Source organism: Zootoca vivipara, chromosome 2, assembly GCF_963506605.1.
Source record: "Zootoca vivipara chromosome 2, rZooViv1.1, whole genome shotgun sequence".
Classification (NCBI taxonomy): Eukaryota; Metazoa; Chordata; class Lepidosauria; order Squamata; family Lacertidae; genus Zootoca; species Zootoca vivipara.
The window spans coordinates 4697953-4818845 of record NC_083277.1 but is presented as its reverse complement, the minus strand read 5'-3'; the positions used below and the strand labels follow the sequence as shown (position 1 = coordinate 4818845).

General features: G+C 45.6%; 3 protein-coding genes across 5 annotated transcripts; all 3 read left to right on the top strand.

Annotated features, from left to right (window-relative positions):
- The first annotated feature begins 14737 nt into the window (after positions 1 to 14737).
- On the top strand, positions 14738 to 27660 carry LOC132591803 (uncharacterized). Its single transcript, XM_060272242.1, has 5 exons — positions 14738 to 14910; positions 19588 to 19708; positions 24382 to 26085; positions 27340 to 27466; positions 27656 to 27660. The coding sequence occupies exons 3-5, from the start codon at positions 24421 to 24423 to the stop codon at positions 27658 to 27660; spliced, it is 1797 nt and encodes a 598-aa protein (XP_060128225.1). The 5' UTR covers positions 14738 to 14910; positions 19588 to 19708; positions 24382 to 24420.
- A 124-nt stretch (positions 27661 to 27784) lies between these two features.
- On the top strand, positions 27785 to 31007 carry LOC132591300 (zinc finger protein 773-like). The gene is made up of 4 exons (XM_060269379.1): positions 27785 to 27866; positions 27972 to 28098; positions 29664 to 29753; positions 30322 to 31007. Exons 1-4 carry the CDS (start codon positions 27792 to 27794, stop codon positions 30918 to 30920), a joined length of 891 nt encoding a protein of 296 aa, XP_060125362.1. The 5' UTR covers positions 27785 to 27791; the 3' UTR covers positions 30921 to 31007.
- A 25468-nt stretch (positions 31008 to 56475) lies between these two features.
- LOC118080168 (alpha-2-macroglobulin) lies at positions 56476 to 118054 on the top strand. 3 transcript variants are annotated; one of them, XM_060268979.1, is made up of 36 exons: positions 56476 to 56652; positions 57432 to 57615; positions 59092 to 59257; positions 61604 to 61656; positions 63624 to 63644; positions 67156 to 67324; positions 68237 to 68321; positions 69629 to 69776; positions 70508 to 70622; positions 71793 to 71902; positions 73158 to 73319; positions 80671 to 80895; positions 81974 to 82037; positions 83227 to 83369; positions 83631 to 83780; positions 84950 to 85123; positions 86720 to 86789; positions 88180 to 88330; positions 89959 to 90244; positions 92377 to 92500; positions 94997 to 95094; positions 96426 to 96477; positions 97239 to 97325; positions 99227 to 99403; positions 99948 to 100032; positions 101666 to 101822; positions 103265 to 103339; positions 106008 to 106173; positions 109347 to 109579; positions 110140 to 110358; positions 111336 to 111463; positions 112900 to 112990; positions 115301 to 115369; positions 115522 to 115624; positions 116805 to 116846; positions 117765 to 118054. In XM_060268979.1, exons 1-36 carry the CDS (start codon positions 56561 to 56563, stop codon positions 117788 to 117790), a joined length of 4500 nt encoding a protein of 1499 aa, XP_060124962.1. In that variant the 5' UTR covers positions 56476 to 56560; the 3' UTR covers positions 117791 to 118054. The 3 variants fall into 3 exon arrangements, with proteins under 3 accessions (XP_060124962.1, XP_060124959.1, XP_060124955.1); XM_060268976.1 differs by having other exon boundaries at positions 88162 to 88330; positions 109350 to 109579; XM_060268972.1 differs by having other exon boundaries at positions 88162 to 88330.
- Positions 118055 to 120893: the final 2839 nt, after the last annotated feature.

The following is a 120893-nucleotide window of genomic DNA, read 5'->3' as shown; positions in this document are numbered from 1 at the left end:
AAATACATTATAGTTTGAAAAGCTGATTTCGCAACTGACATTTATAAACAGATTCTGACTTGGGAAATAAGGAGAGCTCCAACAATTTTGCCCTTGGATGAACAGTGCACATTAAAGCTCATACAAATTCCCTTCCCTTAGATTTTAATGGGTGCTTCTATTGAAAAGCAGTGATTGATTTATTCTTTTTCTCTTTCTCCCCGCCCCCCCCCCCCAAAAAATTAGACTCGGCTGGATTGATTCACAGTGACTGCCTCTTACGCAATGGGCAACCTGCAGAATAAGATGGAGAGGACAATAGAAAGGAACTGCTTGGGACCACAGCTCAGCATACAAGAGGCATGGAGCGGTTCCCAAAACCCTACTGAAGAATCTCCACTGGAGTCTTCCCAAGAGGATCTTTTTGAGTCGGAGGATGAGGATTTCATTCTGGCACTGGAGAGCAGTGTGGAGGAAGAGAAGGAACTTCCCGGTTCCAACACGCTGAACTTGCCGCTTCCAGCACAAGCAGAAGCCCATCGTGGCCAAATTCCCCTGAGCAGCACCCCAGGCGTGGTCCCAGAGCTGCATAGAAGCAGACGCCCCCTAAGACAGTCCTCCTCCACATCCCTTGAGCCAGAGGACGCCACCGCTATGGAGCCACCAGCCAAAAGGCAGAGGATCTCTTCCATGTGGAGATACTTCGCGACAATAAGCAAATTTGTGGTCCAGTGCCATCTCTGCCATGGGGCGGTTCGCCTCGGGAGGCCTGACGGTTGCCAGCTGGTGGGAACCACTGCAATGCACAGTCACATGATGAGAAAGCACAGAGATGTCCTTGACAAGGCGTCAGGAAGTGGCAAGACTGCATCTTCCAGGCCTCGCACCCGGTCTGTCTCAGGCACTTTGGGATTGACGCCCGCTCTTAACAAGGCAGCAGGAAGTGGCAAGAGGACACCCTGCCGGCCTCGCACTCGGTCCATGTCAGGCACTTCTAGATTGCAATCCACTTCTCTGGCTTGTGTAGCATGCCAGCCGAGGGAATTCACTTTGCTAGAGAGCACCAGCAGTCAAGATTTTGAGTCAAGGGATGGCAACACTGTGCTGGTAAAGGAGGACCGTGCAGAGGAAAGGGCACTACGAGTACTCAAGGAAAGAGGAGCCTCTGGCTTCAAAAGGCCGCACTCCCTAGTCAACTCCACCTGCTCTGGATCCTTTGAGCCCAAGGTTGCCACCAACATGGAGCCACCAGCCCATCATGGGAAAACGTCCTTTGTGCGGAAGCTCTTCACCAAGGATGCCAATAGCAAATCTGTGGTCCATCGCAATCTGTGCCATCAAACTGTTAGTCTTGGGAAGCCCAGTGGTTGCCAGAAGGTGGGAACCACCACCGCGATGCACAGTCACCTCATGAAATGGCACAGAGATGTGGCTGACGAGACCAAAAGAAGCAGCAATACGACATGCTCCTTCCCTCCTAGGCAGAAAAGAAAGGCAAATGACAGTTCCTGTGGAGGAAAGATGGAAGAGCAAGACTCTGTGGCAACTGACACAGGGGGGAAAGCAAGGGTAGCTCCTCACACCATCCAGGTGAGGGGCAGTGTGACATCCTCAAACAAAACCACACAGGAGATCCTGGGTGAGGAGGACGTCCTCAGCTCAGACGCTCGGCGCCAACGTTTCAGGCATTTCCGCTACCAGGAGGCCGAGGGACCCCGAGAGGTTTGCAGCCAACTCCACCGCCTTTGCCAACAGTGGCTGGAGCCGAAGAGGCACACCAAGGCTCAGATGCTGGACCTGGTGATCCTGGAGCAGTTCCTGGCTGTCCTCCCCCCAGAGATGGAGAGCTGGGTCAGGGAATGTGGAGTGGAGACCACTTCCCAGGCAGTGGCCCTGGCCGAAGGTTTTCTCATGAGCCAAGCGGAAGACCAGAAGGAGGCTGTGGTGAGAGACTGTTTTGCTCTGGTAATTCCAAGGCCCCAATCCTTTAGTTGTATTGGGATTCACTGATCAATCTTCTAGCTGATAAATTACCAGATCCTCTCAGGTGCTAGGATCAGCAGATGGGGGGCCCTCTTGGTAGTTCCTCCACCCTCAGAGGTTTGGTGGGAGGCAGAAGGCCTTCTCTGTGGTGGCCCCTAAGCTGTGGCACTCCTTCCCCATAGAGGTACATCTGGTTACCTGCATTATACAGCTTCCAGCAAATGCTGGTGATGCTCATTTTTTTCCCTGGCTTTTGAGGTGTATGCTTTTGGGACTCACCTTACTTTTATGAATCCAAGTTTTGAATTGTTTTTAGTATTGTGTATTAATGCCGCAACCTACCCTGGGACCTTGGAGTGAAAGGGAGGGTAAATAACAATTATTATTAATGATGATGATAATAATACTGTATTGGCCCAAATATGATGTACATTGAAAAGTTAAGGCGGGGGGGGGGAGACAATACCCGAATATAAGCCGTTCCCTTCCTCGCTTTCTCCCTTCCTGGCCTTGGGGGAGAAGATGGGGCATTACGTTTGGGACAAGCACTGCAATGCCGCGCTCCTGGCTGCATACCCAATACTTTTTGTAAGGTGGCGAATATAAGTTGCACTTTAACTTTTCAAGATCGCAATGGGGGGGAGTGTGGCTTATATAGGGGCCAATACAGTAATAGTAACTTAATACTTGAACATTTATTCATCTTCTGTTATTTAATGGCACCCCTGGCCTTTGCCTGACCTGTTTCCTGTCTCTCTCCCCCCCCCACTTCCTTGCATGGGCTCCTATCTCAGGTGCAGGAGATGTCATCCAAAGCAACCTCATGTTTCATGAAGGCAGAGAACATCCTGCAGGATGCCACCGAGAGGCCACTGTTCAGGGAGATCAAGCAGGAGGCTGACATGGACACCACCTCTCTGGGTAAGGTCCATAAAGGAGCAGGTTTCAACATGGTCTCTCCTTCTCTTGAATATGCCTGGATCCTGTGGGTTGTGTTAATGATTTCTCTCAGGAATCCTTGTTGGGTGGAGACACCTCTCTTTGTAGTCCACCTTATTTAAAGATCACACTGCTGGAGATAGAGAATAACACCCATTCTCTTCAGCAGCTTAGAACAAAGAGACACCACACCCAACATGGATGCCTACTAGATTAGCATTTGGGCTAAATCACAGAGCCTAAAATGCCTCCCCGTTTTCTTCGTCTTCCCAATAGGATGTCAAACAACGTTTGGAGACAGCGAGATGACCCCAGAGGTTCCTTCTAGAGCTCCTCCTCTTTGTGCCAGACTGGAAATGGCTTCTGCCCAATTGGAACAGGTACGGGGTGGGTGGAATCATTGGGGAAATGGGCAGGGGACCACCCAGGTTCCTTTTTCAGACCCCGCAAGAGGTGTGGGATTTGATGGGACATCCCTCTTTCAGGTTCCCGTGTCCCTTGAGGAGGTGGCAATTCATTTCAAAGAGTACGAATGGGCTTTGCTGGATCCCGGCCAGAGAGTGCTGCACAAAGAAGTCATGGAGGAGAATTATGAGAATCTGGTATCTTTAGGTAAGGCTTCTCCTTGGTTTTGCCTGATAGATCCTGAGAGGAGGAATAGTTGCTGCTCTTTGTATGCGGCAGTGCATTGTGGGAAACGTCACAGCGTGTGACAGTAGCTGACAAGGGCCTTTAGTGTGGCAGGCTCCACCCTGCAGAACTCCCTGTCTGTGGATGTTTGGCAGGAGCTACCCCTGCCTTCTTTCAGATGTGTCTTAAAAACTGTACTTTTTAGTCACATCCTTACAATATGGATTCGCCCCCCCCCCTTCAGCCAGCTAGTATCTGTTGCTGTTTTACTGGTGTTTGTAAACATGTTTTACAGATATTTATTTATTTATTATTATATTAAAGTTTATTTATACTTTTCAAATTTATGCATTTCTTTAATTTCACAATCATTTTAACATTTCAAAGTTTGACTCCCTTTCCCCCTCTTTCTGTGGTTCCTTAAATTTATTTTTTAATATCTTCTGCATATCCAAATTCATTTAATTTGCTCATTTAATTATCTACTTTAAATATAAACTTGTATGAAACTGCGGGTTATTACAGTAACCCTGCCAATGTTTTTATCTGTTTGCAATTTATCTGTAAATATTCAATAAGGCGTTTCCATTCTTTTATAAAAAGTTTATCTTGATTTCTTATTCTTCTGGTACGTTCCACCATTTCTGCACATTCCATAAGCTTTTGCAGCTTTCTTCCTTTGCTGGGACTTCTGCTTCTTTCCATTTTGGGGCGAGTAACATCCTTGCTGTTGTAGTCGCATACATAAATAAATTTCAATACAATTTAGGTGGTTCTGTCCCTATAATTCCCCAAAGAAAAGCTTCTGGTTTTGTTTTTTTACAAAGGTTATTTTGAACACCCTTTTCAATTCATTATATATCATTTCGCAGTAAGCTTACTGGCTTACCATTTTACAGATATTTATTCTGATTTAATTGAATTTATGCCACAACCCTCCTTGATATATGCTATGAAAGTGCAGGTCAAAAGGATTCAAATAAATAAGCTCTGGCCCCATCCATGCTATACTTTTAAGGCAGCATTATACCATTACCCAGGCCCTATGCCTATTAAATAATCTATGACCTGCAAAAGTATGGGGAGCAGGACTATTCTCGCTACGAGAAGCCAAGTTACAGGGAAGCAGGCAAAGGGCCTTCTCAGTAGTGGCACCCACCCTGTGGAATGCCCTCCCACCAGAGGTCAAAGAGAATAACAATTACCAGACCTTTAGAAGGCATCTTAAGGCAGCCCTATTTAGGGAAGCTTTTAATGTTTGATTGATTTCTGTATTTTAATATTTTGTTGGAAGCCGCCCAGAGTGGCTGGGGGAACCTGGCCAGATGGGCGGGGTATAAATAAATTATTATTATTATTATTATTATTATTATCATTATCATTATCATTATCATTATCATTATCATTATGATCATAATTAGGTGTCTGTCAGTATGCTCTTTTTGTCATTGATGCTGTGCAATGTGTTTTAATGTTGTACTCCACCCTGATAAAGGGGAGTATATAAATTGAATAAATAATAATACCTTATTTCTCTCAAAAAAAGGACTACCAATTTCCAGGTCTGGCATCACATTGCAGAAAGAACGGGAAAATGCATTCATTGAGGGCTCTGAAGAACAAGAGACATTAGCAGGTAGGTGCTTAACTGAGATGGGACTCCCTGTATTTTTGGCCTAGCAAGCCATGCAGATACCTGGCAGACATTTTTATTTCTGTGAGACCAGACTCCCACGCCCTCCTTAATTAAGCTGGTGGGCACCAGAGGGAAGCAGGACCTTTTTAGTGGTGTCTCCTGCACTCCGGAATTCACTTCTGAAAGAAACAGCAGGGGCTCCCCTCAGTTTAAAAAAATCTTTATAAAAACTTACCTGTTTTCTCTTACCTGTAACTGAATGCTGAAGACGTAGCTCTCTACCCTGGCCTTGAGACCTGAGACGTGTTTTGACAGCCCACCCCTTTCCCGGGACTGTAAAATTTTCTAAAATCCTTTTTTAAATTACGAATTTTAGATTGTTGTAAACCACCCCAGGACCTGCTGACGGAGGGTGCGTAGTAGGTTTACTACTGCTAATAATTTATGCTACTTGTTTCACACACAAAAATATTTAGTGCTTGGTTATAGAAAAACCTCAAAGCAAGGCACATGTTGTATCATCAAACTACAGCTATTCCCCTGCAGGATTTGGGTTGTGCTTCGCCCAGTTAAAACAGAAATCAAGGGTAAATTCAAAAGATTAAAAATAGTAATAAACTACAAGCACATCAGTATTCTAGATACCTGGGTAGACTTGTCTGAGCAAAAATGTTTTAAGCAGGTGCCAAAAAGGGTGAAGGCACTTGTCTCATATCAATATGCAGGGAATTCCAAAGTATAGAGACTGCCATACTAAAATATCAATTTCCTACAAATGCGGACCATATATAATGTGGCGTGTGTAGCAGTTGTTATTGTTGTTTAGTCGTGTCCGACTCTTTGTGTAACAGTATCTGTTACTATTTCCTTTTCACCATCAGAGGCTGTTTAATGTATTTGAAAGGATTTGCCTCCCCACTTAATATTTTCTACTTTCGTTGATTCATTGACTTTCCTTCTTGATTTGAGGATCTGTTCCTCCTTGATTCTTTCAGGTGATGGGGGTGAAAGGGATGAAGAAAACATTCCTCAAAGAAAGAGAACTGAACAAAAGCAGAAGTGGAGGAAGAAACGCTTGGCTTCTGTGGGGGCTGGCTTCCGTGAAGTTCCAATACTAGCAGAACATCGTGCAGGCAAGAAAAGGAATATTGAGAATGGAGAGAGACTGTTGATGTGCTCAGAGTGTGGAAAGGGTTTCATTGGCTGGATGAACCTTACTAAGCATCAGAGAATCCACATGGGAGAAAAGCCACATGAGTATTCAGAGAACAGGAAGCAGTTCCCTCACAGTTCAGACCTTAATGCACACCAGAGAGTCCATGTTGGCGAAAAGCGCTATAAATGCTCAGAGTGTGGAAAGAGCTTTGTTCAGAGCACGTACCTGAGAGTGCATGAAAGAATCCACAGAGGGGAAAAGCCGTACAAATGCTTCGAGTGCGGAAAGAGCTTCAGCTGGAGTGGAAACCTGAACAGGCACCACAGAATCCACACAGGGGAGAAGCCGTATCAATGTTCCCAGTGTGAGAAGAGTTTCCGCCATGGATCAAGTCTTAAACTTCACCAGAGAATTCACGCAGAGGAACGCACTTTATAGACATCGAGGTTTTGGTGGAATACACATGTTAATTCACATTACAAAATTTGCACATGGGAGAAACTCAACGGCTAAGAGCAGGGATAGGCAAACTTGGCTTGGCTCTCCAGCTGTTTTGGGACTATAGTTCCCATCATCCCTGACCACTGGTCCTGTTAACTAGGGATGATGGGAGTTGTAGTCCCAAAACATCTGGAGGGCCGAGTTTGCCTATGCCTGGCTAAGAGCCATGAATCACATTCAAGAATCCCCACAGGAAATGAGTTTGGAATCAGCATCCTTCAGAGCAGACTGCTTTAGGTCGTAGCAAAGAATGCCAGGAGAGTGTGGCTATGATTGTATCCCTTCAGGAGAAAGCACATGAATAATTACAGCAACCTTCACAATCTGGTGCCCTCCAAATATTTTGGACTCCAATTCTCATCGGCCACATGCATCACAGCCACTGGGTTCCCCCCCAAAGAACTTGGATGGTGGTCTGTATTTTGTAGCAAAAACCCACCTTCCCACCAAAATACAGAACAACCACATAGGATTTGTGTGCGGTTGGTGTATGATAGTAGCGTGGCAAACCCGCTAATCCTTAGGTTTAGCTAGAGTAATACTGGCAAACCAGTACAGTGTGAGAGATAGGAAGGTGAGGTATGGGTCAACTGTGCTGGGGGAGGCTGGATGCACCTGGAAAGGTTTGGTTCGAACTGGTTGGATCTAGCCTGACAGGGAAAGACCGGGATGGGTCATGCTGAGGTGAGAAGAGCACAATGAATCCTTATGGGGAGTTTGGAAAGTTACTGAGGATCACAAGACTGAGAGGAGGGGGATGTTTGATGAGAGGGACATGTGACAGGTACTTGATGTGTGGGATGTGCAGTCCACCACTTCCTCTATGGCGGAGAAGTTAGGGTGTTGGCAGGAAGTGACCTGTACCTGTACATGTTTATGCATGAGGTTTGCTCTGTGATTGGCTGGAAGTTACATCGTGAGTTAATGTTTACCTGTCAAAGCTGCTGCTAATAAATACAGACCCCCGAGCTTTGCCTGGGGTTGTTCTTTTGGAACTCAGCCTTGTCTTAATCTCATTGTTGGATCTAACCATTGCTACATAATGGTGACTTCCCGACGTGATCCAGCCCTACTCATATGAAGACTCGAAGCAGTCTAGGTACCACCGGCCACGGCCCTCTTTTCGTGAGTATGGGTTCTCTTGAGTCAGTTCAGGAAGGGAGTGCACACCCGCAGGAACTGAGAGAAATTCTGAGGAATTTCAGTCAGACAGGTGCTAGTTTGGCAGAGCTAGAAGAGTTGGTTGAAGAGATATTGTTTCAGTGCCCGTGGTACTCTCAAGAGGGTTCCCTGGATTTAAAAGTATGGGACAGGATAGGGAAGCAGTTGCTTTCCTCCCCACGGGCTCCTGCCAGATTGTTAAGGCTTTGGCGGAAGTGCAGGAATGCAATTGAGTTGGTAGGGGTCTATATAAGTGAAAAGGCAACCCCCCTTTCTGTATCTCATTGCTCAGTGGAGGCTGCTGCCACAGACCTCCCAATCTCAGTTCCAGAGGTTCTGGCTTTACCATTGCCTTTGGAATCCTCTAGTTTACTGGCCACCTCTCCATTGTCCCAGAAAAAGACGGTGGGGGGTGCTGTTCGGCTCGGGTTTAAGAGAGAGCTGGGGTCAGGAACGTTGACTAGAGAAGAACTGGAAGAAGGGCTTGCTTCCTTTCCGGTCACACAGGGCTTGAATGCCCAGGGATTTCCTAGCCTATCTGACTCTCTTCAGGCAAGGGGAGTGGTTCAGATGAGGTTTAGGAAGGAGCAGGAAGAAGGAAAACAGAGAGGAATGTTGATAGGTGAGGGAACGAGGCGAACAGCAGTGGCTGCCTCTCTGTGGAAAGGGCTGGTTGGTGTTGGACTTTTTGCCCTGGTGCTTGTGGCTTTCTCTGCTGCACAGCATTGTGAAGAGGAAAATGACACCTTGCCAATAGATACAGTCCTGCAAACACTGTTGACGCTTATGATTATTTGTTATGGGATAGTGCGTATTGCAGAAGGACAGGCAGTCAAATCTCGAAAGGTCTGTTTTAAGTGACAAAAAGATTTCCATTGGGCAGAAACCTAGCTTAAACAGTGCTAGTGCTTTGCATTTTCTGTCTCTGAAGTTTGACTCCTTTTCAGCTTTGCGAAGGCTTCACAGAAGCACTGCGTTAAGCTTAAAGGGCCTGAGTAAATGTTTCCTTTTGATCCAGGAAGGTGAGAAGCTTTGATCTGCATTTCCTTTCCTTGAGATAGTTAAATGGTTAACAGATTTTTGGCTGTTCAAGTTGCTCAAGGCTTTCCTTAAAAAAAAGAGGAACCTTCCTATTGTCATTTGGCAGTTTTTCAGTCTGCTTAAAGTAGCCAGTTCAGACTGAAAACTTAAAATATCTGCAACTGATTGTTTCTGAAGAAAGTACCTTTTTCTCCTCACTAATGTAAATGAAGGCTTATGTTTTCTCTCCCCATGTCAGCTTTTATTGTCTTTTCTTAAGGGTTCAGTGAAAATATTCTGCTTGCTTATTGTCTGTATTACAAATTCTTTCCCCTTCTTTTCAAATGCAGGGTTGTCCTATATCCACTTAGGTATTAACAGGATTAGATTTGGTTAAAGAATGGGGAATGCTAGAAAACTCACTGTTTACATTTGTTTTCAAGAGCTACCCAGTTCATCGCCAGTAGCCCAACTCCAAAGGATTTCACTGTTTGCATTAAAATGAGTCTCCAATTGTAGAATTGGCAATTGATTTTTGCTTTGTGTATTTTATTTCCCATTTACAGGTGTGAGCATGGGAGTCTTACCTCTTCTCTATATAGTCTGGTTAAATCTGATTTCAATCTTTGTGTAAGAAATTTACTTCTGATTACTCTTTATAGAATTTTTCCTTTTCAGACTCGATGACTAGAATTCATTTTCAGAAGGAGTTCCAGTATTTCTTAGATTAATGTTTTTCCCTCCAAGACTTAATTCTTTCTTTTAGCATTGGAAAGGTGTTTAAATCCTACTTCTTTGTGTGTGAGAGTTGGCTCATTGTTTTCCTTTCACAGATTTGTCCTCTGCACATGCTCAAGCGACTAATAATTAACTGTGATTTTTTTCTCTGAAGGAACTTCCAGGAACAAGCTTGTTTGATTAATAATATTCCTTACCTACAGGAGTCATTGTCTCTTGATTTAAAGTGTTTATTTCTTTTTGATTGTATGATTCTTCTTTTATCAGCTATAGGGTAAAGTTCAAACACTTAGCTATTGTATGTTGTCTTCTTTCTAAGATGAGTGGATTTTTCTTAGCTACAGCAGGTTCTAGGTTTTTACATGAACAATCTTAATTCGGTTGTAGTTTGGGACTAAATTTGGTGCAAATAGTTGGATTTTCTATGTTGGCTGCTACACCATCTTGGCAGTATTCATTTTTTCCTTATTTGCTGAAGTATATAGATGCAGCTTAACCAAACAGTTTGCAGAGTATTTTTTAGTTCATTTCTGTGGGGTATGTGAATGCATAGCAGTCTATTAGTATTTTTCTTCATTTTAGCATTTTTTACAAGCCTTATTTGCATACTTTATTTTCTCAACATTTTGGAAGGCATGAGATCTCTTCTTTGATTTCTCTTTTGTGTAATTTCTTGGGATTATTTCTGCAGTAGTGCTTAGGTTTTATCTTTCTCTTAAATGTTAGATTCTTGGATTTTCCTGTGATCTTCTGGGTCTCTTTGTCAGAGAATACAATCCTATATCTATTACTAGCCTTAGATTTAATGTGTTGTGGCTGCAATTCTTTATATCTTATTCTTTATTTCTCATGCTTATTCATATTGCTGTTATTTCCTATGAAGATTTTAGTCTTTTTGTATTTGGCTCTCCTGGATATAGTATGTCAATCTATTTTCTTATTGTTAAGTCCTATTGCTGCTATTTCTTTCTTCAGTTTGCATTTTCTTTCCTCTAACACTTCTTGAAGTTGGCTTTCTTGGCTACACAAGTAGTTTATGGTGTATTTTGCTCTTGTGATCATAATTAAAAGATGGTCCATTCTTTGCCCTCTGTCACCAAAAAGCTTGCTGTGGGATTCTCTCAGATCTCAAATTCTATTGAAGATTAAACAGTATTGTTTAATTCTTCTACAAAGAGTGCATGTGCCATTCCAGCAATGGTTTTCTTATTTCTCTGACCTATATTGGTCCATTCAAAACCATGGATGCTCTCTATTTAAATACATTTTGTATTTTACTGCCTATTTCTTTGGCTCTGTTTTTAAGAAGGTGCCCAACAGGAAGTTTGATATTCTATAGCCAGGAACCTGTAATTGGAGTCTTTTCCGCATTTTAGAATGCTTATATTTTTCATAGCTTCTTTCCACATGATTAATGTGAAGAATTTGTCTTTTCCATATGATTCTATTATTTTTAATTATTCTTGTTAAATCTTAGTTTGCTTGCTGAACGCCAGGACTGAAGGTTTTCTGGTATATTTGCATTATAAGTTTTGTATCCAGTGTGAATTAGAATAGTAGATTTAACTTCTAACAGGTAGCACTGAGGTTCGCTACGATATTAATCCAAATTCTATCTCAACATATTAGCGTAAGATTCTGTGGGAGCTAAAAATGCAGGACCGTTATAGGAAGATGTGCCTGGCATCTCAAATGTGAACATATGATCAAATGCCATTGTTACTATTCAAGGTCTCAGAGTCTTTGCCCCTTAGAGTAAGTCTCTTGCCAAACATAAACAAAAAAAGGAGGAATACCTATATACCTATGGGTCTTCGTTATTATTTGGGTCTTCAGTATTATTTATATTGAACACATTAAAATTAAATCAAATTTACTAAATTAAATCATTTGAATATTTAGAAATATACGGGGGAGGGGTTTTCCAATTGTGCTTTTTCCTCAGGTAAACCAATCCAGATATAGCAAGATGGGTGAAACCGTGGATCGATGGCATCAAGGGTTACAGCAGGAGTCGAGCCTGCTACAGGAGTTGGCGAATCTGCGAATACAGGATCCACTGCCGCAGGGGGATCCACAGAGGAATCGGGACCGTGTGCCACTACAGCATCATCGAGTCACCTGGGGCCAAGTGAAAGCCTTATCCATGCAGGTTACTGAAATACTGAGAGTTCATGGCGTTGCGATGACACCTGAAAATCATCTCCTTGCTTCTTTTTCTTGTTTGGCATCCAACTCTGCGAGGCCGCGTGACCATGACTACCATCGGCTACAGTAAAAGAGGACTGAAGGACACTGCTTACCTGTTTAAAGGACACCTCTTCTCCGTTGAGGAAATGGGTTATTTAGTTAAAGTTTGGAACATACGTTAAAGCTCTTGGACCCTCACTTCTTGAGAGACTCAGTAATCTTATGGCGCTGATACAAAGTCTACCTGAAGAGACTGTTGCATTGTTTTCTATAATGCTTATTTATGTTTTGATACATTGTTCTATTGGTACCTGATGCTAAGTGGTTTGAAAGGTTACAAAGTTTATATATGTTTAAAAGCTTTGACAGCCTGTGCTCGTAAAAGCAGCAACAAAGTTTCTACACAAGCACTCAGTACCGTTACATTGTTTCTCTCCCTGTCAGCCTAGGTTCATTTTTAAACAAAAGAAAGGGGACATGTGGGGTTGGTGTATGATAGTAGCGTGGCAAACCTGCTAATCCTTAGGTTTAGCTAGAGTAATACTGGCAAACCAGTGCAGTGTGAGAGATAGGAAGGTGAGGTATGGGTCAACTGTGCTGGGGGAGGCTGGATGCACCTGGAAAGGTTTGGTTCGAACTGGTTGGATCTAGCCTAACAGGGAAAGGCCGGGATGGGTCATGCTGAGGTGAGAAGAGCACAATGAATCCTTATGGGGAGTTTGGAAAGTTACTGAGGATCACAAGACTGAGAGGAGGGGGATGTTTGATGAGAGGGACATGTGACAGGTACTTGATGTGTGGGATGTGCAGTCCACCACTTCCTCTATGGCGGAGAAGTTAGGGTGTTGGCAGGAAGTGACCTGTACCTGTACATGTTTATGCATGAGGTTTGCTCTGTGATTGGCTGGAAGTTACATCGTGAGTTAATGTTTACCTGTCAAAGCTGCTGCTAATAAATACAGACTCCCGAGCTTTGCCTGGGGTTGTTCTTTTGGAACTCAGCCTTGTCTTAATCTCATTGTTGGATCTAACCATTGCTACAGATTTGCACCAGCCTGGAGCTATTGGGAGTTGTACTGCAACATCTCGTGGCTTCGATGTTTTTGAATATCATTTATCACTGTTCCATTGTATTTGAAAGGAATTATTGGGCATCACTTTGATTGACTTGTTTATTTTTAGAGTCACATCCCCCCCCCAATATGACTTACTGGCATTGCATTGTAGTAGGATGTGAGGTCATCTCTGTGGCTCCTGGGCTGCCTCATGTGTAACAGTGCAGAAAGGCAAGCGTGCTAAACCACAAATGCAATGCAATGAGCTATTTCTGCTTAGTTTTGTACACAGCACACACATTTTGATAAATAACGACCTTTCGCATTGCCTTGGCTACATTTGATAATATGTCTTAGAGATGCCAGTTTTGTGCGGATGCCTTTTGGACTGGATCTGAGCACATCAAAGAAGAGTTTCACTTAAACGTGTTGTAAATTTAAACAGGGAAATCCGGGAGGGAAAGACTGGACTCCACAGCGCCATCATAGTGTTGTATTGCATATAAAATGCTTTTTCTTTACCAGCCCGGCCAAATCCTTAATGTGATGGTCACTATGTATATAATGTGCTGTGTGTATTCTTATTTTGTTACTATTTGTATTTTTGTTACTATTTGTATTCGTTGTATAAGGTTATTTTTTCTCTTTTAAATCTGCAAATAAAGGTTTTTTTAAATGGAACAAAATTTTGGGGAAATTGTGTGACCAGAGGCCTGGCTTTCTTTTTCTTTAGCTAGTGATTGAAACTCCACAATTTAAAGCCTTTGAATCTCCACCCACAACTTAAAGCCTTTGAAAAGCACAGCAGCTGGAGGCAGCCGTAGTTCTGAATCCCAGTTTCTGGGATTCATGGGTGGAGAGAGTTGTTCTTGCATCCAGATCCTGCGTTTGGGCTTCCCATTAAAGGGATACCGCCCATTCACACCATACTTTTAAAACACTATGTGAAAGTTGGAAGGGACCCCAAGGAATCTCAACTAAAACATCCATGACAGAACGCTTTAGTTCAGACTCCTTTACTTCAAATTGCTTTAAACAAATGGGCAGGAATCAATGTAGGCTCATATTGTTTCTCCTAGAGGACATAGGACCTTACTACTTTAAAAATGAAAGCTGCTTTTTCTTTTTTCTTCTTTGCTGATCACTCGTAACCGAGTAAGATTGTCTTCAAAAACACGGTTTTGCTGCCACATAACCCCGGACAACACCATTACTGCCCCAACGACATCCAACATACCATTTAATTGCTCAGCTTCTCACATTGTGTATGCCATCAAATGCCAAAAGTGCCCTGAAGGGCACTGTTGGCATTTGATGGCATACACAATATTAGAAGACTAGTGTCATTCAGAAAAGTGTGGGCATTCTGCACACGCTCAGAGGTGTTGCTGCCCGACAATGAGTTCCGGAGCGAGCACCGCTCACGCCGCTGGGAAAAGGGGGTAGGGAGGTGAGACAAAGGGAAGAGGGGGGGATGAGGGGAAGCCGTGAGCCCCGCTCGTCATCAAGGCATTTCCCCAGCTGGCCTCCGAAGGGGGCAGAATGAGGCCTGAGGAAGGTTTCCGAGCTGTCCGGGGGCCGAGGGAGGCAAGCAGCCTGTTTCCCCCTCCCGCCCTCAGACCACCGCGCTCGTGTGAAAAGCAACGTGGGCCAGAGAAGCTCCAGTCGAGCCCAGCCTCTCCCGCCCCCTGCCCTCCCCGTCGCTATGGGCGGACTCCTCGTCGCCTCCGCCCGTCAGGCACTGGAAGAGATCTCCGGGACCTGAGAGCAGCGCGGAGCGGCATGGGCGCCCTTGGCAAGCTCAGGGCGGCGCTCCTGGCTGGCCTGCGGGCAGTTCAGCCGCCAGAGAGGCTCTTCGGAGGCGCCTCCGCCCTCAGCCTCCCGCTCAGGAAGTGGAGGCGGCCGCCGTGCTCTACGTCCATGTGAGTTCGGCGGGAAGAGGAACGCGACCCACCGCGCGCGTGAGGCAAAAAAAAAAAAAAGGCGGTTGGCGGCCGCAGGGAAACAGTTAGGGAAACGGTCCAGTCTCTGCGTCCAATCCCTGTGTCCCCGGGACACATGCGCATTAGCGCGAAAACGGGACACAGGGACTGGACGCAGGGACAACTTGAATAGTCCTGAGATGGTATGTTGGATGTTGTTGGGGCCAGTAATGATGTTGTCCAGGTGTATGTGGCAGCAAAGTTGGCATCTGGGTTTATTGCAGGCTCTGGTACCAGTGTCCATGTTCTTCCTAATGTTTAGGTGGAATCTTCTTTCTTGAAGTTGGAATCCATTGCTCCGTGTCCGCTTCTCGTGTCTGCTTTTCACTGCAACTCTGTTGCATGATTCTGGCCTTCCCAATCCCTTTTGGGGTGATGCCCTAAGCTGTTTTTCTTTTCTTATGTGTACAATCACAGATACCAGTCAGCCATTGGTTGCACCCCATATGAAATACTTTACAAGAAAAAAACCATATGTGAAACATATAAAAAAAATTGGTTCAGAGGTATGAGTGCACACTCTGCAAGTTAAGTAAATGTGGTCAACATGGCATTTTTCTAGGCTATGTGTTAATGGCAGTAGAAATTGGAGTTCTTGTTTGTATGTATGAAGGCAAAAATACTTGTTACACTCTGACCATTAAAACATTGCTGATGAAGAATTGGTGAAACAGGGCCTTGTCCTGGGATTTTTTCACTGGCATTTATTTTTATTTGCCTCACTATCATACTGGAATTGATTCCTATTTGAATTCATCTTATCATTACATAAATAAAACCTTTTGAAAACTTATTTGAAATTCATCTTCCTCCTGGCCCGAGTTCTGGCAATTTACTGTTTATATGTGTTAATGACAGACACAAAAGTGATAAGGTTGACCAGAAGCATGGATTGCAACCCAAAATGGGACAAAGTTGGCATTTTTCAATGCCATCCCATTTGGTGATGGAGATGCAGAAACAAGTAAGAAAGATGCAGATCCTGTTATTGTTAAGGATGCTGGTGTTAGTACAGAGTTTGACACTGACGCAGATTATCAAAAAGCAAAAATAAAAGTTGCAATTTCAGTATAAATTGCAATTTTAGCTGAATTTGGGGGGTACCACTTGAAGCATCGTTTTGTTGAGCCATTTCCATTGCTTTTATTTGCTCATTGCAAATGGCTGAAAGTCTGTAAATATTGTTAATCAACATGATTTGCAATGGGGGTTGAATAATTTCAATTTCAACTGTATATACTGTACATACATATAGGTTGTATAGGTTTTGCCAGACTTGGCTTCTTTCCACTCCCCACCCAACCCCTTTTACATTTGCAAAGAAAGCCCATTAAGTCAGGCAATTGCCCAGGGCATTCCCCATTGTTAAGGAGATAAAGGTGAGGCTGGTGACCTCAAGACTTGTTGGCATCCAGACCCCCAGGGGTCAAGATAGTGGTGGTTCTGGAGGGCAATGTCCTTTCAAATTAATTGGATTATTTAACTTTCACAGTTACACCCTCATAGCTTATGCAAACCGGGATGTCTTTTTAAGTTTAGTCAGGAGTGTATCTGGGATGATAAATACTGGTAATAACTGAGATTCTTTCCACCCTCTGCAAGGCATGGTTTGTTTGAAGTTTCAACCCTCCAGGTGTTATTGGGATACAGGTCATAAGAACATTATTTTATTCTTCTTGTAAACCACTTTGTCATGCTTTGTGTCCAACAAGCGGCATATAAATTTTGAGAAATGAATCATTTTGCCATATCTGGAGCTTATAGACTGCCTTTCATACATCAATGTAGAACAGTGATGGGCAACCTTTTGAGCTTCGTGTGTCCAAATTCGCCAAAAAACTGAGCATAACTCAGGTGGTGTGCCACTTCAAGAAAAAAACACACCATAATTTCACAATATTTATAGTTCAAATAACAAAAATGTATAATTGTAATATATAAATGTATTTAATGAACCAAAAACTAATTATTTAAATCATTTTTTAAAAAAAAATTAAAAGGGGGGGGGGAGAGGCAAAACCCAGAGGTCTTTCCCAGTGGGACTCTGGGCTCAGGCCTTCCTCCAACGGGTCTGCCACTGGGGAGGTGGACTCGGGTTCAGTCTGTGCCTCCTTGTGGCCCTCTTCAGCCCACCTCTCCCCTCACTCCCACTCTCAAGGAGGAGGTTTAAAATGCATTGGGGTTGACCCCCTCTTCCCCTTGTGTTTTGTTGTTGTTGTTGTTGTTGTTGTTGTATTTTTTTTTTTAAGCGCCCATCGTGGTCTCTTGCTTCAGTCTCCCAGATTTTTAACAGCTTCCCGGCTTTGTTCCACCCAGCCTTCTACCACAGTATATTTATTTTTATTATTATTTTAGAGACAAAGGGGGGTGGGGAAGGGGGAGGGAAAGGGCTCCCCTCTCAAAAACAGTCCCCTCTCAAAAACAGTCAGACAAGACGATTTCATAGAATCGTAGAATCATAGAGTTGGAAGAGACCACAAGGGCCATCCAGTCCAACCCCTTGCCGAGCAGGAAACACCACCAAAGCTTAAAGACCTCCAAAGAAGGAGACTCCATCACACTCCTCGGTAGCAAATTCCACTGCCAAACAGCTCTTACTGTCAGGAAGTTCTTCCTAATGTTTAGGTGGAATCTTCTTTCTTGTAGTTTGAATCAATTGCTCGGTGTCCGTTTCTCTGGAGCAGCAGGAAACAACCTTTCACCCTCCTCTAGATGACATCCTTTTATATATTTGAACATGGCTATCATATCACCCCTTAACCTTCTCTTCTCCAGGCTAAACATACCCAGCTCCCTAAGCTGTTCCTCATATGGCATTGTTTCCAGGCCTTTGACCATTTTGGTTGCCCTCTTCTGGACAGGTTCCAGCTTGTCAGTATCCTTCTTGAACTGTGGTGCCCAGAACCGGACACAGTACGCCAGGTGAGGTCTGACCACAGCAGAATACAGTGGTACTATTACTTCCCTTGATCTAGACGCTATACTCCTATTGATGCAGCCCAGAATTGCATTGGCCTTTTTAGCTGCTGCATCACACTGCTGACTCATGTCAAGTTTGTGGTCTACCAAGACTCCTAGATCCTTTTCACATGTACCGCTCTGAAGCCAGGTGTCTCCCATCCTGTATTTGTGCCTTTCATTTTTTATTTTTTTTTGCCCAGGTGTAGTACTTTACATTTCTCCCTGTTAAAATTCATCTTGTTTGCTTTGGCCCAGTTGTCTATTCTGTTAAGGTCATTTTGAAGTGTGATCCTGTCCTCTGGGGTATTAGCCACCCCTCCCAATTTTGTGTCGTCTGCAAACTTGCTCAGGATGGCCTCAAGCCCAACATCCAAGTCATTGATAAAAATGTTGAATTAGACTGGGCCCAAGACAGACCCAGTCTTATTCAACATCTTTATCAATGATGTTCAATTTAAAGGCAGGCCAACCAGCAGTCAAACAACAGTGACAAAAGTGGGAGGGGGGTTGAGAAGTGGGGTAGATGAGGATGATGAGATGAGTAAAGGGGGGGATTTGGTGTATAAAATGAAGGGGTGGTGTCTATGTATTAAAAGTGGGAGATGGGGGTGATAGTAATGATGTAGAAGTGTTGATATTGGGGAAGGGGGAAAAAGGGGGATTTTTAAAAAATGAAGTTAAAAAGTAAAATTAAATATAATAATATTAATAATAAAGGTAAGAAAAATGTGGGAAGAAAAATTTTAAACGGTAAAAATGATAGCTAAAGGGGAGAAAAAAGGAGACTTTATGAGTTATTTTATGCTTAGTGACAAAGTCACTGTGCCTGAAGCTTCTGACTAAACATCAGTTTAGTTGGTAGAGTGCTAGACTTTTAATCTCAGGGTTTGGGGTTCAAGACCCATGTTGGGCAAAAGATTCCTGCCTTGCAGGGGGTTGGACTAGATGACACTCATGGTCCCTTCCAACTTTATGATTCTATGATTGAAAGAGCCAGGGTGTGGTGCAGGACCTGGGTTCAAATCCTCACTCGGTCATGATGAAGCTCACTGGGTGTCCCTGGGGCAGCCACTGCCTTTCAGCCTTACCTCCCTCACAGGGTTGTTGTTGGGGATTAAATGAGGAGGGTGAGATAAGCCCTACATGACACCTTTTGCTTCTTGGAGGAAAAGGCAGGAAATAAATAAATAAATACTCCCCCCCCCCCGCAAAAAAAGGGGAAGTCTACAAATGGTACCTGAGCCCAACAACCCTCTCCACAACTGCAATTCCAAGTAACTGATATTCACAGAATCATTGAATTGCAAGGTTGGACCCAAAGGCTCATCTCATTCAACCCCCCCCCCCCCGCAAAGCAGGGACAAGAAGCTCATTGGAAGCTAAAAGGTGAGCTTAGATAAATGCAATAGAGAAAAAGTACACTTTTTTTTCAATACTGTATATCTGAAAACCAGCTTTGGTCTCTGCGCAATTTGAATTATCCCGCTTTTGTCCAGACAAGGTCAACGCTCTGCGTTCTGGTTGGGTGGCGGTAGGAGAGGGGACGACGGTTTGAGATGTTGCCACGCCCCCTGCCTGACCCTACCCCACTTTCCATTCGGCAGCCACGACTATTTATACCCTCCGTTTACAAAGCTTTTGCACTTGAATTTGCAGGGTTCAGGAGAGGTCGCCGTCTTCGCTTCGTGTGCATTACTGGAAATCGTCTTCGACCAGCTTCAAGCAGCCAGCGACCCCTTGGCTACAGAGAGTAGCATCGTCTGCCTAAGTCCCTGAGGTTGGTTCTGTTTTTTAAGTTGCTATTTTTTCAAATCGCCCGCGCAGGCAAATTTAGCTTAAACCCTTCCGTCGTGCTGAGTTGAAGCTAAACTTGGCTGCGATGGCGATTTGAGAAACACGATTGGGTATTGTAAACAGGTTAACACATTGGCAGGATTTTAAGACGACTTGTAATTTTAGGGGCACTCTAGAAAAACTGAAGGAAAAATAAGTTTGGAGTAATAATTATAATCGGTAGGGGAAAAGATTATGGCTAAGGAACCAGGAGAGGGGGGTGGAGGGAAGTCACGGGATTCAGGGAATCCTTTTTTGGGGGGGGGTTTATAAATACTGTTTAAGGTTATTTTTGTATTTATTTATTTTCCATTTTTGTTACTGCCTAAGTCCCTGAGGTTGGTTCTTTTTTTAAGCTGCTATTCTTTCAGATCGCCCGCGCAGCCTTTTTCAAATCGCCCGCGCAGGCAAATTTAGCTGAAACCCGTCGGTTGTGCTGGGTTTAAGCTAAACTTGGCTGCGATGGCGATTTGAGAAACACAATTTCGTATTGTAAACAGGTTAACAAACTGGCAGGATTTTAAGAAGACTTGTAATTTTAGGGGCACTATAGAAAAACTGAAGGAAAAATAAGTTTGGAGTAATAATTATATTCGGTAGGGAAAAAAATAATGGCTAAGGAACCAGGAAGGGGGGGAGGGAAGTCACGGGATTCAGGGAATCCTTTTTTTGGGGGGGGGGTTGATAAATACTGTTTTAGGTTATTTTTGAATTTATTTATTTATTTATTTTTCCATTTTTGTTACTGCCTAAGTCCCTGAGGTTGGTTCTTTTTTTAAGCTGCTATGTTTTCAAATCGGCCGCGCAGCCTTTTTCAAATCGCCCGCGCAGGCAAATTTAGCTTAAACCCTTCGGTTGTGCTGGGTTGAAGCTAAACTTGGCTGCGATGGCGATTTGAGAAACACAATTTCGTATAGTGAACAGGTTAACAAACTGGCAGGATTTTAAGAAGACTTGTAATTCTAGGGGCACTCTAGAAAAATTGAAGGAAAAATAAGTTTGGAGTAATAATTATATTCAGTAGGGGGGGGAATTATGGCTAAGGAACCAGGAGAGCGGGGTGGAGGGAGGTCACGGGATTCAGGGAATCTTTTGGGTGGGGGGTTGATTTATATTGTTTTAGATTATTTTTGTATTTTTTGATTTTTTGTTACTGTGTGTTTTCATTCTTGTTACATTGGTATAAAACCTAGTAAAATATTATATATATATGTTTTCACACAACATATATATACAGCTTGATTGTGTAAAACAAAGAAACAAACCTGTATCATACAAAATTTATAAAATAGAAGTCTTTTTCAAATCGCCCGCGCAGCCGCGCAGCCGCGCAGCCGCGCAGCCGCGCAGCCGCGCAGCCTTTTTCAAAGCGCCCGCGCAGGCAAATTTAGCTGAAACCCTTCGGTTGTGCTGGGTTTAAGCTAAACTTGGCTGCGATGGCGATTTGAGAAACACAATTTCGTATTCTAAACAGGTTAACAAACTGGCAGGATTTTAAGAAGACTTGTAATTTTATGGGCACTATAGAAAAACTGAAGGAAAAATAAGTTTGGAGTAATAATTCTATTCGGTAGGGGAAAAAATTATGTTTTAGGGTTTTTTTTTCCGTTACTGTGTGTTTTCATTCTTGTTACATTTGTATAAAACCTTGTAAAATATTATATAAATGTGAAGGAGAAACATAATTGCAAATAACTGCATCGGCTTGCTCTCTGGATGTTTTGAACTACGTTTCGTAATCGAAACCTCCAGAGGTCTAGCAACTTGGTGTGCGCTCCCGTGTGAGGAGGGATTTCCTCCCGGGAAAAGCGCGGGGGGGGGGGTTGGCTCTGTTCCAATTGATGTTTAGATGGATCGATCCGACCAATAAAAATCAAATAGAGATATGGGGGGGGGGTTAGAGGGAATTGGGGGGTCCAGAGTGTGGCTGGACAGAGAGGGGAGTTTTCTGAAAACTTTTGCCGGCAACCAGAAACTCTTCAATCTCTCCCCACCCCCGCCAAAAACGGATATTTTGCAGGTTGGGGGGTCAGGGTCGGACTGCATTGCAAGAAGGCACCTCTGGGTGTATCCAAAAAAAGCTGTAAAAATGTGTGTTTGGAAAGCGGGGAGGTTTTGCGTTTGCGTGATGCGAAAGCCCTGGAAAAAATATTGCACGGAATCATGGGCGTAGCCAGGATTTTTGTTGCGGGTGGGGTGGGGTGGGGAGATCCTCACTTTGCTACACATTTTTATTTATTTTTATTGATTGGAGCGGGCAGCTGTCCTCCCCCGCTGCGCCCATGCATGGAATAGCAGCACATCGGGGGTTGAAAAGTAAATGCTTAGGGAAACCTCGATGTAACTACAGTCCTTCGGTCTCTCTCGCTCGTGCGCGCCACCTACTGGTAGGCTCTGTTTCGCGCTCTTTGAAATCTTAAGATGTTCTGCCCTTGAACGTTAAGATGCCTCATTTGCATACCGTTGGGAGCGAAGGGAAGCTCTCTCTCCCTCTCCCCACCGCTGGCTTTAGAGCTATTTTATAGTCAACTCCCCCTCACAGTTGATCAAAGGCATGGGTCCTTCTCATATTGTGTTGCTATCCTGACTTTTAAACATGCTAGTGTCCATTTTTATTACTCCAGTTTGTATCCAACTGGTTAATAGGTTACTTAATTTCAGCAGGTCTACCCCTAGTAAACCTGCTGAAATTAAGAAACCTATGAACTTCTGTAGGGCCTACTCTGAGTAGGAGTAGCATTGGACACACCATATTTTTTACGCTAGTTGTAAATTGCTTTAGCAGAGTTTTTCATTGTGTAATTGAAGGTTATATATGTGTGTGTATGTGTACATATGTATGTATGTATATGTGTGTGTATTTATATATGTGTGTGTGTGGACGCGCACACACACACAACATACCTATATACACAACTTGATTGTGTAAAACAAACAAACCTCTAAGTGTCTTATAAAATTTATAAAATAAAACGTAAACATGACTGCTTAAAAAATAGTTAAAAGCAAATATTTGAAAACATTCAGAAGATTAAAAATCCAGGGCAGTTAAGTAAGAGAGGAAACATTTCTACATGTCTGGATAGGCTTGCCTAAATAAAAATGTTTTAAGTAGGTGCTTAAAAGAGTGCAGTAAAGATGCCTGCTTGATGTCAATAGGCAGGCAGTTCCAAAGTTTAGAGGTTGCCACACACTGCATCAATTTAGCCTCTCTTTTTGATCACCCCATTTAAATTGTTCTATGTATATTTTTGGGAGGGGCCATTGGTCAGTCTCACCCAGGGGTGCAGTTGTCTGGGGTTGCAGGGGGTGAGTGGGTGGTAGCAGGGTCCCTAAGACAGCATCCTAGGAACCCCAGCACCCCAAAAGTGACTTCTGCCTCACCACTGCAAAATGCTGGTGCTATTTGCCTTCTTAATAGCTAAATACATTAGGTGCTTCTACGCAGCTTCAGGCAGCTTTGCAATGATCATCACTGAGGGAAATGCAAAACATGCTCTGGAGCTTCATTAACTACAAACCCTGAAATTTGGGGCCCCCTCCAAACTGGTGCCAAAGTTTTGCAATCCTGACTTGTCCCTCGGTCATAGTAATACATCAAACTGGGATCCCTAGAACAGGCATAGGCAAACTCAGCCCTCCAGATGTTTTGGGACTCCAATTCCCATCATCCCTGACCACTGGTTCTGCTAGCTAGGGATCACGGGAGTTGTAGACCAAAAAAATCTGGAGGACCGAGTTTGCCTCTGCCTGCCCTAGAATTTGCAATTGAATAGTTTCAAGTATGGAGTTGCTGTACTGTATTTCGAAAGTCCTTTCCATTGATATTTTTCTTAGAGATAAAAGCCTTCTGTCATCTAACTAACACAGGCATCTGGGAGGGGCTTCACACATTTGCCAGAATGACATAGTCCCCTCTGTGACCCATGTTTTATGTGTCAATGGCCTTTCAGGTGATCTCCTGGACATGGGGAACGTGCCTGTCTTATATTTTTGCACTTGCTTCAACCCATGTCTGGAACTCCAAGCATTGATTAAACTTCTGTTCCAACAAACGCTGGGCACAGGAATTCATGGGAGCCAAACGCATAACAAAATGTTCAATGCATACAAGGTTATCCATACAAATTACTGAGAGGCAGTACTGCTGAGAGGCCCGTATCCTTTGGGATGCTTATTCTAAATGAAGTATAAATATAAATAAAAACTTTTGAATATTCCACAGGGACAATAAGCACTTGGTGAAAGCTATAGGGGTGGGGTTGTCTCTCACAGTCATCATGAATAAGCAGCAAAAAAGAGACTTTGGCGGTTTAAAAAAACAGGGTTTTTTATGTCATAAACCTTTATGAGCCAGTGCCTGCTTCATATTTATATGTCTTTGTGGGAATATATAAATACATTATAGTTTGAAAAGCTGATTTCGCAACTGACATTTATAAACAGATTCTGACTTGGGAAATAAGGAGCCTCCGACAATTTTATCCTTGGATGAACAGTGCACATTAAAGCTCATACAAATTCCCTTCCCTTAAATTTTAATGGGTGCTTCTATTGAAAAGCAGTGATTGATTTATTCTTCTTCTCTTTCTCCCCGCCCCCCCCAAAAAAAATTAGACTCGGCTGGATTGATTCACAGTGACTGCCTCTTACGCAATGGGCAACCTGCAGAATAAGATGGAGAGGACAATCGAAAGGAACTGCTTGGGACCACAGCTCAGCATACAAGAGGCATGGAGCGGTTCCCAAAACCCTACTGAAGAATCTCCACTGGAGTCTTCCCAAGAGGATCTTTCTGAGTCGGAGGATGAGAATTTCATTCTGGCACTGGAGAGCAGTGTGGAGGAAGAGAAGGAACCTTCCGGTTCCGACACGCTGAACTTGCCACTTCCAGCACAAGCCGAAGCCCATCATGGCCAAGTTCCCCTGAGCAGCACCCCAAGCGTGGTCCCAGAGCTGCATAGAAGCAGACGCCCCCTAAGACAGTCCTCCTCCACATCCCTTGAGCCAGAGGACGCCACCGCTATGGAGCCACCAGCCAAAAGGCAGAGGATCTCTTCCGTGTGGAGATACTTCGCGACAATAAGCAAGTTTGTGGTCCAGTGCCGTCTCTGCCATGGGGCGGTTAGCCTCGGGAGGCCTGATGGTTGCCAGCTGGTGGGAACCACTGCAATGCACAGTCACATGATGAGAAAGCACAGAGATGTCCTTGACAAGGCGTCAGGAAGTGGCAAGACTGCATCTTCCAGGCCTCGCACCCGGTCTGTCTCGGGCACTTTGGGATTGACGCCTGCTCTTAACAAGGCAGCAGGAAGTGGCAAGAGGACACCCTGCCGGCCTCGCACTCGGTCCATGTCAGGCACTTCTAGATTGCAATCCACTTCTCTGGCTTGTGTAGCATGCCAGCTGAGGGAATTCACTTTGCTAGAGAGCACCAGCAGTCAAGATTTTGAGTCAAGGGATGGCAACACCGTGCTGGTAAAGGAGGACCGTGCAGAGGAAAGGGCACTACGAGTACTCAAGGAAAGAGGAGCCTCTGGCTTCAAAAGGCCCCACTCCCTGGTCGTCAACTCCTCCACCTGCTCTGGATCCTTTGAGCCAAAGGTTGCCACCAACATGGAGCCACCAGCCCATCGTGGGAAAACGTCCTTTGTGCGGAAGCTCTTCACCAAGGATGCCAATAGCAAATCTGTGGTCCGTCGCAATCTGTGCCATCAAACTGTTAGTCTTGGGAAGCCCAGCGGTTGCCAGAAGGTGGGAACCACCACCGCAATGCACAGTCACCTCATGAAATGCCACAAAGATGTGGCTGACGAGGCCAAAAGAAGCAGCAATACGACACACTCCTTCCCTCCTAGGCAGAAAAGAAAGGCAAATGACAGTCCCTGTGGAGGAAAGATGGAAGAGCAAGACTCTGTGGCAACTGACACAGGGGAAAAAGCAAGGGTAGCTCCTCACACCGTCCAGGTGAGGGGCAGTGTGACATCCTCAAACAGAACCGCACAGGAGATCCTGGGTGAGGAGGACGTCCTCAGCTCAGACGCTCGGCGCCAACGTTTCAGGCATTTCCGCTACCAGGAGGCCGAGGGACCCCGAGAGGTTTGCAGCCAACTCCACCGCCTTTGCCAACAGTGGCTGGAGCCGAAGAGGCACACCAAGGCTCAGATGCTGGACCTGGTGATCCTGGAGCAGTTCCTGGCTGTCCTCCCCCCAGAGATGGAGAGCTGGGTCAGGGAATGTGGAGTGGAGACCACTTCCCAGGCAGTGGCCCTGGCCGAAGGTTTTCTCATGAGCCAAGCGGAAGACCAGAAGGAGGCTGAGGTGAGAGACTGTTTTGCTCTGGTAATTCCAAGGCCCCAATCCTTTAGTTGTATTTGGATTCACTGATCAATCTTCTAGCTGATAAATTACCAGATCCTCTCAGGTGCTAGGGTCAGCAGATGGGGGCCTTCTTGGTAGTTCCTCCACCCTCAGAGGTTTGGTGGGAGGCAGAAGGCCTTCTCTGTGGTGGCCCCTAAGCTGTGGCACTCCTTCCCCATAGAGGTACATCTGGTTACCTGCATTATACAGCTTCCAGCAAATGCTGGTGATGCTCATTTTTTACCCTGGCTTTTGAGGTGTATGCTTTTGGGACTCACCTTACTTTTATGAATCCAAGTTTTGAATTGTTTTTAGTATTGTGTATTAATGCCGCAACCTACCCTGGGACCTTGGAGTGAAAGGGAGGGTAAATAACAATTATTATTAATGATGATGATAATAATACTGTATTGGCCCAAATATGATGTACATTGAAAAGTTAAGGCGGGGGGAAGACAATACCCAAATATAAGCCGTTCCCTTCCTCACTTTCTCCCTTCCTGGCCTTGGGGGAGAAGATGGGGGATTACGTTTGGGACAAGCACTGCAATGCCGCGCTCCTGGCTGCATACCCAATACTTTTTGTAAGGTGGCGAATATAAGTTGCACTTTAACTTTTCAAGATCGCAATTGGGGGGGGGGAGTGTGGCTTATATAGGGGCCAATACAGTGGTACCTCGGTTTATGAACACAATTGGTTCCGGAAGTCTGTTCATAAACTGAAGCGTTCATAAACTGAAGCGAACTTTCCCATTGAAAGTAATGGAAAGTGGATTAATCCGTTCCAGACGGTCCGCGGAGCAACTGTTCATAAACTGAAGCGAACTTTCCCATTGAAAGTAATGGAAAGTGGATTAATCCGTTCCAGACGGGTCCGCAGAGTACTTAAACTGAAGCGTTCGTAAACTGAAACATGGGTGTAATTGGTTCCGGAAGTCTGTTCATAAACTGAAGCGTTCATAAACTGAAGCGAACTTTCCCATTAAAAGTAATGGAAAGTGAATTAATCTGTTCCAGATGGGTCCGCGGCGTTCATAAACCGAAAATTCATAAACCGAGGTGTTCATAAACCGAGGTTCCACTGTACAGTAATAGTAACTTAATACTTGAACATTTATTCATCTTCTGTTATTTAATGGCACCCCTGGCCTTTGCCTGACCTGTTTCCTGTCTCTCTCTCCCCCCCCCACTTCCTTGCATGGGCTCCTATCTCAGGTGCAGGAGATGTCATCCAAAGCAACCTCATGTTTCATGAAGGCAGAGAACATCCTGCAGGATGCCACCGAGAGGCCACTGTTCAGGGAGATCAAGCAGGAGGCTGACATGGGCACCACCTCTCTGGGTAAGGACCATAAAGGAGCAGGTTTCAACATGGTCTCTCCTTCTCTTGAATATGCCTGGATCCTGTGGGTTGCGTTAATGTTTCCTCTCAGGAATCCTTGTTGGGTGGAGACACCTCTCTTTGTAGTCCACCTTATTTAAAGATCAGACTGCTGGAGATAGAGAATAACACACCCATTCTCTTCAGCAGCTTAGAACAAAGAGACACCACACCCAACATGGATGCCTACTAGATTAGCATTTGGGCTAAATCACAGAGCCTAAAATGCCTCCCCGTTTTCTTCGTCTTCCCAATAGGATGTCAAACAATGTTTGGAGACAGCGAGATGACCCCAGAGGTTCCTTCTAGACCTCCTCCTCTTTGTGCCGGACTGGAAATGGCTTCTGCCCAATTGGAACAGGTACGGGGTGGGTGGAATCATTGGGGAAATGGGCAGGGGACCACCCGGGTTCCTTTTTCAGACCCCGCAAGAGGTGTGGGATTTGATGGGACATCCCTCTTTCAGGTTCCCGTGTCCCTTGAAGAGGTGGCAGTTCGTTTCAAAGAGAACGAATGGGCTTTGCTGGATCCGGGCCAGAGAGTGCTGCACAAAGAAGTAATGGAGGAGAATTATGCGAATCTGGTATCTTTAGGTAAGGCTTCTCCTTGGTTTTGCCTGATAGATCCTGAGAGGAGGAATAGTTGCTGCTCTTTGTATGCGGCAGTGCATTGTGGGAAACGACAGAGCGTGTGACAGTAGCTGACAAGGGTCTTTAGTGTGGCAGGCTCCACCCTGCAGAACTCCCTGTCTGTGGATGTTTGGCAGGAGCCACCCCTGCCTTCTTTCAGATGTCTCTTAAAAACTGTACTTTTTAGTCACATCCTTACAATATGGATTCGCCCCCCCCCCTTCAGCCAGCTAGTATCTGTTGCTGTTTTACTGGTGTTTGTAAACATGTTTTACAGATATTTATTTATTTATTATTATATTAAAGTTTATTTATACTTTTCAAATTTATGCATTTCTTTAATTTCACAATCATTTTAACATTTCAAAGTTTAACTCCCTTCCCCCTCTTTCTGTGGTTCCTTAAATTTATTTTTTAACATCTTCTGCATATCCAAATTCATTTAATTTGATCATTTAATTACCTACTTTAAATATAAACTTGTATGAAACCGCAGGTTATTACAGTAACCCTGCCGGTGTTTTTATCTGTTTGCAATTTATCTGTAAATATTCAATAAGGCGTTTCCATTCTTTTAGAAAAAGTTTATCTTGATTTCTTATTCTTCTGGTACGTTTCACCATTTCTGCATATTCCATAAGTTTTTGCATCCATTCTTCCTTTGCTGGGACTTCTGCTTCTTTCCATTTTGGGGCGAGTAACATACTTGCTGTTGTAGTCGCATACATAAATAAATTTCAATATAATTTAGGTAGTTCTGTCCCTGTAATTCCCAAAAAAAGCTTCTGGGTTTTTTTTTACAAAGGTTATTTTGAACATCCTTTTCAATTCATTATATATCATATCCCAGTAAGCTTACTGGCTTACCATTTTACAGATATTTATTCTGATTTAATTGAATTTATGCCACAAGCCTCCTTGATATATGCTATGAAAGTGCAGGTCAAAAGGATTCAAATAAATAGGCTCTGGCCCCATCCATGCTATACTTTTAAGGCAGCATTATACCATTACCCAGGCCCTATGCCTATTAAATAATCTATGACCTGCAAAAGTATGGGGAGCAGGACTATTCTCACTACGAGAAGCCAAGTTACAGGGAAGCAGGCAAAGGGCCTTCTCAGTAGTGGCACCCACCCTGTGGAATGCCCTCCCACCAGAGGTCAAAGAGAACAACAATTACCAGACCTTTAGAAGGCATCTTAAGGCAGCCCTGTTTAGGGAAGCTTTTAATGTTTGATGGATTTCTGTATTTAATATTTTGTTGGAAGCCGCCCAGAGTGGCTGGGGGAACCTGGCCAGATGGGCGGGGTATAAATAAATTATTATTATTATTATTATTATTATTATTATTATTATTATTATTATCATCATCATCATCATCATCATCATCATCATAATTAGGTGTCTGTCAGTATGCTCTTTTTGTCACTGAGGCTGTGCAATGTGTTTTAATGTTGTACTCCACCCTGATAAAGGGGAGTATATAGATTGAATAAATAACAATACCTTATTTCTCTCAAAAAAAGGACTACCAATTTCCAGGTCTGGCATCACATTGCAGAAAGAATGGGAAAGTGCATTCATTGAGGGCTCTGAAGAACAAGAGACATTAGCAGGTAGGTGCTTAATTGAGATGGGACTCCCTGCATTTTTGGCCTAGCAAGCTATGCAGATACCTGCCAGACATTTTTATTTCTGTGAGAATAGACTCCCATGCCCTCCTTAATTAAGCTGGTGGGCACCAGAGGGAGGCAGGACCTTTATAGTGGTGTCTCCTGCACTCTGGAATTCACTTCTGAAAGAAACAGCAGGGGCTCCCCTCAGGTAAAAAACATCTTTATAAAAACTTACCTGTTTTCTCTTACCTGTAACTGAATGCTGCAGACGTAGCTCTCTACCCTGGCCTTGAGACCTGAGACATGTTTTGAGAACCCGCCCCTTTCCTGGGACTATAATATTTTCTAAAATCCTTTTTAAAATAATGAATTTTAGATTGTTGTAAACCTCCCCAGGACTTCCTGGTGGAGGGTGTGTAATAGATTTACTAATGCTAATAATTTATGCTATCAGAGGCTGTTTAATGTATTTGAAAGGATTTGCCTCCCCACTTAATATTTTCTACTTTCTTTGATTCATTGAGTTTTCTTCCTGATTTGAGGATCTGTTCCTCCTTGATTCTTTCAGGTGATGGGGGTGAAAGGGATGAACAAAACATTCCTCAAAGAAAGAGAACTGAACAAAAGCAGAAGTGGAGGAAGAAACGCTTGGCTTCTGTGGGGGCTGGCTTCCGTGAAGTTCCAATACTAGCAGAACATCGTGCAGGCAAGAAAAGGAATATTGAGAATGGAGAGAGACTGTTGATGTGCTCAGAGTGTGGAAAGGGTTTCATTGGCTGGATGAACCTTACTAAACATCAGAGAATCCACATGGGAGAAAAGCAACATGAATATTCAGAGAACAGGAAGCAAATCTCTCACAGTTCAGACCTTAATGCACACCAGAGAGTCCATGTTGGCGAAAAGCGCTATAAATGCTCAGAATGTGGAAAGAGCTTTGTTCAGAGCACGTACCTGAGAGTGCACGAAAGAATCCACAGAGGGGAAAAGCCGTACAAATGCTTCGAGTGCGGAAAGAGCTTCAGCTGGAGTGGAAACCTGAACAGGCACCACAGAATCCACACAGGGGAGAAGCCGTATCAATGTTCCCAGTGTGAGAAGAGTTTCCGCCATGGATCAAGTCTTAAACTTCACCAGAGAATTCATGCAGAGGAACGCACTTTGTAAACATCGAGGTTTGGGTGGAATACACACGTTAATTCGCATTACAAAATTTGCACATTGGAGAAACTCAACGGCTAAGAGCAGGCATAGGCAAACTTGGCTTGGCTCTCCATCTGTTTTGGGACTACAGTTCCCATCATCCCTGACCACTGGTCCTGTTAACTAGGGATGATGGGAGTTGTAGTCCCAAAACATCTGGAGGGCCGAGTTTGTCTATGCCTGGCTAAGAGCCATGAATCACATTCAAGAATCCCCACAGGAAATGAGTTTGGAATCAGCATCCTTCAGAGCAGACTGCTTTAGGTCGTAGCAAAGAATGCCAGGAGAGTGTGGCTATGATTGTATCCCTTCAGGAGAAAGCACATGAATAATTACAGCAACCTTCACAATCTGGTGCCCTCCAAATATTTTGGACTCCAATTCTCATCGGCCACATGCATCACAGCCACTGAGTTCCCCCAAAGAACTTGGGTGGTGGTCTGTATTTTGTAGCAAAAACCCACCTTCCCACCAAAATACAGAACAACCACATAGGATTTGCACCAGCCTGGGGCTATTGGGAGTTGTACTGCAACATCTCGTGGCTTCGATGTTTTTGAATATCATTTATCACTGTTCCATTGTATTTGAAAGGAATTATTGGGCATCACTTTGATTGACTTGTTTATTTTTTAGAGTCACATTCCCCCCCCCCCCCAATTATGACTTACTGGCATTGCATTGTACCGGTAGTAGGATGTGAGGTCTTCCATCATTTCTGTGGCTCCTGGGCTGCCTCATGTGTAGCAGTGCAGAAAGGCGAGCGTGCTAAACCACAAATGCAATGCAATGAGCTATTTCTGCTTAGTTTTGTACACAGCACACACATTTTGATAAATAACGACCTTTCGCATTGCCTTGGCTACATTTGATAATAAGTCTTAGAGATGCCAGTTTTGTGCGGATGCCTTTTGGACTGGATCTGAGCACATCAAAGAAGAGTTTCACTTAAACGTGTTGTAAATTTAAACAGGGAAATCCGGGAGGGAAAGACTGGACTCCACAGCACCATCATAGTGTTGTATTGCATATAAAATGCTTTTTCTTTACCAGCCCGGCCAAATCCTTAATGTGATGGTCACTATGTATAAAATGTGCTGTGTGTATTCTTATTTTGTTACTATTTGTATTCATTGTATAAGGTTATTTTTTCTCTTTTAAATCTGCAAATAAAGGTTTTTTTAAAATGAAACGAAATTTTGGGGAAATTGTGTGACCAGAGGCCTGGCTTTCTTTTTCTTTTAGCTAGTGATTGAAACTCCACAACTTAAAGCCTTTGAAAAGCACAGCAGCTGGAGGCAGCCGTAGTTCTGAATCCCAGTTTCTGGGATTCATGGCTGGGGAGAGTTGTTCTTGCATCCAGGTCCTGCGTTTGAGCTTCCCATTAAAGGGATACCTTACCTCCCATTCACACCATACTTTTAAAACACTATTAGAAAGTTGGAAGGGACCCCAAGGAATCTCAACTAAAACATCCATGACAGAACGCTTTAGTTCAGACTCCTTTACTTCAAATTGCTTTAAACAAATGGGAAGGAATCAATGTAGGCTTATATTGTTTCTCCTAGAGGACATAGGACCTTACTATTGGACTTTAAAAATGAAAGCTGCTTATTCTTTTTTTCTTCTTTGCTGATCACTCGTAGCCGAGTAAGATTGTCTTCAAAAACACGGTTTTGCTGCCACATACACCCGGACAACATTGTGTATGCCATCAAAGGCCAACAGTGCCCTTCAGCTCTCTATATTGGACAAACAGGCCAACCCTACACCAAAGGATGTTGTTGTTTAGTTGTTTAGTCATGTCTGACTCTTCATGACCCCATGGACCATAGCACGCCAGGCACTCCTGTCTTCCACTGCCTCCCACAGTTTGGTCAGACTCATGTTCGTAGCTTCAAGAACACTGTCTAACCATCTCATCCTCTGTCTTCCCCTTCTCCTAGTGCCCTCAATCTTTCCCAACATCAGGGTCTTTTCCAGGGAGTCTTCTCTTCTCATGAGGTGGCCAAAGTATTGGAGCCTCAGCTTCACGATCTGTCCTTCCAGGGAGCACTCAGGGCTGATTTCCTTCACAATGGATAGGTTTGATCTTCTTGCAGTCCATTAGATTCTCAGGAGTCTCCTCCAGCACCATAATTCAAAAGCATCAATTTGGCAATCAGCCTTCTTTATGATCCAGCTCTCACTTCCATACATCACTACTGGGAAAACCATAGCTTTAACTATACGGACCTTTGTAGGCAAGGTGATGTCTCTGCTTTTTAAGGTGCTGTCTAGGTTTGTCATTGCTTTTCTCCCAAGAAGCAGGCGTCTTTTAATTTTGTGGCTGCTGTCACCATCTGTAGTGATCAAGGAGCCCAAGAAAGTAAAATCTCTCACTGCCTCCATTTCTTCCCCTTCTATTTGCCAGGAGGTGATGGGACCAGTGGCCATGATCTTAGTTTTTTTGATGTTGAGCTTCAGACCATATTTTGCGCTCTCCTCTTTCACCCTCATTTAAAGGTTCTTTAATTCCTCCTCACTTTCTGCCATCAAGGTTGTGTCATCAGCATATCTGATTCATCCAGTCCAGCCTTTCGCATAACGAATTCTGCAAATAAGTTAAATAAGCAAAAGGATAAATGGATAAACACCAAAGGATAAATGGACATAAATCTGACATCAGGAATCACAAGACAGAGAAAACAGTAGGACAACATTTCTATCTCCCAGGACATTCTGTACAAGATCTCAAATTAGCTGTCTTATTACAAAAGAATTTCAGAAATAGATTGGAAAGAGAAGTGGCTGAACTGCAACTTATTACTAATCTTAAAACCATGGAGAAACCAGGTCTGAATAAAGACATTGGATTCTTATCTCATTATACATGATAAAGCTATTTTTAGCCATCTCACCCCTTGCTTTTTCCTGCAAGACCAATTGCAGTCGTCAACAGTCGTCAACAGCTATTAGTCAGTCAATCACCCACTCCCACCACAAGGAGGGAGTAAAACCCCTCCCCACCCTCACTATATATAAGCATCTGGTGACTTCTGTTTCAGTGTATCTAAGGAAGTGTGCATGCACACGAAAGCTCATACCAATGACAAACTTAGTTGGTCTCTAAGGTGCTGCTGGAAGGAAATTTTTTATTTTGTTATGGTTTTAACAGTGGGTCTGTAAGTGACTGTGGAGGCCAATTCTGGATCCACACGTCCTTCCACAGTGGGGACATAGGCTTCCGGGCGGGAGTTGATCATGTTGATCATGATGATCAGTTTGGTGTGCCAAACTGCCTTCCTCTTAGCACATTTTTCCCTTTTGTCCTGAGTTTGAGCATCCAGGGCACCTTTGGTAAAGGCTGCTCTCCAATGGAGCGCTAAAAGTCCAGTGTTTCCCAGTTGTTGGTGTTTATCCTACATTTTTAAAGATTTGCCTTGAAAGAGTCTTTAAACCTCTTTTGTTGACCACCAGCTTTACGCTTTCCATTTTTAAGTTCGGAATAGAGTAGTTGCTTTGGAAGACGATCATCAGGCATCTGTATAACATGACTAGTTCAAGAACGCTTGGCAGGAGGTTGGACTGGATGGCCCTTGTGGTCTCTTCCAACTCTATGATTCTCCTTTTGCTCTGCCGAGCTGTAACTTCCCTCTCTCCCTTTATACAGCTTTATTATTTCACTCTTTATCTCGCAGGTTGTTTTTTTTTTGCAAACTCAGTCCAATTTCGTAGGATTTATTTCAGTCCTGCAAGTGTCTTTAAACTTGTATGTGGTTGTGGCATACATAAATAGTCTCTGATCCCCCTTAGCAATCTCATCGCCCATTAGTCCCAATAAGAAAGCTTCGGGTTTTTTGGTGAAAATATACTTAAATATCTTTTTCAACTCATTATATAAATTTTCACAAAATCTTTTTACTGTCTCACATGTCCACCACATATGATAAAATTGTCCATCTTTCTCTTTACATTTCCAGCATACCTTACTACTTGTCCTATACATCTTAGCTAATTTTACTGGTGTTAAGTACCATGTATACATCATTTTCATGACATTTTCTTTCAAGGCGGTACATGCAGTAAATTTCATCATTTCATTCCAAAGTTTCAACCACGCATCATATTCAATATTATGCCCAAAATCTTTTGCCCATTTTATCATCACCTCCTTAGTCATTTCATCTTTAGTATACCATTCTAACAAAAAATTATACGTTTTTGACAACAATTTCACTCTGCCTTCCAACAATTCTATCTGAAAGATTCGAACTTTTCTAAACATTGTGTTTTATCTTTATCTTGTATCATTATCAGAAAAGAAATATTGATCAGCTTTGTTTTTGAGAAACATATTCTGGGTCTTAGTAATCACAGTGTCCTATTCTAAGTGCTCGCAGACTAACTGTTGAAAGACAGCATGCTATTGAGGTGGTTCATTCCAGGCAACAGCTGGTTTTCCTACTGTTTGAGATTAGAATTTCTGGGCCTTGAGTCCTAGCCAAAAAGAAGATCTTCCTTGTCTTGTCTATGCAGTTGGATGCCTTTGGGCTGCTGGCAGTGCTAACTTTGAGCCAACCTGCCAGCAACCCATTAACAAACCTGTTGCAATTGCAAACACATCCTCCGCTTGGCTAATACGGCTGAGTACAAGGGCACTCCCATACAGTGTGCATTGCAGTAACCCAGTCTTGCAAAACCCGACAATTGTCGCATACATTTCCAGTGCCTTTCTACTGCTAGGTGTATTTGCAAACATACACTCACCAGCAGAAGCGTATTTATGAGTGTACATGTGAAAAGGATCTAGGAGTCTTGGTAGACCACAAACTTGACATGAGCCAACAGTGTGATGCAGCAGCTAAAAAAGCCAATGCAATTCTGGGCTGCATCAATAGGAGTATAGCATCTAGATCCAGGGAAGTAATAGTACCACTCTGGTCAGACCTCACCTGGAGTACTGTGTCCAGTTCTGGGCACCACAGTTCAAGAAGGATACTGACAAGCTGGAACGTGTCCAGAAGAGGGCAACCAAAATGGTCAAAGGCCTGGAAACGATGCCTTACGAGGAACGGTTTAGGGAGCTGGGTATGTTTAGCCTGGAGAAGAGAAGGTTAAGGGGTGATATGATAGCCATGTTCAAATGTATTAAAGGATGTCATATAGAGGAGGGTGAAAGGTTGTTTTCTGCTGCTCCAGAGAAGCGGACACGGAGCAATGGATTCAAACTGCAAGAAAGAAGATTCCACCTAAACATTAGGAAGAACTTCCTGACAGTAAGAGCTGTTCGACAGTGGAATTTGCTACCAAGGAGTGTGGTGGAGTCTCCTTCTTTGGAGGTCTTTAAGCAGAGGCTTGACAGCCATCTGTCAGGAATGCTTGGATGGTGTTTCCTGCTTGGCAGGGGGTTGGACTGGATGGCCCTTGTGGTCTCTTGATTCTCTATGATTCTATGAGTGGAACAATGGGGTCATTGTCCAAGGTGGAAAATTTGAGCAAAATCCAGCATTGCCTGAGCTCTATGAGTGCGGCTTTCTCCCGATTGAAGTGTAGAGTGTTTGAGGATTGGGACATTCACAGGGAAAACAAAATGCTTGTTTACAAAGCTATTGTACCACCGGCGTTACTGTATTCCTGCGAAACATGGATCACTTATAAACACCATCTCCAGCTCCTCGAAAGGTTCCATCAGTGGTGTCCCCAGTAATTTTTACACATCACTTGGGAAGACAGGCGAATTAATGCCAGTGTACTGGAAGAAACAAAGATCGCCATTGTCAAAGCAATGATTCTTCAACATCATAGAATCATAGAGATTAGATGAGGAATATATGATGTAATTAATAAGTTTTATTTTTGTGTATGTTTGTGTGTATGTGTGTTTTCTGTTTTGTTTAATTTGAATAAAAATTACTTTAAAAAAAGAAAAAGAAAAGTTCGAATCAACTTACAATCATAGGAAAATGGTAGGGCTATTAATGTTCTTGAACAGAAATCCTGGTGTAGATCTACACTTACGGTTTTTAACGCTAAAAAGGAGTTAAGGAATTACTCTGATAACATATAACCATATGACCTTTTTTAAAAATGTTCATAATGCATTATTAAAATGTGACACTAGAGGGCCCTGCAGAGCAACCAGAAGCCAGGGAGACGGCAGGGAAAGAGAGCAAAACCAAAGGGGACTTTTGCTGACTTGGCGGTTTATAAAGATATTTCTAATATTGTTCTAATAATGTTTAAAAGGTGAGTGCAGTTCCAGCCCTGTACAGCCACTGCCAGTCAGTCCAGAAAATACTGAGCTGGACAGGTCGATAGTATAAGGCACTTTGCTATGTTCCTATTGAAGCAGAGGGCCATAGCTCAGTGTCTGGGCATCTGGTTTGGCATGGTCCCCGCTTCTGCATAGACCAGGGGTTGAAAGCCTCTGGCCTGTGAGCCAGACTTGGTTTGCCAGGCCTTCTCCTGTGGGTCATGAGTCCATTTTGGGCAAGTCACAAAACATCTGATGTGGGCAGGGAAGGGAAGGGCTTCAAAGAAACAACCAGGAGCTTAAATTGAGTCCCCTATTGTCGGATTCCTCCCACCACCTATCAGCTGAAACTGCTGCTATAATAATAATCTATATATATATAAATGTAAAAATCGTGAAATTCCGTTCGACACTTTTCTCCGTAACCACTTGACCGATCGTCCTGAAATTTTGACACAACGATCCAGGCCACTCCTAGAGCGTTGTTGGGGGCAAATCGCACACCTGCTCAGGTGCAGACCTGCTTTTCCACCAAGTCAAACAGCGCCCTCAAGTGGCGTAGTACCCTCCTCCACCCCCTTCCTTCCTGTGAAATCTAAGCCACACCCACAAACCAAATGACATCATCATCAACCAAGCAAATCAAACCCCCAAAGCGGCCATTATCACACTACTAGGCTTTTCTTTTATGTAGGCCCCTGTCAGGCTGCCAGGCCTCCGCTAGGCCCGGGGGGGGGGATAACCCACAACAACGCACTTGGGGGCACGACAAGGGGTTTTTAGTTTACCATTTAGCACCACTACCCCCCCCCCAAAAAAACCCACCAAAAAACCAACATTGCCAAGTGGAGGTTGGGGCCTGCCTGGGGGGTGGGGTGGCACAGGCCGCAGCACAGCCTTTGATTTATGTAGGTCCCTGCACGGCAAGGGGTTTTTACTTTACCATTTAGCACCACTACCCCCCCCCCAAAAAAACCCCATCAAAAAACCAACATTACCAAGTGGAGGTTGGGGCCTGCCTGGGGGGGGGGTGGCACAGGACGCAGCACAGCCTTTGATTTATGTAGGCCCCTGCACGGCAAAGGGTTTTTACTTTACAATTTAGCAACACTACCCCCCCCAAAAAAACCCCCACCAAATAACCACAAGACGAAAATAAATAACATCCTTCAAAACGTCATGAGATATGCCGGTCACGGAGAGGGGGGACACACAAACAGAATAGATCATAGATCGGGACACATGGGGCCAGTCAAAGGGATTAGCCACAACGTCTGACGTAGTCAAAACAAAATAAAAAAATTCCTTCCAGCAGCACCTTAGTTGGTCTTTAAGGTGCTGCTGGAAGGAATATTTTTATTTTGTTTCAGCTGAAAACAGGCCTTTTCCAGCAACAAGGTCCAATGAATAGAAGGCAGGGATACGTAATGGGTCAGAACAGGGTGGGGGGGAGACACAGGGATGAAACCTGCCCTCATAGCTGCCAAGTTTTCCCTTTTCTCGCGAGGAAGCCTATTCAGCATAAGGGAAAATCCCTTTAAAAAAGGGATAACTTGGCAGCTATGCCTGCCCTCTCCACAATATCTCACCTCGGCTTTGCAGACTAGGCCGCTTTCCAGACTAGGCCAAGTAGAGGGGGGGGCGAATAGAGGGCAGGGATACGTAATGGGTCAGAACAGGGGGGGGGCACAGGGATGAAAGCTGCCCTCTCCACACTATCTCACCTCGACTAAGGGGGACTCTGAGGCTCAGGGGGATCTGAAGGGGGGCTATTACCCTCCATTTCACATATACTAGGACTGAATGCAACCCTCTGTGTCTCTTTTTTAAAAAAACAACCATGAACTTTCTCTCCCCAGTTTAAGTCCTCAGATATTTGCAGTGCCCAATTCCCCCCCCCCTCGATTTACAATCCCCTACCTTCCCCTTGCCACTTCCTGGGTTTTTTTATGGAACTGAACAACTCGGTTGCTTCAGAACGCACCTTCTGTTGTCAGGCCCTTGCAGGGCCAGACAGAGGCCAGGGCCAGGTAGATAATGTGACCCTGTTTTTAACCCTTTTGTTACTTTTTTCATTTTACTGATTGTGAATATGCTGACCGAGGCCCCCTTTGGATTCGGAGGCCCGCACCAAGTGGCCCATATGATCCCCTTCCTTCTGTCTGGGCCTGTCTGTTGCTACAGGGCTGTGGGGCTTTGCTATTTGACCCCCCCCCCCCTGCCCTGGTCAGGATTTTAAAAGTAGTTCTCTGGGTCCCAGGGCGCATCATCACCCCCGATCCTTAATCTAAATAGAAATGTTCACGATGCGTGCACAGGGGCCAATGTATGGAGATACAGGGGAGAGGGGACAACAGAGGGCTCACACAAAAGTAAATACTGGGAATTGGAACCCAGAAACTGACAGTTCCTTCTCCAAACATAGCTGCCAAGTTCGGGCCTGAGAAATAAGGGACTGGACCGGAAGTAGCGCTGCTGCCATTTTGGAACTGGGCGGAGCATGCTCAAAAGCTACTTTTGATGCTGCTCTGCCCTATTCCAAAATGGCCGCCGCACCAGAAGTCGCGCTGCAGCCATTTTGGAACTGGGCAAAGCAGCATCAAAAGTTGCTTCTGAGCATGCTCTGCCCAGTTCCAAAATGGCCACCGCGCCACAATAAACCGGGGAAAAACAGAAAAATTCCGTTTTTTCGGCTGGGAACAGCTGGAAAAACGGGGGCTTCCCGGGGAATACGGGAGACTTGGCAGCTATGGGTGGGGGCCAATGTAGGAAGATACCAGGGGTAGGGGCCAACACTTCCCAGGAACAACAGAGGGTTCAGACAAAAGTGCATGCTGGGAAATAGAACCCAGAACCTAACAGTTCCTTTTCGAGGGTGGGGGCCAAGGTATGGAGATACAGGGGGGCCAACACTCCCCAGGGACAACAGAGGGAAGGGTATCCTACGGAAACACAGGGATGAGCTGGGGTGGAGGGAGGAGGGGCTGGATACGTCATGGATCGTGACAGGATGGGGGGGATCACACGAAAGAACCACAGCAATGCGTGACCGGGTCAGCTAATAATAATAATAATAATAATAATAATAATAATAATAATAATACCGTAATTTATTAGAAATATATTTAAAAAATTAAAAAAATGTCCAGTAGCATCTTAAAGGTAAAGGTAAAGGGACCCCTGACCATTAGGGTCCAGTCGTGACCGACTCTGGGGTTGCAGCGCTCATCTCGTGTTATTGGCCGAGGGAGCTGGTGTACAGCTTCCAGGTCATGTGGCCAGCATGACAAAGCCACTTCTGGCAAACCAGAGCACCACACGGAAACGCCGTTTACCTTCCCGCTGTATTTATCTACTTGCACTTTGATGTGCTTTCGAACTGCTAGGTTGGCAGGAGCTGGGACCGAGCAACGGGAGCTCACCCCGTCGCGGGGATTCGATCCGCCAACCTTCTGATCGGCAAGCCCTAGGCTCAGTGGTTTAACTCACAGCGCCACCCGCATCCCTGTAGCATCTTAGAGACCAACTAAGTTTGTCATTGGTATGAGCTTTCGTGTGCATGCACACTTCTTCAGAAGGGTCACCAGACCCTCATATATAGTGAGAGGGTGGGGAGGGGTATTACTCAGAAGGGTGGTGGGCATGGGTGATTGGCTGGTAGGTGTGGTGAACCTGTTGACGACTAGTTACAGGTAGGTAGCCGTGTTGGTCTGAGTCGAAGCAAAATAAAAAAAATTCCTTCAGTAGCACCTTAAAGACCAACTAAGTTTATATTTTGGTATGAGCTTTCGTGTGCATGCACACTCTGTTAACAACTGCAATTGGTCTTACAGGTAAAAGCAAGGGGTAAGATGCCAAAAATAGCTTTATCATGTATAATGAGATAAGAATCCAATGTCTCTATTCAGGCCAGGTCTCTCCACGGGTTTAAGTTTGCATTTTCTCACCATGGAACAGAGAGAGAAGTAGAGTTTATGTGTCCTCCATTCCCCCCTCCACCTTGGAGCACAGCAGGGACCCTTAGCTGATCCCAATCTTCTCTGACTCATGCACATCCTGTACACTTCCAGTGCTATGAGCTAATTTGCTTCTCTGCCTCATGGAGCAGAGTTGTAGCAAAGTGCACACAGGGTAGAACATTTTGAGCATCACAACACTGGCAATGGTACGAGGAATTCGTATTGTTCCCAGCGATGTTATGTCAGGCCTCTGAAATTTGGAATGCCTCCAGGTAGAATGGTATAAAGATAACCCCAACGGCATCTGAAGGACAGAAATCCCCCAAGCTGCTGTTTGTAGGCTAATTTTGCTCACACAATTGGACTTTTGTCGTTTCCCTACTCCATTCTCCATGTAGCCCTGCCTAAATGAGCTCTGGGAAGTTGCGAGGAAACAGCAGAACAGGGTGGGGTGTCTGATGCGACTGACTGCTGGGTCCATGTAGGAATTGTAATTGGATCGGCGCTGGCACACCACGCCGATCCTCTAAAGTAGAAGGAATAGCATACCGGCTAATGTCAGAAAGGAAAACACGTGTAGAAGGACAGATTAGGAGGCATGGGTCAAAAGGACAACAGGTCATGACAGTACTAGGAGAAACAAGGACGGAGATGTTGGATCTGGACAGAACTGGATAGAATGGGATGAACCAGATGGGTCAAGACAAGTCAGGGAAAACAATGGGATACAGGGAGGGGGTGTGCACTGAGTGACATGTGCCAGGAGCATGGACAGAGTGCATGAGAAACCTCACGTAGTCATAGGCAATGGAGACATTTTGGGGAGGAACAGGGAAGTGACATGCACAGGAACACCACCTTGTATGGAGTCGCGCTACCACCATTGGTTAAATGTTGCGCTAATGGGTTCATCGTTAGCTGTCAAGTAGAACTGTCAATAAAAGGGAGCGCTCGAAAAGGCTCGAGGTCGCCTTCCCGTGGAAAATCATCCTGTCTCATTGCGTCATTCTTCACCAGCCACAACAGATCCATCCCGCCACAGCAGATTCTAATTATCTATCCAAAGTTCTAAAACCTCAGCATTGAGGAATAGTGAACGTCTAGTGCAGGCATCCCCAAACTTCGGCCCTCCAGATGTTTTGGACTACAATTCCCATCTTCCCCAACCACTGGTCCTGTTAGCTGGGAATTATGGGAGTTGTAGGCCAAAACATCTGGAGGGCCGCAGTTTGAGGATGCCTGCTCTAGTGTTTCCACTTTATTTTTTATTTTTTTAAATTTAATTGAAATTTTCACATAAACAAAAGAATACATGATAACAAACAAGACACAGATAACGAAACCTGACCATAAACTTAACCCCAGTGCCAACTATGTTGTTGTTTAGTCGTTTAGTCATGTCCGACTCTTCGTGACCCCATGGACCATAGCACGCCAGGCACTACTGTCTTGCACTGCCTCCCGCTGTTTGGTCAAACTCATGTTCGTAGCTTCGAGAACACTGTCCAACCATCTCGTCCTCTGTCGTCCCCTTCTCCTAGTGCCCTCAATCTTTCCCAACATCAGGGTCTTTTCCAATGATTATTCTCTTCTCATGAGGTGGCCAAAGTATTGGAGCCTCAGCTTCACGATCTGTGCCAACTATAAACACACAGAAAGGAAGGGGGGGAGAGACAAATAATAATGGAGAAGATGTAGTGTAGAAACGCCAATAGGAAAGGCCAACAAATATAATTTATATATATTTTTCTATTTAAGAACACATAAACCAGTTTAAGATGTAATTAATAATACAATCCCTGAGTGCTCACTGGAAGGACAGATCATGAAGCTATAAAATCTTTGAGCTGCATGTATCCCATCAGTTTAAGTTACCATTCTTCTTTAGATGCGACCTCACTCGTTTCCCATTTTTGGGCTAACAGAACATGGGCCACAGTAGTCGCATACATAAATAGTCTCTTTTGACACATGGGAATTTCCCTCTGAATTATCCCTAACAAAAAGAACTCGTAACAAAAAGAAGACTGGAAAATGTTTACTGAAGATATGGTTGAAAAATTGTGTTTATTTAAAAACACTGGTAGCATTAAGATAAATTCAACAGTGTAAATAAGTTTTGATGGCTGTAAGAATGGACTACCGAATGGTTTATTTAGTTCATGTAAAATATGCAGGGGTGTATTGGTATGCAAAATGAACCACGGAAAGAGAAGAAGGGAAGTCATTGATTTAAGGTTGTTTAAATGAATACTTTGATATATATATATATATATATATATATATATATATATATATATATATATACACTTTTTCAGAACGACCAAAGTGTTACTAAAGAGTATGCAAGCTTCATCAGGCTACAATCCGGCTGGAGTTTATTTACTTACTTACTTATTTACTTAAGAGATCACTTCAGTCTGCAGAACTTTCACCTCTATAATTGCCTGCCTTATCTCCATTATGTGTTTGAAGGGGGTTGGACTAGAGGACCCTTGGGGTCCCTTCCAACTCTACAATTCTATGAGTCTACGAAAGGAGCCATACCTTTAAGTGTAAAGGTAAAGGTACCCCTGACCGTTAGGTCCAGTCGCGAACGATTCTGGGGTTGCGGTGCTCATCTCGCTCTATAGGCTGAGGGAGCCGGCGTTTGTCCGCAGACAGCTTCTGAGTCATGTGGCCAGCATGACAAAGCCGCTTTTGGCGAACCAGAGCAGCGCACTTTGACATGCTTTCGAACTGCTAGGCGGGCAGGAGCTGGGACAGAGCAACGGGAGCTCACCCTGTCACTTAGACGTCTCCTGAAAGCATTTCCCCTTTGGCAGGTCTGTCCAGACACTTGATTTGGTTACCCTGATGGAGAAAATAAGAATTTCACAAACTGTGCCATTTTGATTATACCATTATTATTTTTTAGTCTATGGCCAAGCTAAACTGAAAAGTGCTTTCCTCCCCGCTTTCAGAACTGGCTGCTTTTGGGTACTGGGCATAGTGAATGTCCGTTCCAGAACACTGAAAAAACCAATCTGTTGGGATCTATGGTGACCGCTGTAAGCATGGAAGGAGAATCGGCTAGGCATGGCAATTGCGATTCATCTTGAATTGTTTTGTAGACAGATGAAAGAGGATATGTATTGGGAGGCATTTAATGAATAGGAAAATTAGTCAAAGTCTAAAGAAAGAAAGAATAAATGGTTACTGGTATATGTCATCACATGATATTGTGATAAGGGCTGATCTAAAGAGCCAAATGATTTTTGTTGGTTCAAGGTGATGAGATTGGGTTGCATCTATTAAGAATCCTGTGATCCTTTGGTGAATAGTAATCACATGTGTAATCTGGAAGTGTATAAAAACATTGCTTTGGATGGGATTCTTTACAACCTCCTCCTTATTTTTGAGGCTGTCCCTATGCGCATTTGTATTTCAATAAAGGCCTAACTTTTCACTTGGAGCCTGCATACTTTTCTTTTGGGTTTCTGGGAAGGATACCCCCAGTCTAGGAGCCCCCTTTTAATTTATCCAACAACGGCTGCTCTTAAATTTCATTTCTGGTGCTTGATTGTTTTTATAAAACGTAAGGGCAGGATATAGATTTGATTGATTAATTGGGTAATTAATTGAACAAAGCAGGGGCACATACAATGGCTACTTCTATTGAATTAATGCTGCGGAAATTATTTAGCCTCGTCAAATTTAGTATATTGCTCACACAAGCATCCGCAACAAGAGGTGGCCATTGCCAGGAAATAATGGTGGGGGTGTCCATTCAGAGCATTTGCAAAACCTTGTGGTCAAAGGAATAATAATAATAATAAATAAATAAATAAATAAATAATTTATTATTTATACCCCGCCCATCTGGCTGGGTTTCCCCAGCCACTCTGGGCGGCTTCCAACAGAAAAATGAAATAAAACAATCTATTAAACATTAAAAAGCCTCCCTAAACAGGGCTGCCTTCATATGTCCTCTAAAAATCTGGTAGTTGTTTTTCTCTTTGACATCTGGTGGGAGGGCATTCCACAGGGCGGGCGCCACCACCGAGAAGGCCCTCTGCCTGGTTCCCTGCAACTTGGCTTCTCGCAATGAGGGAACCACCAGAAGACCCTTGTAGCTGGATCTCAGTGTCCGGGCAGAACGATGGGGGTGGAGACGCTCCTTCAGGTATACCATTTAGGGCTTTAAAGGTCAGCACCAACACTTTGAACTGTGCTCGGAAACGTACTGGGAGCCAATGCAGGTCTTTCAAGACTGGTGTTATGTGGTCTCGGTGGCCGCTCCCAGTCACCAGTCTAGCTGCCGCATTCTGGATTAGTTGTAGTTTCTGGGTCACCTTCAAAGGTAGCCCCACATAGAGCGCATTGCAGTAGTCCAAGTGGGAGATAACTAGAGCATGCACTACTCTGGCGAGACAGTCTGCAGGCAGGTAGGGTCTCAGCCTGCGTACCAGATGGAGCTGATAAACAGGGATATTTCTCTGGCAAAGTGAAGTTCCACGATCTCAAGCTCGTTGGTTTCAGCACTCAGGCTTGCATTCACACAGCAGCTAATTCTGTTTTCTCAAAGTTTTGCTCACAGTTAATTTCCATACTATATCTGAACCTCCTCATGAAGTAAAAAAACCGCTTCTGGAAATACAGTGGAATATAGCACAAGTTCAGTGCTCAAATCTATGTTCTTTGTTTCCATGGGAAACAAATTAAATGTGCATGTTCACCTCCACATTATTTGCGAATGGATTTTTTCTCCCATGGAAACAAAGGCGTGGTTTTGCAATTGTAGGTTTAGCTAGCTGGAATTGCACAAGTTAAATGCAAGCAAGCAAGATGGACAGCTAAAAAGCGCTTTCTGCACCAGATCCGTCAGGTATGTAAAGAGCTTTTAGGCTCTCCACTTTCCTAGGCGGGCAAGGTCCACTCAGCACACTAACTCTGAAATGCTTTCGTGAGACATCGTGGGGCAATCTCATACCCTCCAACATTTCTCGGATGAAAATAGGCACAACTATATTGTATAGCACAGGTCCCTAAAGATCTACTGCGGTTCCCTGTACATTTCCAAGCACAATTTGAAATGTTGGTACTGACCTTTAAAGCCCTAAATGGCCTTGGTCCTGTATACCTGAAGAAGCACCTCTCCTCCCATTGTTCAGCCCGGACACTGAGATCCAGCTCTGAGGGTCTTCTGCTGGTTCCCTCGCTGCGAGAAGCCAGGTTACAGGAAAGCAGGTTCCTGCCCGGTGGAACATCCTCCTGTCAGATGTCAAGGAAACAAAAAGCTATCTGACTTTTAGAACAGGTAGGTAGCCGTGTTGGTCTGCCGTAGTCAAAACAAAATAAAAAAATTCTTTCTAGTAGCACCTTAGAGACCAACTAAGTTTGTCATTGGTATGAGCTTTCATGTGCATGCTTCCCCCCCTAAAAGTCGCATGCATGCTTCCCCCCCCCAAAAAAAGTCAAAACAAAATAAAAATGACAATAGTTCTCTAAGGTGCTACTGGAAGGATTTTTTTTTAATTTACTTTTAGAAGACATCTGAAGGGATCCCAGTACAAGGAAGTTTTTAATGTTTTATTGTGTTTGATGTTTTAATTTGTTGGAAGTCACCCAGAGGGGCTGTGGCAATCCAGTCAGGTGGGTGGCATATAAATATTATAATAATAATAATAATAATAATAATAATAATAATAATAATAATAATAAATACAGCTATTCTCTGCCTTAGTTACTGGGTAAGACCCAGTGCGCAGGCTCTGGGGTGGTGTTATGCTCCCAACGCATTCCCGCTTAGACATGGACCAATTCCAAAAATTTGGGTATATGGAATTTTCATTTATACAGTACATGATACACAGAACCCATGGAAACCAAACCCCCTGTAAGACGTGGCTGTGCTCTATTCCCAGGTCCCCCTCACAATTGAACCTGGGACCTTCTGTGTGGAAAGATCTCTCCTCTTTGCGAGAGGGGAGACTTTGCAGACGGGATCCGCTTCCCGCGCTAAGCAGGGGGGGGGGGGCGTGTTTCGGCCCCCTGCTACAACCTATCCCTGCTGCAGCGCCCAGCCTCTGGCTGGACAATAGGGCCGGCTGTGGGGCGGGGTTTACCATCATTTAAGGCGGCGCGGCAAGCATTCAAATCCTCTTTCTGCTGCTGCATCCCGTCGGATCTCCCGCCCACCCTCCCTTTAGGTCTTCCTTTGTGTGTTTGCTTTGACCTTGCTATGGACTTTGGTTGGTTGCCTTGGTTGCCCAAGGGGCCTGGTAGGAGATTTTTTTAATCCATTTGGCTAATTGGCACCGGCCTCTTGGTTTTTTTCGCCTTTGTTGTTGTTTAGTCGTGTCCGACTCTTCGTGACCCCATGGACCAGAGCACGCAGGGCACTCCTGTCTTGCACTGCCTCCCGCAGTTTGGTCAAACTCATGTTCGTAGCTTCGAGAACACTGTCCAACCATCTCGTCCTCTGTCGTCCCCTTCTCCTAGTGCCCTCAATCTTTCCCAACATCAGGGTCTTTTCCAAGGATTCTTCTCTTCTCATGAGGTGGCCAAAGTATTGGAGCCTCAGCTTCACAATCTGTGCTTTTTAAGATGCTGTCTAGGTTTGTCATTGCTTTTTCCCAAGAAGCAGGCGTCTTTTAATTTCGTGACTGCTGTCGCCTACCTCATAGCAATTCGTCACAACTTCGTTTGGTATAGGCGGTTAGGTATTGGAATATGGAGTTGTCTGGTGTGTTTGAGGACTGGTTGTGGCCATCATCCAACCCTCCTCTTTTAGGGGTATCCTGTTAAAGGGATCTGGCGGTTGTGGATCCCGTCCGATGCCCTGCTGGTGGCTAGGGCCATGGCACGACCCCCGGTGACATCAGGGGAAGCTTCCAGTTGTATTTACCTCAACAGGCCCCTCCCACTGGCTGTTAACCTTATAGGACTCCCCGCTGAGTGGGGTGGAGTCATGCTTGCTTGTGTGTCCAATGCCTAAGCCAATACCTCTCACTTGTTCTAACCAATAAAGTTGTGGCCTTATTTTACCCATTAACTTAAATTCATGTGTCACTGTGTCACAGGAGTGGTGCATGCTGTGGTTAACTCTCGCTTGGACTACTGCAATACGCTTTACATGGGGCTACCTTTGAAGGTGACCTGGAAACTACAACTAATCCAGAATGCGGCAACTAGACTGGTGACTGGGAGCGGCCGCCAAGACCACATAACACCGGTATTGAAAGACCTGCATTGGCTCCCAGTACGTGTCCGAGCACAATTCAAAGTGTTGGTGCTGACCTTTAAAGCCCTAAACGGCCTCGGTCAAGAATACCTGAAGGAGCGTCTCCACCTCCATCGTTCTGCCCGGACACTGAGGTCCAGCGTCGAGGGCCTTCTGGTGGTTCCCTCGCTGCGAGAAGCCAAGTTACAGGGAACCAGGCAGAGGACCTTCTTGGTGGTGGCACCCGCCCTGTGGAACGCCCTCCCACCAGATGTCAAAAAGAAAAATAACTACCAGACTTTTAGAGGACATCTGAAGGCAGCCCTGTTTAGGGAAGCTTTTAATCTTTAAGAAATTAGTGTATTCTAATATTTCTGTTGGAAGCCGCCCAGAGTGGCTGGGGAAACCCAGCCAGATGGGCGAAGTATAAATATATTATTATTATTATTATTATTATTATTATTATTATTATTTATTTATTTATTTCTCACCGGGGGGGGGTCCTCGAACCACAAGCAGATACCCTGCCACCGAGCCCTTCACCTTGAACGGAGGGTTGGGCTTAGAACTTCAACCAACTGGCTGATACGGGTTGAGAGGCCATGATAAAGTTTGATGCAGGCCCAGAAAGAGCACGGGTGTGTGTGAGACAGGTTGTGGGTGTGGGATGGGGTGGGGAGAGATAGAGAGAGAATGAGAAAGAAATTCAGAGGGACAGACCAGTACTCCAAGTCCCTTTATCTCTCTCTCTCCCCCCCCCTCTCTCTTTGTCTTTTAAAATAATAAGCTTTATTTAGATTTAGTTTAAAATACATTCAGCACATACTCAAAAGAACACAAACATACCAAACAAACACTAATGTATAAATAATAATATACAAAATCATATGTAAAAATAATAATGAAATAATCTAATCATAGGAACAATCATCTGGTAATATAAATAATAATAAACAAAACCATAAATCTTCTCAAAAGTACATACGCAATAAAAAGGAAAAAGGAAACAGAAAAGAAAGGAAAATAAGAGAAGGAGAAAAGAAGGAAAAAAGAAAAACAAGAAAAACGTACATTCGTTCCATCGTTCATACCCCAAAATCTAATATCAATATCCTATTAATTAATCAATTATCCCGGTCCCATATCTATAATCCTCCCACTAAAGACTTCCACTTACCTCTACCTCAGATTTCTTTAAATATTGTTCTCTAAATACTGCATTCCCAGTTCTGTATAGTTAACTAGACCTCTCCAGTGTCATCCAACAAAATAAACACATATAACATCCACATTGCAAAATAAGATATCCTAAAATAATATAGTAAATTACCATTTTTCCGTTGTCTCCGTATATCTTAATTCATTATAACTCAATACGAGGTGCTAGAAATAAACCCAAGACTTTACCATGGGGCATTGTCCCTTCATGTACTCCCCGAATTTTTCCCAATTTTGATGAATTTTTTGTTAGTACGTCCTCTGATTGAATTCGTCAGTTTGTCCAGGTCTAAATAACTAAATAGTTTCTCCTGCCATTCCCTAATGCTGGGTACTTCGTTCTTTTTCCAGTAGGATGCGATTAAGGTTCTTGCCGCTGTTGTCGCGTATAGGAACAGTGTCGCATCCTGTTTTTTTATTGTATTATCTATTATTCCCAGGAAAAAGGATTCAGGGGTTTTCTTTATATTATACTTGAGTATTTTTTAAATCTCTTCAAAGACTTGATTCCAAAAAGTTTTTATTCCCCCACAATGCCACTACGCGTGTATATATGTCCCCACTTCCCCCCTACATCTCCAACACAAATTATCTTTTGTTTTATACATCTTATGAATCTTAACCGGGGTTAAGTGCCACCTAAAGAACATTTTAATCATATTCTCCCTAACTCCCTCTGAGGCTGAAAATTTCCATGTTTTAGCCCACAATTGTTCCCATTGATCCATTTGTATGTTTTTTCCTTTATCACTCTCAAGGACTGCCAGGGTTCAAGGCTACAGAATGTCCAGTGGATGTACAGTAAATACCAGCCCACACAAGTTTGCTAAGACAATTTCGCAACTTTCACAGTTTTGGAAGCACAAGATGGTCACAAAGTCCAGTCATTTTGGATTTGGCTCTGTTGCAAGGGAGGGCTCTGTAGCACGTTCAGCTACTTTTTATTGCCTCATTCATTTCCCCTCCAGGATTTGTCAGATGAAAATTGCTCCTTTCCCCACATATGGTGGGACCGACCATAGGTATTTAAATTCTGGACACCGGTTTGCCAAGAAATAACCCGAAACCGAAAATATCTTGTTTCATATCCCTCGACTGTCCCGATTAAATGGGGATGTCCCGTTTTGGGGCTCTGCGCTCTCAACTCACCTGGGACCGCATCATGGAAGACGCACATCCAGTTTTTGGCCATTTTCTTGGCATGGATGCTGGTGGCTGTCAGAATGTGCCATAGATTTGCATAGCGGCATTATGATATCAGCAGTTTTAATTCATTAAAGGTCCCTAGCATGGGATTTGCCTTTTTCACAGCTGCCACACACCGGGTCGACATCTTCATTGATGTATCAACTACGACTCCAAGCTCTTGTTCCTGGTCAGTCACAGCCAGTTCAAGCCCCATGAATGTATATGTGAAATTAAATTATTATTTTTGCACTGGCATGCATCTCTTTACACTTGCTTATACTCAATTGCACTGGCCATTTTACTGCAGCTTGGAGAGGTCCTTCACAATCTTGTTTTGTTTTAATGGCCCTCATCCGCAAACCTGGCCACCTCACTGCACACAGATCAATGTCCCTTCGGGTGCTGAGATGTTTGCTGAACCTTCATGAGATGTACTTCACAAATGGATCACAATGCAAATGAAAGTCCCTTAAGCTCCAAAGGGTGTGTTAAAGCTACACAGCCTGATGCTTTGTTTGGCAAACAGCACCTGGACAAACCCCGCAGAGGCATCCAAATTGGAAGAATACCTGGTACTTGCCATTTCCCCCCCAAACAGTCCATCCTTTGCGGGAATGAGGAAATGTTCTCTTTTGATGGACATGTTCAAATGTTTGCATTCTTCTCTCAGGTGCACTAGGAAAGACAGATGACAGATTTCTTTGATAAGATGTTTCGTTCATTTAACAACTTATTTAGAAACACCTTGAACCTCCTTATAAAAAAATTCCTTCCAGCAGCACCTTAGAGACCAACTAAGTTTGTTATTGGTATGAGCTTTTGTGTGCATGCACACTTCTTCAGATACACTGAAACGGAAGTCACCAGACCCTTATATATAGTGAGAGGGTGGGGAGGGGTCATTGATTTATATTATATTTATAATACCCCTCCCCACCCTCTCACTATATATAAGCATCTGGTGACTTGCGTTTCAGGGTATCTGAGGAAGTGTGCATGCACATGAAAGTCATACCTGCCAAGTTGCTGTTGGAGAAATAATGGACCGGGTGGAAGTAGCAGACCGGAAATAGCGCTGCCGCCATTTTGGAACTGGGCGGAGCATGCTCAGAAGTGACTTTTGATGCTGCTTTGCCCAGTTTCAAAATGGCCACCGCGCCAGAAGTCGCACTGCAGCCATTTTGGAACTTGGCACTTTGATGTGCTTTTGAACTGCTAGGTTGGCAGGAGTTTTGACCGAGCAACGGGAGCTCACCTCGTTGCAGGGATTCGAACCACCAACCTTCTGATTAGCAAGCCCTAGACTCTGTGCACAAAAATCCATTAAGCATTAAAAGCTTCCCTAAACAGGGCTGCCTTCGGATGTATTCTAAAAGTCTGATAGTTGTTTTTCTCTTTGACATCTGGTGGGAGGGCGTTCCACAGGGCAGGTGCCACTACCGAGAAGGCCCTCTGCCTGGTTCCCTGCAACTTGGCTTCTCGTAGTGAGGGAACCACCAGAAGGCCCTCGGCGCTGGACCTCAGTGTCCAGGCAAAATGATGCGGGTGGAGACGCTCCTTCAGGTATACTGGACCGAGGCCGTTTAGGGCTTTACAGGTCAGCACCAACACTTTGAATTACTTTGCATAGAGAACTCAGACAGTGGGAGAGAATCACATGCACCCTTCATCTAGGCTGAGGGGTTGCACAGAGTCCCCTTATTTGAGAGTCCCCTTCCCCCAAAAAACTGGTTGCTATGGCACTCCAGCTATTATTGGACTCACCTTTGCCCCAGGCAACATGGCCAATGGTCGAACCGCCTTCTGTAAGCTGCAATGAGGCAAAAACAGCGACAAGCTGTCTTCTTCTTTTTTTAAAAAAAATAATTTTTTATTGGTTTTGCATAATAATGAAACAAACAAAAAACATAAACATACAAAGCATATTTTCCACCCTCTCCCACCCCCCTCCAAGAGCCCCCTCCTCCCACAAGAGAATCCCCTGATGAGTGGGCAATCAAGGGTGGTCCATTTTATAGTTGGGTTTCCCTCCCCCCTCCCTCCCCTCCCCCAGAGCCTCCCCCTGCCACCAAGAAGCTCCAGGATGACAAGGAGAGAGGGAGGCGGGTGTCCCCCCCCCTATCTATCCAATTATACATAAAAAAAGAACAATAAAAATAAAAATAAAAACAAAACACACATCAAAAAAACAAAAAAACTTTTTTTTATACCTTATCTTTTTTCCTAACCATTCTCCTTTGGGCTTCCCCAGACCCCCCCCCCCTTTATTGATTTTTCATTTGCCAAATCAACTTTTACAGTTTTCATTTTTTGCAAACCATATAATCTCATTTAAACTTATACTTATCTATTTAGCTATTTACTTAAATCATCTATTGTTTACTTTTTATATTTATATATCTCCTTCCATTCCCTCCTTCCCCCCGCACCTCAGAACTCTCCCTGCCACTGAGAGCTTCCAGGGTGCAAAAGACAAGCAGGGGATGGTCTTTTTCCAGCTGAGTCCCCCCTCCCCCCGTTCCCTCCACTCCGGCAGAAGCTGTCTTCTTCTTCTTTGGTGATCACTCATAGCCAAGTTGGATTGTTTTCCATAAACACAGTTTTAACAGTGGGTCTGTAAGTGACTGTGGAGGCCAATTCTGGATCTACACGTCCTTCCACAGTGGGGACATAGGTTTCTGGGCGGGAGTTGATCATGCTGAGGGTTTACCAAGTGTACCTTCCTCTTAGCACATTTCTCCCTTTTGTCCTGAATTTGAGCATCTTCAAAGTCCAGGTAAAGGCTGTTCTCCAATTGGAGCGCTCAAAGGCCAGTGCTTCCCAGTTGTCAGTGTTTATACTACATTTTTTTAGATTTGCTGAGAAAGAGTCTTTACACCTCTTTTGTTGCATTACACTTTCCACTTTCAAGTTCGGAATAGAGTAATTGCTTTGGAAGACGATCATCAGGCATCCGCACAACATGACCAGTCCAACGAAGTTGATGTTGAAGAATCATCACTTCAACACTGGTGATCTTTTCTTCTTCCAGTACACTGGCATTAGTTCATCTGTCTTCCCAAGTGATGTAAACACCTCCTTAAAGACCAATCTATTTAGGCAGGTGTCTCCAAGCTCACAATATTCATCACATTGCTCCGTTTCATTATTTATTGATATTTATTAAATGTTTTATTGGCCTCTAAGTTTTTACTTATGTATTCCTTTGTATTTTTTTGGATTTGAGTGTTGCATTTTGTTTTCCCAAGTAGCTTGCTGCGATTTCGGCAAACCATTTTGGGGTTTTTCATATTAAGAGGTAAATAATATGCATGGGACGGGACCCAGGTGGCGCTGTGGTTAAACCACAGAGCCTAGGGCTTGCCGATCAGAAGGTGAGCGGTTCGAATCCCCACAACCGGGGTGAGCTCCCGTTGCTTGGTCCCAGCTCCTGCCAACCTAGCAGTTTGAAAGCATGTTAAGTAGATAAATAGGTACCACTACAGTGGGAAGGTAAACGGCGTTTCCGTGCGCTGCTCTGGTTTGCCAGAAGCGGCTTTGTCATGCTGACCACATGACCTGGAAGCTATACGCCGGCTCCCTCGGCCAATAATGCGAGATGAGCGCGCAACCCCAGAGTCGGTCATGACTGGACCTAATGGTCAGGGGTCCCTTTACCTTTACCTTTAATATGCATGGGAGGTCCAGAGGGTGGCAGCTTGAGAATGAGCCTTTTCTGTAGTGGCTCGCCTGTTGTGAAGTGCTTTCTTCAGGAAGGTTCACCTGGTGCCTACAGGGTAAATATTGGCCTCCTGTATCCAAAATGCTTAGACATCAGGAACCATAAGACTGAAAAACCAGTAGGAGAACACTTCAATCTCCCAGGACATTCTATACAAGATCTCAAAGCAGCTGTTTTATTACAGAGAAATTTCAGGAACAGACTGGAAAGGGAAGTTGCTGAATTGGAAATCATTACCAAGCTTAAAACCATGAAAGCACCTGGGATGAATAGAGATATCGGATTCTTATCTCATTATGCATGATCAAGCTTTCTTTAGCACCTCAGCCCAGGACTAATTGCAGCCATCAGCAGCCATTAACACCCATCTACAGGTTTACCACTCCCATCAGCCCATCTCCCATTCCAACCACCCCCACCACCCTCTGTATATATATAGGGTCTGACACTTCTGTTTCTAGTGTATCTGAAGAAGTGTGCATGCACACGAAAGCTCATACCAAAATATAAACTTAGTTGGTCTTTAAGGTGCTACTGAAGGAATTTTTTTATTTTGCTTAGCTCTAGTTATTGAATGAAGGGTTTAAGCCCACAGCTTTGCAGGCTTAACTAGGTCATGCCCCCTCACCTTGAAAGGAAGGGCTGCCAAAGCTCTTTATTCCCTCTTCCACCATGTGAATCCTAAACAGGAAAGTTAGCTTTCTTGCTGAGAAGAACTGGACTGTTGCTTTACCCCTACTGCTTTGCTTAGGCATTCCACAACCTCTGTGTAGCCTTGGTCATTTTCAGGTGCAACAATCAAATCATCTGCAAATGCCAAAACATAAGAAAATGGTTCGGTTCTTGCACTTGGTGTGCAAGGACTTGTCTGCATGATTTTGTGTGTACCCCAGTTGTGTGAGCAGGTTGTGTAGCTTTCCACTCCATGCTCTAACTCAGGCATGGGCAAACTCTGCCCTCCAGATCTTTTGGGACTACAATTCCCATCATCCTTGACCACTGGTTCTGTTAGCTAGGGATCATGGGAGTTGTAGTCCCAAAACATCTGGAGGGCCAAGCCTGCTCTAACTGCTTGTTTTAATCCAGAAAGCCCCTTCTGAAGTCATAAGCTTCTCGGTAGTGGCGCCCGCCCTGTGGAACGCCCTTCCATCAGAGGCCAAGGAGATAAACAACTACCTGACATTTAGAAAACCCCTAAAGGCAGCCCTTACTATTTTAAACCAAAATTACCCACAGTGCCATAATCTATATTGTTTTACTCTATCTATGTGGGGTTTTTGTTGGTTTGTTGGTTTGCTTCCTTCCTTGCTTGCTTGTACGTCACCATGAGTTGAGCAAGAAAAAGCAGGTAATAAATTTAATAAATAATAATAGTTTATAAATATTAGTGATGATGACTACAGAAACCGTATCGCGTATAACTGCTCTGACACCATCACAAGCACAAATCGTCATGAATGCACAATGAGATAAAGATGTCTGCTGTGGGGTGGGGGGTGGGGAGTCCTGTCCCTCAGGATAGCCTCGAGACAAGCTGGGGAAGGAGGGGGAATTGGATTCCATACCTGAGTGGCCTGCGGGGAATTTCAAGGCAAGGCTGTGATGGAAGGGAGGCAGGTTTTTCTCATTGAAGCGGACCAGATGTTTGGAACAACGGCCAATGGCTGAGTAAAATGTGTGATGCTCTGCCAGCCTGTTTGTGCCAAGTGGACAGCAATGGCATTATGGAATGCCTGGGCCTGAAATAAATCTTCTTCCCAGCACCCAGGGTAGCTTCCTCCTTCCCTTCCCTCTGGGTGAAACACAGGACAGTGCCTTGCATAACAAACACTGTCAGTGACCTCTTTTTTTTCTCTCTCTCCCCCCCCCCTTGTTTGCCTGCCAGGGGACATTCTGTGTGCTCTTTGTGACTCAAGAGCTGCCCACACTTCCAGCACCTCCTCCCTGGGGGCTGTTTGTAGAGGACGAGAGTCGGTTATAAAGAGACTGGCTGGACTGGCGAAGGCAGGAGCAGTCCAGGGTGTGAAGGACCAGCCTCCACCTCCACCTCGCCTGCCCATCGCCTGTATCCTGACCACCATGGGGACGGGACGGATCCTTGTGGGGCCCAGCTTCTTTCTCCTGCTGCTGTTCCTCCTTCCTGGGGACATCTCGGCGTCCGCCACAGAACCGTAAGCTGCTTGCTGGAGGGGTTTTCCCACCACACACACACACACACACACACACACACACACACACACACACACACCCTTCCTTGCTTTCTGCAAAGCCCACCTCTGCCTCTATCCCCCAGAGAGCAACTCTCCTAGATCCCCATGCACAGCTTTGCAAAGACAGAAGGTAGGGAGGTGGTGCTAGAGCCAGCTGGGGATGGAGCACTTACCTGATGGCTGGATGTTGCTTTTGCTGCAACTTACAGAGAGGGGAAAGGGCAAGGCAGTGGGGAGGTCAGCGCGGTGTGGGTGCGCCAGCAGGAGCATTGGAGTAGCAGCAAGGAGGTCGGCGCAGTGCGGACACACCTGCAGAAGCATTGGAGTAGCTCCATGGGTGCGTATGCTCTCTGCCAACCTCTCCACTATGTCACCCGTCCCTCTGCATAAGTGGCAGTGATACAGACACCTATAAAAATAGCACTGGCTCTTCCTACAGCTAGATAGTCACGGGGGAAAACAACAGTTGGGAGGAATTCAACCAATGCTTTTGATGGGTCATAACTATAGTTGGGGCTCTTTTCAACTGGAACTTGCTGGAACTCAGTTCCGGCACCTCTCAAGTACCGGTAGGTGCCGTTGTCATTCTAAGAGAACAAGGGAGGCGTTTATGGTGAGTTCCAGCACCTCTTTTTCTAGAAAAAACAGCCCTGGCTATAATGATGAACCAAAAACAAAGAGCCCCCAGTGTCCTCCTCGTTTCCTGGTCCTCCTGACCTTTCATGCCCACCTCCTCCCAGGCAATACTTGGTTCTGGTGCCCTACTTGATCCACACCGAGACGCCCAAGAAGATCTGTATCCAGCTGAACCACCTGAATGAGTCGGTGACGTTGAGCATCACTCTGGAGCACGGAGGGCAGAACAAGACCCTGCTCACTAAAATGGTCACCAAGAAGGATGTGTTCGAGTGCATCGCATTCCAGGTGAGAATTTATTGCTTGCCATTTTGCTCTATGCTCCTGAATCGAGATTGCCATGCACTTCACCAAGGACAAACAGCACCGCCACATTGCGGCAGGCACCCTCATGCCAGCACCTGCCGCTATGGTGCTCATCTCCATGACTGTTGGTTCCTCTGCTGCCAGGAGAGGAGCCCTCGGCCGTGCTGCGCTGGGGGGCACCTGCATGGGGGTTGAAGTGTAGGTGGGTTCCCACGAGGCAAGACACAGTGATAACAGCAAGAACTAACAGAACTGGACAACAGGGGCAAAGCAAATGCCTAGACTGTCAAACCTCTGTTTAAGTACGCCTCGGTTTGAGTATTTTCAGTTGAAGTACTCTGTGGACCTGTCAGGGATGGATTAATCCACTTTCCATTACTTTCAATGGGAAAGTTCGCTTCAGGTTAAGTACGGACTTCCGGAACCAATTACACTCAGACCTCGGGTTAAGTACGCTTCAGGTTGAGTATTCCACGGACCCGTCTGGAACAGATTAATCCACTTTCCGTTACTTTCCATGGGAAAGTTCGCTTCAGGTTAAGTACGCTTCAGTTTAAGTACTCCACGGACCGTCTGGAACAGATTAATCCACTTTCCATTACAGTGGTGCCTCGCTAGACAAATTTAATTCATTCCACGGGTCTTTTCTTATAATGAAAAATTCATCTAGCGAATCCCATAGGAATGCATTGAATTTTTTTTTGAATTTTTTTTTTGCCCATAGGAACGCATTAATTGAATTTCAATGCATTCCTATGGGAAACCGCGATTTGTTAGACGAATTTTTCATAAAACGAATTCGTCTAGCGAGGCAACCTCCGCTCAAAAAATCCTTTCGTTAAGCGGAAATTTCGTTAAGCAGGGCATTCGTTAAGCGAGGCACCACTGTACTTTCAATGGGAAAGTTCGCTTCAGGTTAAGTACACTTCAGGTTAAGTACAGACTTCCGGAACCAATTGTGTTTGTAAACTGAGGTGCCACTGTATACATTTCTGAAGGCCTGGGCCACTCCCACTCCCAACGTGATTGGCCGTCTAAACTTCCAAGCCAATGGCAGAGGCCCAAATCCTGAAGTCTTCTGTGATTGGATATCATGTATCGAATCAGAACACAGGGGCTCAGAATCCTTAGTCCAGACTCAAGCTCAGGCAAACACAGACCACTGAATACATAACAGGGGTGCCTGCTTCAAACCCCCTCAAAAATTCACACCCAGGGCCCCGGCCCCTCTGGCAACCCCTCTCCTCTCCTCTCCTCTCCTCTCCTCTCTATGAAAAAGATGCACCAAATACATCGAAATGCAATATTTCATTTATTAAGGATAGATGTGGATTAACAATGTCAGGTGTACACACCGCTTTCCAAAACAGCAGTGGGAGCCCCCTGGATTCCAGGTAGGTGGGAGTCTATACACAGACCAAGCCTGCTCCTCTATTCCTTTTTCCTTCCTTCCTCCAGGTTCCCAAATTGAGTGGTTCTTCTAGCTCCCCAGAAGCATTCCTCACAGTGGAGGTAAAAGGGGATACGCTGCGCTTCAAGAGCCGGAAAGCTGTGCTGGTCAAAAACCTGGACGTCCTGCTCTTCATCCAGACAGACAAGCCCATCTACAAGCCAGGGGAGACTGGTAAGTGAGAGGCTGGGGTTACGGGAAGGGAGAACCGCTAGTTAAATCCCACATCCCCTTTGTAAACATGGCTCTCTACAGACCATGTTCAGCCTGGAAACGATGGAGAGGTGACATGACAGCCATCTTCAAATACCTGAAGGGCTGTCATCACATGGAAGGGGGGGGGCAATCTTGCTTTCTGCTGCTGCTTCAGAGGGGTAGGATGTGAAGCAACGGATTCAAAATGCAAGAAAGGAGATTCTCAGGGGGGGGGGAGTCAGGGACAACTTTCTGTCGGCAAGAAACGCTCGACAGTGGAATGGACTCTCAGAAGGTGGAGGACAGAACTGAGTATATATAACATCTGGGAAATGAGCCCCAAGGTGTAGTGTGGGGCTGTGGCTCCGGGTGCAATTTTGTGAGGGGGTGCAAACAGGCGCCCCAAAAGCAGGCTCCTTCATTGGGGCCTGGATCCATGCAAGAAGGAGCTGCTCCTAGGCTGTGGCACTTATGCCGGGCTACAGCTCCGCCTCCGGGGTCAGGCCAGATCTGGCAGCAGAGAACAAGAGAGTGGGTGACTGCACTGCCACCCCCTTTCCTTGGCTGCGAGGTGCCTTGCGCCCGACTGCAGCAGCTCCGTCGCCGGGTCAGGCCTGACCTGGTGGTGGAGAGCAGGAGCAATGTGGGTGGCAGTTTCCCTGCCCCTCTCCTCCCCTGGACTGTAGCATGTCTAAACCACTGAGCCTCTTGGGCTTGCCAATCAGAAGGTCGGCAGTTCGAATCCCCGCGACGGAGTGAGCTCCCGTTGCTCTGTCCCAGCACCTGCCAACCTAGCAGTTCGAAAGCACATCGAAGTGCAAGTAGAAAAATAAATGCGGCAGCCAGACTGGTGACTGGGAGCGGCCGCTGGGACCACATAACACTGGTCTTGAAAGACCTACATTGGCTCCCAGTGCGTTTCTAAGCACAATTCAAAGTGTTGCTGCTGACCTTTAAAGCCGTAAACGGCCTCGGTCCTGTATACCTGAAGGAGCGTCTCCACCTCCATCGTTCAGACCGGACACTGAGATCCAGCACCGAGGGCCTTCTGGTGGTTCCCTCACTGCGAGAAGCAAAGCTACAGGGAACCAGGCAGAGGGCCTTCTCGGTAGTGGCAGGGAAGTTTTTAGTCTGTGATATTTGAATGTATTTTGATGTGTGTTGGAAGCTGCCCAGAGTGGCGGGGGAGAGCCGACCAGATGGGCGGGGTACAAATAAAATAATAATAATAATAATAGGTACCGCAGCGGCAGGAAGGTAAATGCTGTTTCCATGCGCTCTGGTTTCCGTCACGGTGTTCTGTTGTGCCAGAAGCAGTTTAGTCCTGCTGGCCACATGACCTGGAAAGCTGTCTATGGACAAACGCCGGCTCCCTCGGCCTGAAAGCGAGATGAGCATTGCAACCCCATGGTCACCTTTGACTGGACTTAACCGTCCAGGGGTCATTTACCTTTACCTTTATTACCATATCATGATGTTGGGCTGGTGATCCATTGGGATGTTGAGAAGCTGACATGGCATACCCTAGCCCTGGGCTTTTTAGACTCGTCTACCCATGCACCCAAGGGGCGTATGGGTTGCCAGATGCGAAATAAATAGGCCTTATTTTCAGTTCTCGTACCCCACTGAAGCTCTACGCGGAAACGCCAGAGGCTGAGCATGTCCTCTTCCACTGAATACACTGTGGTTGTTAGGGGCAACAGAATGGGGCTTCAAAGGGCACTTCCAGATCATCACTACATTGGGGTTTGAATTGCACACCAGCATGTTCAAGTTATGTAACGATAGTTGATTGGGAAGTCTTGCATAAGAAACCGGCTTCCTCAAAAGGTCTCACTTTGATGTCATCTGTTCTCCCTACAAACAAATCAGAATGAATGCACATTGAACAGGTTGTATGGGAACCCATGAAGAACGGGTCCCTTTTGTACAGTGGTACCTCTACTTACGAATAACTCTACTTACGAATGTTTCGACTTACGAATGGAGCTCCGCCCGCCATCTTGGATGCGGTTTAGATAGGATTTTTTTCTACTTATGAATTTTTAGATAGGGTTGCTTCGACTTACGGACTTTTTCACCCAATGCATTCCTATGGGATTCGACTTACAATTTTTTTCGACTTACAAATGTGCGTTCGGAACGCGTTAAATTCGTAAGTAGAGGTACCACTGTATTTGTGTTGAGTGATGCCTGCTATTTGGGCATTCCTTTTGTAGACATATTTATCTGCACACAGAGCACCCATGCTACAAATCAGCCACAAGCCATCAGAACAGAACTGCAAATGAACATGCTTTTAAAAAAAATTTATTTCCTTTCCAGTTCAATTCCGTGTTGCCACCCTGGATGAAAGTTTCCGACCTGTTACTGAAAAAGTGAGTTTTCTCAGTGCCGAAGTATAATAGGCAGACGGGTGATCAGAGAGTAATACCCATTTATGTTTTTAATTATTTAATGTTAATTAAAGCATCAGCTCAGACCTAAAAGAGCACCACAAGCACACTTTAGGCTAGGAGCTAAACTGTACTAACATAACTCTGGAGCTAAATTCTAAAGGTAGAAACTCTGTTTTAAAACAAACAAACAAAAACAAACAAACAAACCAGCTTTCAGCTCTGTGGAAGGAGTAAAAAAAAAACCCACTAAATTATAGTTCCACACAGTACAGATCTAGTTACTGGAAGAGTCAGTATGTGTGTGTGTGTGTGTGTGTGTGTGTGTGTGTGTGTGTGTGTGTATGAATGAATTTATTAATACGGTCGCAGACCAGCATCAACACGCACAATATCACAGATCATAAAACATATCAAAAATACAAAGGACAGTCTGAATATAACAAGGATTTAAATATTAAAATTAAAATTAATTGTTAGTGTACCCCCTATAGTTAACATTTAGGGGTTTGATCATTATGGGATACCACTTGCTTCCTGCGATTGATTGCAGACACACAGAATTTGGCTACATTTAATGTAGTCTTGGGATTCTCATCAGAAGTTTTAAACTATGGTGTTTGGATTCTTTCATGGACTTCTGCAAAACAGGTGTAATAAAAGTCAAACGTATATCCTCATAAAAACGACAACGTAGCAGTACATGTGAAGCAGTTTCTACTTCCATTGAGCCACAAGGGCAGACCTGTGCTGTATATAGTTACTGGAAGAGTCCGTGTGTGTGTGTGTGTGTGTGTGTGTGTGTGTGTGTGTGTGAGTGTAATAATATATATATATTAAAGCTAAGCTTTTAAAAACAAAGCTCATTTTGAATTTCAGGTGTGGGGTTTTTTAGGTGAAAAATGACTCAGCTGAAAGTTTCAGCTTTCAGTTCAGTTGAAAACCAACTGATCCAGTTTATCAAAGTGGGAGTATAAGTGGGGATACAGTTAAAGTTGAAAATCAGCTTTGCTGCCTCCTTAACATCACTGAATAGCTGCTCCACAGAGCTTTTCTCTGTGCTGAGGGGACTGCCGACACCTGTCCCTGAAAATAGACTGTTGGAACGATCAGGCACCTGTCGTGACACGCTTGTTAGGCAAATTGAGGAAAAACTCCCTCATCTTCATGTTGAGTGGACTGCTACCATTATTGCAGTGGCAGGTGAACTAATCTGGGGAACCGGGTTCGTGTCTCCGCTCCTCCACATGCAGCTGCTGGGTGACCTTGGGCTAGTCACACTTCTCTGAAGTCTCTCAGCCTCACTCACCTCACAGAGTGTTTGTTGTGGGGGAGGAAGGGAAAGGAGAATGTTAGCCACTTTGAGACTCCTCATCATCATCATCAAGCTTTAAAAAGAATGAATAGTGTAATGAATGAATGTTGGGATACAACATACATATTTATAGAAAATACATCAGGTATTCATAAATGTTGCCAGATAAAATTGTATTGAGTAGGAACATGCCAAACACGAGGTTGTTTGGTCATATGAATAGCAAACAGCCTCAAAAGAGATGCAAAGTCTGAGGGGCTTATTCTATGGGTCAGTTTTTCAGAGATGGGAATAAACTTTTTCCTACCATAAGTCCCAAGAGTAAAAAAAAAGACAAGTGTTTCTATCCTGGAGAGAGCATTAGGTGAGTGGGGACCAGCAGCTATTGAATTAATAGTTGACGGAGTTGTGGGTTTTTTTGGGGTCTTTAATGGATATTGTTTCTATGTTGTGCATAGTGTACACCTCTAGGGTCCTCCCCCATACTAAGCTGCTTAGAAATGCTTTAAAAGGAATAAATAAGCATAAAACACTGCTGGGGAAGTTGTGGGGTGGGATTTGCCTTTGAGGGAGTTTCTCAATCATTGTCATCTTCAATTTCTCTCCCCCTCCCTCCTGTCTTTTGCTTCCACAGATCCCATTGATTTACCTCCAGGTAAGTGGGCAATTCCTCTTCACCTCTCATCATAATTACCTATAGCAATTTTGGGGACGGGGGTACAATGTGCAAAGCAGAACCCAGCTATCCTTTGACATTCACATTTATCCAAATTTTGCGGTGCAGTTCTCCAGCCGATGTTACCTTGGAATCTCGGGCAAATATTTGCTACAAACAGAAAAGGGGGTTTAGCTATTAACTGTGGCTACAATCATCCAACTACCTGTCAGCAAGTTCTGACAGGTACTTGCTTTAGGGCTTGCTTTAGAGTTAAACAACTACAGTATATGACTTTGAAGGAAGGAAGCTTTTAATGTTTGATGAATTCCACCCAGCCCCCTGCTCTGTATTTGGTCAGAAGCTGCCCAGTGTGGCCAGGGTAACCCGGTCAGATGGGTGGCGTTTAAGAATTATTATTATTGTAAGTAACATCTCTCACTGCCTCCATTTCTTCCCCTTCTATTTGCCAGGAGGTGATGGGACCAGTGGCCTCCTAAATAATAACCACCTCCTAAATAATAATAATAATTATTAGTATTAGTATTATTATTATTAGTTAATAATAATAATTAGTATTATTATTAGTAGTAGTAGTAGTAGTATTATTAGTATTATTATTAGTATTATTTTATTAATTTGTTACTATCATTTGTTACTATTATATGTTGTTATTGTTATTATTTAGAGTGCAGATGCTTAGGAGGTTGTGCTGAATGTAAAAAGGACATGAAGAAGTTGTCTTCTCTCTGCCCCCCTTGCAATAATAATAATAATAATAATAATAATAATAATAATAATAATAATTTATTATTTATACCCCGCCCTTTTGGCTTGGTTTCCCTAGCCACTCTTGGCGGCTTCCCACAGAAATATTAAAATACAATAATTTATAAAACATTTAAAGCTTCCCTAAACAGGGCTGCCTTCAGATGTCCTCTAAAAGTCTGGTAGTTGTTTTTCTCTTTGACATCTGGTGGGAGGGCGTTCCACAGGGCAGGTGCCACTACCGAGAAGGCCCTCTGCCTGGTTCCCTGCAACTTGGCTTCTCGCAGCAAGGGAACCCCCAGAAGGCCCTCGGCACTGGACCTCAGTGTCCGGGCAGAACGATGGAGGTGGAGACGCTCTGGAACGAGGCTGTTTAGGGCTTTAAAGGTCAGCACCAACACTTTGAATTGTGCTTGGAAACGCACTGGGAGCCAATGTAGGTCTTTCAAGACCAGTGTTATGTGGTCTTGGCATCCACTCCCAGTCACCAATCTAGCTGCCGCATTCTGGATTAATTGTAGTTTCCGGGTCACCTTCAAAGGTAGCCCCACATAGAGTGCCTTGCAGTAGTCCAAGCAGGCCTGGCTCTAGGGGTAGTCTTGATGGCGTGGGGTGCCAGGGTGCTGGGCTGGTAGGCGGGCACTGCGCGGTAAAGCCGTGCGGAAGCCATGTTGTGCGCTGCGCCCGACCTGCTTGAGACAGCCCTGAGTCCAAGCGAGAGATAACTATCAATTAATCAGCTCGTTTTAATATAAAGGAAAGTCAGGTCCTGGATAGGCATCAACTCAGCTGAAAACATTGCTTTGGGTTCAAGATCCTCTGGAAGGAGAGGAGAGGAGAGAACTGCACACATTATCTGCAATTTCTTCAAATCAGTATATCCTATAACTGTTCCCAGACTTACCGGCGTTTGGGCCGGTTCCCACCGCGCCGATCGCGCGGCGGGCCGGAGGGTGGGGGAGCGCGCGCACGGGCGCTTACTGGCATGGCGGCGCGCTTCCCTGGTGGAAAAAGCGCCGAAAATCCGTTGTGCGCATGCACGTGGGCCTCCCCCGACCCGGAAGTGCACCAGAAATGACTTCTTCCGGGTCGGGAGAGGCCCATACGCATGCACAGAAAGGATTTTCGGCGCTTTTTTCCCAACCCGGAAAGAGCGGGCGGCGGGCGGCGGGGGTCGTCGCGGGCCGGATTGGCAGGCTAATTGGGCCGCATCCGGCCCCCGGGCCATAGTCTGGGGACCCCTGCTATAACACATTCAGCTTCCAGAGTTCGTAGGTGGCCTTGTTGTGGCTTCTCCTGGCAAAGGGCAGGTAAGAAATGATGGTGATGCTGTGGTGAGGATGAGTCCAGCTTCAGCAGGCTCTGAGGTTCTCTTTGCCTGCCTGCCTCCCCTTCTCCCCTCCCCGCTGGAGTGAATTTGTTTGCACGGTTCCTCAAACAAACTCCTCTGTCTGTTGAAATTGCTGGTTAATTGTCAACGAAGCCCCTCTTTGGAGGGTTTGAAGTAGGGCTGTGTGCAAGCCTGTTCATCTGCCCCCAATTTGCAGCCCCCTGGATCAGGTCAGTGCTCCCTGTGGCTAGAAAGCTCCCCTTCTGTGCTGACAGACCAGCTCTGGGATCCTAGGAGCCAGCTCCACACCCAGTCAGGGCCGGCCCTAAGGCAAGGTTGGGTGGCACAATGCACCAGGGCACCGGGCCTCCAGGGGGCGCTGCGCCACGCCTGCGGCAGCTGTGCTTCACCCGCCTGGCTGCCCTCCCGCTCGCCCTGCTCCTTGCCTCCCTCTCTCCTGCCCGCTGTGGGTTCGAGTTCCGGCCTCAGCCTGGCGGGTCAGGGGCATGAGGAGGGCGAGAGGCCGGGCGCTGCGCGACACCGCCCCCCCCCAGCAGAGGCACCCCGGAGGACAACCAGGCAGCCTGACCCACCTGCTGCGGCACCCCTGAGCCCGGCCCACCCTCAGCACCTGGCCTGCCCATGCCATGTCCCTCCTCTGCGCCCGTGGTGAGTTGGGGGTGGTGGCAGCGGGACCTTTGCGCCACGGCGCTCAATGTGGTTATGATGGGCCTGCACCCAGTAAAATATTTGAGGGGGCTGGGCTCCCCAAAGTTGATAGGCATTCAAAGGGTGTGCGTGTGGCATGTCTTCTGATCAGTTATGTGGAGTCTCCTTCTTTTGAGGGCTTTAAGCGGAGGCTTGACAGCCATCTGTCAGGAATGCTTTGGTGGTGTTTCCTGCCTGGCAGGGGGTTGGACTGGATGGCCCTTGTGGTCTCTTCCAACTCTATGATTCTAACCATGTTTCTCCGAAAATAAGCCATACCCCGAAAATAAGACATCCCCTGAAAATAAGCCACCATGTGTGTGTTTTGAGGAAAAATAAATATAAGACGGTGTCTTATTTTTGGAGAAACACGGTATGATTCCAGGTGTTTGACCACCTGTGATCCTGAATGCTGGTGACATCTCATAGTGGAGTTTGACCAGCGATCCTGAATGCTGGTGACATCTCATAGTGGAGTTTGACCCCAATACTCCCCAATACTCCCCTTTCATGCCTATTGCATGGTTCTAGGGCTCTGGAGACAGAGATTGCTGCAGAAATAGCAATTTCTTTCTAACTCATCTACCCCAGACCATTACACCACTGGATATGCCCCAGCACTGTCCTCTTCTGGAGCCAGAAACAGCAATCCATCCTTTTAACCCATGTGATCCCCCCCAACCTTAACTTTCTTGTGACTTTCAGGATCCCAAGAACAACCGCTTGATGCAGTGGACCGAAGTGGAGCTAAAAGGGGGCCTGGTCCAGCTCTCCTTCCCTCTCGGCTCTGAGCCCCCTCAAGGCACCTACAGACTGAAGGTGCAGAAAGCCACCAATGCATGGGAGGAGAGAGCCTTTGAAGTGTCGGAATATGGTGAGGAGGATGGAAAGGTCCCAATTGGGTTGCAGGGAATTGGGCACCCAGGATGCTGAGCAGAAGGGGCTTGGGGTTCATGATGTATCTTATCCCTTCATTTACTTTTCCTGCCTCCTTGTGGAGTTTGCACCCAACAGGGGCAAATAACAATGAGAAATGAGGTCACAGGGAAGCAGGCACAGGGCCTTCTTGGTGGTGGCACCCGCCCTGTGGAACACCCTCCCATGAGACTTTTAGAAGACATCGGAAGGCAGCCCTGTTTAGGGAAGTTTTTAATGTTTGATGTTTTATCGTGTTTTTCATATTCAGTTGGGAGCCGCCCAGAGTGGCTGGGGAAACCCAGCCGGATGGGCAGGATGATGATGATAATAATAATAATAATAATAATAATAATAATAATAATAATAATAATACAGTAGAGCAGGGGTGGCCAAGTTCCAAGAGACTGCGATCTACTCACAGAGTTAAAAAACTGGCAGTGATCTACCCCCTTTTGGGGGGTTCAGGTCAAAGTTGTTGAGCTTTTTTAGGAAGGAAAGCCTTGTTTTGGGGGGTTCACGTAAAGGTTGTTGAGCTTCTTTAGGGAGGAGGAAAGCAACATTGACATTGAGCTTTTTTTAAGGAAGGAAAGCCCAGTTTTTGGTGGTTCAGGTCATTTTAGGGGTGGAGGGCAAAGATGTTGAGTTTTTTTTTAGGGAAGCCAATTTTTTAAGCTTCTTTGGGGGGAGCCACTGATCTACCGGTGATCTACCACAGACGTCCAGTGGTCTACCGGTAGATCACAATCTACCTGTTGGACATGCCTGCAGTAGAGGAACGGGTGATAGGCTGTTTTGGAATCTTAAAGGTGAGGTTTCCAAGTCCAGCCAAAGCTTTCCTTCACCTCCCCTATTCTTTTCCCTTCTGTAGTATTGCCCAAATTCGAAGTTGTGGTGAAGGCACCTGAGGTCGTCACAATTATGGCCGAGGAATTGAAAGCGACTGTTTGTGGAGTGTAAGTGGGAACATCGAGGACTTCTTGGTGGGAGGAGGGTGGTGGTTCCCAAAGTGGGAAGTACTGCCCCCTGGAGGGTGGGATTACCTAGGGGAGATGCTGGGAGGCAACGGGGTGGTGGGTGCTGCAGGTGGTGAGTCAGGACTCCTGCAAGTGACTTTAAACCAGAAGTTGGGAAAATGGCATCACTTCAAGTCCATCCATCACATTCAGAATTTACTTAATTGTGGTTACTAAATGTGGTGTCTTTAAAAGCATCTTAAAAAGCAGAGACATCACCTTGTCGACAAAGGTCCATATAGTTAAAGCTATGGTTTTCCCAGTAGTGATGTATGGAAGTGAGAGCTGGACCATAAAGAAGGCTGATCGCCGAAGAATGGATGCTTTTGAATTATGGTGCTGTCCCATGGACTGCAAGAAGATCAAACCTATCCATTCTGAAGGAAATCAGCCCTGAGTGCTCACTGGAAGGACAGATCCTGAAGCTGAGGCTCCAAGACTTTGGCCACCTCATGAGAAGAGAAGACTTCCTGGAAAAGACCCTGATGTTGGGAAAGATGGAGGGCACAAGGAGAAGGGGACGACAGAGGACGAGATGGTTGGACAGTGTTCTCGAAGCTACGAACATGAGTTTGACCAAACTGTGGGATGCAGTGGAAGACAGGAGTGCCTGGCATGCTCTGGTCCATGGGGTCACAAAGAGTTGGACATGACTAAATGACTAAACAACAACAACAAAATGTGGTATCTAAGACCCTTTCTCTACCACAGATCCTGGAGAGAAGCTACTACCAGTCAGAGTAGACAATATTAGTCTATAGAGGGATGGAAAGTCCGATCTAGTACATATTCTGCTGTGTTCCTGGGAAAACATCTTCACCAAACTCTAGACAATAAGCACACATGAAAAATATATATACCGTATAAAGATTTATTTTATTTTATTTTTAAAAAGAGGCAGTATTGTCAATCTTCCCTATATCTCTGTATCCTTTCTGAGGGCTTCCCCACACTAACTTTTCACACAACTCTGTGTCGGAGCAGTTTTTCATACACCCCAGAGTTTCCCCCACAAAAACCTGCTCTTTAAAGCTGAAATGCAACAAATTGGGATTTTCTGTGGTTTGCCATTTGCTCCGATTCAGTGGTAGAGAGTGGGTTTTCACAGGGAAAGCTCTGCAGAAAAAAGAACCCCAAAAATGAGCACTCAGAGCTTTAAAGCATAGGTAATGCCTGCAAAGCACGGAGGAAAAGTAAGTGTAGATAAGCCCTTAATCAATGCTATCTATGACCGTTTCTGTCTCCAGGTACACCTATGGGATGCCCGTTCCTGGCCAGGTGAAGATACGCGTTTGCCGAAAATACAACGATGCCAGAGGCCGAGGGTACAGCAGTTACACAGGCTCATGTTCTTGGGCAGAGCTGGGGGGTGTATGTGAAGAGTTCAGTGGAAAGGTGAGTCTCCAAAATAAAACTTAGGCACAATACAGATTTGCAGTCTAACTGGGAAGGGTTGAAGCTCAGTAGAAGAGCATCTCCTTTGCATGCAGGAGGTCTCAGGTTTGATTCTCAGCATCCCCAGTTAGGGCTGAGAGTTAAAGGAAGCTAAAGGAAGACTTGGACAGCCAAAGCCTTCTCAGTGGTGACCACGTTCCCCAGCAGAGGACTTGATTTGTGCCAGAAGCTGGACTTTTAGTGTTGCAGGTCCAGCCCTCTGGACTAAGTTACCAGTTGAAATTAGACAGCTGCCCCCATCATCATGCCATTCGGGCAGCTATTTTACCCGCCGCCCCCTAAAAAAACAAGTCTTCCCCTGGAGTGAGAGTCAGCCATTCTACATATAGCATATAGATGACCCTTGGGGTCCCTTCCAAACTCTTCACTTCTATGATTCCATGTTCTTTGAATTCTATAAATGGCTTTGTTGTTTTTAGAATTTGTAATGATGGTTTTATTGTTCAAGTTGTTTCCAGAGTTTGAAATACTGGCATGTTTTATCCTACTTTTATCTCGTAAACAGCTTCAGTGGCTTCTAGCTATGGTTTATAGTTTTGTTTAATAGTAGTATAGTAATAATAACACTAGGACAGAAAAAAAGAGAAGTTGTTGTTGTTGTTGTTGTTGTTGTTGTTGTTGTTGTTGTTGTTGTTGTTAACAACCTTGCAAATCTTTGGCTTCCCAAATAGGCAGATGCAAACGGCTGCTTCTCTCAGGTGGTGAAAACGAAGGTTTTTCAGATGAAGCGGGATTCGTCTCAGATGAAACTTGAAGTGGAGGGCAAGATCGTTGAGGAAGGCACCGGTGGGTTTTGTGGAACAGAAGGGCAGGGTGTGCTGATCAGAACTGGGTTGGGGGCAGTGTGGCCACAGAAAGCCCGTGCTGGGGCATGTGCAGAGGGCATTCAACAGACTGTCTCACCAGAGTGGTGCATGCTCTAGTTATCTCCCGCTTGGACTACTGCAATGCGCCCTACGTGGGGCTACCTTTGAAGGTGACCCGGAAACTACAACTAATCCAGAATGCGGCAGCTCGACTGGTGACTGGGAGCAGCCGCCGAGACCACATAACACCTACATTGGCTCCCAGTTCGTTTTCGAGCACAATTCAAAGTGTTGGTGCTGACCTTTAAAGCCCTAAATGGCCTCAGTCCAGTATACCTGAAGGAGCGTCTCCACCCCCATTGTTCAGCCCGGACACTGAGATCCAGCGCCGAGGGCCTTCTGGCGGTTCCCTCATTGCGAGAAGCAATGCTACAGGGAACCAGACAGAGGGCCTTCTCAGTAGTGGTGCCCGCCCTGTGGAACGCCCTTCCATCGGAGGTCAAGGAGATAAACAACTATTTTACATTTAGAAAACACCTAAAGGCAGCCCTGTTTAGGGAAGCTTTTAATGTTTTTAATCTGTGATATTTTAATGTATTTTGGTACTTGTTGGAAGCCGCCCAGAGTGGCGGGGGAAACCCAGCCAGATGGGCGGGGTATAAATAATAATAATAATAATAATAATAATAATAATAATAATAATAATACGGTAATAATGACAGCAGGTTGTGCCGACCAGTGACTGAACATTCACTTTTCATTCAGAAGGACCCAGGTTAGGCAGCCAGCCTCAGACAGCTTTTTTTCAATCCTGAGGGCCGGTTAGAGACTCATTTCTGGAACTCTGGAGAGCCCCTTCCAGTTCGGGGTTAGAGCATCCGCCTCGCATGTGCCATTTCAGCATAGCCCATCAACTTGATCTGCCATTCTCTTCTGGCCATTTGTCTTCTTTCCATCTCTGGGCAAATAGCATCCACGCAGCTGTCGTCGCATACATAAACCGTCTTTTCTGTTCCCTTGGAATCTCAGCACCTAAAAGAAATGCTTCTGGCTTTCTTGTAAATGAATCTGACTTATTGTAAGGCACCTCCCCACATGCCTAAAGGAATGAATTTCTCTCCCACTAAATTTGTTGTTTCATTTTTTGCAGGGGTGGAACTGACCGGCAATGCTTTCTCCACAATTACGGCAACCCTCAGCACAGTTACCTTTGAAAATGTGGACACTTACTACAAGCCTGGTATCCCGCTTTTTGGGCAGGTATTATTATTATTATTATTATTATTATTATTATTATGGTTATTACTATTAATAAATTAAATTGGTATACCCATCAATCTCAGGGTGGTTCACAAGATAAAATAACAATATAAAAAAATGTAAAAATCGTGAAACTGTGGGCTCCACTTTTCTCAGTAACCGCTTGACCGATTGCCCTGAAATTTGGACACAACAATCCATGCCACTTCCCGAGCGTTTGGAGAACCTCGGACGCCTCACATCTCATACCTGCGCAGGTACAAACCTGCTTTTCCACAAACTAAAACAGCGCCCTCAAGTGGCGTTATTCCCTCAGCTCCTCCTCCTACACCCCCTCCCTCCCCATGGAGTCTATGCCACACCCACAAACCCCGCCTCCTAACTTCAAATACCTCATGGTTCAGGACAGGATAACCCCAATCACAGGGATGACCTGGGGGGGTGGAGGGAAGAGGGGACGGGATAACTAATAGATCGGAACAGGGTGGGGGAATTCACAGGGATACCCCTGTTTAAACATGACACCTGTAAAACAGGGGGACTCTGAGGCTCAGGGGGATCTGAAGGGGGACTCTTATCTTCCAAGTCCCGGACTGCAGAATCCGGGACCGGCAGCCGTGTGACACCGGAAGTTGCGTCGACGTAACTTCCGGTGTCACTTTGCCCTTCTATGGGCACCAAGAATGGCCACCACCAGCTTCGAAAGTTGCTTGTACGCATGTCAGGAAGTGTGTCGACGCAACTTCCAGTGTCGCTCCGCCCATCTATGGGCACCAAAAATGGCCGCCGCCGACACCGGAAGTCGCTTCTATGCACTTCCGGACATGCGTAGATGCGACTTTTTAAGCCGGCGGTGGCCATTTTTGGTGCCCATAGAAGGGCAAATAGGAAAGGAAAAAATGGCCGCCGGCAGGAGAAAATAACAGAGAAAAACGGGAGACGAAGTGATATGGGGGGGCCACCGGGAAAAGGTAAGTAAAAACAGGGGTTTCCCAGGGAAAACGGGGTACTTGGCAGCTATGGGGGGACTATGACCCTCCATTTCACAGACTAGCGCACAGCAACGCGTGCAGGGCCAGCTAGTACATAATAAAAATAAAGACAACCCAATAACCACCTGTACAATGGAATTTAATGGAAAATGCAACTTAAGCTATTCTGAAGTAAGACACTGCAGTGCTCCCAAGTTATTTGCCAATGTAGTTCCCTGTCTGAAATAAAAGTCTTTGCTGTCTCTTGGCCTCTGCCCATCCAGGCGAAGCTCGTGGACGGTGCCAATGTTCCAATTGCCAACAAAACCGTTGAGATCCGTGTTGACCAATCAGGACACAGAGCCAACTACACAACTGACCACCAGGGGACTTTCCGGTTTGCCGTCGACACAACCAACTACACCGATAGTTCCATCAGGATCCAGGTGAGTGGAGAGGAAACAAGGGAGAGCATTCACAGTAACCAAACCTGATGAGGAATGACTGAGGGAGTCAGGTATGTTTAGCCTGGAGAAGAGGAGACCGAGAGGAGATGAAATAGCCATCTTCAGATATCTGAAGGACTGCCGTCACATGGAAGATGGAGCAAGTTTGTTTGTTTGCTGCTGCTGCTGCTGCACCAGAGGGTGGTCAGAAAGGAGACTCTGACCAAACATTAGGAAGAAGGATAAGAGCTGTTTGACAGTGGAAGAGATGACCCTGGAATGTGGTCGACTTCCCTGCCTTGGAGGTTTTTAAGCAGAGATCGGATGGTCACTGTCAGGGTTGTTCAGACTACTCCTGAGTAACGACCTTCCACATACTTGTCTTTCAAAAGTCTTTATTGGTGCACGTTATTTACAGTGTAGTCAGCTGTCAGTTTCATGTCTTCTCATTCCGTATCAGAATCCGGCACTGCCCCTTTTCGCGACTTTGACCAACATAAAAGCCTCGGGACAATGAATCTCCTCCCCTTTCTCCTCCTCCTCCTTCCCCCAGGGGGAAGGGTCTACGGTCTGCCTTCTGCCTTCTGCCTGTCCACCCTTCCCACCTCTCTCTCTGCCTGCCTGTGGCGCAGGGGCTCTCCAATGCTGCCAGAGCCCTGGCACTCCTTCTCCATCTCCTGACTCACCCCTTCAGAGCCCGCGCTTTCATGACTGCTTGGAGACGGGCTGCTCCTGATGGGGGGGGTCTCTATAATCCCTCCCCCTTACAGTCACCTCTGCTGATCTCTTTAGAATCTTTGGGGATTATTTAAAATCATAGAATTGGAGAGTTGGAAGGGACTCTGAGGATCACCTAACACCGAGACCATATAACACTGGTCCTGAAAGACCAATATTGGCTCCCAGTACGTTTCCGAGCACAGTTCAAAGTGTTGGTGCTGACCTTTAAAGCCCTAAATGGCCCTGGCCCTGTATACCTGAAGGAGCGTCTCCACCCCCATTGTTCACTTAGGTCCAGCTCCGAGGGCCTTCTGGCGGTTGCCTCCCTGCAAGAAGTGAGGTTATAAGAAACCAGGCAGAGGGTCTTCTCAGTGGTGGAACCCGCCCTGTGGAACGCCCTCCCATCAGATGTCAAGGAAAGAAACCACTATCTAACTTTTAGAAGACATCTGAAGGCAGCCCTGTTTAGGGATGTTTTTAATGTTTGGTGTTTTATCGTGTTTTTAATATTCTGTTGGGAGCTGCCCAGATTGGCTGGCAAAACCCAGCCAGATGGGTGGGGTATAAATTATTATTATTATTATTATTATTATTATTATTATTATTATTATTATTATTACCATTTGGTGTTATAAGCACCACACTCTAACCAACTGAGCTATCCAGGTGTTGTTTTATTTACCAATACCATGGACAAACAAGGGACCCTTTGGATCCCTTCCAACTCTACAATACTAAGATTCTATGGAAAAAAACAAACATGAGCATAAGAGTTTCAATGTTTTATATTGTATTGGTTTCCCCTTTGGATAAATAATATTGTAGGATGGAGAGAGTTTCAATGTGGGATGGAAATGATGTAATTACTTTGGGTCGTTCTGCCCGGACACTGAGGTCCAGCGCTGAGGGCCTTCTGGCGGTTCCCTCACTGTGAGAAGCAAAGCTACAGGGAACCAGGCAGAGGGCCTTCTTGGTAGTGGCACCCACCCTGTGGAACGCCCTCCCATCAGAGTTCAGAGAGATAAACAACTACCTGACATTTAGAAAATACCTAAAGGCAGACCTGTTTAGGGAAGTTTTTAATGACTGGTGTTTTAATGTATTTTTTTATAATAATTTTTATTAATTTTCAAACAAAACTAAACAAACTACACAACTACACAGACATACAATACAACACTGTCCCTTCGTTTTCCCTCCACCCACTGGTCCACCTCTGCCACCAGTGAAACCCGTGCGCTTTGAGAATCAAAGGGGGTCCATTGTGAGCTGGGTTTGACCTCCCCCCTCCCTCCTCCCCCCTCTTCCCCCCCCTGCCACTGAAGGGACAGGAATGGAGGAGCTCTGAGGATTGGTTTCCCCCAGCTCTTTCATAAACATACTTAAACAAATATACACATAACAATAGTAGGGGAGAATTTTAACTCCCCAATTCTTATTATCTTAACCTTATAATTGTGACTTCCTCGATAATCTTCCTCCTGGTTTTCCCTAAACAAAATCTAAAAGCTTATAGCGGGTTTTCTATTTCAGTTTAAAATCCTTTTCTTGTAATATTAACTCAATCCTCCTCCTTTTCCATGCTGCCCTCCCACAGGCCCCCTCCTGCCACAAGAGGAACCTGTAGGGCACAGCATTTCCAAGGTTCCATTATATCCCCTCCTCACCCCTCCGAGCACTCCCTGCCACTGAGTAGCTCAGAGTAAGGAGAGGAGAGTAGGCAGCTTTCTGCCTAAAAACCTAACTTAACTTACAAAAATTTACATTAACTTAAATACTTTCCTAAGCCGTTCTTATGTCTCCCTCCAGAAAACCCAGCTTATTTTCTTTCATTTTTACACTCCATCTCCTCTCCCTAAGTCTTTTCCCCCAATTGGATCAGCATTTCCGTTAACAGGCCAAAATTTCGAAAACCGTCTTTCAAAAACTAAAAGTAAAACTTTTAACTAGATTTTCATCCCACACCCATTCTTTCTCATGTCCGTCTCCAGGCCCTTGTCCCCCTCTGCCCCTGTCTTTCCCATTCCTCACTGACATCACCCCACATTCCAACCCCTCCAGGATCTTCAAGTCCATTAAACCTCAAGTTCCTTTGCTTCTCATTTTCTTGCTCTGCTTGTTTTTCTTCCTTTTGAAGTCCATGCTTTGCTTCATCCCAATCATATTTTTTATAGTCCAAGTCCTCTTTAAAATTTTCATCAAATTGTTTCTCCTGGCAACCAGTCTCAATCTCCACAGTCTCCAAATTCAAATTTTCCTCTAAGTCCTGGACTTGGACTTCAACCTCAGCTGCTGGTAAATTGGGATGTTGCCGTTCCTTGTAAATGTCCTCCCATGTTTGTAGATAGTTTAGCACAGCCTCCTGGAAGGCTCGAGAGTACTTTGTTTTCATACTTTTCCTAACCGCAGACAAACAGGAGGTGGAGAACAAAGGGTGCTGGAAAATTCCTTCCTTAGACGATCGACTCCATTTTGGCTGTTCTTTTCCTTTGTCTTTTGATTCAATCACAAATCCATTTTTAGTTCCAATGTTAAATAGTTCTAACACATTTTCAATCAATTTTTACTGATCACAACAGTGCAATAAATCCACCCGGTCTTTTGACAGTTTGACAGCTTTTGACAGCTGTCAAAACACTCTCCCCCTTTTTAATGCTGTACCTCAAGGGGTGCCGGACTCGGGAGTTGAGAGGGTTCGAAAAAGTCTTTCTTTCTTTCGGGTCCACAATTCCAAATGCTTTTCGTCGTTCGGCTTAAGATTTTTTAAAGCGCCTCCCAGTTTTCCATTAGGAAGAGACCGACTTCCGTTACTTTAAAATCTCTCCTATTTTTCCAATTGTTAAATTTAGAGTCCGTAATCAAAATTCCACTTACTTTATGGAAACCTTTAACTTTGTTCGGAAGAATCCGCCGCTTGCCGGGTCAGGACTCGGAGCTTCACTTCTCGGAGGTAAGATTAAGCCCAAAATGGCTCCCGCGGTTCCACCCCGCCGGCTCTCGATCGCTCTACTGAGCTCTTGGGCAGCGGGGGATCCACAAAACGGAGCAGCCGCTGGGCGCGTGAGTCACTGGGACTCTCTACCCGGTGCTTTTACGGGGAGTCCGCTCGCTCTGCGGACTTCCCCCCCCCTCCGCGAAGCCAGGGACTTCGGCGCGCGAAGTCCCTGCGTCCTTCTCTCCGCCGCGACAGACCGGAAGTCTCTGTTTTAATGTATTTTTAATCTTTTATTGGAAGCTGCCCAGAGTGGTTGGGGAAACCCAGCCAGATGGGTGGGGTAGAAATAATAAATTATTATTATCTCTTTTCACCCCGTCCTGGTGTCTGTGCTGCTCTTTCTCCTCCCTCTCCAAATTAGATCTTTATTTTTATGGTCCATGGCCAGCACGAAACAAAAAGAAGCAAGCTAGGAAAGGCATAAAACATATTATCCAAATAGTAGAATTGTAGAGCTTAGAAGAGGCTCCCAAGAGTCATCTGGAATCATGGTTATAACAGAATATGAGAGAATAAAATAAAATGAGGTTGATAAGAAAAACAACATAAAGGAAAATGGAACGGGTTTTAAAAGATGCAATCCTGTCATTAATTCCAAAGAATAAAATTAGAGACTGTGTGAGAGGGGGGGGAGTTCCTGGTGGGTTCCATAGCTCACGAATTCCTCTCCCACACCAACTGTTTCTGCGGCAGAATAGAGACAACCATAGAGATAATAGAATCATAGAGTTGGAAGAGACCACAAGGGACATGCAGTCCAACCCCCTACCAAGCAGGAAACACCATCAAAGCATTCTTGACATATGGCTGTCAAACCTCCGCTTAAAGACCTCCAAAGAGGGAGACTCCACCACACTCCTTGGTAGCAAATTCCACTACCAAACAGCTCTTCCTGTCAGGAAGTTCTTCCTAATGTTTAGGTCACGGGTGTCAAACACAAGGCCCGGGGGCCAAATCCGGCCCGCCAGACCTCGTCATGTGGCCCGCCGAGCGCCCCAGCCAGCGGGACCCAGCAGTGGGACCTTGCTGCTGAAGCGCCGCACCAAGAAAGCGCCGACAAACAGCTGGGGCCGGGGAAATACTTTTTGCCCCTGGGTCCCTTCGCGCTCTTTTCTGGCGCTGAATCAAGGTGGCAACCCCCCCCTTCCCTTTCTTTCTTCCTCTCTCTCGTTCTTATTCTTTCTTTCCCTCTCCTTCCTTCTTTATCTCTGTCTTCTCTCCCTTTCTTTTTCTTTCCTTCTTTATTCCTTCTTTCCTACTCTTCTTTCTCTCACCTCTTTCCTTCCTCTCTCCCTCCTGCTCCCTCTTTTCTTTCTTTCTTTCTTTCTTTCTTCCTTCCTTCCTTCCTTCCTTCCTTCCGTACTTCCGTACTTCCGTACTTCCGTACTTCCGTACTTCCGTACTTCCGTACTTCCGTACTTCCCAACTTTCTTCCTCTCCCTCATTCTTATTCTTTCTTTCCCTCTACTTCCTTCCTTCTTTCTCCCTTTCCGTCTTCTCTCCCTCTTTCTTTTTCTTTCCTTCTTTATTCTCTTCCTTATTTCCTACTCTTCTTTCTCTCCCCTCTTTCCTTCCTTCCTTCCTCTCTCCCTCCCACTCCCTCTTTTCTTTCTTTCTTTCTTTCTTTCTTTCTTTCTTTCTTTCTTCCTTTCTTCCTTCCTTCCTTCCTTCCTTCCTTCCTTCCTCCCCTCCCCTCCCCTCCCTTCCCCTCCCTCTCCCTCTCCTCAGAAACATAGGATGCTGCTTTATACTTCTGGCCCTTAAACCCTGGAACCAGGAGAGCAGCTCCAGTGAGTCAACCTCAGCCAGTCCCTTTGGTGAAGGGTGGTGGCTCACTGGCAAAACATCTGTCCTGCATGCAGAAGGACCCCAGCATCTCCAGGTACTAGTAGCTCTGCAAAGGTCCTGCATGAAACCCTAGCGAGCCTCCACCACCCAGTGCAGTTACCAAAAATCATTTTTCAATAAATTGTACAATAATTGTACATTTGAATGTCTACTTGCCATTATTCTGACTATGTTTCTGCTTTCAGAGTTAGTTATTACTTACATTATTACAAAAAACAGTAATAATTGAATGCAGTGACAATAATTTAGGATAATAAAGAGTGGACACATACTCCTACAGATACAACCGGCCCTTTGAGGGTAAACCAAACTGCTGATGCGGCCCCTGATGAATTTGAGTTTGACACCCCTGGTTTAGGTGGAATCTTCTTTCTTGTAGCTTGAATCCATTGCTCCGTGTCCGCTTCTCTGGAGCAGCAGGAAACCCTCCTCTATATGGCATCCTATGATATGAGATGATACCTTATTCGATCTGTGGAACTGGCCCTGTTATAGGTACCACATAATACTCACTCCATGTTTGTAAGAAACCAATTATTTTAGTGTGGAAGTATCCACATTTTGGAACTCCCTCACTCAGGTGGGCTCCTTTACTGTACTCACTTTGGTGCTAAAAATAATTTTTGTTTAGGCAAGCCTACCCAGACATGTGGAATGTTAACATATCTTTTAATCTGCTTCTTTGTTGATTTTAATTATTTTCTTCCAATGTTTTTAAATAGGTGGTTTTTATTTTATTTTATTTTTAACTGATGATTTCATTATTTTATTCTTTTGCTAAACTGTATTGAGTGGGGGTTTCATTTTTTACAGTCAAGAGGTATGTGAATTTTATGAAATAAAGAAAGAAAATTATTACAGTCGTACCTTGGTTGTCGAACGGAATCCATTCTGGAAGTCCGTTCAACTTTTGAAAACGTTCAACAACCAAGTTGTGGCTTCCAATCGGCTACAGGAGCTTCCTGCAGCCAATTGGAAGCTGCGTCGTGTGGGAATGTTAGGGATGTGGATTAGGATATATTATTAGATAGATCCTATCCAAGCTTGTGTTAGCAAGCTTCCAATATCAGCAGAGTGACATTCCCCATTTGTGCACAGCAAAGTGTGAGCGTTAGGTTTGTTAGAACCTCTGCAACAATATTATACTTCAATATTATACTTCCTGGCAAATCCCCTTTGTCCCTCTTAAAAGAAATACATGACACAATAGTATTAAAATAAGGTAGAGTTTACTCACATGACATCCTGAGTTAACAGCGTAATCTCAGGAAGGCAGGCTTGCGTAGAGAAATTACAAGTATATACATCTGGAGTCTACTTAGTAAAGTGAGGCTCCATCTGGTCTCTCTCTTGGCAGCAGGCCAAGAGGGAGAACCATCCTAACTGGAGATTCTCTGGAGATGTGTTCCCGTTGAAGGAGAAATGGCTAAGAGAGAGAATGGCTGCTGGCTAGGGGCTTTTGTCTGCCAGCTAATCCATCTCATCTGCATATCTGGAGGAACAGGAACTTAGTCAGGTGTTCCCCCAGGTGAGTTCCTCTTAGTGGACACTCTAGGAACTGTTGTGACTTGTCTGCCCCAGTGTTCTATCCCACACGTCGGACGTTCGGCTTCCAAAGACTGTTCACAAACCAGAACACTCACTGCCGGGTTTGCAGTGTTCAGGAGCCAAAACGTTTGATTCACAAGACTTTCAGGATCCAACTACGACTGTGTTGCATTTTGTTGTACACCAACATCATTGAGGCATCTGTGGCTTTCCTCTCCCCTCTCTTTGTTTTTAAACCAGGCAATTTATAATTCAGATGTGGCATGTCATGAATGGGGCTGGCTCAGTCCGAATCACCAGAGTGCCTCTCATTCAGCCTCACGCTTTTATTCACCAAGCGAAAGCTATGTCCACATTGAGCCCATTCCTGGGACTTTAAGCTGCGGTCATACTCAGCCAGTCCGAGTGCATTACAGCCTGAAGCCTGGACTGGTGGAAGATAAGAAGATTGACTTTCACTACTTGGTAAGCCCAAATGGAGAGATCTTTGTTTCAGTGCCTTGGGCTAGAACAGATCCTGCGGGGCTGAATCTTAGGTCATACGGCAGGGAAGGACCTCTGACCAGTGACCAGTGCCATCATTGTATGTTGGTTGCTGTGCATGCAAATAGGTCAGAGATGAAGCTGGGCATTGGTCTGATAACTGTTGATAAGACGGTGCTAAGTGGCTTGGAGCTGAAACGATTTGCTGGGGGAACCTGGGCAGATGGGTGGGGTTGTTGTTGTTTAGTCATTTCCGACTCTTCGTGACCCCATGGACCAGAGCACGCCAGGCACTCCTGTCTTCCACTGCCTCCCGCAGTTTGGTCAAACTCATGTTCATAGCTTCGAGAACACTGTCCAACCATCTCGTCCTCTGTCGTCCCCTTCTCCTTGTGCCCTCCATCTTTCCCAACACCAGGGTCTTTTCCAAGGATTATTCTCTTCTCATGAGGTGGCCAAAGTATTGGAGCCTCAGCTTCACGATCTGTCCTTCCAGTGAGCACTCAGGGCTGATTTCCTTAAGAATGGATAGGTTTGATCTCCTTGCAGTCCATGGGACTCTCAAGAGTCTCCTCCAGCACCATAATTCAAAAGCATCAATTCTTCTTTGAATTATGGTGCTGGAGGAGACTCTTGAGAGTCCCATGGATGGGTGGGGTATAAGTCATAAACTGTTGTTGTTGTTGAAGCTGATAATCCTGGTTAATCAATGGAGGCTGGTCCATTAGGGCAAAAGGGGCACCACCCCACCAACCTCAGCCAGACCCCCATCTACCTGCCTTCTTCCTTCGAACCAGTCCAGGGCTTGTCACTGCTTGTTGCCTTCCTTCTACTTAGTTTCAGTGTTGTCCTTAGTCACAGCATGGAGGAGTATGTGACAGATCTATAACCAGTAAGTTCCATCTGCCCTTGCCTCTGTCGCCCCCTACTGTTGGGCTCCCCACGTTCCACCCTGCCAGTTGCAAGGGGCACCAGCCACCACTGCCTCTGGTGCAGGAATCAGTACCGCTAGACATTCGTCTCTTCCGTCCTCATCAGGGGTCTTCCTCCTTCCTTGCAGGTGATGGCTAAAGGGGGCGTCGTACATTCGGGGATCCACGTTCAGCCTGAGGAACATGGGGAAGGTAAATGCCGCCTCCTTCTCATTTCTCCACTTCGTTCTTGAATGCCAACCTGGTGGGAGTCAGCCACATGCCATTTCCGTTCCACCATTTCAATAGAATTTGTGCTGTTCCGTTGAGAATGGTTTTGCTTCTGCAAGTGGTGGTTCTGTCTGTTTTTTAAAAAATGCACATTGCGTTGTTGTAACCCACACCCCTCTCTGGCCTCATGAGAAGGAGAATGTAAGAAATCTTAGAAATCAATAAGAAGAGGCCTGCTGGATCAGAAGAGCCCTGCTGGATTAGGCCAGGTGGCACATCTAGTTCCGCATCCTATTCTCACAGTGGCCAACCAGTTATGGGAAGCAGGATTTGAACACAAGAGCCCTGTGCCGTCCTGCTGTTTCCAGCTACTAGCATTCAGAAGCATTAATGCCTCATTACAAAAAATATAACATACTATGCAAATGCCCTACTAGAGTTACGAGTGCCACATGTAACTGAGGGCTTTAGACTTCTGGTTCTCATACAGACTCCTTCAATGTTTCCTCAATTTTACCCTCGTTGGTTGTCTACGTGGGGCTACCTTTGAAGGTGACCTGGAAACTACAACTAATCCAGAATGCGGCAGCTAGACTGGTGACTGGGAGCGGCCGCCGAGACCACACAACACCGGTCTTGAAAAACCTACATTGGCTCCCAGTACGTTTCCGAGCACAATTCAAAGTGTTGGTGCTGACCTTTAAAGCCCTAAACGGCCTCGGTCCAGTATACCTGAAGGAGTGTCTCCACCCCCATCTTTCTGCCCGGACACTGAGGTCCAGCGCCGAGGGCCTTCTGGCGGTTCCCTCACTGTGAGAAGCAAAGCTACAGGGAACCAGGCAGAAGGCCTTCTCGGTAGTGGCACCCGCCCTGTGGAACACCCTCCCATCAGAGGTCAGAGAGATAAACAACTACCTGACATTTAGAAAATACCTAAAGGCAGCCCTGTTTAGGGAAGTTTCTAATCTGTGATATTTGATGTTTTTTAATGTTTGTTGGAAGCCGCCCAGAGTGGCAGGGGAAGGCCAGCCAGATGGGTGGGGTATAAATAATATATTATTATTATTATTATTATTATTAGGAGCTGAAGCTCGGGCAAAGATATCATATTGGAATTAATTCTCATTACCTCTCTCTCCTCTGCCTGCTTTTGTGATTCTCTACTTACCAGCCAAAGGGGTGTTTTCTCTGGACCTCCCTGTGGACGCGGACATTGCTCCGTTGGCCCGCTTGCTTCTGTACACTGTCTTGCCCAGCGGAGAACTCGTTGCTCACTCGGCAGACTTCACTGTTGAGAAATGCTTCAGAAACAAGGTAAAGCTGCAGGGACTCTGAGGCCCAGGGCAGAAGAGGCCAATAGGTCACTAGTCCGTTCTCCAGGACCTCACCAAAGATGTCATTTTGTTCACCCAATAGAGCATCGCTTTTATTGGTTGGACCGGTAAATATCAGCTCGTTGGCAGTGGCAGAGGGCAACCTGATGAAATGAAATAAAACCAAAACAAAGAGGGGTTATTTCATGCTGTTATGTACAGGAACAAATTCAACAAAGGCTTTTTTTATTTACGTGTCCAGGTGGAATTGAGGTTCTCTGAGCCCAGAGGGCTCCCTGGCAGCCAAATTCAACTCGTTCTTGCGTCCGCCAAAGACTCCCTCTGTGGCATCCATGCTGTTGATAAGAGTGTCTATCTCTTGAAACCCGAAGCTGAGTTCTCCCCTCAGACTGTGAGTCTCAAGCTGCCTTTAAAACTGTCTTCAGGTATAACATTTCCAGAGCTATTTTCTCTCCTCCCCCACCATCACCCATACTGTCTCTTTGGTGTCATTCTTACTACTATCATTACTATTATAATCATTATTTCAATTCATTACTCACCCTTCTTCTTAAGGGAGGGCTACAACAATTAAAACACATCACTGATATTAAAACAACATACAGTGGTACCTCGGTTTTTTGAATGTCTCCGTTGACAAACGTTTTGGAACTCAAATGCTGTAAACCTGGAAGTAAATGCTTCCATTTTCAAGCGGCTTCCTGTTTGAGTTTTCCATACCTTTTGAAGGCTTCCAAATTGAGTTTTCGGTTTTTGAGCATTTTTGAAGTCGAATGGTCTTCTGGAACAGATTACATTCGAAAACCAAGGCGCCACTGTCTAGCACAATATTTTAAAAAGGTTAAAATATTTAATGTATTTTGGTATTTGTTGGAAGCCGCCCAGAGTGGCGGGGGAAACCCAGCCAGATGAGTGGGGTATAAATAAATAACAACAACAACAACAACAACAACAACAACAACAACTTAAAATTACAAAAGACAATACGGTAGCAGAGGCAGAAACATCTGGAAAGCCAAACAAACTTTGGAGAAACAAGCAATGGTTGGTTTGGTCAAATGTGGAACAGTCTGTGGTTAACTTGTGGTTTGTTAAACAAACCATGGCTTCAGCTCAAACCAGGCCAATATAAGTCAGGCATTTTGAACACCCTAAGGTGCTCTTGTACATACCTTACCTGGGAGTAAGTCCCAATGAACTTAGTGTGACTGAAATCTGAATAGACATGTCCAAGATTGCACTGTAGGGTCCATATGAAAAGGCGAAGCATTATTCTGATTATAAGATGAGCTGAGGATGAGGGATGAGTAGAACCGAAGAGCATTTCCACTTTGAAAATGTGTGGGAAAACATGGAGCAGACCTATTTCCCTGTGCCAAAAATCAGCAATAGGTGGTGGCACCTGGAATCAATTTGGCAATGATGTAGAATTATGCAGATTTTCCCCTCCCCTCCCTAGATAGGACAAGTGCTGGGTATAAAGGACTGGGGGGTGATCACCGGTATCAGAAGTATTGGAGCATTTTGGGTTATGCTGAATTGTGACTACTTCATTTTCAGATTTATGACTTGCTTCCTGTGAAGAACCTCAAAGGCTATCAACATGCTAACCCTCATGTGAATGAAATGAACACTCGTCCCTGTGAAACAAGGAAAACAATTATTGTGGATGGCATCCGCTACAACCCAGATTCTTATACTTACGGTGAAGGGGATGCCTATGAAATTCTCAAGGTGAGCACTGAAGGGTCACTGAAATACAGTGGTACCTCGGTTTTCGACCGTTTCAGAAGTCGAATGGTTTACTGGAACGGATTACGTTCGAAAACCGAGGTTCCACCGTATTGCACATATTCATATTGCGCAGCATAAAAACAAACACCTCTCAGAATAAAAATTGTCTTGACCCATAAAGGATTCAAAAACTTTACTTGCAAATCTTTCTTCAAAACAGAGCAAAAACATCAATGATACATTCAAATAGTTCTGTAAGCATAGGCTCAGCATCTTCAAAGCATAGGCTCAGCATCTTCATAGAAATATTATAACTTCCTTTGGAGGCTTTTTAGGGGACCCAGGTGGCGCTGTGGGTTAAACCACAGAGTCTAGGGCTTGCTGATCAGAAGGTCGGCGGTTCAAATCCCTGAAACGGGGTGAGCTCCCGTTGCTCAGTCCCAGCTCCTGCCCACCTAGCAGTTCGAAAGCACATCAAAGTGCAAGTAGATAAATAGGGACCGCTCTGGTGGGAAGAAACGGCGTTTGCGTGCGCTGCTCTGGTTTGCCAGAAGCAGCTTTGTCATGCTGGCCACATGACCTGGAAGCTGTCTGCGGACAAACGCCAGCTCCCTCGGCCTATAGAGCGAGATGAGCGCCGCAACACCAGAGTTGAACACAACTGGACCTGATGGTCAGGGGCCTCTTTACCTTTTACCTTTGGAGGCTTTTTAGCAGAGGTTGGATGGCTACCTGTCATGGATGCTTTAGCTGAGATTCCTGCATTGTGGGGGGTTGGGCTAGATGAGCCTCAGAGTCCCTTCTGATTGTACGCTTCCTTAACTCCAAACAGACCTGATATCAAAGTTCTCTCCCTCCTTTACAGCCTCCATTTTGCCTGGAGCTGTTTCCTAGACTCGCTGACACATCCTTACTGAGTTGGGGAATGAAAAACTAAAGGCAACTCCCTTTCAAAATGGGTCCAGTCGTGACCGACTCTGGGGTTGCGCGCTCATCTCGCATTATTGGCCGAGGGAGTATAGCTTCCAGGTCATGTGGCCAGCATGACAAAGCCGCTTCTGGCAAACCAGAGCAGCACACGGAAACGCCGTTTACCTTCCCGCTGTAGCGGTTCCTATTTATCTACTTGCATTTTGACGTGCTTTCGAACTGCTAGGTTGGCAGGAGCTGGGACCAAGCAACGGGAGCTCACCCCGTCACAGGGATTCGAACCGCCAACCTTCTGATCAGCAAGCCCTAGGCTCAGTGATTTAACCTGCAGCCCCCCAGCATTGTATTGGGGGATAGATTATGTATGCCCCATAGATACAGGCAATTCTCCATATTCATCATACTAAGGAGGTGATTGGACATCGTAATGTATTGCCACTTCTGGGGTTTGGGGTTTTTGTTTTGTTTTTTTACTCAAAACATTTCAATGACTGCGGCAAAGAAAGATAGATAGAAAGAAGGAAGGAAGGAAAGAGAGCCAGAATTCCACCTCACTACCATGACTCTACATATATCAAACCTTTTGATGTCGAAAACCCCCACCCACCCCCACCCCGTCTATGTGCTATAAAATGTTTCATAATGGCTCCTTGGCTCCTTTTGCAGGACTTTGGCTTGAAAGTTTTCACGAGCACCAAGATACACAAGCCTCAGATTTGCCAAGTCCAAAGACATGGTAAGAACGGCATTGGGATCAGGGGGCGAACTGAGATGATGATGAAGAAAATACACTGGTCTTGCTATGTAAAGCCCTGCACAGCTTGAGGCCAGGTTCTCTGAAATATTACCTTGCCGCCTCTATCACTGTTTTCCAAATTTAAAGTTTCCGTTGTATATATTTTATCTATAGTTTGTTAAGAGTGCTGAGAAGGTGGCCCCTCTTCCCCGCACAGACGTACAGTTCACTGGGAGGGGGGGGGTGTAACAGTAAACCCCTCTTCACAGGGAACACTGGGAATCGTAGCTCTGCAAGGGGAATAAGGATCTCCTAACAACTATAAGAATGCTTAACAAACTACAGTTCCCAGGATGTTGTGGGATGTGGGGTGGGGGGCACCATAGCTGTTTAGTGTTTTATGCTTAAAGTAACATGTTTTCATAACCTTCCTGGGACCTCAGGGTGAACGGGAGGCAATCAATTAAATTCAAATAACAACATTCATTACAATCATTAAGCATTATTAATTATAAATTAAATAGTGGTACAGTAGTGGTACAGTGGTACCTCGGTTTTCCAAGGTAATCCCTTCCGGAAGACCGTTCGGCTTCTGAAACGTTCGAAAACTGAGGCGCAAAGGGCAGTTTGCAATTTCAATTGAGAAAATTTGGGGGGGGGACACTCAGTGGAAGCCGTTTGACTTCCGAGGAGAGTTCAAAAATGGAAGCGTTTACTTCCGGGTTTCCTGCTTTCGAAAAGCGAAACGTTCGGCTTCCGAGATGCTCGAAAATAGAGGTACCATTGTACAGCAATAGAGGTACCATTGTACAGAGCTACAGCAAAAAGGCTGCAATACGAATGCTTCGACTTCCGAAGGTTTCGACTTACGAAGTTGACAACCCTAGAAGTCTTTTCACCGTGCGCGTTCTGCGCTTGCGCAGAAGCGGCGCGCGCAGTCTGCACATGCACAGAAGCGCAAAATCATGCTTCGCGCATGCGCAGAATGGGCGCTTCGACATCTGAAAACCTTGACTTGCGAAGAGCGCCGCGGAACAGATCATCTTCGTATGTCGAGGTACCACTGTACTGATCATTTTGTTAGTTATTATTATTATTTTATTTCAACACTGGGGGGTAGGCACTAAGTAGTGGGGATAGCTGAATCACACATTCATGTTCCATCTGACAGAAAAATGAAGGGATGGCCAACATGGCTGAGTAGCAAGGGTGCCTCCAGTGCTTTTTAGCGACGATAAGCGTGCGCAAGTCATTGCGCAGTTCAGAAGTCAGAACAGAGCTTGAGTGGATAGCTGTGGGCAATTTTCCCCTGAAAGGCTGGCAATGTGTTTTGACACCACTTAGTAATGTAAAGAATATCTTCTCCTCTAAGATTCCTTTGTCCCTCAAGGTGGCTATGATGCAAGATATGGCGAGCCAATTGCACTTGCCTATAGTGTCGAAGGGTACAGTGGAGGCGCCTCCCTCGATGGCCCTGAAGCTACGAAGCCTGTCAGGAGTTTCTTCCCTGAGACGTGGCTGTGGCAACTGGTTGTACCGCAGTAAGTGGTAGCTTTGAGCCTTGGGGTGAGATGGGGGCAAATGATGTGGCAGAGGGCGTAGGAAAGAGGTTTTCAGCCCCTGTACCCTCAGATCTCAGGATGGTTCACAACATAAAATCAAAATGCAAAAATGCAAAATACACAATAAAAACAAAAGCAAGAACAACCCAGAAATTCCCCCTCCCCAACACCTTTTAAAAGGGCATTGGATGTCAATCAGCTATTAGACTAGGTCTTTAGCTACTAGGGACGCAGGTGGCGCTGTGGGTTAAACCACAGAGCCTAGGGCTTGCCGATCAGAAGGTCGGCGGTTCGAATCCCCATGACGGGGTGAGCTCCCGTTGCTCGATCCCAGCTCCTGCCAACCTAGCAGTTCAAAAGCACGTCAAAGTGCAAGTACAGAAATAGGTGCTGCTCCGGCGGGAAGGTAAACGGCGTTTCCGTGTGCTGCTCTGGTTCGCCAGAAGCGGCTTTGTCATGCTGGCCACATGACCTGGAAGCTGTGCGCCGGATCCCTTGGCTAATAACGCGAGATGAGCGCCGCAACCCCAGAGTCGGTCACGACGGGACCTAATGGTCAGGGGTCCCTTTACCTTTAGCTACTACGACACCATCAGATGTCAAAAAGGAATGCTTCTGCCTGGCTCTTGAAGGTGTATAATGAAGGTGCCAGCCGAACCTCCCTGGATAGAGCATTCAACAAACAGGGAGCCACTGCAGAACAGGCCCATTCCTGTGCTGCCACCCTGATGTAGCCACCCTAGGGCATGCCTATTTTCACTGCAGGGTCATACTGCCCAACATACTCTGGCTTGTGCCTCCTTCCCCAAGCCTGGGAAGCATTCGCCCAGCTTAGGGAAGGAGGGGTGATGCTCTGACATGGTCCGAGAGCCCTCCCACCTCCTTCCTAAAGAAAAGGTGGCGGAACTGTGTTCTGGCGCATTCCGCCAGAAAAAACCCCCACTTCATATAGGTTCGCCATCAAAGCATATGCTATATGTTATATGGCTGCCGAGACCATATAACACTGGTCCTGAAAGACCAACATTGGCTCCCAGTATGTTTCCGAGCACAATTCAAAGTGTTGGTGTTGACCTTTAAAGCCCTAAACGGCCTCAGGTCCTGTATACCTGAAGGAGCATCTCCACACCCATCGTTCTGCCCGGCCTTCTGGCAGTTCCCTCACTGTGAGAAGCAAAGCTACAGGGAACCAGGCAGAGGGCCTTCTCAGTAGTGGCACCCGCCCTGTGGAACGCCCTCCCATCAGATGTCAAAGAGATAAACAACTATCAGACTTTTAGAATACATCTGAAGGCAGCCCTGTTCGGGGAAGTTTTTTATGTGTGACATTTTAAATATTTGTTGGAAGCCACCCAGAGTGGCTGGGGAGACCCAGCCAGATGGACAGGGTACAAATAATAAATTTATTGTTTGTTTGTTTATTTATGTATTTATTTCCACTACATTAGTCTGACACGGTACCTCCAACAGCACCTTGGCTCTCTTGCAGCAGTAAACCCCTCCAGTGAGGCTACTGAGTGCTCCCACCCGCCCCAACTGCTTGCTGAAAGGTGCTGTGGTGATCCACACTAACTCCCCCCCTCTCTTTTGTTCACCTGTGCCTTCAGCGGAGATTACTCAGGTACAGGGGACTTCTTTGGCCACTCAGCGAAAGAGGGTGGCATCGTTCCAGGAGAACTAGTTATGCCTGTGACCATTCCGGACACCATCACGGAATGGCAAGTAGGAGCTTTCTGCTTGTCGTCAGACAAGGGCATTGGCATTGCCCAGGCCACCACCGTCAACGCCTTCCAATCCTTCTTCACTGAGCTCACCATGCCCTACTCTGTGGTGAGGGGCGAAGCATTCACGATGAAAGCCACTGGCTTCTCCTACCAGAAAAACCCAATGAAGGTGAGAAATGCCCAAATTTGTCACCCAATTTCTGGGGACGACGACCCCCCTTTCCTCTTTCCTTGGCATAGGATTGGGATCTTGTGGGCATAAAATATATAATAGTAATAATTGTTGCTGTTGTGATTTGGAGGTGTTTTTTTAATATAAAAAAAATTATTTCAATTTTCAAATTTACAAACAATCATCAAGCAAACTAATAAAACAATTTCCATAAGTTCCTTCCCCTTTGTGGGTCCTTATGTTAACTTTCCCCCTTGCATCTTCCCTGTTAATCCAGTTCTATTAAATCTCCGATAAAACCATAGTCCAACGTTTGAGTGCAAGCATCATTCCAGTCCCACTAATAATTTTGATTGTTTACAATGATTTTTTTAAGGTAGATCATGTGTTTTCCCCCATTCCTTTTTGAAATTTTCATCTTCCTGATTCCTAATTCTTCCAGTCAGTTTTGCCAATTTTGCATAGTCCATCAGTTTAATCTACCTGACTTCTCTGGCAGGGACTTTATCTACTTTCCATCTCTGGGCTAATAATGTCCAGGCAGCAGTAGTCCTATGCATGAAAAGCTCTTCTAGTCACTTGGAATTTCGGCACCTACAATTGCTAAAATAAAAGCTTCCGGGTTTTTTTTTTTTAAAAAAGAAAATGTTCTTTTAAACATTTTCCCCCTAAAATTCATTGTATATATTCTCCCAATTCCACCAGAACGTACCTTCTTTATCCTTACATTTCCAGCATATATTTTTGCTAATTTATTAGGAATTAAAAGCCATCATTTTCATAGAATTTTCTTTCAAAGAATAGCATGCTGTAAACTTTAAATCCCAATTCCATCACCTCTCCCATGCTGCTAATTGTATATTATATCCAAAATCCCTCACCCAGTGTATCATTCCTGATTTGACCTGTTCACCTTTTGTATGCCATTGTAATTTAGACATTTTTGAAAGTAATTTAGTCTTATTTTCTATCAGCTCCTTTTTAAATTTAGAGGTTTCATTAAAGAAACCTTTCTTTTTGTCCATCTTAAATATATCATTAAGTTGATGGTATTGTAACCAATATATCATTAAGTTGATGGTATTGTAACCAATCAGTTAGTAATCCTCTTATATCTTCAAACCTCTTTAGTTTATTAATTTTTCCTCAAAAACCCCCACGGTGGCTTATTTTCAGGGGATGTCTTTTTTTTATTAAGTATGGTACAGTTTAACCTACAAGGTGCCTATCACTATGACTTATTTTCGGGGTATTATTTATTTTCGGGGTATGGCTTATTTTCAGAGAAACACGATAGGTCTTTAAAAGATGCCCAGTCATTCCTCATGTTTATTTTTTTCAGAAATATCGCCTCCAGTGCGGAAAGCCACCATGGTGTTTTTTGTTCTAATAAATTTTTATATTTTTCCCATACTCCATAAACCGCTTTCCTTACTACATGGTTTAGGAAAGCTCTGTGTAAATCAGAAGGTCAGCGGTTCGAATCCCCGCGACGGGGTGAGCTCCCGTTACTCCTGCCAACCTAGCAGTTCGAAAGCACATCAAAATGCAAGTAGATAAATAGGTACCGCTCTGGCGGGAAGGTAAACGACGTTTCCGTGTGCTGCTCTGGTTCGCCAGAAGCGGTTTAGTCATGCTGGCCACATGACCCGGAAGCTGTATGCCGGCTCCCTTGGCCAATAACACGAGATGAGCGCCGCAACCCCAGAGTCGGTCACGACTGGACCTAATGGTCAGGGGTCCCTTTACCTTTTATGTACTTTAACCTTCTCGTACCACAGATATGCGTGCCAGCCAAATCTGTTATCATGACCTTCAAGATCTAAAACACAGAGGTGTGTCTGCCTCCTTCATTGTACAGCTTTTGAAGTACATTGAAGATGCAGCTCATTGCCCAGGCTTCTGGACAGCTTTTAGGACCCACCTTGTTTTTATGGCTCTGAGTGGTTTCAAGTTGTTGTTTTTAATATCATTTTTTAATGCTACAATCCACTCTGAGACCTTATGGGTCACCTGACACCTCTCATGGCTTTCCGAGTGTCACCTTGATCTCTTCCTGCTCCTCCTGTGAATTCATTTTCTGGTATTCTGCTTCCTCCCCACCGTAACTTCTTTCTGTCCATGGGCAGATCACCATGTCTCTGGCTCCATCCCCTGACTTTGAGGCCATCCCTGTGGAGGAAAAGGCACCTTCTTGTCTGCCTGAAAATGGGAGGGAAACCGTCTCCTGGTTGGTGACGCCCAAGTCTCTGGGTAAGCAGCAACACTTCACATCTTGGATTTGGTGGCCGGGGTGATGGGGTGAGGGTGGTGAGGGTGAGGGTGAGAGCCAGCCTGTCCCATCCTCAACTGGTAGGAAGACTATCTTCCTTCACCTTGCATCAGGGATATAGGTGGAGGGGGGGAGTTGATGCCTAAAGTATAATAATAATAATAATAATAATAATAATAATAATAATAATAAATTTATACCCCAGCCACTCAGGGCGGCTTCCAACAAAAAAAATAAAAATACAATAAAACATCAAACATTAAAAACTTCCCTAAATAGTGCTGCCTTCAGATGTCATGTGTTGTTTAGTTCCTTGACATCTGTTGGGAGGGCGTTCCACAGGGCAGGCGCCACCACCGAGAAGGCCCTCTGCCTGGTTCCCTGTAACTTGGCTTCTCTCAACGAGGGAACCGCCAGAAGGCCCTCGGCGCTGGACCTCACTGTCCGGGCAGAACGATATGGGGGTGGAGACGCTCCTTCAGGTATACAGGACCGAGGCCATTTAGGGCTTTAAAGGTCAGCACCAGCACTTTGAATTGTGCTCGGTAACGTCCTGGGAGCCAATGCAGGTCTTTCAGGACTGGTGTTATATGGTCTCGCAGCCACTCCCATTCAACAGTCTAGCTGCCGCATTCTGGATTAGTCATAATAATAATAATTTATTATTTATACCCCACCTATCTGGCTGGGTTTCCCAAGCCACTCTGGGCGGCTTCCAACCGAATATTAAAAACAGTACAGCATCAAACATTAAAAACTTCCCTAAACAGGACCGCCTTCAGTTGGCTTCTAAAAGTAAAATAGTTACATATTGCCTTGACATCTGCTGGGAGGGCGTTCCACAGGGCGGGTGCCACTACCCTCTGTCTGGTTCCCTGTAACCTCACTTCTCGCAATGAGGGAACCGCCAGAAGGCCCTTGGTTGCTGGATCTCAATGTCCAGGCTGAATGGTGGGGGTGGAGACGCTCCTTCATAGTTTCTGAGTCACCTTCAAAGGTAGCCCCACGTAGAGTGTGTTGCAGTAGTCCAAGCAGGAGATAACTAGAGCATGCAGCACTCTGGCGAGACAGTCTGCGGGCAGGTAGGATCTCAGCCTGCGTACCAGATGGAGCTGGTAGACAGCCGCCCTGGACACAGAATTGACCTGCGCCTCCATGGACAGCTGTGAGTCCAAAATGACTCCCAGGCTGTGTGCTTGCTCCTTCAGGGGCACAGTTACCCCATTCAGGACCGGGGAGTCCTCCACACCTGCCCGCCTCCTGTCCCTCACAAACAGTACTTCTGTCTTGTCAGGATTCATTCTCAATCTGTTAGCCGCCATCCATCCTTGTAGTATAATCCACAAGCCACACAGTGTTCTCAGGCCACTCTTATGCAAGGTAACAGGGCTTAGCGACACCCTGGAGGCTGCCTAGTTGGTGGTGACCCATAACAGGGTCTTTTCAGGGGTTGCTCCCCAGTTCTGGAATGCCCTCCCACAACTGGTGCTCCTGTCACCAGCATTAATAACTTTCAGGAGACATTTGAAAACATTCATGTTTACCCAAGCATTTGATGGCTGGAGAACACTGTTGTAAGCCAGCGTTTCTCAACCGCTGTTCCGTGGCACACTAGTGTGCCGTGAGACGCTGGCTGGTGTGCCGCGACATGTGGTGACGAGAAGGGCGATTTGCATTGTCACGTGCCTGGCGGCCGCCAATAATCAACACTGACCCGCCGAAAAGGAAGCCGGCCGGGTCACGACGCGGAGCGAGCGCAGCTCTCAACAGCCACCACCACGGAAGGGTGGTTTTAGACAAACTTAAAGAAGCTGGCTGGATGAGCTCAACCTGAAACTTGCTGAGCAAAGGATTGTGCTGGCAGAGAAATCAGTGGCTTGTGAAGCCTTATTACAGGAGATTGCAACCAACACAGCAATTGGCAAGTGTTTCTTACAGTCATAATTATATAGTCAATATAGGGCGGCACAGAGTTAAATTTTTTAACTTTTTTAATGGTGGTGTGCCTCGTGATTTTTTTCATGGAACAAGTGTGCCTTGGCCCAAAAAAGGTTGAGAAACACTGTTGTAAGCTACTTTAGGATTGTAATTATAATTATAATTAGGCCCTTTTCCCTTGCAGAGTCTCAAGGAGACATACAGATAAAACAGAAACAGATAAAACATAGGAGGAAAAAACCAATAATTAAAAAACAATTAAACATTAATGGAATTAAAACAATATATAAAACATTAATAAAACATATGGATAATTACAATTTTTTAAAAAACGCAACTCCAGTTCTTTCTTTAAAAACAGTGTGGGTATCAGAAAGCCTTCAATAGTTGCCTAGGAATATTTTAAGATAGTTGATGCTAAATAGCTCCATAAATGGCTTGAGGAGAAGAAAAGGAGAGAGAGAGAGAGAGAGAGAGAGAGAGAGAGAGAGAGAGAGAGAGAGATGGGTAGGATAACAAGGTGGTCGTTTTTGTTCTAGGGCAAGTGAACTTCACAGTCAGTGCCAAGGCCCAGCCCTGTGGGAATGCGAATATCCCAGAACAGCAGGACACTGTGATCAAATCTGTTTTAGTCGAGGTAGGAGAGCTGCTTTGATCTCGGTGATGGTGGGGGCTAAGTGGTTACATGCATGTAATTGCACATATTTATGCTGGGGAAATGATACCTTAAAGACGGCAAAGTCCTGCCACAGGAGGTTACCCTCCATGTCCTCCAAGAGCACACGTGGGCTGCCTCGGGAGATGGTGGGCTCTCCTTCCCTGGAGGTTTTATGCGGAGGCAGGATGGCCATCTGCCATGGATGCCTGAGCTGAGATTCCGGCTTGCTGGGGGTTGGACTAGATGAGCTTCAGAGTCCCTTCCAACTCTACAATTCTGTGATTGTATGATCATATTGCAACCTCCTTTTGATGCTTAAGGCAGTACAGTGTTCAACTAAGGAGTTGCACAGGTGCAATGGGAAGACCCTGATGTTGGGAAAGATGGAGGGCACAAGGAGAAGGGGGACGACAGCGGACGAGATGCTTGGACAGTGTTTTCGAAGCTACGAACATGAGTTTGACCAAACTGCGGGAGGCAGTGGAAGTCAGGAGTACCTGACGTGCTCTGGTCCATGGGGTCACGAAGAGTCGGACACGTCTAAATGACTAAACAACAACAACAACAATGGGAATGTCATTAGTGCAATGCGATTCTCCCTCCCCTCTTCTCCTCCATCCCCAAATCTCCTCTGGAGGGATTTAACGGGCACACTGGGAGAGGAGAGGGGAAGAATATTATATCGCACAAAGAGAAATCCTTGTGCAGATGGAACATTGAAAATAACCCTTAAATTGAACGGATTATACCCAACCAACTCCTAATTAGAAAAGACCTATTGTGGTTAATGAACACAGGTTTGGTCATGTCCATTAACTTCAATGGGCCCTGGCCACATTCACACCATACATTTAAAATGCTACGATGCCACTTTAAACAGCTCCAAATAATTTGAAGAGCTGTAGTTGGTTAGGCTGAGAGGATGCTAAGGAAAGTTGCCAGGAGACCCCTATTCCCCTTGCAGAGCTACAGTTCCCATTGTGGTTTAATGATCAATTCCTCTTCCTAGGAGACTCTGGGAATTGTAGCTTTGTAAGGGGAGTAGAACTCCTCGCAACTCTCAGCAGAGTCCCTAACAACCTACAGTTTCTGGTATCCTTTGGGAGAAGCCATGACTCTTTATAGGTGTGCGATCCTGCTTCAAATGTACTTCAGATGGGGCCTGTACCCTGTCCCCCTCACACAATGCATTCATTTATTCTTCAAATTTAGATCTTATTTCCTTCTCAAGGTAGGCATTAACTATTTCCGTTATCTCCTCGGAGTCTCTCGTTCTAACCTTTCCCCTTTCCCGTTCTGTCTCCACAAAGCCTGAAGGGATTGAGAAAGACGTGGTCTTCAGCAACCTCCTGTGTCCAGCTGGTAAGTGCCTGCCTGGTGGTAGGGCCTTCTGCAGAAAGCTCACACTCTTGGTGAGATGACGATGGCGAAGCTGATCTACAGCCTGTTGCAGATATTAATACTGTGCAGTTTGAAGTGACTGGAAGCATAAGAACGGACTCCTTTTGAAAGAAATCATTGTCCGGGCCCATAAGAACATTTTTCAATTTTTTACGTTCCGAAATCTTCATAAACAGAACATAAGCATCAAAAATACAGCCAAAATATACATACATCTTGTGCTGTCCAGCACAGGTTCTGCATCTTGCAAAATATAAAATAATTCAGACAGACCCCTCCGCGATGCCAGAGACCTCGGAGCTCGAGGTCTCTGCGTCCTCTCGCCAGCGCGACGAACCGGAAGCCCTCACATTCTTGACAAATATTTGCTTTTTCCTTCTACTAATTCAATTTGGAACTTTGACTTGTTCTTATCAAAACCATAATTTCTTTTCTCCTTATTAAACAAATCATGAACTTGGTGGTATTGTATGCAACTTGTTAATTTATCTTTCACCTCCTCGTACGGTTCAGCAATATACCTTTAACCATTTTTTCGTTTCTGTGTCAATTAAGCCGGTTATACTTAACACGGCCTTCTATCCCAAGCAGCTGGATACTTCATTGAAGAGGAAGGGAGCTGGAGCATCTGTAAGGGGCAGTTCATTGTCTTTCAGAAGGTGCTCATGAGATTGATGAGCAAGAGGCATGATCAAAACTCTCTCTTTCTCTTCTGCTTGCAGAAAAGTCACAGTCATCAGCACCTGTAGCTTTAACGCTGCCAGCCAATGTGGTGGAGGGCTCAGCCAGGGCTTCAGTCTGTGCACTGGGTAAGTGGGGCAACCCTGGAGGCCCCATGCTGGGGCTCCAGTTACTCTTGCACCCTACCTCCCTCCCCCAACCAAAAAAACAGACCCAAGGAGGACTGAGCATGCTCAAAGGTTGTGTAACGCTGAGGGCGCTTGTATACTAGTTTCTGGTGGGATTCAAACGCTTACCTTCAAATTCAGGTTGCTGTGCAATTATACAGTGGTGCCTTGACTTACAAATTTAATCCGTTCTGAATGCACCTTCGTAAGTCGAAAAATGTCATTGGAAATGCGTTTTTCCATTGGAATACATTGAAAATGGAAAAAGTCGAAGCAACCCTATCTAAAAATTTGTAAGTCGCAAAATCCCTATCTAAAACCTCCCCCCCCCCGGATGTCGAGACATTCGTAAGCGTGCAGCCATTACCACCATTCGTAAGTCAAAAATTCGGTTGTCGAGTCGTTCGTAAGTCAAGGTACCACTGTAGGTGATTGGTAGGTCTCTTGCACAGCAAACCTAGTTCCCCGAAAGATCAAACTTATTTGCGATAAATGAAAGGGAAGCACTGGAAAGCATAGGATAACAACTGCTTTGATGCCACATAATCTAACCTCCCTGAAAACAAATCAAAACAAATGCTTGTTCAATGGCCAAGATGCAATCAAATCAAATCCCTGCAATCAAATCAATATGTGGATGTTCAATGGAGAGACAGACTGGAAGCACCCTGAGTATCTGTTGGGGTGGGTTGGCAGGTGGGAGAAATGGGGGGGGGAGTCGTGGGTGGCAAATGGAGTGGAGTGTCTTGAAAAGGGGTTTGCTGGAAGCCAGGCAGGGAGCTCTCTGCACAATTCCACTTGCCAGTCAATAGCTTTTTCCCCCAATTCCAAACGGTGCCTGGATCTCCTGTCTCCTCTCCTTGCATGCCCAAGCACCCCCCTGCCCTATGGACTGCCTGAATTCAATGAATAATGAGACACGGCAGTCAAATCAGGCCACAATTTTATCAACTACAGATGTAAGAGGTTTGGCATGTTGTTGTTGTTTAGTCGTTTAGTCGTGTCCGACTCTTCATGACCCCATGGACCAGAGCACGGCAGGCACTCCTGTCTTGCACTGCCTCCTGCAGTTTGGTCATAGGCACCCACTTCTGACCAGCCTGCCGGAAGGACTTAAATTTTGGATCAACCATAAATAAGGGAGTTCCTGACCTACATCGAGGAATAATCCCCCTCCTCCAGATTGCACAAGGGGAGTGCTGTGGCCCTAGTCCCCTTCCTTAGAAAAAAGGGGGGAAAGCAAAACAACATCAACAACAACAATAACTTTGGCTTCCTACAAAAGCTAAACAACTCTTGCTTCCCAAGAAAGCTCAAAAACTTTAGGTAGATCACTGCTAGATTTTTTAATACTGTGAGTAGATCGCAGTCTATTGGGAGTTGAACGTCCCTGTTTTAGAGTGAGGGATTTCAAGCTGAGGGGATCTCTTCACTGGGGACAAAGGGGTTAGTCGCACAAACAGCCTCGAGTTTCATAAGATACCTGGCCACATGTGCTGGAAGCAAACTCCGCTTACTAGTAAACCCAAGATTGAAGAGGGGTTTGTAAATGACCCAGGGAAATAGGGAGGTGGATTTTGCCTCAGGATTTCCTAGGAGTTCCTTTAGTAAGTGAGAGAAAAGATGGGTTCACTAGGTGCTCTTCTAATAATAGAGTAAGAGGGGCAACCGTCGCACCGTTTTAGCATTCGGTGGACGGGATCCATTGCAGCTACAACCTCCCCTCTGACCAAGACTATGCCTAAACTGCCACTCAAGCAAATGCTCACCAAAGCTCTAAACTGTGGCCTGATCCTTTTTTTTCTCCTTCCCCACTCACTCTCTTTCTCTCCCACACCTCCCCTTCTCGTACCGCATCCCAGGAGACATCATGGGAACAGCCATAGAGAACATCCACCAGCTTCTCCAGCTGCCCTACGGCTGTGGGGAACAGAACATGGCCCTCTTTGTCCCCAACGTCTACATCCTGGAGTACCTGAATAACACAGGGCAGCTGACGAAAGAGGTCAAGTCCAAGGCCATCGGATACTTGGTGGCTGGTGAGGAAGACTCGTAGCTCTGCAGGAAAAATTCTACTCTTGCTTTCCTTGGAGGCTGGGGAGGGCAGGGAATGAAGTACTGTACACTGGTGCCTCGCTTAACGAATGCCCTGCTTAACGAAATTCCCGCTTAACGAAAGGATTTTTCGAGCGGAGGTTGCCTCGCTAGATGAATTCGTTTTATGAAAAATTCGTCTAGCGAATTGCGGTTTCCCATAGGAATGCATTGAAATTCAATTAATGTGTTCCTATGGGCAAAAAAATAAAAAATAAAATCAATGCTAGACGAATTTTTCGTTATAAGAAAAGACCCGTGGAACGAATTAAATTCGTCTAGCGAGGCACCACTGTATCTGGCAGCTTCTGGCAGTTTCTCATTTTTCCAATCTAAAATTCAGTTCTATATCTTTTGCAGCAATTTGCACTCTCTTGCTCTCGCTCATCATTAAAATTTGTCAGCCTTTTCGTGCGAATGTCTCTAAATAGTATACCTATACAACTGCGTGCATATTTTTTTTGCAAACAATTTCGCCTTCCATTTTAGGCTACCAGAAGCAGCTGAACTACAAGCACACTGATGGCTCCTTCAGCACCTTTGGAGAACATAACTGGGAGCCAGGAAACACCTGGTGAGATTGACAGTGCCAGACTCATAATTTCAGGCGTGTGGTGGTGGGGGTGGGATTCGGCAGGATGTATGAAAAGTTGCAGTAGTGAGGTAGGAAAGCCCGGGGGGGGGGATCACATCCAGCAACCTTCATTTTCAGATAGTACATGGCTAATGGACCCCTGACCATTAGGTCCAGTCGTGACTGACTCTGGGGTTGCGGCGCTCATCTCATGTTATTGGCCGAGGGAGCCAGCGTACAGCTTCCAAGTCATGTGGCCAGCATGACAAAGCCGCTTCTGGCGAACCAGAGCAGCACTCAGAAATGCCGTTTACCTTCCCGCTGTAGCGGTTCCTATTTATCTACTTGCACTTTGACGTGCTTTTGAACTGCTAGGTTGGCAGGAGCTGGGACCGAGCAATGGGAGCTCACTCCGTCGTGGGGATTCGAACCGCCGACCTTCTGATCGGCAAGCCCTAGGCTCTGTGGCTTAACCCACAGCGCCACCCGCGTCCATGGGTAGACAAGTGTAAAAAGCCCTGGACACAAATTCCCATGGTCTTCTAGTGGCTCATTTACCAGAAGTAATGTATTTTGAGTTAACTCTGGAAGTGTATATTTGATTATGACCAAAGAGCACAATATATATTAGGAGGCTTAGTTTGGTCAGGCAGATCTCCAGAGAAGGGTGATCAAGGAGGATAAGCAGTCCGGAAGCCAACCCTTATGAGGAACGCTTGAGGGAGTTTGGTATGCTTAGCCTGGAAAAAGGAGACTGAGGGGAGATATGATACCGGTAGCCATCTTCAAATATCTCAAGGGCTGTCACATGGAAGATGGAGCAAGCTCATTTTATTGTGCTCTGGAGGGTAGGACTCGAACCAGTGGCTTCAAGTCCCAAGAAACACTGACTAAACACTAGGTAAAACTTTCTGGCAGTAAGAAAGTTTTACCGTGTTGGTGCTGACCTTTAAAGCCCTAAACGGCCTCGGTCCAGTATACCTGAAGGAGCGTCTCCACCCCCCCCATCGTTCTGCCCGGACACTGAGGTCCAGTGCCGAGGGCCTTCTGGAGGTTCCCTCACTGTGAGAAGCCAAGTTACAGGGAACCAGGCAGAGGGCCTTCTTGGTAGTGGCACCCGCCCTGTGGAACGCCCTGCCACCAGATGTCAAAGAGAAAAACAACTACCAGACTTTTAGAAGACATCTGAAGGCAGCCCTGTTTAGGGAAGCTTTTAATGTTTAATAGATTATTGTATTTTAATATTCTGTTGGAAGCCGCCGAGAGGGGCTGGGGAATCCCAGCCAGATGGGCGGGTATAAATATATTATTATTATTATTATTATTATTATTATTATTATTATTATTATTAGAGCTGTTGGACAGTGGGATGAACTCCCCCCAAAGGTGATGGGTGCTCTTTCATTGGAGTTTTAAAGCAGAGGTTAGATGGCTACCTGCCAGGGATGCTTTAATTGAGATTCCTGCATTGCAGGGGGTTGGACTAGAGGACCCTTGGGGGTCCCTTCCAACTCTATGCTTTTTGAAAGCGGTATGCAAGTTTCATCAAGAACAAACAAAAAAGCGTACTGCAGTTTGTTCAACAGGTTTCGTTTGCTTGCTTTGACCGACCCTGCTCTGGGCTTGCTTTCAGGCTGACAGCGTTTACGCTTGTATCCTTTGCCCGGGCCAAGTCCTTCATCTTTGTGGAAGAGAAGCACATCATCGGCGCTCAGGCCTCGCTGGCTTCCAGGCAGAAAGAGAACGGCTGCTTCCATAGCACCGGGACCCTCCTCAACAACGCCCTGAAGGTACAGAGGGTTGGAAGGAGACTCTATGGTGAAACATCAGCACAATCATAGGCAGGGCCGGCGTGTCCATTTAGGCAAAATAGGCAGTTGCCTAGGGCGCCAAAATGGAGGGGGCGCTGGCCAGCCTGCCGGGGGGGGGGAAGGAAGCCTGCTCTTGCGAGAGGCGGCAGCGGTATGAGTGCCCTGAAAGGAGCGCTTTCGGGGCACTGATCCTGTCGCCACGTCTCGCAAGAGCAGGCTTCCTTCCCCTCCTCTTTTTATCTCTCCCTTCTCTCTCTCTCTCTCTCTCTCTCTCTCTCTCTCTCTCTCTCTCTCTCTCTTACCCGCCCCTTCCTTCCTTCCTTCCTTCTCTTCCTCTTCCTCTTCCTCTTCCCTCCCTCCCTCCCTCTCGCTATTTCCCTCTCACCCCCTCCTCCCTCCCTCCCTTATCCTCTCTCTCTCTCTCTCTCTCTTTCTCTTTTTCCCTCTCACCCCCTGGGGGGCGCCAGAAGATGATCTCGCCTAGGGCGCAAAAAACCGTAGCACCAGCCCTGATCATAGGGCAAAACTTCTAAGCTTGTTTGGGTTGGCCTATGGGACTTGGGGTTAAGTTGGAGAAACTTGTTCTGTTTTGCTGAGTTTTATTTCTGTTTTTGGTCCTGAGCCTTCAGGGTGGTGATTGCTCTATATTGCTGGAGGGACAATCTTGCAACCTTGCAAAGTTCTGGTGCAGCTGCCACAGCCAAAGGGGGGGGGATCAATGTCCAGCGCAAGACACTGTGCCTTCTGAGGAAAGTGGGCTCTTCCTCCTTTCCCCTCTTCCTCTCACAAGTGTATCTAAAAAAAAAAGCCTTCCTCAGTATCAAACACCTGTGGCCCTGAGATTTGCAAGTGAGGCCTTCTTGGTGGTGGTTCCCCATTTATGGAATTTGTTTATTTCCCTGTTTATTCTTGCATTTGTTCCTGGCATCTCTCTCTCTCTCTCTCTCTCTCTCTCTCTCTCTCTCTCTCTCTCTCTCTCTCTCTCTGGATGTTTTTGCCATACTGGGCTCCTTTAGGAGGAAGGGTGGGATATAAAATTTAGTAGTAGAAGAAGAAGAGTTTGGATTTGATATCCCGCTTTATCACTACCCTAAGGCTTCTCAAAGCGGCTCACATTCTCCTTTCCCTTCCTCCCCCACAACAAACACTCTGTGAGGTGAGTGGGGCTGAGAGACTTCAAAGAAGTGTGACTAGCCCAAGGTCACCCAGCAGCGGCATGTGGAGGAGTGGAGACGTGAACCCGGTCCCCCAGATTACAAGTCTACCGCTCTTAACCACTACACCACACTGGCTCTCTCTAATCAATAATGAATAATATTTGGAGAGCAGTAGATCTTGAGGTGGGGGAAGTTCCCTGGTGATGGCAAAGGGCTTTCCTGTACCACATGGGGGCTGAGTAATTCCCATCTTTTTTCTTACAGGGCGGGGTTGATGATGAGATCACTATGTCTGCCTATATCACCATCGCCCTCCTGGAGATTCCTCTGCCTGTCACTGTAAGTAGCCATCTTTTCCCTTCTGCAACTCATCAGGGACAACCATTCAGGATGGGTAGAGGCTATTATAGCCTGTGCTAACTTCCCATGAAGCTAAACACTCTAGCAAAGAGCTTAATAACCAATCTAGCTCTTATTGGGCCAAAGTCTTGAATCCATTTAGCCTAATTCAGAAAAAGATTTTTCCAAAATAATTAGTTGATGGACTCTGCTTCTAAATGTTACCTGTGTTTTTTTAAAAATATATATAGATAGATATATAGATGATAGATAGATAGATAGATAGATAGATAGATAGATAGATAGATAGATAGATAGATGTAGATGTTGCTGTTAACCTATTTGGTTTTTTTATTTAAAAAAAACAGTATATTGTCATACCTTGGATCCTGAATGCCTTGCGACTTGAACATTTTGGCTCCCGGGCGCCGCAAACCCGGAAGTGAGTGTTCTGGTTTGCATCCAATGTGGCTTCTGAGGCTTCCAATTTCGTGCAGGAAGCTCCTGCAGCCAATTGGAAGCCACGCCTTGGTTGTCCAACATTTTCAGGAATCAAATGGAGTTCCAGAATGGATTCCGTTCAACAACCAAGGTATATATATTAAAAAACAAACCAGATGCTGTGGAAGATGGGCTCTGTCCTGGTCCAGGATGCTCTTACGAGCCCTTTTGGGAGCGATGTTACTGAAGCTGAGCCCAATTCCCTATTTGAGCTCCTTGGCGTGCTGAGAGTACAGTATATATGGCTTGTGAATTTGGCTGGGAAAGTATTTTTTCCCCTGTCCCAGTCACACACAGAGAGATGCTCCTAGAGGAGCGCCTCCGCCCCCATTGTTCAGCCCAGACACTGAGGTCCAGCAGCGAGGGCCTTCTGGTGGTTCTCTCAGTGAGATGAGAGAAGCAAAGTTACAGGGAACCAGGCAGAGGGCCTTCTTGGTGGTGGCACCCGCCCTGTGGAACGCCCTCCCATTAGATGTCAAGGAAATAAACAACTACCTGACTTTTAGATGACATCTGAAGGCAGCACTGTTTAGGGATGTTTTTAATGTTTGATGTTTTATCATGTTTTAAATATTCTGCTGGGAGCCATCCAGGGTGGCTGGGGAAACCCAGGGCAGGGAAGGGTATAAATAATAAATGAGGATGAGGATGATGAAAGTAATAAAGTGGCTTATTATACACACCTTGGGTAGGAAAGGTTTTCAGTTCTAACCTAACTAAAGCAGAGAAGACAAAGGTGGCTGAAATAAACTCAGAGTCAAGAGTGAATTTCATGCTCTTTATTCAGCTTGTAGTAGCAACAGAAGAAGAAGAGAAAAATGGCTCTTTCCCCAAAACGTCTGCTTATATACATTATTTACACAATGGGCCTTGCGTGATTGGCTACTTCAGGGCTGCACCTGTAGGCCAATCAGGTTGCAGATTCACTTCTGCCTGCAGCCTGATTGGCTGCTCCTGCAGGCCAATCAGGTTGCGGATTCACTTCTGCCAGCAGCCTGATTGGCTGCTCCTGCAAGCCAATCAGGTTACTGATTCACTTCCACCTGGAGCTGGATTGGGTGGCTCCTGCAGACCAATCAGACTGCTGCATTCTGGATCCTATTGTTGTAGGATTCAGCTCAGTACATACGAGTAGCCATGCTTTCTAATTTGTTATGGGAGGATGGATCCCTCTCACCTTTAGGTCCAAGAGAGAAGTGAGATAAGCAGGAGGAAGTTGTAAGCAGGATGCAACTTAAGACATATAAGTATAAACATCAGAGAGGTCGGGAGGTCAGCAGCGACGTTGAAGTTACAGGGATAGTCTGGGAATCTGGAGGTCTCTTTCTTGTTTCTTTTACCCCGCACAAACCCATCTCAGTGAGCTGAGGTGCACCCAAACCTCCAGAGGTTGTGCTGCAACTTTGCTCTTCCCAGCAATTTGCGGCCAGGAGGCCTGATCCTGCCACTCAAGCCACCTCCAGTAGCCTCCTGTCAGGTCTCTGGAAATGGCTGCAGTGGCTTGAGACAAACTTGACATGAGTCAGCAGTGTGATGTAGCAGCTAAAAAAGCCAATGCAATTCTGGGCTGCATCAATAGGAGTATAGCATCTAGATCAAGGGAAGGAATAGTACCACTGTATTCCGCTCTGGTCAGATCTCACCTGGAGTACTGTGTCCAGTTCTGGGCACCACAGTTCAAGAAGGATACTGACAAGCCGGAACGTGTCCAGAGGAGGGCAACCAAAATGGTCAAAGGCCTGGAAACAATGCCTTATGAGGAACGGCTTAGGGAGCTGGGTATGTTTAGCCTGGAGAAGAGAAGGTTAAGGGGTGATATGATAGCCGTGTTCAAATATATAAAAGGATGTCATATAGAGGAGGGAGAAAGGTTGTTTTCTGCTGCTCCAGAGAAGCGGGCACGGAGCAATGGATTCAAACTTCAAGAAAGAAGATTCCACCTAAACATTAGGAAGAACTTCCTGACAGTAAGAGCTGTTCAGCAGTGGAATTTGCTACCAAGGAGTCTCCTTCTTTGGAGGTCTTTAAGCGGAGGCTTGACAGGCATATGTCAAGAATGCTTTGATGGTGTTTCCTGCTCGGCAGGGGGTTGGACTGGATGGCCCTTGTGGTATCTTCCAACTCTATGGTTCTATGATTCTAAGTTTCTCCTTCCTTCTCTCCCCAGCACTCCGTGGTGCGCAACGCCCTGTTCTGTTTGGAGACGGCGACGCAGGCGAAAGAGATCAACACTTACACCAAAGCCTTGCTGGCTTTCGCCTTTGCCTTGGCGGGGAAAGAGGACAAGAAGCAGGAGATGCTGCGTCTGCTTGATGGGGAAGCTGTGGAAGAAGGTGAGAGGCGGCTTCTTTGCCTTCTCCCCATTCTGCCCCTGTCTGGTTTCCTGATTGGTGTAGAGTTGGGTTGGGGGGGGGTCTGTCAACTGCTTCTCCATATAGAAGAAAAGTGCATTGCAGAATACGGATATAAAATTTACAGCATTTTTATGGTTTAATAGAAAATCATATGGAAATGATATATCATGGCATATTTCCATTTCCGCCGTATCAAGCAGTTGGTCCCTTACCTCTCTCGCCCTGATCTGGCCACAGTGATCCATGTGATGGTCACCTCCAGGCTTGACTATTGTAACTCACTCTACGCGGGGCTGCCCTTAAAACTGACCCAGAAACTCCAGCGGGTGCAGAATGCCACGGCGAGGCTCTTTACGGGGTCCCGGATGCAGGATCACATTCATCCAGTGCTATACCAGCTGCACTGGCTCCTGATGGAGTACAGGATCAGGTTTAAGGTGCTGGTTTTGACCTTTAAAGCCCTATGCGGCTTGGGACCCTCGTACCTATGGGACCGCCTCTCCTGGTATGCCCCGCGGAGGACCTTAAGGTCCACAAACAACAATATTCTGGGGATCCTGAGCCATACGGTGGCTAGATTGGCCTCAACTAGGACCAGGGCCTTTTCAGTATTGGCCCCAACTTGGTGGAACGCTCTTTCACAGGAGACCAGGGCCCTGCGGAATTTGTCATCTTTCCGCAGGGCCTGCAAGACAGAGCTGTTCCGCCTGGCCTTTGGGTTGGTTTCAGTCTGACACCTGTGTTTTCCTCCTCCATGGTTTGGATTTATGGACTAATTAAAATGAGGCTGCATTTTAAATTTTAAATTTTAATATTGTATTTTAATCTGTATTTTAATTAATTGTTTTCTTTTCTTTTATGTCTTATTGTAATTTTATTGGTGTTAGCCGCCCTGAGCCCGGTTTTGACTGGGGAGGGCGGGGTATAAATAAAAAATTATTATTATTATTATTATTATTATTATTATTATTATTATATAGTTGGTATCTAACAGCAAGTAAACTGACAAAAATGTATAAATCCAAATCAAACAAATGTTGAAAATGTAAAGAGAAAGAATGTTCTTTTTTATCATATGTGGTGGTCTTGTAGTAAGGTTAAAGCTTACTGGGAAATGATATATAATGAATTGAGAAGGATGTTCAAAATAACTTTTATTTAAAAAAACAAAAACCAGAAGCTTTTCTTTTGGGAATTATAGGGACAGAACTACCTAAATGGTATAGAAACTTATTCATGTATGCTACTACAGTGGCAATAATGCTACTTGCTCAAAAATGGAAAGAAGCAGAAGTCTCAGCAAAGGAAGAATGGATACAAAAACTTATGGAATATACAAAAATAGTGAATAAGAAATCAAGAAGAAGAAATCAAGAAGAAGAAATCAAGATAATGAACTTTTTATAAAATAATGGAAATGGTTTATTGAGTATTTACAGATAAATTGTAAACAGGTAAAAACATTAGCAGGATGAGTGTAATAACCTGCAGTTTTATAAGAGTATCTATTTACAATAGGTAATTAAATGAGCAAGTTAAATGAACTTGGATATGCAGAAGATATTAAAGAATAAATTAATGGAACCCCAGAAAGAGGGGGAAGGGAAGTCAAATTTTGAAATGTTAAATTGATGGTAAAACTAATGAAATGTATAGATTTGAAAAGTATTTTTTTTAAAAACTAAAAGAAAAAGAAAAAAAGAAAACTGCATTGCTGCCTCCCCAGACTGCTTCACCTTCTTCTTATCCAATATAATTGCAAAGCCGCTTATCATTTGAAAAAGCAGCTAAACCCAAGTGATGGTATCCAACAAATGCATTCCTTCAGAGCAAGGATAGCTAAACGACAGAACTTGCTCTCCCAGGATGCAATTTTGGCTGCCGGCCTAGATGGCTTTAAAATAGGATTGAACAAACTCATGAAGGAGATGGCTATCTGTGGTTTGTGGCCATGATGGCTATGATCTTCCTCCAGAATTGGAGCCAGCAATGCTTCTGAATACACAGAAGCCACAAGGTGAAAGAAGTGCTCTTGTGCTTGAATTCTGCTTGCTGGTTTCCCACAGGCATCTTGGTGGCCACTGTGAGAACGGGATGCTGGACTAGATGGGCCCTTGGCCTGATCCAGCGGGCCATGTCATCTTTATGTCATCTTTATAAGGATTTCTCCACATGCACCCTTCACAGAACTGCTCTAGATAGTTGGTGGAACCCCTATAACAGATCTGAGGGGTGCGTAGTGGGAAGGGGGGGAATTCCATTGCTCAAATGCCAATCCTTGTGCAGGCTGAGACCCTACCTGCCCGTGGACTGTCTCACCAGAGTGGTGCATGCTCTAGTTATCTCTCACTTGGACTACTGCAATGCGCTCTATGTGGGGCTACCTTTGAAGGTGACCCGGAAACTACAACTAACCCAGAATGCGGCAGCTAGACTGGTGACTGGGAGCAGCCGCCGAGACCACATAACCACCGGTCTTGAAAGACCTGCATTGGCTCCCAGTACGTTTCCGAGCACAATTCAAAGTGTTGGTGCTGACCTTTAAAGCCCTAAATGGCCTCAGTCCAGTATACCTGAAGGAGCGTCTCCACCTCCATCGCGCTGCCCGGACACTGAGGTCCAGTGCCGAGGGCCTTCTGGCGGTTCCCTCGCTGCGAGAAGTCAAGTTACAGGGAACCAGGCAGAGGGCCTTCTCGGTAGTGGCACTCGCCCTGTGGAATGCCCTCCCACCAGATGTCAAAAAGAAAAACAACTACCAGACTTTTAGAGGACATCTGAAGGCAGCCCTGTTTAGGGAAGCTTTTAATCTTTAAGAAGTTAGTGTATTTTAATATTTCTGTTGGAAGCTGCCCAGGGTGGCTGGGGAAACCCAGCCAGATGGGTGGGGTATAAATAATAAATTATTATTATTATTATTATTATTATTATTATTATTATTATTATTATTATGTGGAACACGTTCATTGGATACCTCCCCGATGGATGTGATCCCGGATTCAGCTTCAGGAAAGCAATGCAAAATGCGGCATTATATTAGACACTTGCTTTAGAAAATGCTTTTGGAGCCACTGGTAAGCCTCGTTTATTAAAATGTCTGTAGTGGTGCCAAGATCGTCTGACTCGCGTGCTAATTCACCTCTCCCTTTCCGAAGCAGATGGCTCTCTTCACTGGCAGCGGCCTAGAAAGCAAGATGTGGGCGCTGACCTTCCATTCCATCGCTTGCCCCGGGCACCTTCTGCAGAGGTGGAGATGACAGCCTACGTCCTCCTAGCGTACCTGACCAAGCATCCAGCGCCATCGCAGGAAGAGCTGGCAAAATCTGCCCGCATTGTCAAGTGGCTCGTCAAGCAACAGAACCCCACTGGTGGATTCTCTTCTACTCAGGTAAAGTCCCTCCCTCCCTTCCGGGGACCCAGGAGCGGAGGATGTTGGGAGGGACACAGTCAGGCTGTTTTGGTTCATTAGAGACAAGGAGTCCCATCAGGGCAAAAACTCCTCAGAAAAACATAAGCCTGGAGAAAAATAAAGGTCAGAGAAAGTTGAAAATGTTGCTGAAGTTTAGGTTCCTTGGCTCTAGATACAAGCTTCTCAGACTCCATATTCCCACCATAATTCCCCGTCTTACCTTAATGGCACATGTTAATTTATCATTAATAGCTATATCCCACACCTCTTTATACCATTCTTCCATTTTATATTCTGCTTGCCCCTTCCACTTCCTAGCTATCATAAGGCATGTAGCTGTCAATAAATTGGTGAGCAAGTCCTTGGATGGTTTTTAAGGAAAGGGATTTTAACCATGCTGTACTGTTTATGCAAGTACAGCTGGAGACTGTTGAATCTGGGCCAATATCTTAGACCAGGAAGGCCTTCAAAGGGAGGGTTGTCCTCTCCCAGAGTAAGGCACATGGCTCACGCTCCCCTCCCCGTGGTCTCTGTTGCAGGACACTGTGGTGGCGCTTCAGGCCCTCTCTCGGTATGGAGCTTTAACCTACTCCAGAAGTAGCAAAGGCACAGACTTGTCTTTGCGCTCCGGAGCGAATGCCCTGGGAACTTTCCATGTGGACAACACCAACCGCCTGCTTCTTCAGTGCCGATCTCTGGACCAAGTGCCAGGAGACTACAATGTTGAGGCGACAGGAGATCGCTGTGTCTATATCCAGGTGAGTAAGCGCCCAGGCAGGGTACCTGGGAGAGACAGAACGTGTGATGACGTCAGGCTTCCAGGAATCAGCTTTCTCCCCCATGGCAGTAAATAAAATCAAATGAAAGGAACATCTTACCAGTTAGATTCTTTAATAATCACAGTGAGAGACAAAGATTGTGTCTCTCTAGAATGGCGGTGCTCCCCATTAAGGTTCACTCCCCCCTCCGTCCCAATTAATCTATGTCACTCCTACGTCTTGTAATCTGAGTTTATACCCTCTGTGCTTTCTGTTCTGAGACTGTCTGAGCTGTTCTCAAACTTGGGGAGGGCAGTGGAGGAATGCTGTCCAACAACTGTGAATCTGTTGACCCCCTCTCTCCCAGTGTTTCTTCTTCTTCTAGCTGTTCCCCATCCAGTATTTCCCAGCTTCTCCTTCTGAACTGTGCCCCTCTGCAAACCACTGTTCCAAACCTACGTTGTCCTTCTGTTCCTGGGAAGATTCAGGATCGGGGGAGGGGGTGGCTCCCACCATTCCTCCTCAGTGCAGCCCTCCTCAGCACGATCACTGACAGATGGTTTCCAAGCCACCATGTAGTCCCAAGTTATATGAGGAAAGAGAGTTCCTGACTAAAGCAGAGTGTACCCTCTCTGCTTAGCTCACCCTTTTACTTTTAAGAACTTTCTGCCACCAGATCATAGAATCTTAGAGTTGGAAGGGACCCTGAGGGTTCTCTGGTCCAACCCTCTGCAATGCAGGAATCTCAACTAAAGCATCTTCAGCGTTTAGCCAAGTTTCTTGCATTGCAGGGGGTTGAATTAGATGGCCCTTGGGGTCCCTTCCCACTCTGCAATTCTATTATCCATGACAGATGACCACCCAACCTCTGTTTAAAAACCTCCATTGAAGGAGAGTCCACCACCTCCCAAGGGAGTCCGTTCCACTGTCCTGCTGCCAGAAACACCTCACATACCTGAGTGCTTTTTCCCTTCCAGACCACCTTGAAGTACAACGTGCATCTGCACCCAGAGGACTCGCCTTTCAAGCTTGAGGTGTACACGGTCCCTAATTCTTGTGCTGGACCGAAAGCTCACAAAACATTTGACATTGCTGTAAATGTCAGGTAATCCCTTCACAAAGCCCAGGCTGGCTAGCTAGCTGCATCAATACAGGAGCACAGCATCTCTGGTCCTTGGTTCGGCTGATACGTTGCTCCGTTTCTTGAACTGTCTTACAAATTGTTTGATAATCGAGTTGTGTTGTTGTACTGTGTTCTGGGATAGCTAGTGGAGTCATAGCCATTACACAAGGCCAGTTATTCATAAGGATGAAGCGTAGTTTAAAAAATATCCTTAATAATAAACCAGCCATTTGAAACAAGTCCCATCTAAGCCCCGACAAACACTGTGGGGCAAATCATGGTGGAAATCTATATCTATATATACTGTTTGATTGTAAAAAAACAAAAACAACCCACAAAATGAAACCTCAAAGCCATTTACAAAAATGATAAAATTATCAATTAGAGGAATTAATAATTCCTCTAATTTTACACTTAAAAAGTAAAAATTACATTAAAAGCAGATTAAAACTCTCATCAACTATCTACACATCTACGTGGGCTTGTCCAAACAAAAATGTTTATTTCAAGTGGCAACAAGGCACCTGTCTGATATCAATAGTCAGGGAGTTCCAAAGTTCCAGATATCATTGATATAAAGCTCTCCCATGCCATCCCTTGGAGGGAATATCATAATTGGTTTTAACCATAATTAGGGATGGGGGAGAACTATAATTCAGTTTGGTTTTAGAGGCATTCAACGGGAAACAACAGTCACTTTTCAAACCAAATTTTGAACCGAAGCACAACCATCCTTAGGAATTCATCCTTCTCCTAATTTTTGTAATCCAGTTCTTCAGCCAAGTAATGTGTGCAAAACTGCATGTCGTAAGATAAAATGTGGCTATAAATGCATACGTCGTTTGAAAATAACATAAGAAAAACACATAGTAGTACCTTGGTTCTCAAACGAAATCCGTTCCGGAAGTATGCATTAAGAAAAATTAGAAAAATGAAATTTTACAGTTGGAAGGGACCCTTAGGATCATCTACCGTAGTCCAACGCGCTGCAATGCAATGCAGGAATATGCAGCTGTCCCATATGGAGATCGAACCTGCAACCTTAGTATTATTGGCACCACGTGGTAACCAACTGAGCTATGCAGGGATCTTTTGCCCAACGTGAGGCTCGAACTCACAACCCTGAGATTAAGAGTCTCATGCTTTACCAACTGAGCTATCCTGGACAATTATGTTCCTTTTTTATCCAACCAACAAGCCCATTATGTCAGGTTTCCCTGACAAGCGGTGACTTCCGCAAGGGAGTAACCGGACAAACATTTTGTCTCCAGCTGCAACACAGTTGGGTCCCTCACGTTGCTTTGCTTTGAATGTATTAGAAGCCAGGTTGGGTGGCTGCGGGAGGTCTGGTGGTCAGGGATGGCAAGCATTGGAGTTCTGGCGTGAGAATTCTTTCCTTTCCCTCTTTGATCTCTCAGTTACATTGGCAAGTTGCCGACCTCTAACATGGCGATCCTTGATGTGAAGATGCTCTCAGGATTCATCCCTGTAAAATCGTCTGTAAGACAGGTAATGGCTGTTTGTGTGGCAGTACCCCCATAGCTGCCAAGTCTCCCGTATTCCCTGGGAAACCCCCGTTTTTCCAGCCGTTCCCAGCCGGAAAAACATATTTTTTTTGCTTTCCCCTGGATTACTTACCAGCCGGGGAAGGCTCCTTCTGCGCATGTCTGGAGTCTCTGGACATGCGCAGAAGCGATTTTTGGCGCGGTGGCCATTTTGGAACTGGGCAGAGCATGCTCAGAAGCGACTTCCGGTGCTGCTCTACCCAGTTCCAAAATGGCGACAGCACTACTTCCGGTCTGCCGATCCCTTATTTTTCCGGCAGGAAGTTGGCAGGTATGGTTCCCCCACCCCCCAAAACTCCCTTGGCTATGTTGCTGTTGGCATCCGTCTGACTTGAGAGACAACGCAGTGTGCCTCCGGGGATGAAGTCGAACAGTTGCATTGCCAACACCAAAGTGATCTCCCTGAGGCGCCCAGAAGATCCTGGGCTGCCCAGAAGACAAGAGCCCCTCTCGGCCTCGCTGATGTGGTTCAATAGAAAGCAGAGCAATACATTTGGCACCAGCGTGGCTGCAGGAGTTGCCTGAAGGGGGTGTACTGTTCACTGTCCTCGCAGTGGCCAGCCAGATGTCTGTGGGAAACCTGCAAGCAGGACCCAAGCACAAGGACGCTCTCCTCTGACGTAGCTTCCAGCAACTGGTATTCAGAAGCATTCTTGCCTCCAGCCACGGACACAAAGCATAGACATCCTGGCTGACAGCACTAACAGTAATCCTTGCACTGACAGACGCTTGATTTATTTCTTCTTTGGCGATCACTCGTAGCCGAGTAAGATGGTCTTCCATAAACACTGTTTTAAAAGTGAGTCCATAAGTGACTGTGGAGGCCAATTCTGGATCCTCACGGCCTTCCACAGTGGGGACATAGGTTTCCGGATGAAAATTGATCACGGTGAGGGTTTGCCAAACGTGCCTTATAGGGTGATGACTTTTTTTACAACCTCATTTCCCTGTATCATAATTTGATGATGTTTCATTAAAGATTAGATAAAATCTTACTTTCAAAGAGATTTGATAAAAAAACCTCATGCACAAAATGATTTTAAAAAATTTATTTATCAGTTTTTTGACCATTTTTGAAGTCACTGTAAGCAGATATAAAATTGAACCCAAGCTTTAGAGCAGGCATCCCCAAACTTCGGCCCTCCAGATGTTTTGGACTACAATTCCCATCTTCCCCAACCACTGGTCCTGTTAGCTAGGGATCGTGGGAGTTGTAGGCCAAAACATCTAGAGGGCCACAGTTTGAGGATGCCTGCTTTAGAGTCATATATATACAACATTATATAGGGTCATCAAACACACAAGGAAGCTTTTTTTAGCTGCAGTAAAAGTATAGACGCCGCTAGAAGACGATGTTTTGCTACCTCTCCTGTAGGTTCTTTTCCCAGCATGCCCGGCAGGGTCTGCTGGCTGAGTTTTGAGGTCCCAAAAAGGGGCTTTTACCTTGCACAGGTGTGACGTTTGTATACCCTATGTTGCTAAGAACACTCCCCATTGTGGAATGTGGTGTTGTGTCCAAAATTGATATGAAATATATATAGAATTGTTAATACAATTTTATGAAATGGTAAAACGGCATACAAAAAAATTAAAAACAGTTTGTGCTTAACCTTTTTAAATATTTCAATGGAATATACCTCATTTTAGTAATTAATAGGCAAAAGTTCATTCATTTGTGCTACAGGAAATAATTTTTGAGGGGGGGGAAATGAAAAAGTCATCACCCTAGTGCCTTCCTCTTAGCATGTTTCTCCCCTTCGTCCTGAGTTTGAGCATCTTCAAAACCTATGACACCTTTGGTAAAGGCTGTTCTCCAATTGGAGCACTTACAGGCCAGTGTTTCCCAGTTGTCGGTGTTTATACAACTTTTTTTTTTAGATTAGAGAGTCTTTGAACCCCTTTTGTTGACCACCAGCATTACGCTTTTTAAAATTTGTAATAGAGTAGTGGCTTTGGAAGACGATCATCAGGCATCCGCACAACATGGCCAGTCCAACGAAGTTGATGTTGAAGAATCATTGTTTTGACACGGGTGATCTTTGCTTCTTCCAGTACACTGGAATTAGTTCACCTGTCTTCCCAGGTGATGTGTAAAATTGTTTGGAGACACCGTTGATGGAGTCTTTCGAGGAGTTGGAGCTTGATTTGGCACTCCTTGGGGCTTCAGGCAGAAGCAAGGATGGTGGCTTGTCACAATTACTCGGGAATAATAAATCTCTCTCTTCTCCCCCCCCCCCAACATCCCCACTTCCAGCTAATCGGTAAAGCCCAGGTAAAGCGGACAGAAGTGAGCACCAGCCACGTTCTTGTGTATTTGGAGAAGGTGAGTGAGGAGATGGGAAAGCAAGAAATGCATCCTTTGGGGAATGCCAACAACTAGAACCCACTGCCTGCCTGATGGCACACTCCTGCGAGGTCTTGCTTTGCTGGGTGTGTGATGGCTTATAACAGCTTATCCAACCGGCTTGCCCACAGGTAGACAATGTGACCCAGAGCCTATCCTTCACGGTGGAGCAGGATGTCCCTGTCCGGCACCTGAAGCCTGCCCTGGTGAAAGTCTACGATTACTATGAAACAGGTAAGAATGGGCTCTGGTACTGCAGAACTGCTCAGTATACAGTAGTAAGAGCTGTTCGACAGTGGAATTTGCTGCCAAGGAGTGTGGTCGAATCTCCTTCTTTGGAGGTCTTTAAGCAGAGGCTTGACAGCCGTATGTCAAGAATGCTTTGATGCTGTTTCCTGCTTGGCAGGGGGTTGGACTGGATGGCCCTTGTGGTCTCTTCCAACTCTATGATTCTAGTGTTACAATCCACCCAAACTCTGAGCAGGGAGAGATTACAGGGGTTCCAACCCCTTCTCCGGAGTTCAGTTACCTTGGAATGAAGGCCAGCACAGGCTGTGGTGTCTTTAGGACAGGCATCCCCAAACTTCGGCCCTCCAGATGTTTTGGGCTACAATTCCCATCATCCCTGACCACTGGTCCTGTTAGCTAGGGATCATGGGAGTTGTAGGCCAAAACATCTGTGGAGGGCCGCAGTTTGGGGATGCCTGCTTTAGGATATGTGGTTTCCCACATATATACAACCTAAGCCTAAGATGGAGGGGCTCACAACATTAATCCCCCACCCCCACCCCCAAAATATTGCTTCTCCGTCACTCCAAGCACAGAGCAGGCATGTCTCTGTTTCTCCATCTTCCAGCCGGTTTCCAGCCCAGTTCACAAACCCCACACTGGCTATTGTCCTCTTACCTAGGAGAGGTCCACCCATTACCCTGGAGGGCACCATCAGTTAGTTGTATCTCTCACAGCCTGCCTCATTTTTTGGGGATGCTGAGGAGGACACTTAAGGGGCCAGCTAAGTCATTGTTTTACAAGCAGACTTGTCTGACTAGTTCAGCAATAGAATCCTCTATTAGAATCTAACTCCCACTGGGTACAGGACCCCAAGAAAGGGAAAAGACTCAGACTGACCTTCCAAACCCACAACAGTATTGTCATTAAAGTTCATCTCACGCTTCTTAGTTAGCTCTCAAACTGCCTTCCCAAAAAAACCTGTAAATCCGCCATGTTGTTGTTGTTGTTTAGTCGTTTAGTCGTGTCTGACTCTTCATGACCCCATGGCCATACAAAAGTAATAGTTCTAAATGTTCTAAAGCCAACCCACCGGAAAAATCCACTAGACCAAACATCTGGTGGCTTGGCACTGATGCAGGAAGTTGGAGGAACCTTTCCTGACCATATTTCATTGTATTTCCAGGTGACAGTGCCATTGCAAAGTACAGCCCCCCCTGCAGTACAGGTAAAGTATGAACAGAGATTGCCTCTCACCAACCCTACATGTGACACAGATTGAAACCACAAGACATGATTTAGGGTCCTGCACCAAAGTCTAAAAGGGATGCGGGTGGTGCTGTGGGTTAAACCACAGAGCCTAGGGCTTGCCGATCAGAAGGTCGGCGGTTCAAATCCCCGCGACGGAGTGAGCTCCCATTACTTGGTCCCAGCTCCTGCCAACCTAGCAGTTCGAAAGCACATCAAAGTGCAAGTAGATAAATAGGTACCACTCAGGGGCGTAGGAAGATAGGGGCAGTAGGGGTACATCGCCCCGAGCGACACGATCCCAGAGGCGCCATCGCCGCTGTCCGCCCCACCCCCAAAAGGCACGCCCCGCCCCAAAACGCGCTCCACATCATTGCGTACGATGCGCCCCACCCCCAAAATGCGTGGCGCGCCCCGCCCCCAGAACGTGCGCCACGTCACTGGGTGCAGCGCGCCTGCTCTCTGCCCCCAGTGGCGGCGCATGAGGCTTCGCCACTGATACCGCTCCAAGTGGGAAGGTAAATGGTGTTTCTGTGCACTGCTCTGGTTCACCAAAAGCGGCTTAGTCCTGCTGGCCACATGACCTGGAAGCTGTACGCCGGCTCCCTCGGCCAATAAAGCGAGATGAGCGCCACAACCCCAGAGTCGGTCACGACTGGACCTAATGGTCAGGGGTCCCTTTTCCTTTTTACCTTTTTACCTAAGTCTCTAACACTGGCAGCTGCATCAAGCAAAACAGCTAGCGGAATGGAGGACTTGCCTCCCATTCTGCAGGATGAGGGGTCGCCAACCTGGGCTGATAGAGTTGGGAGAGGGACATGACCCCTAAAACATCTTGGGCCATTTCTGGTTGGATGCTTGGCCAAAGGAGATTCTTGTGCTTTTCCCTCCACTGCAGATGACATTAAACAGGGGAATGCATAAGGAATGAAGCCCATCGCCCCCAGTAGACACTCTTGGCATCTTCCTTCCACCATCAGACACAGGTGGACAGAGCAACCAGGACAGCAACACAGAGAGGAAAGCATTTATCCCGACATGACCAACAAAAATCATCTCTGCTTTGCTTGCTTGTTCCTCCATGTACCCACCTTTTCTCATTCTGAGATCCTTTTCTACATCTGCTACTATTTCCCTCTATTGGATGATCGAGAAAATAAAAGGAATCCAATCATTTCTTTTTAACCTGTCTGGCCTCATATTTTCTTCTGGCCCAAATCCAATACAGAATTAGGGCTTGCGCTACATATTTAGCAGCAAACTGATATCTTAGAATGATGCTGAATGGCTGCAAAGTGTGTGTGGGGGAGATAGAAGGATCTGTCAATTTTGGTTCTCATTTTTCAGTCTTGAATCCAGTTCTCCAAATTTCTGCAGCAATTCACAAAATTTCTTTTATAAACAAATCATCATGAAGGTGTTGGAATGCCAAGAAAATAAAGAGGGGCTCTTTAATGAGCTGTCAAAATAGTATACATCTAAACCAGGCATCCCCAAACTTCGACCCTCCAGATGTTTTGGACTACAATTCCAATCTTCCCCGACCACTGGTCCTGTTAGCTAGGGATCATGGGAGTTGTAGGCCAAAACATCTGGAGGGCCACAGTTTGGGGATGCCTGATCTAAACCAACTTTCCAGAATGCAATCCCTATGGAGTGAAGAGGGTCTTGTCTCTTGAGGAGAGAGGGGTCAGCTGAAATTCCCCCGCACCAAGAAGGACCCACAGAGTCCCAGTCAACTTCTTTACTGCCTCCAGCTGAATGAAACCAACTGTCCAGATAACTCCTGCCATCCCAAGGTACAGCTTCTCCAATGTCCCCCACACAGCAGGATCTCATGACACAATCTCATGATGCAAGAGATAAACACGTGGATTACTTCTTGTAACTAGAATTGGAGACTGTTCTGCAGTAATGCTTTGAAGTGCATTCTTGTAACGGAGAGATTTCATTTCATAGAATCATAGAGTTGGAAGAGACCACAAGGGCCATCCAGTCCAACCCCCTGCCAAGCAGGAAACACCATCAAAGAATTCTTGACATATGGATACTGGAATCAGCAAGGGAAACCCACATGACCTGAAAATGTTGCTGTGTAATGCCACGTCAATGGTGAATAAAACCACTGCCATCCTAGTTCTGCTGGATCTCTCAGCGGCTTTTGACACCATCGACCATAAAACATGCTTCTGGACTGTCTAGAGGGGTTGGGAGCAGGGGGCACTGTCATACAGTGGTTCCGCGCCTTCCTACTGGGCCGTGTTCAGAAAGTGGTGGTGGGGGATGAGTGTTCAGACCCCTGGGCTCTCACTTGTGGGGTGCCTCAGGGTTCTGTCCTCTCCCCCATGCTTTTTAACATCTACATGCAACCGCTGGGAGAGATCATCAGGGGGTTTGGGCTGGGTGTTCATCAGTATGCCGATGACACCCAGCTCTACCTCTCTTTCAAATCAGAACCAGTGAAGGCAGTGAAGGTCCTGTGTGAGTGTCTGGAGGCGGTTTGAGGATGGATAATAATAAATAATAATAATAATAAATTTTTTTTTATACCCCGCCCTCCCCAGTCAAAAACCGGGCTCAGGGTGGCTCACACCAACAGAATTACAATAAAACATAAAAACAATTAATTAAAATACAGATTTAAATACAGTATTAAAATTTAAAATGCAGCCTTATTTCAAGTAGTCCATAAATCCAAGCCATGAGGGAGGAAAACACAGGGGTCAGGCTGAGTCTAACCCAAAGGCCAGGCAGAACAGCTCTGTCTTGCAGGCCCTGTGGAAAGATGACAAATCCCGCAGGGCCCTGGTCTCCTGGGAAAGAACGTTCCACCAAGTTGGGGCCAAAACTGAAAAGGCCCTGGCTCTAGTAGAGGCCAATCTAGCCATCTTATGGCTCGGGATCTCCAGAATATTGTTGTTTGTGGACCTTAAGGTCCTCCGCGGGACATACCAGGAGAGGCGGACCCATAGGTACGAGGGTCCCGTAGGTACGAGGATGGCAGTTAACGGATTGAGGTTGAATCCTGACAAGACAGAAGTACTGTTTGTGGGGGACAGGAGGGTTAGGGTTAGGGTTAGGGTTAGGGTTAGGGCAGGTGTGGAGGACTCCCTGGTCCAGAAGGGGTAACTGTGCCCCTGAAGGACCAGGTGCGCAGCCTGGGAGTCATTTTGGACTCACAGCTGTCCATGGAGCCGCAGGTCAATTCTGTGTCCAGGGCGGCTGTCTACCAGCTCCATCTGGTACGCAGGCTGAGACCCTACCTGCCCACAGACTGTCTCGCCAGAGTGGTGCATGCTCTGGTTATCTCCCGCTTGGACTACTGCAATGCACTCTATGTGGGGCTACCTTTGAAGGTGACCCGGAAACTGCAACTAATCCAGAATGTGGCAGCTAGACTGGTGACTGGGAGCGGCCACTAAGACCACAATACTGGCTCCCAGTATGTTTCTGAGCACAATTCAAAGTGTTGGTGTTGACCTTTAAAATCCTAAACTGTTTTGGTCCTGTATACCTGTAGGAGCGTCTCCACCCCCACCCTTCAGCCCAGACACTGAGGTCCAGCGCCAAGGGCCTTCTGGCGGTTCGATCCCTACTAGAAGTGAGGTTACAGGGAACCAGACAGAGGGACTTCTCGGTAGCAGCACCCGCCCTGTTGGCATGCCCTTCCACCAGATGTCCAGGAAATAAGCAGCTATCCTAATTTTAAAAGACATCTGAAGGCAGCCCTGATTAGGGAAGCTTTTAATACTGTATTTAATGCTGTATTGTTTTAATATTCAATTGGGAGCCGCCCAGAGTGGCTGGAGAAACTCAGCCAGATGGGCAGGGTATAATTATTATTATTATTATTATTATTATTATTATTATTATTATTAAAGTGAAGCTTAAGACGTCCCTGAGGTGACTGAGCACATTGTGTCCCAAAAGTGGGTCCAGGAGAGCCCCCCTCCAAAAAAACAGCCAGCCTCCTTTTTCACAGGGGCTCATCTTGCAACCCCGAATTGTCACTGCGAATAATGACCAA

Excerpts from the sequence above, each read along its gene's own strand:
- LOC132591803 (XM_060272242.1), top strand. The coding sequence starts at position 24,421 with ATGGGCAACCTGCAGAATAAGATGGAGAGGACAATCGAAAGGAACTGC. Across the intron at positions 26,086-27,339 it reads AAGACCAGAAGGAGGCTGAG|GTGCAGGAGATGTCATCCAA; the intron begins GTGAGAGACTGT and ends CTCCTATCTCAG.
- LOC132591300 (XM_060269379.1), top strand. The coding sequence starts at position 27,792 with ATGACCCCAGAGGTTCCTTCTAGACCTCCTCCTCTTTGTGCCGGACTG. Across the intron at positions 27,867-27,971 it reads CTTCTGCCCAATTGGAACAG|GTTCCCGTGTCCCTTGAAGA; the intron begins GTACGGGGTGGG and ends TCCCTCTTTCAG. Across the intron at positions 29,754-30,321 it reads AGAACAAGAGACATTAGCAG|GTGATGGGGGTGAAAGGGAT; the intron begins GTAGGTGCTTAA and ends TGATTCTTTCAG.
- LOC118080168 (XM_060268972.1), top strand. The coding sequence starts at position 56,561 with ATGGGGACGGGACGGATCCTTGTGGGGCCCAGCTTCTTTCTCCTGCTG. Across the intron at positions 69,777-70,507 it reads GTGAAGAGTTCAGTGGAAAG|GCAGATGCAAACGGCTGCTT; the intron begins GTGAGTCTCCAA and ends CTTCCCAAATAG. Across the intron at positions 71,903-73,157 it reads GTATCCCGCTTTTTGGGCAG|GCGAAGCTCGTGGACGGTGC; the intron begins GTATTATTATTA and ends CTGCCCATCCAG.